The sequence below is a fragment of the Dipteris shenzhenensis genome, chromosome 21 (assembly GCF_047967505.1).
Source record: "Dipteris shenzhenensis isolate YYH24624 ecotype China chromosome 21, Dip_SZ_1.0, whole genome shotgun sequence".
In the NCBI taxonomy this organism is placed as follows: domain Eukaryota; kingdom Viridiplantae; phylum Streptophyta; class Polypodiopsida; order Gleicheniales; family Dipteridaceae; genus Dipteris; species Dipteris shenzhenensis.
The window spans coordinates 3,705,017-3,849,195 of record NC_141616.1 but is presented as its reverse complement, the minus strand read 5'-3'; the positions used below and the strand labels follow the sequence as shown (position 1 = coordinate 3,849,195).

At 41.5% G+C, this 144,179-nt stretch overlaps 3 protein-coding genes and 1 pseudogene across 3 annotated transcripts; 1 reads left to right on the top strand and 3 right to left on the bottom strand.

Annotated features, from left to right (window-relative positions):
• Positions 1 to 22,006: 22,006 nt before the first annotated feature.
• On the bottom strand, positions 22,007 to 24,958 carry LOC147888382 (uncharacterized). The gene is made up of 7 exons (XM_087392150.1): positions 24,691 to 24,958; positions 24,303 to 24,592; positions 24,025 to 24,180; positions 23,811 to 23,911; positions 23,472 to 23,627; positions 23,183 to 23,325; positions 22,007 to 22,122 (listed from the first exon to the last, which is right to left on the bottom strand). The coding sequence occupies exons 1-7, from the start codon at positions 24,956 to 24,958 to the stop codon at positions 22,007 to 22,009; spliced, it is 1,230 nt and encodes a 409-aa protein (XP_087248276.1).
• A 25,147-nt stretch (positions 24,959 to 50,105) lies between these two features.
• LOC147888381 (pentatricopeptide repeat-containing protein At2g33680-like) lies at positions 50,106 to 84,512 on the top strand. Its single transcript, XM_087392149.1, has 4 exons — positions 50,106 to 50,211; positions 50,335 to 53,712; positions 84,031 to 84,137; positions 84,309 to 84,512. Exons 2-4 carry the CDS (start codon positions 50,877 to 50,879, stop codon positions 84,510 to 84,512), a joined length of 3,147 nt encoding a protein of 1,048 aa, XP_087248275.1. The 5' UTR covers positions 50,106 to 50,211; positions 50,335 to 50,876.
• Positions 84,513 to 88,655: 4,143 nt separating this feature from the next.
• On the bottom strand, positions 88,656 to 105,808 carry LOC147888380 (ABC transporter C family member 8-like; annotated as a pseudogene).
• Positions 105,809 to 129,161: 23,353 nt separating this feature from the next.
• Positions 129,162 to 132,166, bottom strand: LOC147888379 (transcription factor MYB77-like). The gene is made up of 2 exons (XM_087392662.1): positions 130,526 to 132,166; positions 129,162 to 130,101 (listed from the first exon to the last, which is right to left on the bottom strand). The coding sequence occupies exons 1-2, from the start codon at positions 131,738 to 131,740 to the stop codon at positions 130,081 to 130,083; spliced, it is 1,236 nt and encodes a 411-aa protein (XP_087248788.1). The 5' UTR covers positions 131,741 to 132,166; the 3' UTR covers positions 129,162 to 130,080.
• Between the last annotated feature and the right edge of the window lie 12,013 nt (positions 132,167 to 144,179).

The following is a 144,179-nucleotide window of genomic DNA, read 5'->3' as shown; positions in this document are numbered from 1 at the left end:
CCTGGACTCATTCCTAATGGAGGGAGCACACGCAATTCCCCCACATGGTTGAAGAGTAATCAAAGGAGGTGACTTGCAATTTCTACAACAAAGGAAGGCCACACCTTAGAAGCTGGGGCATTATTGAGGGCAGGAGTACTGTCCATGAATGTTTTTGCAAATTCAAAGGACCCATTGTTTGAATCTTTTCTTTATAGATTAGGAGGTCTTTTAGTAAAATTTAACTAGCATGCAACAGAGTTTGGAGCATTTGTGACCTCTGTGAGAAAATTTTACAGTTTGAATTGGAAAATTTGTGTTTCACCTTAGGGGCAGAGAGAGAGAGAGAGAGAGAGAGAGAGAGAGAGAGAGAGAGAGAGAGAGATGGGGAGGGGTGGGCAGTTAGGGAAGAAGAGATAGAGAGAGGGGGGGTAGGGGATTAATGTGAACACTAGAAGGGGGACAGAGAGGAGGGAAGGGGATGGTGGAGGGGGATCTATCATGTGGGATGGACATTAATAAAAGGGGAGGGTACAACACATAAAGCGTGGGAAAAAGCGGGTGAGGGCTATCATGAGGGGGAGGGTGGAGGGGCCCATAGCTTTTTGAAGAAATTAACAATTGGAGCCCCATTTAGGGAAAGATAATGCTTTATAGACCATGAGTAAGGCTCACCTATGGTTTGAGAAGATGATGAGGACGTGGGCCAAAAGTGGTGGTTGAATAAATTGAGACCAAAGTGTGTACAATACATTCCTAGCGAAAATGTGTTTGTAGTGGCTAAAATTGCAAAATTACAGGTGAGGATGTGGGCAAAAAATAGTGGGTGAATAAGGTGAGACCAAAGTGTGTACAATGCATTGCTAGTGAAAACTGACATTTGACATATTTTTTACTAGCTATAATTGCAAAACACCGATTTAGATTCTGCCTAGCTTTTAAGCACTACCTCCTATGGGTAGTGCCATGGAGGAGAATTCAATTCTCCTTTGTCAATTTTAACATTTAATTGTTAGAAGGAAAGATAATTGTTTCAACATTTAAGGAAAGATAATTGAGTTGGACATGGCAAACTTCCTTTAATAAAGATCATCAGCCCAACGCACTAAGCATCCACAAGCGCTTGTTGCACGATGAGGCAGTGCCCACACATACTTGTTTGAAGGAAGAAATTTTAGGCATTTAAGTTTCTAAAACCGACGGATTACAATTTACTTTTCCTATAAACAAATTGCTCTTTGTTCTTACTTTACCTTGTGTGACTTCCAATGTGCAACCTAGATACTATTTAAATGTGGGAATGTGCTTTCCCACCATAGTATTTGATCATGCCAAAATATAAGGGTAGGTTCTACTTCTCCTTGTGAAGGAATTAGGAGTGAGAATATTGCAAACCTCACCACCATAGTGTGTGAAGATTGTGCAAATTCAAAATCATTAGCAATGCTCCTACTCTTGATCTCCAATGTCACAACTACTCCCATGATGTCTCACAAAACAAACTACCAAGTGGGCACGTCTTATATGTCGCTGGCCATCATTGATCTCATTGCTTTCAATTTGAGGGTCAAGATTGATCCCTAGAGATTTAATGGTCCAGATCCATAGAATGGTCTAACCGATTAGTATCGTTAAATTTTTTGTCTGAAAAAAAGTAAAGTGTTAATAGAACAAAAATTTCATATGAAAAAAGGTGAATTTTGATTTATGAATAAACAAAAATATCGTTCAAAAAAATTCGTCACGTAAAACTTTCATTGATAGAAATTTTTTGTCGACGAAAATTTTCACGTTGATAAAAATTTCAATATGTCGACGGAATTTTTTCCTGTTGATGAATTTTGGGATTCTAGAATCCAGTGGGATACTGGAATCCCAAATTTCATCGACGAAAAAAATTTCTCTCAAATTTCATCGATAGGAGAAAATAATAATTTCTGTCAATGAAATTTGGGATTCCAGAATCCAGTGGGATTTTGGAATCCCAAAATTCATCAATGGAAAAAAATTCCATCGACGAAAAAATTTTCCGCCGACGGAAATTTTCTGTCAATGAAAGTTTTACATGATGAAATGTTTTTCCTTATACTAGAATGACATTTGCATTCACGCATGTTAGAAATTTTCCTTTTTTCATATGAAAATTTTGTTTCATTGACGGAATTTTTTATTCGTTCAAGTTTATCACAACAAATTGAATTCTAGAATCTAGATTTACATCATTTTTAAAAAGGAAAATAGTTTTCATCTTCATGACTCATATTTAGATCAAAATAAAGTAAACCACTAAATTGTACTACTCCCAATTGTCTAAAATTCGACCATTCAGATATTTGATTTTCTTTCTACATCTATCGAAATATTTTCTTTCAACAAGCCTCTTCTTTGTCTATGGACAACATATACCTACTTATCTTCACACCACATTTATTCTCTATTTCAATGATAAGGATGAACTTCAATGATTGGGATGAAGTTTTTGTACAAGAAAAAACACATTTTTATAATTCTAAGTAATGTATTATACTTTATGTAGACATGCATGAATTATTAGTGGTTTTAAATAATATTAGATCGTATCATTGATCTTGTTTTTTTCAATTTGATTTTTGATGTGCAAAGTAGAAACTTTTTCATCTTTCAATTAGCAATATGTACATTTTTCAAAAGAAGCTTGAAACTATGCTTATTTTGTAAAAGTCATGAAAATAGTTCTCATTAATGTCTCCAAAAGATTGTAAAATTGATCAATATTTAAGACTAGTGAACTGCAAATCCTTATCATGCTAAAATAACCACACTCTAACCATTGCACAAAGCCATGTAGAGCACATAATTCCTTGATGCATTTGAAATCTAACAAGAGATATGCATGTAAGTCTTGTGAAGGAATTGTTTCATGAATACTTGGTAAGATATGTGGCAATACCATTCCCTACTATAGGAAGATGTGGGGAAGAGGCTATGCATAGAGAGAGTGATAGCGCACAAAACTCCCATGATTAGTGTTGTGTAGTGAGGGAGAGAGAGAGAGAGAGAGATTGGTGGTGCTAGCCTAGATCCTCCCTTTTGGGTGATCCTACACATATAGCTAGATTGGACAAGTCCATTTGTTAGTATCAATAGCGAAATATGTGCATACTTTTTGTTTAGTACTAATATTGCTCCAAAAGGTAGTATATATAAAATACTATACCTTGTTGTATTTGTTGGAATTAATAGTGAAATAAGTACATACTAAGTATTTAGAAGTAATAGTCCTCTAGACCATGCTATATACACAACAATATTAGGTGAGTCCATACTGTACACATCACATAAAATGTATTTGATATGAATAGAACTCTCTAGAGCAACATATATATAATTATATTTGCTAAGTACTATCACAAAGAAAACAAACCACCACATGCCATTATGAAATGAGGAATCTTGTGGCTACGCTTATTGTTTAGGCAATTGTCTTGAGAAAGACATTGAATGTGCGAAGCAGAACGAGTGCTTATGGGTGTTTGTAGGGTAAAATTGAAAGATTTAGCATGTCATGATCCTCAGATAAGGGCATACTTGAAGCAGTGCAATTGTCAGCGATGATGAGTACACACATCTCTTTGTGCAACTTTGGCAGTTGTGGAAACCATGAATAGTTCCCCTTTGACGAATCATCTATTGAATACATGCAACTTGAAATCTCAAAGTAATGCAGTGAGAAATTGTGAGAGGTCTAGGATGCACGGAAATAGCTCCTAATTTCTCCAAGATAAATCTCAAGAATAATTAGTCAATACAATCATCACTTGTGGTACCTTTAACAAGGTCTGTAGGTTGTCATATGATTTGACATCAGGAGGGTTTATTAATTGCAATGTTGTTCGTAACCTACCACTTCATCTTCGAGCTACTTTAGAACAATAGCATTAGTCGACACTATAGTTTTTGCCTCTTCCAAGGCCTTCTTTGATGTACATAACCTTTCCCTAAGGCTTTCCATAATCCAAATACTCCCTCATTTTGATGTAGCTTGCACTTTGCACTCTTCATGTTCCTAGCCCATGAGTCCATAGACAACACTGCCTTTTGCTATTTTTGTTGCACCAACCCTAGGATATTCGCTAATAAAGTTTCAACTGCCTCACCAACTTGGGCTTCCAAATCTTCTAGCCCTGGAGTACATGCAGTGTCAATGGATGCTCCAGTAGTGCCATCGAGGAGGCCACTAATTGGTTCACTAGCTTCATGGGACCACTTTTGTAGATACACTTAGTTTAGTCACAACACTCTCTCCAAACTCAGCCCAATTAATTGGCCCTATGCATGCTTCAAATACAAATCCTCTTGCAAATGCAAGACTAAATTTGGTGGAGGCCCCTGATAACACTGTTTGTACAATGTATAAAATGGTGTTTAGTGTTCCTACTTGAAAGTTCTGAGTTTAATCTTATGGCCACTTTGAAGAAGCTTTGTAAACACTTTAAGCCAATCCTTCATTGTTACCTCCCTTTTGGTGATTCCCCTTGGGTTCTCTCCCTCCATACACAACCCGTACTCGTGATTGAAGTCATCTTTTGTTTTGCAAAGGACTTTAGCGTTCTTGCTTCTAACTTGGGAGCATGCTAGAGCAGCTTATTGACTATGTAGCCCATCCCACAACTAGAAGCGAAAAAGAGCCTTGTGAAGATTTACTTGAATACTAAAGACCAAGAAACTAATGGAGACAAAACTGAAAATGAGACACAATACCAAAAACTCCCCTTTGGAGAGGGTGCACCTACAGCTGCCTTATTCTTTCCTTTACTAATGATGGATTGAACAGGAGGCATTGCTCAAACTGAGCAGTCCCCACACAATGTACCTAGCAAAAAGCTCAAGAATGCACATTTGGCCTATGTCGACGGGGCAAGAGAGGAAGATTTGGATCTCTTGGAAAGCGCAGGGCACGGCATGCATGAAAGTGTGACAATGCAAAGTGTAAAGGGAAATGTGCATGGAAAAGTGCTATTGCATTGATGATTGCAAGCTATTAACATGATGGTTGTTTATGGCAACCTGTTAACAAGTTTTAAATTTCAAACACATTCATATTCAAAACCACTTCCTCAAGGCTTCTCAAAACCAGTTAAAAGTGTATCTCCTTACCATGCATATACCCAATATTGGTACTAAATAAATAGTATGTATTGGGCATAGTGTGTGCATAGTATGCACATAAAATGTAATGGGGGCATGATGTGTAATAAGTATGCACATAAAATGTACCATCATTTTCAACAAATTACAACAAGATATAGTACTATTTGGAGCTTTTGGTAGTACAGAATACATAGTATGTACTTATCTAACTATTAGTTCTACCAATTCTAATTGTGTATATAGTATAATTTAGAGTAATATTAGTACTAACCAAATAGTATGTAATATGCATAGTATGTACCATCTTTCTCAATGAAATCCAACACAATATAGTATTGTATATGTAATACTTCTTGGAGTATTATAAGTATAGAATACATAGTATGTACTTATCTAGCTATCAATTCTACCTAATCTAACTATGTATTTAGCACTGTTTGGAGTATTACTAGTACTGTACTTAGCAAATCTAATTGTGTATATACTGTAGTATATAGTACTATTGATACCAAACACATAGCATGTGTGGTGTATAGTATGGACTTGTACAATCTAGCTATGTATATAGCATTGTGTATAGGACTATTACTTCTTAATTCTTAGCATGTAATTATTGCATTAGGGGAGAATTGGGGTCTCAAAAGGGCCTCATAAGGAATGGATTAAGAAATGGATTAGTCCTAATGAAAGGGCCAAGGTAGGTCCCAAAAAGTCCTAACCCCCCTCACCTAGGTGGGTTAAGCCCACAAGTGACCCCACCTCTTACACAACTCTTACTCCTAGGTGGGAACCAAAAAATTGAAAATTCAAAAATTTGAATTTTGAATTCCCTCCCTCCTCTCTCTTCCCTCCCTCCCTCCCCCTCCTCCCTCCCCCTCCCTCACTCCCCCTCCTGAGTCCCTCCTCCCCCTCCCTCCCTCCCTCCTCCCTCCCCTCTCCTCCCCTCCCCCTTCTCCCCCTTCTTCCTCCTCCCCCTCCCTCCCTCCCTCCTCCACGCCTGCTCCTTCTGCCCTCCCCCTCCCTCCCTCCCCCACGCCTGCTCCTCCTGCCCTCCCCCTCCCCCTCCCTCCTCCTCCACTGCTATTCCTCCTCCCCCCTCCCTCTTGCTCCTCCCTCTTGCCCTCCCCTCCCTCCTACTCCTCCCCTTCCTCCTCCTCCCCCTCCCTCCCTCCCTTCTCCATGCCTGCTCCTTCTGCCCTCCCCCTCCCTCCCTCCCCCACGCCTGCTCCTCCTTCCCTCCCCCTCCCTCCTCCTCCACTACTGTTCCTCCTCCCTCCTTCCTCCACGCCTACTCCTCACCCTCCACACCTGCTGGTCTGCCCCCCTTTCCTCCACTTCAACTGGTCCTCCCTCCCCCATCCCTCCTCCTCGCCCTCCCTCTTCTTGCATGCTGCTCCTTCAAGCCTGCAGCTCCACACCTTCTCCTTCTCTACACTCCTTTAGTCATGGCACCATTTGAGGACGTCTCCAACAAGTACTAGGTTCACTTAGAGTTTGAGGCTGAATATGCAAGCACACGTAGTCTAGGATTGAGGGGAGCTTCCAAAATCCACAGTCTTTGTTTGCAAGGAAAGAAGCATATCGACCTTTGGGTAGAAGGATCCTTGCATCCTTTAGATCTTGCCAACCAAAAGAGCCCTCCTTTCCATACAATGCATGAGCTAGTTCGGTTTGTTGGAAATGGACATGCGAGGTTGCTTGGTTATTGCAATCGCTTAAATAATGCTCAATCAATAGCTATGCAAGCAAGTGAGATGCGCATAGCCCCAAGCAGAGATGCTAGCACATTTAGGAAATAGCACCATTGTTGCAATGCATAACTCTATGCAGGATCTTCAAAGGAAGAACCAGGATCTTTATGATAAAGCCGAAGCATTGGACTTGGATCGAAATGCATTGGACTTGGAGTGACATAAATTAGAAGAGTCACTCTGTAAGCTAGCTGAGTCCAAAAAAGGCTTGGAAAGATCTATATACAATCAAGTACGATGAGCCATAGAGAAGGAACGAGAGAAGGTAGAAGAACGAGTGCAAAAGATGAAAGAAACACCTTTGGGATTGAAGGAGAGGAAAAGAAGGTACTTACATAACATGGATGCATTGGCATCCACTGGTGGTGCTAGAAAGAGGAGAGTTCGGGCTACAAGGTTGGTTGTGGTACATTGTTTGTGACTAAGTTTTTATTGTGTTCTTCTTTAGGAACTTCATGGAAGATGTGATGGGAAGAACAGATGGGGATGATATTGACTGTTCATATGCTCTAGCTAGTTTATTGAAGTCAAGCGATGTCATTGGGATACTAAGGGACCCAAGACACAAGCGCCTACATGTGCAAGTTGCTGAGGAGGTGATGAAGGACTTCAAGGATATTGTGGATGCAAAAGAGATGCTTGCAACTTGTGATACTTCCGGTGTAAGTCGTGAAGCTTACACATCTGTTTTCAAAATTTTCAAGTCTACTATTTTGGGAAAGTATAAGAAGTCTACAGTGCCCCTACCCACACCTTGGTTTGTGAGATGTGCACGGTGAGAAACAAACCAATGTGCAAGAGAAATGCTTGGAGGGTACCATTGCATAAGGGGCACAATGACTTGGAAGAGTAAAAAGAAATCTGGCTTGCAAACCTTTGATATGAATGCTTTCAACAATGTCTACTTAGATGTTGAGAAATTGCAATAAGCAATGGTCAATTTCTATGGCATGAGAGAAGATGGTAAGAGGAAATCCATTATAGCATTGCACTTTACTTAGTTCATTTCCTATATCGTGTTTATCCTAACGATTTTTCTCTTTTGATGTATAGATTGCAATGGAAAGCTCATATTTTTCATCAAAATGGATGAAGCTCAATTGGTGAAAGAACACAAGTTAGAGAGAGTCAGCATCTGTATTATGAATAAAGCCTTAGCCTTTGTTCAAGGGGATGAAGAAGTAGAGCAAGATTTCTCAGTGCAATCAGAGAAAGATATATGGTGGCTTGCAGCATTTGAGACTCTGAAAGAGTGCCATGAGACATTGAAGTGGGTTCTAGATAGAACAGGAATCCCATCGACCATCCGAAGACAAGAGGAAGGGCAAACATTGACAGTGGATGGCCATGGAACCTTTCAAGTTGAATGGCATCTTGCTGGTGATTTGAAAACCCTCAAGTGCTTGCATGGTTGTGATATAGAGGCAAATGCAATGAACACATGCCTTTATTGCATGTGTTCACAATGTAAGCAAAAGGCTGGCTTATAATGGGAGAATGCCATTCTATCTTGCAGCCAAATGCAAGCTCCGAATCGTGACAAGACGGATCCAAAGTGGGATACCATTTTGCCCATCCCACTTGAGAGAGTACACATATGTACTTTACATGCAGAACTGTGCGTACTTGATAAGTTGTTGTATTTGCATCTTGTTTATGCTTGGAATTTAATTCCACAAGAAGTATCCATAGTGCATTGCAGAAGCTGAGAAGTTGTTGCTAGAGATGGGATTCCGTGGACATGTCAAACTTAAGGAGGATAAGAAAATGTATGGGGCAACATAGAATCTTCCTACAAAAGTGTCCATGGGTGGAGGGAAGGCAAGGAGATTCCTATCGAACCACAATCTCGACAAAGACAAACATACATTGTCTCAAAGTAGTTTGGGTTGGGAATACTGGAAAGCATTGTGTGAATGCACTACCAATAAGGCTTCTCATCCTCAAGTAGCAACTTTGAGAGCTAAAGTATGGACAAAGGTAGATGCATTGATAAAATTGCTTCGCCAGGTTCAAATCGATGAGATGTATTATGAAAGGTTCAGGATGGCTATGAAAGAGTTTATGCAATTAATGGTGAAAGCATGGGGGGAGTCACACATTATGCATTACATGGTAATCTTGGCACCATCGTAATATTTAGCACTTGTTTTATATTAAACAGTTTTTGTTGCTTATTTGATTCTCATCCTATTTGCAGCATATTCTCTATGCACACGGACCATGGTTTGTACAAAATTGGGGTCCTTTGTCAATTTGGAATACACAAGGCATGGAGAAGTTGCACTATAGAGCCAAGGCAACCTACTTCAAGAACTCAAGGCATGGTGGTGGTGTCACTCGCAGCAATGCATTGCATGAGATGTGCGACTGGTTTTTTAGATGTTTACTAGGAAGGACTTTGAAGTCTGAAAAGGCAAAGGCATCAGAACTTGCAAAAGCACTTTAAATTGTATCAAAGAATAGAAGGCATAGTGCTCGGAAAGCATCCATAGGGAGTCAAGGAGTCGCACGTTGGTTGCAAGCTAGAGTGAGAGAAGGGAGCAAATGGGTCCAACCACCAACAGAAGCTATGATATGAAATAAATATATTTCTTATTTTGACCACAATTTGTGTACTCTCTTTAATATCTTGCTTATTTTGATCACAATTTTTGTACTCACATGACGTTGGGAAAGTGGGGACATGGTGAAGGAGGGGGGAGAGACGGGAGGGGCGTGGGGCGGGGCAAGGGGAGGGGTGGAGTGATAGCAAGGGTGGGGGGAGGGGGGGATGGGGGTATGGGGGAGGGCGACGGGTGTGGGCGGGGCAAGTAGGGGGAGGGCAAGGGGGGGGGAGGGCGACGAGGGTGGGGGGGTGGAGGGGTTAGGGCGGGGGGCACGATGAAACCCTAAATGTAATTAAAAGGGATGTCAAAACATGATGGGCCCTTATAAAAAGTTAAAAAAAACCCTAACTCTCATTATTCAATGGCAAGAGTGAAGAACACTGCTAGACCCACTGGACGCCGCCTCCGCCCTTCCTCCTCTAGCTCCACCACCTCCATGGCATCCACGCACATGAACCTAGCTGGGTCCAGTGGTGCCTCTCCCAACTCTTGTGAGCCCTCCCCCAACTGCCCCAAGTCCCGTGAGCCCACTCCCCAGTCTCCTGAGCCTTCTTCTCCTCCCAAGTACCGTGAGCCCACTCCCCAGCCCTAAGAGCATGAGCCTTCCCCTCAGCCTTCTCCCCAGCCTTCCCCTTAGCCTCAGCCTCACCATGACCCTCAACCTTCCCCTCAGCCTTCCCCTCAGCCTCAGCCTCAGCCTGAACCTCAGCCTTCCCCTCAACCTTCCCCTCAGCCTTCCCCTCCCCATGAGATCCCTCTCCCGAGCAAACAAAATGTGTTCGATAACCTTCTAGATATAGAGAGGCTTCCTGAGGGTCAACATACTGCCAGGAAGAGCACCATCTTCCCTCTCCCAGAGATACAACCCATGGCAGAGATGATCCCTGTGCCCATGAGGAGGGTAAAGCAGACTCTGAGGAAGCCCCATCCCAAAGAAGACCTAAGCCCTAGACGTCAGCGAGAGGAGGACTCGGAGGAGGACCAACGTAGATAGGAGCAACAGAAGAAGTTCATGGCAGACAAAAGGACGTGGAAAGGTGTTTGGGTACCTGTAAGGCCCCCACCAAGAGTCAGGAAGCCGTACTGAGCAAAACCCGGAGCACGGGCCCTGAGGGAGATCAGGCAACTGCAGAAGACCACAGACAACTTGATCCCGCGTGCTCCCTTTCAACGTGTGGTATGGGAAATCGCACATGGATACAAGCACTCTACAAGCATGACTTGCACTTTAGCACAGGAGCTATGGGGGTGCTCCAGGAGGCTGCAGAGCAAGTGACCACTGCTCTGGTTCGAGGACTCCAACTTGTGTGCCATCCATGCAAAGCGCATCATGGTCATGGACAAGGACATGGCTCTGGCGAAGCGACTACGGAGTGACCCAAGTTTGAAGCCCTAGATTCTCTTGCAGCCCACTCTTAGGAGTTAGACCACCCCCTGCCCTTGAAGGCACTATCTTGTATCTAAGGCCCAAGGGTCAATTTTTTTAAATAAAATATATCAACATTCTCTACACTCTCGCATTGTTGTATATTTTCCATTTCAATGCTTGTAGTAAATGATCATTTTAAGTTAAGTTTTGAATTCTGTCAAATCCTGAAGGAATTTCACCATCGCGCAGAAGGGAAAAGTGTCCGGCACATTGCCACGACCCCAGAAAGCCCAAAACCACCACGGCACAAATTTGGGCATTCTGTGGACTTGCCAAAATGCCCAAATTCACATCGTGGCGGGTTTTGGGCTTTTTGGGGTCCTTTTCCTTTCTGCGCGACGGTGAAATTCCTTCAGGATTTGACAGAAATGAACTCTTGATACCCAGAATTGGTGAAAATGATACTAAATTGGCTAGAAATTTATTAAATTAACACAATTAAAATGATGGAGAAAATATATCATCAACGACTTAAACAAAATACAATGGAATTCATGACGAGCAATGATAACTTAAAAAGACATGTAGTCATGTATCCATTGAAATATCCATTTAAATATATGTTTATATATACAAAAGGCCTCACAGGCTATCTTTTTTCTTGGCTAGTTTGAGTACATCGAGAATAGGGGTCTTTGAATCCCCTAGTGGATTCCTAGATATAAATCTAGCCGCAACAGCACTAACATCCTCCTCTCCTGCTGCCAAAGACATAGCCATTGCCATCAATGCCTTGCCATGAATGTTCGATCCAAAGGCATTGATAGCAGCCAGGCGGTGTACCAAAATGACTTTGTCGGCATTCCGAGTAATGTTGGAGTATCCGATAGCGCGCGATAATGCCTTGCACTTCAACAGCTCTGAAGGACCTCGAGGAGAAAATTTGCCGTGAAAGACCACGATATGCTCTGCGACTTTGCCAAGGTAGTGGGCCAAAGAATGATCTCTCCCAAATGTACTGCGAACATTACCCCGTCGAGATGAGAATTCATCAAGCTCGAACCCATCCTGCAACAATTCAACAAACATTAAAAGATCGACAAAAAAATTATACTGAAATAACATCAAAATAAAAAATATTATTCGAACTTACCACTACAGCGTCATCGGCTTCTATCCCTTCCACATTTGCAATGCTGATGGAACCAGGTGCTGTGTGATGTTCCATTTGGGAGGTGGACGCTTTCTCCTGACCTGTGTTGGAGGTGGAAGCTTCTGCATGAGAGGGTTGTGCATCGTATACGGATATGTTTGCATCCCTTATTGAAACCAGCGTTGTCAAGAGAAAGTCTTCCATTGTCTGGTCTTCAGTACCTAAAACCCCGAGATCTTTGACACTTGTGTCAACATCGAATCCTGATAGGACTCCGAGTGCCTCATCCTCTCGTAGTCCAAAAAGAATCTCTATGTCATGGAGGAATACGTACTCTTCTCCATCGATGATGAGGGGGGACAAGGACCATAATTCTGAGTCTGGGTCAACGGTCTCCGATGCAGATTCTTGCTCTACTGGGGGCTCTTGAAGTAGGCTCAATGCTTGAGCTGCTTCCATCTCCTCTGTTGGATCGTCAAGACTCTCTTCTATGTAGATGTCCGAGTCTAGTCTAGGGACGACCAGATCAGCAGTTCTAATAGAGGGGGTGCTAGACGATGAGGCTTCTTCCTCTAATTTCCTTCTTGGAGAAGGAAGATGAATGGCATCTCCCATGAAAGGAATTTGGTGCTTGTATTTCTTGTGATCCCTGCGTCTAGGATGTCTTGAACTTCGACTGTCCTAAACCCTTCATTTGTAAGGTTGTCACAAAAGCGGGCCAAGCGCTTTACAAAATTGGGTTCCTCTATGAACAGATACTTTATGTAATCTATGGGAACCCATCTCTTTGAAGTGTGGTCAAGTGTATAGGCAAAATTTGAGAAATTATCTTGCATGTAAAGGATGAGATGTGAGAAGTCATCCTTGGCTGGCATTTATGTGCCTAGGACATCTAAAGTCCTATCAAACACTAAAAATAGCTCTTCCTCATGATCTGCAAATGTAGTTCGTGAGATGAAGTCATGGAATGCAGTTCTAGCTGAATCCATGGCAAATAGTAGTTGATGCAGGGAGTAACTTCTAAGGACGGGAGTTTCTATGGCTCTCTAAATGTGAAAGTGAGAATGTGATGTAAAAAGGGCTCTTACCCCTTAATATATATAAAAACCCTAAAAATTAAAATTAATCATAAAATCCTCAAATTTTTTGAAAAACATTTACCACCATGAACTAAAAGGAGAAAACATTAAAAGAAATAACATGTTAATTTAATTGTCCATCATCTTTTGAAGCAATAACTAGGATTTGATAGACAAAAAATTAAATGCTGCACTAGTCAAACACATTGTTAGCAATCTTCAAAGTTGCAGGAGGAATGAAAGTGGTACTATGCATGCACTTCTCCACACGGCGGCTGATCTTACCACCATTTAAGGTAAAGTAGAAGGACTCTGACATGCCATCCTCCATGACCAATAGGTGTTCTCGCACATCCCTTAGAGTTCATTGCAATGTGACATTCACATTCTTGACATCTCCCTCTTCAACATCAATAGACAAAATTACCCCCGTATTGTCTTCATCATTAGAGTCTAGGGGAAGCCATCGGCCATTTGTTTTCTTCCAGCGGCTATACTGAAAAGCTAAATACAACATTTGGCATAACAAATGGTATCTAATAACCACATTGTCTTTACATGTGTGACATTGAAACACATTACCCTTTTGGTCACCTGACTTGGTTCCCCAATTCATCCCAAGTAAATCTTCAAGAGCATTTTCATCTACACGCTTGCAAGACCACATAGTTTTTGTTCTATGCATATGTATATTCTGAAATAAAGAAGCAAAAATGTGTAGAGGCATAAACCAAGATAACCTTGCCCATTTGGATCCAAATGTAAACTTCATGGCCATGCACACATCCTTTGCAATCTTGTCCTTGTACGATTGGAATGTCCTCGAGTCCACATTGCTGCAATGTTGAGATATCGAGCTCCACTCGCGATATGCCAGGGTGACCGTTGTGTATTTATGTCACCGACTTGTTAGCTGGAGATGCGGTTGGTACACCGCCCACGAATAATAGCTGGATGACAGCTATCCTTATCTACTCTAGTTTGTGGCTCAGTTAGTATGCCACCTTAGTTAGTTGAGTTTGGTTTGAGACCCACATATAGGGTTCTTCTATTTCTTTGTACTAGAGTTCTTTTGGCTTACACAACTAAGAAGAGGAAAACTGTTTTCAGCCTCCACCTTTGTGTGTATTCCCCCATTGTGCATGTGAGAAAGCCGCAAGTGAGACTCCTTCCCTCTCTCCCACTATCTTCACATGGTATCAGAGCCTTGTTCGTGGTAAGGAGCTCAAGAAAGCAAGCCAAGTTCGTGGTGTCCATCGAACTTTGGGGGACCCTATATGGGCCTCTAGACATGGCTCCATGTCCGCTTGTCTACTTTGAACTTCTTTCGCCTCTCCTTCCTTGCAACCTCCTCTTGAAACTCCTCTTCTTGTGTCTGGTGGGTCCTTCGAGGTGGCCTTGTTGAGATATCGAGCTCCACTCACGATATGCCAGGGTGACCGTTGTGCATTTATGTCACCGACTTGTTAGCTACAGATGCGGTTGGTACACCGCCCACGAATAATAGCTGGATGACAGCTATCCTTATCTACACTAGTTCGTGGCTCAGTTAGTATGCCACCTTAGTTAGTTGAGTTTGGTTTTGAGACCCACATATAGGGTTCTTCTATTTCTTTGTACTAGAGTTCTTTTGGCTTTCACAACTAAGAAGAGGAAAACTGTTTTCAGCCTCCACCTTTGTGTGTATTCCCCCATTGTGCTTGTGAGAAAGCCTCAAGTGAGACTCCTTCCCTCTCTCCCACTATCTTCAGAGATATTGGGAGTTGCAGATTCATGCCTGTTGCCTGTTGATGCAAAATCGTCACTAGGAAGTGACTGTGTGGTGAAATACCACTTTCGTCAGTTTTGCAGATCTACCCGTGTGAGGCAAAAAGCTGTGTTTTTTGCAGTGACAGAATATTTTACAGTGTTCTGTAATGGCATCTGATTCTCTTTCACAGATTGTCACTGAAAAGCTTGACAAGAACAACTTCCAGGCATGGAAGTTTAGAATGATGAATTTCTTGATGGGAAAAGGCTATTGGGAATTCATTACAGGAAATGAAGAAGAACTTGTTCTTCCTAATGTTCCCAGTCAACAGGAAATGCAGGCATTTAAAGAATGGCATGAGAGAGCCAGGAAAGTTATGTACTGGCTGTCTATCAGTATTTCGGACTCCATGATTGTGCATATTCAGGATGCAAATACGCCAAAGGAGGCATGGGATACTTTGGCAAAAATGTACAGCACAAATACGCAAGCCAGGAAAATGCAACTCAAACAGGAGTTGCACAATGTGCAAAGAGAAAATTTGAGCATAAATGACTACCACATGAAAGTGAAGAAAATTGCAGATGCACTTGCTTCCATTGGGTCGCCAGTGGATGATGACGATTTGGTCTCTGTGACCTTGAATGGTCTAGGAAAGGATTATGCACAGTTCCGGACATCCATTGCCGTCCGTGAAAAATTTCCTGATTTTGAGGACTTGATTGCTCTTCTAATTTCCGAAGAGCAAAGAAATGGGGGTGCATCTTCTTCAGCAGGAACTTCAAAAGAAACTGTCTTCTACTCAAATGCTGGCAGAGGTAGAGGCAGAGGTAGAGAAGGCCGATCTGCAGGCCGTGGTAGAAATCAAAATATGCAGCAAACGCAAGAAAACCAGTCCTATGCAGGAGGACGTGGTAACTCTAGAGGCAGGGGGAGCCAAAGAGACCGTGGTGGATGGCAGAGAGGCCAAAATGCAAACAGCAATATTGAATGCTACTATTGTGGCAAAATGGGTCATATGGCTAAGGACTGCTATAAAAAGCAGAATGACATTATGAATGGAAAATTGCAGCAAGGCAATTATGCATCCTCTAGTAGACAGGGTGATGACAGAAATGAGCATTTGTTTATGGTCCAACATATGACAAATTCTGTAACAAGTGCAGAAGAAAGCAATGATGTGTGGTATGTTGACTCGGGTGCGTCAAACCACATGACAGGTCACGCTGAATGGATGCAGGATGCAAGAAAAATGGAAAAACCAGGATTTGTGGAGACTGGTGATGATACTGCACATCCTATTGTGCAGATTGGCAAAATTCCTTTGTCTATGCAGGATGGGAAAAAGAAATACTTGTCTGATGTATTTCATGTCCCAAACATCACCAAGAACCTAGTTTCTGTTGGTCAAATGGTTGAGCAGGGCTTGCAGGTTAGATTTAATCCTCATGGATGCTTTGTTGAGGATATGAAAAATAACGGTCGCTTGATAGCAAAAGGAAAGAAGAAGGGCAGGATGTTTACGTTGGATGCAGACATGCCTGGATTGAGTGCAGCAATGTTTGCACATGGGATCGGTGTAGTTGCAGATATTGATATCTGGCACAAACGCATTGGTCATGTTAATATACAGCGACTTAAATCAATGCAAGCCCAAAATATTGTTGCAAGATTGCCAAAATTCAAGGTTGCAGAAATGCACAAGGTTTGTGAAGCCTGTCAATTTGGGAAACAGGCAAGGAAACCTTTTCCTAGGCATGTTCAAGAGAGTAAAAAGCCATTGGAATTAATCCACTCTGATGTGTGGACTACAAAAGTTGCATCTATTGGAGGCTGTCACTATTTTGTCACATTTATTGATGACTTCAGCAGAAAACTGTGGGTGTATTTTATGAAAAAGAAAAGTGAAGTGTTTGGGCACTTCAAAGCTTTCAAAGCTATGGTTGAAAAAGAAACAGGCCTGCAAATAAAATGCCTAAGGTCAGATGGAGGGGGAGAGTACCTCTCAAAAGAGTTTGCAAGGTTCTTGCAGGAGCATGGTATAAAGCAGCAATATTCATGCAGTCATACCCCACAGCAAAATGGAATTGCAGAAAGAAAAAACAGGCATATTGGAGAGGTATCTCGGGCTATGCTAAATGAAAAAGATCTACCAGATTATTATTGGGCTGAAGCAGTTGCTACAGCAGTCTATATAATGAACAGGACTCCCACTGCAGCAATACATGGCATGACGCCAGAGGAGATGTATACTGGTAGGAAACTAGATATTTCTCATTTGAAGATTTTTGGTTGCATTGCCTATGTCCATGTGCCAAATGAGTTGAGGTCCAAGTTGGATCCAAAAGCTGAGAAGTGCGTCTTTATTGGTTATTCTCTGCAGCAAAAAGGGTATAGATGCTATAACCCTTCTACACGTAAGTTCACAGTGAGCAGAGATGTTGTTTTTGATGAGATGAGCAGCTGGTATAAACCAGTAAATGTGATGATTGATGTAGATGCACAAAATGGTAATGCTACACAGAATGCACAGCAGCAATCACAAAATATCAGTGGACCTGGAGTGTCCTCTACCAGTGGCTCACATACTTCGCCATGGACAGGCAGATTGAGATCAGGAGAATCCCCTCAAAGCAATGCAGAGAGTGGTACACAGCTATCACGAAAAGGAAAAGAGAAGGTAGATCAGCCCATGTATGATGTGAATGCAGGTCACTCTTGTGTGGATGGTGAATCCAGTGGCTCAGAACAGAGCATTGATGATGAGTTGGGTATTCCTTCTGTTGTTACACCTGGAGTAAGGAAGACCAGGGATGTTTTGAGAGCACCTGGAAGTGAGCCTATTTTGTGCAGGTCTACCAGGGTTAGGTATCCTGTGGATAGGCTGAAATATGATGGATTTACAGCCATTCACTATGCCTATATGGTCAAAGTGATACAGGAACCAGAACCCACTTCTTTTGAGCAAGCCATGGGAAATGAAAAATGGGAGAAAGCCATGGATGAAGAAATGGATGCCTTGGATGCTAATGCTACATGGGAATTGGTGCCTTTGCCTAAAGGCAAGAATGCAATTGGTTGTAAGTGGGTTTATAAGATCAAGCACAATGCAGATGGTTCTGTGAATAGATACAAGGCAAGATTAGTTGTCAAGGGGTATGCACAGACATATGGCATTGATTATGAAGAAACTTTCAGCCCGGTTGCAAGGATGGCAACCGTAAGAGCAGCCATTGCTATGGCTGCATCAAAGGGATGGTCTTTACATCAGATGGATGTAAAGAATGCCTTCTTGCATGGTGATTTGCAAGAAGAGGTCTTTATGGAGCAGCCAGCAGGTTATGTTCATGCTACTCATCCCGAGTTTGTTTGTAGGTTGAAGAAAGCCTTGTATGGCTTGAAGCAAGCACCTAGAGCATGGTCTGACAAGATAGGACAGTATCTTGTCACTATTGTCTTTCAGATTTCCAAGGCAGATTTCTCACTCTATGTGAGAAAAACAGAGAAAGGGATTATGCTGCTGGTCATTTATGTTGATGATTTGATCATCACAGGTGATAGTGATGAAGATATCCTTCATGTGAAAATGCTATTGAGGTAGAAGTTTGAGATGAAGGATTTGGGAGAGCTGCGTTATTTCTTGGGCATTGAGGTGATTAGATCACCAAGTGGGATACAACTCTTGTAGAGGCAGTATGGATTGGACATGCTGTCCAAATATGGGATGATAGGCTGTAAGCCTATTTCAGTTCCTTTGGAGCAGAATGTGAAGCTGAGCGCAGATGCAGGTGAGCTTCGGGAGGACCCTACTATGTACAGACGCATAGTAGGAAGTTTGATTTACATGACTATTACCAGGCCAGATTTGAGCTATGCTGTTGGGTTGGTAAGTCAGTTTATGCAGGCTCCAAGGAAACTGCATTTGGATGCGGCTAGACGCATACTCAGGTATGTGAAGTCCACATTGCAGTATGGACTATTTTATGAGGCTGGGGTTCAGATACAATTGCATGGATACACTGATGCTGATTGGGCTGGTAGCATTTCAGATAGACGATCTACCAGTGGATATGTGTTCTCTTTTGGGAGTGCTGCAGTCACTTGGAGCAGCAAGAAACAGCCTACAGTTGCCTTGTCGAGCACAGAGGCTGAGTACAGGGGTGCAGCAATGGCTGCATGTGAGGTAGCTTGGTTGCATAAGCTACTTTATGATATGCATCAGTCTACAGATGGGCCGGTTGTCATTGATTGTGACAACATGAGCAGTATACATTTGGCAAAGAACCCAGTCTTTCATGCTAGAACAAAGCACATTGAGGTGCATTATCACTATGTGCGGGAGAAGGTTTTACTAGGTCTTATTGATCTAGTTTATGTCAGCACAGAGGATCAGGTAGCTGACATATTCACGAAAGCATTGGGCGCAGAGAAGCTGAGCAAGTTCAGAGACCTGCTTGGTGTGCAGGATTTGGGATTGAGCTCGAGGGGGAGTGTTGAGATATCGAGCTCCACTCGCGATATGCCAGGGTGACCGTTGTGTATTTATGTCACCGACTTGTTAGTTGGAGATGCGGTTGGTACACCGCCCACGAATAATAGCTGGATGACAGCTATCCTTATCTACTCTAGTTTGTGGCTCAGTTAGTATGCCACCTTAGTTAGTTGAGTTTGGTTTGAGACCGACATATAGGGTTCTTCTATTTCTTTGTACTAGAGTTCTTTTGGCTTACACAACTAAGAAGAGGAAAACTGTTTTCAGCCTCCACCTTTGTGTGTATTCCCCCATTGTGCATGTGAGAAAGCCGCAAGTGAGACTCCTTCCCTCTCTCCCAGACATCCATAGCTTGATGATGTTGTTGGAGTGATGTATGTTGCATTATACCAATACACATTCTTCATTCGCAAGGAGGCCAACTTCTCCCCGGCATGCATTTGCTTACCTAAATCCTCATGAATCGCTAAGAACTTGCCTATGAATGATTCAACTAGTTTCCACTCCTCGAGGTCCGAAGGGAAAACATCTGCCACCGTGAATAAGAGCTCTTAGAAACCAAACACAAAATTTCCAGATGGACTCATTACACTTACAGGTGAAAAAGGTGCATAGATAGAAAGGCTCACAGTGTGATGGTATCCTAGATTGATTGAATGATGGAGGAAGCCGCATATCTTTTCCCACGTAAACATGTTGCACTTTTGCAAGCCATCCTTTCTTCCCAAACTTGAACTTCAAGGTGCGCCCCTTCCTCATGCAAGATGTCACCTCTCTTGCTCTTGGGAAGCTTATGTGGACCTTTGGTCAATCCTTTCATCACTATCCACTCATTTAAGCTATAGGTGCAAGGGATCCATTCATCCAATGCATTTCTGGTGTTGTGGAAGACACAAGAGGTCACAACATTGCGTGGTCTTGTAGCCTTTCTCCTCACCATGCTTGTAGAGGTTGCAACATCAAGAATGGGACTCCTACACAAGGCAATGTAGCTCCAATAGAGGCACAGAAGAGGGAGAAGGAGAGGGACAGAGCAGCAGCAACAGAGGCACAAGAGAGGGAGAAGGAGAGGGACAGAGCAACAGCAACAAAGGCACAGGAGAGGGAGAAGAAGAGGGACAGAACAACTCCAACAGAGGCACAGGAGAGAGAGAGAGAGAGAGAGAGAGAGAGAGAGAGAGAGAGGTTGCCGCAAGCAGGCCAGAGCGAGAGGGAGCAGAGAAAGAGGGGGGGGAGGGAAAATGCATGGGATTTGGTTCAAATTTGAGTGATTTAGCAGGCTGGACTAGAACAGTGGGGGCTAGAGGTCCTAGAAAGAGGGAGGGGAGAATAAAAATTCGCCACAAGGGCTCTACCATCCCATTGAAGGCAGTTTTGGGCTCATGTGGGGGAGGTGCACCTGGTAGGAGGGTCAAACATGGGTTAAAAGGGGGGGGGGGGGGGATGGTTTGGGTGGTCCCTAGTGTAAGGGGAGCAACCAATAGGGGCTCTCTGTAGGCCTGCCCACCCTCCACCTCAACATACCATTGCCCCACACCTTCTAGCACTCTCATTGGTACACCTCAAATCACTCTCTAATCCCTTGAAATTATGAAACACTAATTAGAGGCCCTTTTGAGACCCCAATTCTCCCCTATTGGATGATCGCATTTTACAAAAAAAAACATAAAAAGAGAAGTTTCTTATTGATGATTTGTTAGAACAATTTGATTGATATAGTTTCAAAAGCTAAGCATTGCTATAAATACATAAATGACCTCTCAATGAGAGAGAGAGGTAAAAAAACATAAAAATGTTTGTGAAATTCACACATGAACACAATGCAAATAGAATAAAGTTTCTGAGTGTAGATACATCAATTTCATCAAGTATTCACACGATGATTTATTCCAAATATTCACACAATGATTTATTCCATACTCACAAAAAACAAGTCACAAATGACCACCCATACAATGCCTTCTATGTGTAGAGTTAGTGAGATTTAAAACCCCTTATGTTGAACATGGGTCCTCTAGCTACATATTTTTGGATGCATCCCTCTTTTTGCCCCCTATCCATAAATTCTAATATAGATTAATAGTTATCTCAAGACTAGAAAATTACCTTCCCCTATCAACACATTATGTTTATCAATTTGATCCCCTTAAGTTGTACCATACATTGAAAAGAGATTCTTTCTAGCAATTCATTTATATTATCTATTAAAAAGGGCTCTTGTAAGGCAAAACAAATGACATAACTTGATTCCATCTAACAATTCATTTATATTATTTATTAAGGCAAACAAATGACAGACTCGATATGGCTTTTCACCCATGAAAGAAAAATAGTAATTCAAGCCCAATTCATGTGACAAATCGAATGCATTTAAGTGAAACATGATACCATTAATAAAAACACATATTAGAGTTTATTTTTGGGATTGAATTTCTTACATGTACATGAAAGTTACGAGAGATTAAGTAAAGAGTGATCAATAACCTCCAATCCTTGAAAATCAACATTCTTGGTTTTGCCTTTATCTTCACATTCTCCTAAAACTATGACTTCAAGAAATCAAGATGCCGTTTTAAACTCTCATTCACTATTAGCAACTATGTGGGTGAGGGAGTACTATTAACATGTAGACCTTGATTTCTTGTATAATAAAACTATGTTTACAAGAGACACAAGAGAGAAGCAAGTTAAGAATCACAGACTTGTCCTTAAAAACTCACACTCAGCTCCACCAAGGCAATTTCGATATTGACGTGAATGTTGCAAGCTAAGCTTCATCAGTGCTACTTCCAAGTCCCTCATGTCCAATCCTACATGGAAGATCAAAGGTTAAGACTTGATCCCCCCCCCCCCCCCCCCCCCGCCCTCCCCCAAATGACGCATATATATATGCTTAAAACAAGAAAGCATGAATATTATCAGCATTGATTGATTGAATGAATGATTATCGAGAGAGAGAGAGAGAGAGAGAGAGAGAGAGAGAGAGAGAGAGAGAGAGAGAGAGAGAGGTCACTCTCAAAGAGGTAACAAAGAGTTCTAATCTACTTGGAGTTCTCTACCAAGGCAATGTTAACAAGGTAGCTAGCCACTATAAGCCCTTGCTAGGGTCAATAGATTAAGGTGCTAGGGTTGTAATATATGTATATATATATGTTGTCGAAGCTAAGAGAACTCGAAATCAATAAGCATTAAACTAAAATAATAGGACATCAATAGACTAGCTCAAATAAAGTAGCAAGGTAGCATATCATGGACCCTTAAGAGGGGTGAGAGGAAATTGGACTAAACCATCTATTCATCTTATTAGCTAACTAAAACCTATTGATAGTACTACTCACATTATAAAAATTTCAACTTTGACTTACAATTTTAAGTACAATCCCATAGACCATTCGAGGGACAAAAGGGAGAAGAAGAGCTTATTAGCAAATCAATTAGAATATACCTACGAAGACATAAGGTTCACCATAGAACCAATGATTGGCTGAAGTAAATGAAAGAAGAGATGGATGCCTTGCAATCACTTAACCATCTACTCTTCACAAATTATATGGACTATCTATTAATCTTCCCGAATTGACTGAGTAAATAGCATTGTCCATGCCTCCAAGGCTTTACCTAATGGTTTGGGCACCAAAACTCGAGTCTAAAAGGAACAAGTTAACCTTAATAATTGTTATAGGAAGATCCTATGTTTACCCTTCACTTCTCGTAGGGAGCTAAAACTTTCTTGCATTCTCAAAAGAGGTATGCTTTGCCTCTCTTGGGTTTGCCTAGAGTCACGAAATGTGGGGTTGAGTACAATATAAGTCAAGCTGTGTGGGTGAGCTATTGAAAACAAGAGAATAGGTTGTCCATGCAAGATGTTACCTGCTTCTTCAGCCAGATTCATGAGAAGCGAGGTAGTACTAGTGTGATCCACCGAGGAGTTGATCAAATGCAAATGCTTTGCGGCCGTCTTTGCGCGCGGTTCTATCTTTGGCGTAGCGCCAGGCCACACCCCTCTCAACTCCCTGCAACAACATAACTAGGAGCATCTTCGTCATCATCATTATCATCCATACTTACCTAAAGTCTAAGTCTATACCGTGAAGTGACTCTCCTCTTGGAAAAGACTCATATTTGCGCGCGGTTCTATCTTTGGGCAGAAAGGACGTACCTTAAAAAGAAATTAGCTGCATTGCGACCGTATCCCGGAAGGTTTTGCAATTCACGCTTCAACTCGACATATTCTGGAATACGTTTGAACGAAGAGATGCCTCCACCGTGATCTCTCTGCAGGACGTTTGCCAGCTTTTGCACACGCGAAGCCATCCTGTCAAGCACATGGGATGCAGCAACATGCCAAAAGCGATTGGAGATTATCAGCGATTTCCAGGAAAGGTTCATTCTATGTTGCACAAAGCATGCATGGTTTGCTTCTACAAACTTTCGCTTGCCCTGTAACCAATCCAGTCGGCGACAAATTTTGTTGCAGGAATATCCACAAGCTCTTTACCTCTTATGAAGCGTACTCTCCTCAAACAGATCTTCAAGCTCGCTTTGTTCTACGGTCAGCACGTCCCCTATGTTGGAAACTCCCATGGTCTGACGCAGCTTCTGCCCTCACAGAAACCCCAGCAAACGTTCGATATACATCAGCACAGATGCACATTCGAATATGAACAGCAATTATTTCGAGCCAGTCGGTATAAGCAAGCCACAATATGTACTTTGAACATATTCTTGGATAGCTCGAAATCTGAAGGCTGATTGAGGAAGGTGGTAGCCAAGAACCACCTCTCCACCTCACTCTCACGAATGTCCACGTAAATGCCCAGCTCCTTTGAATACCGTCCCCCCAATTTCCTAACGATTCGCTGAGCAACCTGCCCATTCAAATTAAGAGAACGAATTCTGTAATCGGCCAGGAACTCCTTCACAAACCGAAGTGCTGTTTAGCCATTGCGGGAAGCTTATCACTCGATAAAAGCATGACGCAAATATTTACCTTCTCCGCTGCTTCCTCGTGTAGTGGTGTAAAGTTCTCAACATCCTGAGAGTCTGTAGCGGACCAGCTTCTGGAGTCGTCTTCTTGATCTTTAACTGGCGAAGGGATGGACACAGGAATTTCCAAAAATTCATCGGTAAAACGGCACTCTGGTCGTGCAGTTGTAGATCGTGATCGTCGATAAGCGGAAGAAAGGTCCATTATCCTCTTTCTGAAAGATTTTGAGGTGTTGAAGAGCAGGCCGGAACTTGTGGTAGGGGGAGATTGCAAACTGGACAAATTGGAAACATCTGGCCAAAAAAAGAACACAACCGTGAAGCTCTCATTTCTCGGGGGGTGGACAAAGATCAAACGAGGAATAGTAGTAAATTCAACCGCCATTATATACCTCTGTTCTTAGACAATGGCGTCGCAGGTTCTGATCCATCCGCCGTTTTGGGCGCTACTGACCTTTCCACGGAAGAAGCTGGCTGAGAAAGAAGAGGCCCATACATATATGAGTCAGATGTGAGGTAGAAGATGAGTTCTTTCAGGAAGGAAGGCTGCTTCTTGCGGCAAGCCGGTTGATGTTGAGGCGTGTGGAGCTTCCGCATGAGGAAGGCAGACTTAGGCTGGCGGCTTGCAACATGCTCATGTTTGGAGAGGGGTCTCACCATCTTCTGGTACAAAGGAGAGAATAAATTTGCAATTACCCAAGAACACAACTGCGTGGAGGATCACAAAGCAAGGCTGCAGCACAAATCGGGTAAGCTTGAATTGCGAGATAACAAACCAAACAGCGTTGATAGAAGGCTAATAGGTCAAGAGGTGGCGGATATGCATGGTGCATGAGAAGGAAGGAAAGAAGAAGGAGAGTATGGCGTGGCCGCTTCGCAAGCTTCAAGAGCTTTCACAGCGCCACTTGTCCCTCATGACCTGTCGCCCTCTCTTTGCTCATGTTAACCATCCCCATGCATCACTTTGGTGCCCCAGCCCAAACGCATCTCGGCATCCATCTCAATGTGGGTGCGCGATTGTTAGCCAATCGGTTGCCTGAGCCTGCTTCCCTCTTCTGAGTCTTCAGCCTCCTTACAGAGAGTTTGCCATCCCCTCCTCGCGCTTTGGCCTAAATGGCAATGGCCGTTAGGTTGCCCTCCTCCTCACAAGGTGCACTACATCGGGTTGCACAGAAACAAGCCTAAGCGTCTATCGAACTTCCACCTTTTTCGTTTGATTGTGGTTAAACAGACCTTATTCTTTTAAAATCTGTGTTTAATCCATAATCTTGTTACTAGTGTTACTAGGGTTACTCATGCTTGTCTTGATTTAGGTTTTTTGGGGAACTCACAAAATGCGCCATTCCTCCCTTATCCCTTGTCGGCATGATTCGTGGATACTGCTCTTCTTCTCTCCATGCCTCTGCCTCCCACTCCTTTTCTCTGTATGCCTTCTCTTCGATGATGCTTCATTCATGCTCCGTGGGCCTCCTCTCCTCTATGGATTTTGTGAAGCCCAGATGGAGATATGATCGACTGCATTTTGGGCTTTATTGCTTGGTTTATCATAATCTTTCTTTATCTGGCTTATGTGCAGGAGAGGATTTTGGCTATTTACATTGTAGTTCCTGTATCGGTACCTTGCATGCACATAAAATCCTTGAGGCAGGTCCAATTATCATCATAATGGTTCTAATATTTGCAACAATCGAGCTAGCATCCTCACACAATCTCTGAGAGATGCATACAGAGGCAATGACTTTCAAGTTACTATATGGTATTTGCTTGGTTTTCCCCTGTACATGTTGAGTCTGATTTTGATTCAAGATCTTACTCGATTGTAAATGCCATCCTCAACATCCTCTTTACTATTGGCTTGTTATCTATGGTAACCAAAGAGAATGACATGCAAAAAAAGAGAGAATCTAACAATCTAGTCATGATGCTTGGAAGCCGAGTCCACTAAGCGTTGCAAAGATTGCTAGGTAGCTAGAGTGGAGGTTAGGCATTATGAGAGACATTTGGGGTGGTGGCTTGGGGCTTAGAGGTGATTTTGTGACCCTTGGAGCTACACAAGTGAGAAGAGCGGAGGACATCTCGAGTAAGATGTGAAGTAAATGGAAGGGAAGGTAGATAGATGGTTCAAGAACAACAAGGTAGATGGAATTACATAGAATGGATAGAACAAGAACGTCCATCCGAGTTTTTTATCGAGGTTGAGTTATTGTAAATTGTGAGTTGTTGTATTGGCATTATAAAAGAAGCATATAATGTTGATGAATGTTGAAGTGTTTCAGTCCTGTCTGAGTTTGAGGCAGTACATTTGAAGAGCTAATCGTTATGTGATCTAGTAAAAATATATATTGGCAAGCATCATTTAAGGTCGATCTAATTTGTATGAAGCCTTTTATTCTCTCTCGAGTCTATCCAATTTTTGAGTTCACATGAATTAGAGCCAAGTGTTTTGTTTCTGAGTTGTATGAAGGATGAGCTTGAAAAAGTGAAACCCAGCAATTGAAAACGGGATAGGGAGTTTGCCAAAAAGTCAAGTTTTCTTACAAGATCTAGGCTCTGAAGACAATCTGAGAAAAAGCATAGGGATCGCACCTACAATAACTTAGCACTCAGTTTAGTACTCCTACCATCCATCCTATGCCTTAAACATTCACCTTTGTCGAGTTCCCCATATACTTAATCAAGAAACACAAGCTTTGTTCATTTGGACATCACTTTTAGTAGGAGTATCAGAGTCAAGATCGTTCAAAAGAGTGAAATATTCACAATTTTGTGCTCTACCTATCTAGAATATCATATTTACTTCCCTGAAAGTCTACATATTATTTAAATTCAAGGATTAAATATAGCTAAAGGAATGAGTGTGGAATTGCTGTATTATTGCAATGACATATAGTGATCATATGTTTGATTAATGAAATGATTTTGTTCATTGGGAGAATGACCTATTATAGAACAGTTGTTCCCAACTCTAAGACATTAATGACACCATTAATTGAAGGAGGTCTATTTGAATGAAAGAAATAGTGTCAAAAGGATTTTGATGAGTTGGACATGCATGTTTGCCTATTTGACGTTTGAAATATGTGAGTTATACTACAAAAATAACGACATCGTGTTATGGAATTGAGTTGGATATGTTTTCCTTCATTCAAGAACCTAGCATTTTTCAAGCATTCTTCATCTATATCCCTACGAGAAGAAATAGTAGTATTTGTATACTCGATGGCTTAAGATGTCGAATATGCTAGCTAGTACACACACACCCAACAAGCCTCATCACTCTACACACACATATATATTCAATCTATTGCTTTTTTCCATAATGCATGTGCTCCAAATTAACCATCTTGGAAACATTTCTTAGAGCTTTTTTGAGGTTATTGTAGGCCTAAACGATGAAGGCTTTGAGGAGGCTATTATGCCAGTGGGGGAGAGGAAAATTTTGAAGAGTTGGACATAATGATTGAGGTTTTCTTTGGCATCAAGGGCAAGGAGAGCACGTAAGGGTGGGAAGAGACAAGAGCATGGTTGGATATGCTGTGGTAGACCAATTGGAAAGTAGAGAGGAAACGGGTAGGGAAAGTAGAAAGGCATCCGGTAGGGAAGGATTGTCAGTGGAAGAAAGCTTCATGATCTCTTCATGATAGAGGGGGAGGAGTGGGTTGGGCAAGCATAGAATGTAAATAATAGGTAGCTGCATGGAGATGGGGATGGTGCATGGCTCATACTATGGATTGATTTTTGGGGAAGCCAGCGTATTGGATAGTCTCTCTTGTACCACAATTGTGCACATTACTGCTCACATATCTCTCTCCTTCAAGTACCACATAACTCAAAGACTATGATAAGGAGAGAATTCTCCAATGGTAAACAAAGAGAGAAGAAAAGTTCTTCCAAAGATATTTCCCAATGTGATCGTGATGTGATCTTTTTAATGCGATTATCATGTTCCATGCCTTCGTCTTCACAAGTAGAGGAACATTGCTTTGATACCACATTCCACAAAAAGTTATTGAGGCTTATACATTGGGGTGAGATTGCCCGTGTGTGTGGAAAATGTGTATTTTTGCAATGGATTCCTCCTTATGCCAACGACATTGAGAATCTAGAGAAAATTGAGAGAAGGGAAAATTGAGATTGCCCGTGTGTGTGGAAAATTTGTATTTTAGCTATGGATTCCTCCTTACCAATAACATTGAGAATCTAAAGAAAATTGAGAGAAGGGAAAATGAATATGAGACACGAAAGGATACCAATAGTGGCCTTTGGAATCCAAGGCCCACATAACCCATTTCACTACCCTTGACTTATGTCTCATAAATGCCTACCATTCAATGCACCCATGCAACCTATCCATTCCTACTCCCTAGGATCTAGATGATCTTTTGTATAAATATCAAATTGTCAAAAACATAATCTATGGCTCTCATCCATTATACCTTTCTAACTATCTTCGAGTGTAATACATTTCATCAATTAGCCTAATAAAATCTAGACTAAAATCTTATCATGACAAGAAAAGTCCAAAATTTGGTTAATACTTTCTAAACACTCATTTTAAGCTCTCTTTCAAAACCAAGATCCCTTAAAATAAGATATGGACATAGCAAGCTAATTAAACAAAATTCTTCAAACACCAACTTTGATACTATGATTTTAATTGTAAGAGACATTCAAAGAAGAGCAACTTCTTTAGGAAAGGTGGTGTGTATACCATTTAACTATAAAACCAAATTGTTAAACAATGTGCATGCAAATATGATATAAAGAAAACAATACATTAATAAAATAACTAGCATCATGATTGACCAAAATAAAAATACCCTAAAATAAGATATGGGAGTAGAAAACTAATTAACCAGACACTCCCTAAGCCCGCTTTGACAAGGTGATTTTAATCCTAGGAGCCATCAAAATATTAGTACTCTATAGGAAATACATACACTGTCTTGGTGGTAAAATAAACACCATTTATTATATTAAATCAAAATTTTAACAACGTGTACAAAATTAGATAATAGGGCCAAATATTTAACAATTTATTAACAAAAGAAACAATCATTGTAATCGACCATACAATTGAGTACTTTATTTAAATTTTGTCTTTAAATGAAGACCATCTAGTCTGGACTTGTGTATCATCATAACGGACCAAACTAATTGATTTCATTTCCCCATTTTTTGCTAGTCAAGTGGGCAGTAAAGGATAGCCTTTCCTAGTCTGACCTCCTCTCCTTTCATTGAAGCAAGTCCATAGTGCTTTTGCCACCTTGCTTTTTTTTCTTGTTTTAAAGAACTTAACCAAAACATGTTGGCTTGTATTGAAACAAAAAGGGGGGAATTTGTCCCCACAAAACTTTACCATGTAGAGAAGCATTATATTAAAAAATTGATTGTCCTGAGGGTTAAGCTAAGAACTTAGCTATTCCAACTAGGGAAGCCCTAGCATGATCACTCTTTTCTACCCCATGTAATATAAAGAGGATCCCTCTAGTTAGACATTTGAGTCTCACCCTTACAATTGAACATTATTTTCAAACTTGGGCATTCAACCCATCCTATAACTCCTGGTCCTTGGGGGGTCACTAAACAATATGTAAAATAGCACGAGCAACCAATAGAAGGGGTTTTATATTTTTATGGAGTTACAAAAATAATACCTACAAAAGGTGTTCTTTAATTCAAAAAGAGAAATACCATACATAAGGGGTACTTTTATTATATCAAAATTTATAGAAGGGGTGGTTATAAAAATCCATAGTTAGGGGTTTAATTAACACCCCTTGATCGCACATGCTCTATGGTGTTTAACATAGTGCCCCCCCCCCCTACGGCTAAAGGTTCACAATCACTTTGTAGTGCCAAACGCTGATTCTCAGCCCACATAGGTTTTTAGTTTGCATGTGGGTTGCTCTTACTGTTGTGCAGATTGCTGAGATTGGGGATGTGTGTTAAAGAAATTGATAATGTGCAAGCACCTTTAGATGAAAAAGAAAGAGGGATGATTGTATACATGGGTAAATCATTGAAGGATGAATAACTTAAAAAGATTGAATGGCTTGAGAAAAGGAAAAAGAACACTATGGATTTCCTTCACGAGCAAGGACAAAAGGAAAGAAGAGAGATGAGGCACTGCACACCACGATGATCCAAGACCATATATTGGGATGAGGCACTCCATGCCACGATGATCCACGATGAATAACTTTAAAAGATTGAATGGATTGAGAAAAGGAAAAAGAACAATATCGATTTCCTTCAAGAGCAAGGACAAAAGGAAGGAAGAGGGATGAGGTATTGCATGCCACGATGATCCAAGTCCATATGCAAATATTGAGGGTAGTTTTTTCTAGTTACCAAGGAATGTGAAGCCAAACATTGGCAATTGTTTCAAATTGAAATTTATGAAAGTATTAAGTAAAATATGTGGCTATTGAAGAAGTGCATGAACTATCATATTATGAAATTCAATGTTGCCCTTTGAAGATCAAGTCCATTGTGTCCATCCCTCTCAATCTCTAGTTTCTCCCTGAGAATGAAGTGCATGCAATAAAAAAATAAGGATAGGTTAGTCTCATAAAATCTAGAATGTAAATTTAAAAATTGTATGCCAAAATCCTATAGTGTTTCAATTTATATAATTTATGCACAATTACGAAGCATGGATGCTGCTTATCCTCGCATAGTTTATATGGTTATACATATGTGTGTGTGTGTGTGTGTGAGGACAAGCAGCATCCATGCTTCATAATTGTGCATGTATTTTAATCAACCTTACAAAAAAAACCATGTTAAAAACTTTATGCTTTAAGAATTTCATTTATTTAGTCCTATTTGTCAACAAGACTTGAACAATGATGAAACCTAAAGTAGTGTTGACTACCATCGACAACCCTTAAGCCAAAGCTCTCAAACACAATTTTTTGCTAGAAACTTGGCAAAAAGGGACTTGACAAGTTGAGCATTTGCATACAAAGGTATTGGACGAGTAGCAAATCACACCTTCCATCCACCCATGTTTACATCGTGGTAGCTCTAAGTCATTAATCTCCCTTATAAACACATACTATTAAGCAAATCCCTATATCACCATATTCAGAGCTATGAATCCTTTCCAACAACCATGAAAATTCTAAATAAGAGGATGCTGAGAGCATATCCTCATAATGCTATGACAATTAAAATTTAGGCAAGCTTGGGTAGCCAACCATAGAACCATTTGGAAGAGAGACTCAAAAAGCTGAGGGTGTGCACTAGTAATAGTCTTGATGTCAAACATTTGGTGGCAAGATCTCATCAAAATTAGCTGAGCATGGCACTCTTTCTTTGGAATTTCCATTAGCTTTAGTTTGCAACAAAAGTGAGTCCCCCAACTTTTAATGTACCCCATTGATTTTACCTCCCCCGCTTCAGTAGCTTTCAAAGCTTGACGTGGTGGAAAACATGCTTACCCTCTATAGGCCTTGATTTTTTCCCTAGGCATGGGTTTTACCTCCACCACTTCACAAGCTTTGAAGATTAACATAAGGAACAACCAAGAGACACATATCAACTACAAGCCCCAAATTTTGACCCCAAGGGATTCCATATGTGAAAAACCTATTTAGCATATGTGCTTAAGGGATCAATATAAATACCCTTATTTACGCATATATTTTATCCTAATCATTCATATTTCGAATTCTCATTTTAAATTCTCCTTCATAATTATGATTTTCTAGAAAATGTGTAAATTCTCTACCTAAAAGATCCCTTAATGCACATGCTAGCTTACACATTCTTTAGTGAAGCGACCAAGATATTTAAGCGCACATTGATTTTCAGTACTCACATCACCAACTTAAAAATCTTGGTGCAACCATGCGACACTAGGGTAGGCATTCAATGAGCAAGCTATTATGAATGAGATGAACTTGCGAGCAAGGTTTCCTATTTATCACGACTTGCAAACAAAATATCTAGCATAAATTCTCATCCAACTCACATTTGAAACCCCTTTGAAATGTATACAAAGGACTATAATATGCCTAATATTTAAAACATTGATCCCTCCCACCCAATTTATAAAATCATGCCTAATATTTAAAACATTGATCCCTCCCACCCAATTTATAAAATCAAAGTTATGAATCGTTTTCTTATCATTGTTGCTTTAGAAGTATCAGCTTATAAAAGACATAAACCACAAATTAATCCACAAATTCAATAAAAGAAACTGTAGAATTCATGACTCCATGGATTCCAATTTTCTTATTTTTGAAAAGGAAAAAAAAATAGATCCACCATTCATGAGTTAATCATCAACGTTGCTACATCCCTAGCTAACCATGGATTACCAATACTAGGGTTAAGATAGACCCTAAAGGGTGAAGTATTAGCCTAGAGTGGACATTTTGAGGGTCAAAGTTGAGGAATTCCATCTAAAGAGAGGTCTAAGGGATAGAAACAACTATGTCTATATTTAGCCATGTCTTAAGGCTATACATTATCGTGAGGCTTGGGACAATGTTAAAATAGCTTTCTTGCCTACGAAAATGTAGTAGCTTGGCACTACAATGCCATCAAATTTCACATAATAGAGGATGGCCAACCAATGTCAGCCTCGAGTCAATCCATAAACCACCATTATGGCATTATTCATGATAATACATGTTTACCACCCTTGTGCCTTTCGTCATGAGAATACACATATTTATCTTTGCATCATTGCAATTATTTTCTCATTTTTGTTCCATATAGTGGATGAAATATAATTATGTTTGCCACACATATAGTCCAATCAATCATGGAAGGTTAGCTGGCACCATGTCTAGTTGGAGATGAATGGCATGAGAGCTATCATGGCTTTCAACAATGCGAAAAGGAGGCAAAAAGTTAGGCTTGGGTGTATTTTTCGAAAAGAGTCCCACCAAGTCTTCCCAATAATTCCATTTGTGTGAAAAATGTATGCCTTGTCTGGGATAGTTCTACAACCTTCAACTACAACCATTGCAAGATGGGCCCATGGCCACTTATTTCATGCTAAACCACCATTCTAAGCCTGCTTTCTCTTTGACATTGTGATTGTTTTCTAAGGCCCACTTCTATGTTTGCTTGTTTGGCCCATCCATACCTTCAACAGCCTCTTGGAACAATCCCTCAATGGCAAAGGACATATGAGGTTCACTTAAATTGCATTCTACTCATGTAAAGTTTGGTTTTGCATTGAAAATAGCCTCAACAATGACATCACAATCAAGGTTCTGTATGTGGAGGTGCCAACTTCTACTTTTGAGAGGTTTTCCTCCCCATTTACAATAGCCTCAATAGAAGCATCACAATTGAGGTTCTCTATGTGGAGGTGAACCTTCTTCCGAGAGGTTTTCCTCCCCTATAGAACTAGCCTCAATAGAGGCATCACAATTGTGGTTCTTTGTGTGGAGGTGGACTTTGACCTTCAAGAGGTTTTCCTCCCATCTTGAAATAGTCTCAACAAAGGAATCACAATTGAGGTTCTTTCTACCTTCAAGAGGTTTTCCTCCCAACTTGCAATAGCCTCAACAAAGGCACCATAATCAAGGTTTTTTATGTGGAGGTGAACTTGTACTTTGGAGAGGTTTTCCTCCCCATAGCATATGAGGGGTCTAGATCGTGAAAGATTACAATGGGGCGCATTGATAGGGACAATGTAGGAAAATAGGGTAGATGTGAGTGTTAACCAGCTATATTATTATTCGGTATATATACTTCACATAAGTTAAGATTTCGGCATAGGGTCCACCAAGCATGGAAGGTGTGGTCCAAACAAATTACCACAAAGGATCAAAGGCAGAAAGCCAAAAGACCAATTAAGAGAAAATCTTAAGATTGATGTTGTTATTGGAATGGAGGGATCGGATTTAAGAAGAATCAATTGCACCGAATACCATTCAACCTTTCTTTAAGAATTGAGGAGGAATATGAGGATATACAACCAGATCTGCCAATTCTTGAAGATTGAAAAAACACCGATACAGGGGACTTCGAGAACAAAGAAGAGAATCTGAATGTGAAAGTCGCAGAAAAAGAAGAAAATCCAAAAAAGAATGAGAAAGCAAGGATCAAGAGAATTTAGACAAAGATCCAAAGAATGAAAAAAAAAATTGGACAAAGAATACGAATCCAAAGACGTAGAGAACTTGGATGAAAGATTCGAGGAACACGAAGAAAATTTGGATAGAGAGTTTGAACAAGAAGAATACGACACATCTTTTCATGCTCTGCCGCAAGTTTGAAATTCAAATTCTCATAATTCCATGGTGAAGATAAAGAAGACCCAGATAGCCATGTTGCTCAATTCAAAACAAGATGGCAAGTCAGTAGCTTTAACGCCCAGTTTGGAGATTCGGAGAAGCTACAACAGTTTGCAGGAACACTTGTGGGAAAGGCAATGCATTGGTTCACCCCGTATGGAGTGGGTCACTTTCATACATATGATAAGCAAAAGGTGGCAATTTTGGAGAGCTTTTAGAAGGATAAAACTCCCAACGATGTCCAAAAGAAGCTAAGGGATTTTAAGTAGAAAAAGTTGTTTATTAAAGATTATGCTCACTTTTTGAATTTAAATGCAAGATTGGGCCTAGTAGAAAGACCAACCATTGAAACGTTGGCAGAATATTGAAACATTGTCTGTTGAATATTGCGGTCATCACTTTTGAATCTAAATGCAATCTTGATTGGACATAGAAGAAAGACCAACCATTGAAACATTGCCAAAATGTTTGTGCAAAGGGCCAAAACTAGAAATCCCCAGTGTAGTGGGAGGCATAATCCTTCCTGTAGGAGCAAATGGAATCACTTTTTTGATAGATTCAACTAAGCAGGAAGAAAGAAGCACTGGCACAACAGAAAGATAAAATAATGTGGAGACGAATTTCAAAGATGATTCCAACATTGATTTGGATGACACGAAAAGTGAATCTGATGCCGAGTTTGATTCTAGTGAGGAAGAATCCGACATTGGTTCAGACAATAAAAATAAGAAAAATAAAAGAAAGAAGACAAAGAAGGTGGAGAATAAAGCCTAGAAAGATGCCAAGAAGGCAAAGAAAGAGAAATCTATGTCCAAGAAGGCTTTGAGATTGGGGGAGGTCAAGAAGCTGGTCGAGTAAAAGCTTAAAGTCTAGGAATGATGAAGAATCTCCCATAATTTCAGTGTGAAATTTGCACAAAGAATCATCCAATTGAGGTATGCTGGTACAACCTGAATGCGCATGCAAATTAGAACCAAACGCCACTAGGGATTTTGGCAATGGGAGCAAATCGAGTCGCCATTAGCTTGAATGTAGCTGTGAACCAAAATAGAGGAATGTGAAGGATTGTAAGTACTACATGGGAACAAATGGACATAGGTCAGGAATGGACTACTTGTTGTGGGTAAAACACCACTTGGAGTGAGGCTTGTCAATTGTGAGATATGGCAATAACCAGCAAAACCAATAGCTGCCGCAAACACCACATGCCAATATCATGATCATACAAGAGTTAGCTGGTCCAACGCAACAAAGTTTGTCCTAGCCCACAAGAAACTAGCACCATGACTCCCATGAACTCTGTGATTGTTTTAAATGCATGCTCGTCGAACACATATCAGAGTTCAAGAAAAGTGGAGGTTCTGGCAGTCACTTGATCTAAGGGCTCAGTGAAGGAGAAAACCTCCGAGAAGAAGGAGCTGAAGGAAAGACAACTCCGATGGAAGGATCAAGAAGAGGTCCACACAATGACATTGAAGGAAATACATAAGATTTAGGCTACAGAAGTGACAAACCTTGTTTGGCAATTAAAGCACAAAATAAGTTCGACAACAAGTCTGACAATCCATTTGATAAGCCATCCCCAATGAGTCCGGCAACCAGTCCAAAAACCAACCCGATTACAAGTCCAACAACCAGTTTGATTTTGGAAAACTAGTCTAAAGTCTGAGACCATAATGAAGGTAGAAAGAATAGAGCTATTCAAAGCTTTAAAATAAGTGTCCATCAAGATCACTTTTGCATTAGGGCAGAATTGGGGTCTCCAAACGGTCCCCAATTAGTGTTTCCTAATTTCAAGGGAAACAATCCTACAAGCATTCAAGAGGTGATAGGCCCTTCTGGGAGAAATTTTCCCCCCTCAGCTTGTTACAAGCTTGCCCCCTCCTCTTCTCTAGTCCAGCTCCATTCTCCCTCCATTTTTCAAATGTGGGAACTCATTTGGTAGCTTTTTTGCCCCCTCCTGCTCTAGTCCACTGTCTTTCTCCCTCTCTAGCACCTCCTGTAGCAGCTGCTCATTCTCTCTCCATTCCTAGCTACAACACCTCTTACAATAGCAACTGCTCATCCCCCTCTTCTCTTTCTCCCTCTATTCCTAGCTACAGTACCTCTTGTAGTGGCTGCTCATCCCCCTCTGCTCTTTCTCCCTCCATTCCTAGCTACAACACCTCCTGGAGCAGCTAATCATCCCCCTCTGCTCTTTCTTCCTCCATTCCTAGCTAGAGCACCTCTTGGAGCTTCTCTCAACCTTCATTTGCACCCTTTATACCTTCTCCCTCTCTCTCCCTCTATCAGAGCTGCTCTCTCCCTCCAAGCTACACTTTCTAGTCCACTATTACTGTTGTGACCTCTGTACAAGCATGGTGTGGAGACCATACATGTACTCTGTGTCCCACAGGAGCAAAAATGCACTAGGTGAATGGGTGCCTTGCACCTACAACTTGAATGATTGGTTAGTCATGAGAGGATCTACCAAGGGTCCACATAAGCTTCCCAAAAGCAAAAGAGGTGATCTTATGCAAGAATGGAAGGGCCGCATCATGAAGTTCAAGCTTGGAAAGAAAGGATGGCTTGCAAAGGTGCAACACATCTACATGGGGAAGGACATGCGCCTTCCTCCGATAAGCAATCAATCGACAATACCATCGCATTGTAAGTCTGCATTTTGTGTAAGATTTCTAAGTGTAATGAGTCAGTTTGAAATTGTATTTTGAAATAGCACCAACGTAATGAGTCAGTTTGAAATAGCACTTGTGCATAGCAGATGTATTTCCTTCAAACTTTGAGGATCCAGTGCTTCTTAGGTAAGTTTACTTCCATTCATGAGAATTTAGGAAGGCAAATGCATGCTAGAGAGAAGTCCTTTGCTTTGAAACAGAGAAATATCTATTGGTATAATGCCAAGTACATTACTCCAAGGATGGCATCAAGCTATGGCCATCTTCAATGCATTGCAACACCACAACTTGAAGACATGGATTGCAGCATGGTGGACACAAGAATAGTACATGAAGTTTACATTTGGCTCTAAATGGGTAAGGTTGTTTTGGTTTATGCCTCTGCACATTTTTCCTTCTTGTTTTCAGAATATCCGGATGCACAGAACAAAAACCATGTGGTCAGGCAAGTGCCTACATGAGAATGCCCTTGAGAAATTGCTTGGGGTGAATTGGGGAAGCAGGTCAGGTGAACAAAAGGGTGATCTGTTTTAATGCCATGTATGTAAGGAAAATGTGGTTGTCAACAAGTACCACATCTCCCGCCAAATGTTATATTTTGCTTTTCAATATAGGTGCTGGAAGAAAACAGGTGGCAATTGGCTCCCCCTTGACTCTAACGACGATGATAATACAAGGGTAAGTTTATGTATTGATTCTCATTTAGGAGATGACAAGAATGTGACTATCACATCACAGTGGACTCTTAGGGATGTGCGGGAACAACTATTGGTCATGGAGGATGGCATGTCTGAGTCCTTTCACTTTACCTTAAATGGTGAAAAGGTAGGAAAGCGTGTAGAGAAGCACATGCATAGTGCCACTTTTATCCCTCCTGCAATATTGAAGATGGTAAACAATGTGGGGTGGAACAATTGTGGATTTTGACATTTTCCAATTCATAGTGGCATAATTAATTTTGATGTTTTGAATGGTTTTCTTTCATGTCAATGTCAAGTTTTGCCCAAAAAATTTATAATTCATTTTATTATTTATATTTAGAACATTTGGGTATATATAGGTTATAAAGTTACTTTAGTTTCAAAGTTTCACTATCATAGCCATAGTTCTCCTAGCTACCAAACTACCATGGATTCTGCTAGGTCTGCTTCCATGATTTCATCTCCCGTACTCCATTAGTTGATAGAGAGGAGGAGTTATTTCCAGTATTTGATAAGAGCATAGATGTCCTAGGCACCTACTTGGGAGCTCGAGACGATTTTGAAGACCTCATCAAGTACATGCAAGACCACATCGCGAGTTTTGCATATCAACTTGATGAGTCTACAAAAAGATGGGTCCCAATTGATTGTTTGAAGTGCTTGTTCAATCAAGAATCCAAGTCTCCAGGAGGACGAAGCTCTTGGTGTCCCGTGTGGATACGAGGTGGACATGACTATGCAAGAACCTAGGTTTTTGGGAGCAGATGATTCAATAGAAGAGGTTCTTGCTTTAACACTGGACAAAATCAAAGATGCAAAGACATCAATCTACTCCGACCTACCTGATGTTCCAGAAGAAGCCTCCACATCTCACTCCGGAGAGTAGGAGGCCTCTGGATCCATCCTCATTGACAAAGAGGAAGGGATTGAGCATGACAACTCCATAGCGGTAAGAAACTATGAGCTTTGAATTTCTTCTCTCTTGGTATAATTTTGCTTTATCAGCATTCTAATTAATGTTGGACTATTGCAGGAGGCATTTGAGGTCAACCTCTTCTCATCTCGGCAATGCCTTGTTCGCAGTAGCTTCGGCTGAGATCACTCACTGGCACATTACCTTGGCCAAGCAAAAGGGCGCTTTGTGGGGCTAATCACAAAAAGTTTTTGCCACATGGCACTGATGACCTCCTGGAGTGCACAGTCTTGTCACGAGTGATTGGTCATGCTGATATCAATCGCAATGCTGACAAGGTCATTTTGGTGAACTGCATGGCTGCCCTCAATGCTTTTGGAACCAATTTTCAAGGTATGGCATTGATGGCAATAAGCATGTCCCTGGCCAGCAACGACAATAGCGTTGATGCTCTATCGACTAGGTTTAGAGCTAGAGTGTATTTGTGAATTCAAAGCCCGATGTTCTCAATGTTTTAGAGAAGAGAGAGAGGCTGTGAAGCCTTATTGTATAGAACTTTTATTTTATATGAATACATATATACTTTTTATATCGTGTCCCATTTTGTGTTCTTTTACAAAATTTATTTTATACTATCATTGTATTTTGTAACTTTAATCTTTGTTGGCATTAATATTTTCATTCACTATTATGTTCAAAAGCATGCTATCAGATAAATTTTTGCCTATAATGGTCATTTCTGAGCAATCCAGTAAGAATCTCACCCTGGCGTAGAAGGGAAAAGTGATCGGCATCATGCATGGAACTCAAAAAGGTCAAAACCCTCTATGTTCAAATAGGGTCCATATGTGCCATACAGGGTTTTGACCTTTTTGAGCTCCCCGCATGATGCCGAACACTTTTCCCTTCTATGGTCTAAACCCTCTATGGTCAAAAAGGTCAAAACCCTCCATGGTCAAACAGGCTCCATACGTGCCATAGAGGGTTTTGACCTTTTTGAGCTCCCCATACGATGCCGAACACTTTTCCCTTCTGCACCAAGACAAAAAAACATCATTTGACCACTCAAATTCACACTGAACTTGCATAAACTAATGGAAAACATCACAGAACCTATATAATGACATGGGAACAGTAATAGAACATAAAAATATCTTTTATTCATTGGTCCCAACAGGCAAAGATTTACAAAGTGATTCAAATTACACCACCAAATGAACCTAAACAACATCTAGGACCTAAGGGAGGGATCGGAGCAGATGCGCTTAGCAAGTGCAAGGTCCTTGTCCATCACTGTTATTCTTTTGGCATGGATAGCACATAAGTTCACGTCTTCAAAAAGACCTACTGTCATCTGCTCCGTTGCCTCCTGAATTGCTCCCATAGTGCCTAGAGTGAAATGCACATCATCCTTGTAATGCTGTGCTATTTCACGTAAAACACACTGGAAGGGTGCATGGCGAATGAGATTGTCCACAGTGGTTTGGAACTTGCGAATCTCTTGAAGTGCCTTCACACCTGATTTCTTGCGCCTCTTAATCTTTGGGGGACCCTATACGGGCCTCTAGACATGGCTTCATGTCCGCTTGTCCACTTTGAACTCCTTTCGCCTCTCCTTCCTTGCAACCTCCTCTTGAAACTCCTCTTCTTGTGTTTGGTGGGTCCTTCAAGGTGGCCTACCGTGCCTAGGGGTCTACTTTGTCCTTGGTCCCTTTACCTTTTGATGAGGCTGTGAGATAGTAGGCTGAGGCTCTTTCTCAGCTCGTACTAGAGGCTCCTCATATGTGACAATCTCGATGCACAGAGGGTTGATGGTGCTCTTCCGTGTAGTCTGCTTGGTTGGATTGGGGCCAAGGTTCATTATATCTGCGAGCTTGCCAAATATACTTTCTCTTGTTTTGGCCCCTTTAATCTCTCCATCTCCTCGTTTTGCCTTTCTTGCTCCCCTTGTTGGTCTAGATGCTCATGCCAGGACCTATGGAGGAGGGAGGGGCAGTTGATCATGATTGATTGGACTCTTTTGTCCCTCTTGAGAGACCTCTCTACTTCCACGGTTAGTTGTGTGGAAGGACAGAGAGGACCCCTGATTATGCTTGGAACCTTCATCGTGCTGGGATTCCTCATGGTGCTAAGCTCCCTGGGATCCCCTATGAGAGTCAGGTGGTGGGGACTCATGTTGCTGGGACTCCTGATTATGAGAACCACCTTCAGATCCCTGCTGATCATTGCCCTCTTGGCCACTAGGGCTTGCAGTGTGTTCAAAGTCCATGGAGTTGTGAGGAGGACAGCGGGTAGTGTTTAAATGGCGTCCAGTGGGTCTAGCAGTTTAACTCGTGCCATAGAAATGAGGGATTTTAGGGTTTGTGCTTTATATAGTCTTTTTTAAAGCACTTTAGGGTTTTTATTTATAGGCCCTTTTAAATTAGGGTTTTTTGAGTGCACCCCCTCCCCCCCGGTCCTTTTGTCACCAGTTCAATAATGCTTAATCTTCACCACCCTCCCTCCCAACCCACCCACCCCTTCGCCCTACCATGTCACACTTGCAATTCTGCAATTTCCAAAAAAATTTGTGAATTTTGGAATCTATAATTGACTCAAAATAGTGTTAACTTTATTCATCAAATATTTTATATTTGGGGTTCTCTTAGGACCCAACACCTCCCTTGTCCGACTCTACGTTGCAACCAAAGCGCAACCCCTTAGCTCCCTGTTGAGGACTTCCAAGCAGCATATCTCCTTATCTTGACATGTTGAACCGTTTTTGCAAGACTTGAGACCCCATTGAGACCTCTACCTTATCGCGCTTGAGAGTCCTTGACTCTAGACATCTATAAAACGGGTAAGTCAAAACATCGAGCGACTGCATTCGAGTGAGCCCAAAGTTCAAGCAATGCTTATGAGGAACTTTGTCTAAACCTATAGGAGCAATAAATTTTTACTAAAAATGGTTGAATCTACATGACACTATTACAGATTGTTTTTAATTATCTTTTGTATGATTCTTGGCAACTTGCAAAGATTAAGCTTACTATTGGATAACTCATAAATCCATGCAAGTCAGCAATCATTAAATGAATACCAAAGGGAAAATTCTTGGCAACATACAAAGAGAAAACCTATTATTCGATAAATAATAAATACATGCAAGTTAGCAATCATTCAATAGATACAAAAGGGAAAATGCTACAATGTCTACACCTTGAGGTGATCACTCAGAATTATGTAAGGTAGTATGTGCATTGAAGGGGTTTCTTTATTTTATGGAATTACATACATGGCAACAATAGTCCTACCGATGATATAGAAGCTCCTCCTAGCAAAATCCCTCACAAACAGTTATTTGTAGCTCATCGATTTTTATGCTACCGACATGATTTGATCCATTTTGTACACAAAATGATCACATGAATAAAATGTTTAAACTATGGAACTAATAAATTATTGATCACCTTATGACCATGATGATGCTAACTAAATATGGATCACCTTCATATGTCCTTAACCATGTATACACCTCTAGGATGGAGGGAGGAAACCAAGGACCCAAACTCTAAATGCGAAAAATCCATGGTCATAATTAAATATAGAGTTTGATAAGGTCCGGCTCTCATGAAACAAAGATAAGTATAAACTTTCTAAATATCTAGAATTTTGACACTTTAACATGAAAAATGTATTCATTCATATCATTCCGATCGTTTTGACTACAAACATAACCATATTTGGAGTCCGATTGACTAAGTTATGGCCCAAATAAAATTGGCAAGAGGAGCCTCCCAAGAGGCCGCGATATATCGCGGCCTCTAGGGAGAATCCTCCTCCCATTATTTTTTTGCCTTGAAAATGGAAATTGCACAAGAAAAACACATACTTTGACCCTTTTCTTCCACCCCTCTGTGGTTGACCCTTGAAAAACATTGCCAAACATTTTCAGAAATTGTTGTTTGTCTATAAGACAATTGATTACTCACACAATATCATGGGTAGGACAACAACCGTAAAAGTAAGCAATGCATGCTATTTTTTAACATAAAACATCACACTAGAATGTCAAAATTTATGAAATTCCTCGCTCGAACCGTCGCCTCACTCGAACGCAGTCGCTCGAATTCTGGTAATCTTCCTATAAACCCAATCGAACATTTCATGTAGTGCATTGCTTCGCGCGATACCACCCCCATGCCTTGTATTCTTGAAGTATGTTGCCTTTGCTCTGTAGTGCGATTTCTCCATTCCTTGAGTATTCCAAATGGACAGAGGGTCCCATTGCTCCACAAACCATGGTGCGTGCGTAAAGAGTATGCTGTAAAGAAAAACATCATATTAGAAACATAAACTGACTCAAGTTTAAAGCACAAAATTTCAACCTAAGGAGGATTACCATGTAATGTGTAATATGTGACTCCCCCCATGCTTCCACCATCAATGATATGAATTCTCCTGATGCTGTCCTGAATCTCTCATAATAAAGCTCATCTATTTGACCTTGTCTATGCAACTTTATAAATGCATCAAGCTTTGTCCACAGTTTTGCTCTCAAGGTAGCAATTCACGGATGTGAGCTTGATTTGTAGTGCACTCACACAAAGCTTCCTCGTACTCCCAACCTAGGGTGCTTTGAGCCAATGTATGTTTTTCTTTATCAGCATTGTGGTTGGACAAGAACCTCCTTGCCTTTCCTCCACCCATGGACACTTTAGTAGGAAGATTTTCTTTCTTTCCTGATTGTTTCTTGTCTTGCTTAAGCTTCACATTGCCTCCGTGAAGTCCCATTAGTGAGAGTAGTTCTTCAACTTTTGCAATGCATGATTGTGCAGATACTTGCTGTGGCCTCAAATTCCAAGCATAAACTAGATGAAGATAGAGTAACTTATCAAGTATATGTAGTTCAACATGCAAAGCACACGTGTACCTGCTCCAATGGAATTGGTAGAATGGGGTCCCACTTATGATCCTTTTTGTGACGATCAGGGGCTGCACTTTGGTTGCAAGGAAGGATGCCAATATCCCACTGTAGGCTTCCCTTTTGCATCTTCTGAGAGTGGGTGCAATACAAGCATGTACATTTTGCATCTGCACCTGTATCACAACCATACAAGCACTTGAGGGTATTCAAATCACTAGCTAAATGCCATTCAACTTGAAACGTTCCATGCCCATACACTATTAATGTTTGCCTTGCCTCTTGTCGAATAATCGATGGGATGTTGGTGCGCTCCAAAACCCACTTCAATGTCTCATGGCACTCCTTTAGGGTCTCAAAGGATGCAAGCCACCATATGTACTTCTTATATTCGACCGAGAAACCCTGCTCAACTTCCTCATCCCCTTGAGCAAAATGCAAGGCGTCATTCATAATACAATGCTCACCCTCTCTAGCTTGTGCTCTTTTACCAACTGAGCTTCATGTATTTTTATAACAAATACTAGCTTGCCATCTATACAATGAAAGAGAAATACAGTAAGGATATCAAAATGAGAAGAAATAAAGTTTGAATGTGAAGAGGGAATTTCTCTTACCTTCTTCTCTCATCCCATAGAATTTGACCATGGCTTTTGCAAGTTCTCTACATCCACACAAACATTATTGAAAGCATTCATCTCAAACGTTTGGATGCCAGATTTCTTTTTACTCTTCCAAGTCATTGCGCCACTTACACAATAGTATCCTCCAAGCTTTTCTCTAGCACATTGGTTTGTTTCTCGACGTGCAAGCCTTACAGACCACGATGTTGGCAATGGCATTGTAGATATCTTATACTTTTCCTCCATAGGAAACTTGAAAGCACCTCCTTTGCTTGCACGAGGCCCTTAAAGTCCTTCATTACCTCTCTAGCAACTTCTTCACATAGCCCTTTCTATCTAAGGTCCTTCAACACTCAATGACATCACTTGGATTTATTAAACTTCTTACAATATATGAAGGATCACTATCATCCATTTCCATTGTTCCTATCACATCCTCCATGAAATTCCTAAAGTAGAGTATGAATGAGTCTTAGTTGAAAAATGCAACACCACGAATATATTTTGGAGTAAGAAATTTCATTGAAAATTTGGGGAACTAACCTAGCAGCCCGTACTCTCCTCTTTTGGGCACCACTATTGGTTGACAATGCATCCATAGATTGCAATTGTCTTTTCCTCTCCTTTAGTCCCAAAGGTGTTCCCTTCAACTTTTGTACTCATTCTATCGACTTCTGTCGTTCCTCCTCCAGAACACGTTGAACTTGGCCATAGATAGACTATCGCTCAAGGTCCAGTGCACGTGCTTTGTCATTGAGTTCTTTGTTTTGTAATTGGAGACCCTGCATACTACTGTGCATTGCCACAATACTAATATATCCCAAATGTGCAAGTTCTTCTGCTTGGGCTCTTTGCACCTCGCTTGCTTGCATAGCCAATGTTTGATAATGGTTCAATCGATTGCAGTAACCAAGCAATCTAGCAAGTCCATTGCCAACAAACCGAACAACATCATGCACTGTATGAAAAGGACGACTCTTTTGGGTAGCAGGGTCTAAAGGATACAAGTTTCCATCCACCCAAAGGTCAAGATGCTTCTTCCCTTGCAATCAAAGACTATGGAACACACCTGTAGGAGTTCCACTATATCCCAAACGATGTGTTCTTGCATATTTTGTCTCCAGTTATAGGTTCACATGGTACTTGTTGGATATGCTCTCGAATGGTGCCATGAGTACTCAAAGAGAGGTATCAGTGATGTAAGCTAAAATGTAGGGGAGAGCTGGCAAAGATGGAGCAGTGAGAGGGAGAGAGTAGCAAGGAAGAGGGAGGAGGAGAAGCAGATCAAGGCAAGAGGAAGAGGAGGAGGAGAGTAGGGCGATAGGTGTAGAAGGGAGGGAAGGAGCTGCTACAGAAGGGAGGAGGAGGGGAGAGATGCTACAGGAGGGAGAAAGAGGGGAGAGATTCTGTAGGAGGGAGGAGCAGAGGAGAGGGAGTAGGGAGGCTAGAGAAGGAGGGGAGAGGAAGGAGGGAGGAGGAGCTAGAAGAAGGAGGAGGAGGGGAGAGGGAGGAGGGAGGAGGAGGAGCAAGACAGAGGGGAGAGGAGGAGGGAGGGGGAGGGAGGGAGAGGGAGAGGGAGGAGGAGGGAGGGAGGTGGAGGGAGGGACGGAGGGAGGAGGGAGGGAGGGAGGGGGAGGGAGGGAGGGAGGGAGAGGGAGGGAGGGAGATTCGAAATTTGAAATTCAAATTTCAAAAAGTGCCCCCCTCCCCTCATTGATGGGGGGAGAGGTGGGCTCAAATGTGGGCTTAACCCACCTAGGTTGCGCTGGTTAGGCCTCTTTGGGACCCTCCGAGCCCCTTGCATTAGCCCACTAAGCATTCCCTAATCCATTCCTTATGAGGCCCTTTTGAGACCCCAATTCTCCCCTAATGGATCAGTTGTTGAGTTTGGCTTCAAAATTTGGAAATATTTTATGAAGCAACTTCAAGAAGAAGGCAATGAAGAAAATCAACAAAGGCCCTTGCAAGAAGCCGAGGATCAATAGAGTCAACAAGACCTGCTAGTTTTACAAGTGAAGCCAAATGATTTGGACTGTAAGATTTTGGCAATAAAAGTTCATTGTTATGAACAAGAAATACCAGGATCGTTGTTAGAGGGACAACGTTTCAAGTAATGATGGCGGATCAATGACAGGTTCAACTAGTAACCAACATCATTTGGAACCAGCAAATCAATATTCAAGGATGTCGTTTAGGGTACAAATCGATATTCAAGGATGATGTTTAGGGTAAACTTTGTGGTACTCTTGATGGAAAAAGGTGACCTCTCATATCCCATGCTACTTGAAAGACCATGGTTCAATACGGCAAGAGCAAATTACAATTTGTAGCAAGAAGAAGAAGCTAAGACTTGACATGATCCTGAAGTTGTTTTTGAAGAAGGAAAACATACCTTTGATAGCACAATGTGTGAATATGTTATTGGAAATGGAGATGAAGAGGAACATGAATCCCTTGATGCTAACCCCTCTATTGTACACTATTCAAGGTTGATGTAGGGCATACTGCACAACGGTATACAATAGAAGTGGCGTCAGTTTACTAGGTTTTGGTGGGAAAGCCTAAGGCGGTTTGGAAGAAATCTAGCAAGAAGGTAGCGGATCCAAAATTGGCAAATGAGGATGATGATGGTCCTGCGTAATAGCTATTTATACTAGGTTTTGGTGGAAAATCCTGAGCCGGTTTGGAAGAAATATAGCAAGATACTTTTGATTACTGTTTAGTTTCACGATTTGATTTTGAAAGCTTGGCAATATTTTGTAAGAAAATTCCAATTAGGGACATAGGGGACAACTGTGTATGGGAATTGCCAGTATCTTGGTATCGCACCATGCTCTACTGACAATTAATCACATAATCCTCGATTGGTGAGTTGTTACATAGGAAAAGGGGTCATCTATATACCATTCCAAAGATGGAAGATGCAATCTACTGATTAGGCTCTTGTGGGTTCAGGTCAGCAACTTTGTCCCAAAATTACTAACCATCGAGATGTGTTAGGAGCTAACTGGCTATATTCTTACCCCAAATTAGTATTCAAGATATATACTTAGTATAAGTTAAGGTTTTGGATCTGAAAGTAGGTGTGTGGAACATTGTAACTGCTTGAAACATCGTTCTAAAAGAGATCTACACAGAATGCATTGAATGCAATGAGTATCTGGTATTGTGAGAATATGAACTCGTTTGGATTCCCAATCTCTATGCTGTGTTCTTATTTCTTTTATATATATTTCTAGTTATTGTTCTTTATTGAAAAAGAGAGAGAGAGAGAGAGAGAGAGAGAGAGAGAACATTTGATCATTTGCCAATGTACCATTGGAGTGTAATGAGAAAGCGTATTTTGTGATGCTAAGCCTTGCAATGCAACCCATCACCTGATTCCAACTCAATTATCTTTCCTTAAATGTCGAAACAATTATCTTTCCTTCTAACAATTAAATGTTAAAATCGACAAAGGAGAATTGAATTCTCCTCCATGGCACTACCCATAGGAGGTAGTGCTTAAAAGCTAGGCAGAATCTAAATCGGTGTTTTGCAATTATAGCTAGTAAAAAATATGTCAAATGTCAGTTTTCGCTAGCAATGCATTGTACACACTTTGGTCTCACCTTATTCACCCACTATTTTTTGCCCACATCCTCACCTGTAATTTTGCAATTTTAGCCACTACAAACACATTTTCGCTAGGAATGTATTGTACACACTTTGGTCTCAATTTATTCAACCACCACTTTTGGCCCACGTCCTCATCATCTTCTCAAACCATATAGTGTCAAACCTGTTAACCACTGTGAGATAAAATGTAGGTTGATGGGTGTTATAACAGGGATGTTGAATGATGGGGATGCAATGGAAATGGTTGCGAGGGTCGATATTGTGTTTACACACATCGTTGGAGATGTGGATAGGAGTAGATAAGGTTGGGAAAGATGTTAGATGAGGGAAATGACTTGGATAAAGGGAAAGAGAGAAGACACAATGCCCAGGGGGTGCACCTAAAACTATATAGTTTGTTAACATATAGGGAATTCATATAGATATATGCGCATGAGGGGTTTTTAAATTGACAACATAAAAAAATCATCATTTTACAAATGCAAATAGATCTAGGACTCAGATGTAAGTAGGATTTTAAATATTAGTACTTGAATGCATGTTGTATGGAAGGTTTTCTAGGTGTGCAATGCTATGGGAGCACTCTTAGTGTTTAGACAAAGTGTTGCACAAGCATGTCTATGGGGAATTAGATAGCATTGTTCCACAGTTGACCTTATTCCTCTTGTGGCAAGACAAGCACGTCTATGGAAAGTCAGATAGCTTTGCTCCACAATTGACCCGCTTCCTCTTGTAGCAAGCCAAGCTTTGGAGTGATTGATTGGGGGGAAGGAGAGAAGCTTCATGTCCTTCGAAGCTAAGGAAAGTGCATAGCAGGTGTGGATGGGGATTGAGGGGAGGACGTGAAAGTGACAATAGTTTAGGAGGGGACTTCATAGTAGTGGCAGGTGTGGAAATGCATAAAAGTGAGGACTTGACATGTATCTTGCCATACTTGCAAAAATGCACTTGCCCTTAAGGTCCAATACTAATGAAATGCAGACAATAGAGGCTATGTGTGGGTGCCTATGCAACAAGAAATCCGTCCACTCACAAAATTAAGTGGGTGCCTATGCAATAAGCAAGCCTTGCACTCACAAAATTAAGTGGATGATGGATGTAGCTATTTATCATCGTATGGGTTTAGAATGGGCATAACATTTTTTCTCCATCCTTAGCCATAGCTTCAAGTCCTTGGGAACTAGAATGGGATCCCTTCTTTCAAGGATTGGAAAGAAGGAATGATGACATGTACTTCCCCCTCCCCCCCCCTGCTTTTTAAACACATGATATAATGCCATGTGTCAAACACATCCAAGTTCTTTTGGTTGGTGGGATGGAAACAGGATGGAAACACATTTAAAATAAATGGGACCACCTTTTCCCATTCCCATCGTGTTTCCCCCCATGCGCTGAGACCCTAAGAGGTTGCAACGGCAAGAGGTTGCCAAGATGGAGGTATCATAATTTCAAATTTGAATGTCACATTCTGATTGGCTTGTATGGATTGGGCTCTGATATTTGTTTTGTGCCACCTATCCTTGCCTAGATGTGCATTGGTGGGTTTGATTTTTGAATGTCATGAAAGTGTAAAATGATTTGTGTGACGCATTACGGTTGTATATCTGCTGGTGCTGCATTAGATTTGGAACACGGTATGTTTTTTCAAGCTTGGGGATGGAGGCTCATTGGGGACACACTCGGGTGCTTTCTTGTTTGTAAGGTACGCATGATAATAGCAGAATTGTGATGGTGAGTGTTGATGGTTCCTTGGAGTTAGGAGAAGGTCCTTATCTACGTTCTTTCGAGTAGGAAAGAGATTCCCTTTGAGTTGAGATAACAACACTATATTATTCTTCCCCACATCACCCAAGCAGGTTCCCCAGAAGCTCCAGGGATTGCCCTGGGTGCGTGCCACGTGGCGACATGCACTAAAGGTGTTTACACACTAGTCGTGCGCCCAAGTTTGGGAGTGCAATGAGCGGCTAAGATTGGCTCACTCAAACGGCTGCCCATCAAGTTTGGGCGATCAAGCTTGGGCGGGGACATGTTTGCCACATAAGCTGACCCTGGAACCACCCTAATTGGTCCCCTTACCAGGGACATGGTTAGGACTTATGTTAGGATGTTTGTTTGTGGCGTAGATCTCCGAGTGAATATTTTGCCCAGTCCATGGCTACACTGGAAATTGAAACTGAAAGTCCGTTGGCAGCCTCAGCTTCATTTCCGCATGGTATTCGATCCCTTCTCCAACCAGTGCACCGCCCTCTTATCTCTTTTGCGGGCAACCCAGATGGTTTCTTGTTGGAATGGAATTCGATGGAGCGTCATCTGGTTCTACTTCGTCATTTTGCAGTGAACAGGCCAAATCGAAGGCCAACAAGACCATCGCCTTGGCCATGGCCGAGGAGGAAAGCTCTACCAGTTGCATCGATGCAGAGAGAGGGACACATCTTATGGTGCCATGGAAAGAGATGGCAGTGAAGCGAATGAGGAAGAAGACAAACAACAGCGAGCTGCAGTTGTTCAACCTAACCATAGCCATGGTTATCATCACAGTTTGTTCTAATATAAAACAGAACCAGCAAAATAGCAGGGAAGGAGGTAACCAGCTAGCAAGCAATGAGAACAGTATAAGACTAGTTCCATGGCAGGTAATGACAAGGTAGCAGCTCAGGAATTCGAGAAGTTTAAATAAAGCTTTTTTGGATAAAAAAGAAACATGCGGAAAATTAGACAAACTGGCATCGACGTCTCCCATAAAGCGGTAGTGTGAACAAAGACTCCAGATTTTACGAACGATAGTACTGAAAGAGTCACTGTGTGGTGAAGGACAAGCAAGGAGTTTCAGAAGGGGCAAAAGCCAGGGGATCAACGGGGCCATAGCATGCAATTGGCATGCACATACAACCGCCTCAAGAAGGCAATAGCGATCTGATGCTGAGCTTAGAGCAGACACTGAGTGTTTTAGATCGGATGGCTGAGTGGCCTTCGGTTGAGAACTTGGTATGCATTTTGCAGAAATGCAGGAAAATGAAGAGTTTTGCGTATGCCAAGCGTGTGCATGCACACATTTGCAATAATGGGCTGGAAGATCATGGAGCTGTTGGGAACTACATTGTGCCAATGTTTGTGGAATGTGCAAGTGTGTCTGATGCTCAGCAGGTATCCAACAGGCTGGTTCATCGGAGTGAGCATTCATGGACGTCTCTCATATCAGGGTATACACAGTCTGGGCAAACACACCATGCCCTCACCCTGTATCAGAAAATGCAAGAGGATAGTGTACATCCTAGCAGGTACACGCTTATGGCCCTACTGAAAGCCTGTGCTAGGCTGAAAGATGTGGACAGGGGGCGAGAGATTCATGTTGAAATCGTACAGAATCGATTTGAAAGAAATCTCTCCGTTGGCAACACCTTGGTGGACATGTATGCCAAAAGTGGCTCACTGAAAGAGGCACGTGAAGTCTTAGAGAAGCTGCCAGGTCGAGATGTTGTGTCATGGAATGCACTAATTGCCGGATATGCTGAATACGGACCTGCTCAGGCTGCACTGGAATGTCTTGAACAGATGCAACTGGAGGGCATGTCCCTGGATGCTGTCACATTTGTTTGTGCCTTGAAAACTTGTGGCTGGATAGGTGCTATAGACAAGGGCCGAGAAATACACAGAGACATCACACAGACAGGATTTAAAAGTGAGCTACTTGTTGGAAATGCTTTGGTCGACATGTATGTGAAATGCCACTCACTCTCAGAAGCACAGGAAGCCTTTGATAAACTGACAGCTCGAGATGTTGTGTCGTGGACAACACTAATTGCCGGCTATGCTGAACATGGACCTGGAGAGCAAGCGCTGAAATGTTTTGAGCAGATGCGAATGGAGCATATCTCTCCGAACGCTGTCACATGTATTTGTGTCTTGAAAGCATGTGGCAGCATAGGTGCCTTAGACAAAGGCCGAGAGATCCAGATGGATATCACACAAAAGGGAGTTGAAAGGGACCTTTCTGTTGGCAATGCTTTGGTTGACATGTATGCCAAATGTGGCTCACTTGCAGAGGCACGGAACGTTCTAGACAAGCTTGCAGCTCGAGATGTTGTGTCGTGGAATGCTCTTATTGCTGGATATGTCGAGCATGGATCTGGTCAGGAAGCACTGGAATGTTTTCAACAGATGCAACTGGAGGGTGTCTCTCCCAGTGATGTTACATTTGTTTGTGCATTGAAAGCTTGTAGCAGCATAGGAGCCATAGGCAAGGGCCAAGAAATACATGCTGAAATTGAAAGAAAGGGATTGGAAAGAGATCTATGCGTTGGCAACACTTTGGTGAACATGTATGCCAAATATGGCTTGCTTTCAAAGGCACAGGAAGTATTTGACAACCTGCCAGTTCAAGATGTTGTGTCGTGGGCTGTACTAATTGCAGGATATGCTGAACATGGATCTGCTCTGAGAGCACTGAAATGTTTTGACCAGATGCAATTGGAGGGCATTTCTCCAACTGTCTTCATGTTTCAATCTGTCTTGAAAGCTTGCAGTGGTGTAGGAGCCATTGACAAGGGCCAAGAAATACATGCTGAGATTGCACGAAAGGGGTTTGAAAGTGATCTTTTTGTTGGCAACACCTTGGTCGACATGTATGCTAAATGTGGCACACTTTCAGAGGCACAAGAAGTTTTTGACAAGCTTCCAGTGCGGCATATCGTGTCATGGACTGCACTAATTGCAGGATATGCTGAACATGGACCTGGTCAGGAAGCACTGGAATGCCTTGACTTGATGCAACTAGAGGGCATTCCTCCAAATTCTGTCACATTTGTTTGTGTCTTGAAAGCTTGTGTCAGCATAGGAGCCATTGACAAAGGGCGCAAATTACACACAGAGATCACACAAAAGGGATTTGAAAGAGATCTCTTTGTTGGCAGCACTTTAGTTGACATGTACGCCAAATGTGGATCACTTTTAGAGGCAAGAGATGTCTTTGACAAGCTGCCTATAAGAGATGTTGTTTCATGGAATGCAATGATAATAGGGTATGGCATGAACCATGAGGGTAACATGGCTCTACAATGTTTCAAGGACATGCGAGAACAGGGAGTGAAGCCAGATGCTACTACATTCACATGCCTTCTTACTGCATGCAGCCATAACAATCTGGTATTTGAGGGCTGGGAGTATTTCACGGTGTTGAGAGATGAATATGGCGTTGCTCCAACAATAGATCAGTATACTTGCATGGTTGATCTTCTAGCACGATCAGGGCATCTATATGAGGCAGAGAAATTCCTTGAAACTATGCGATGCCCTCCGTCTCCAGAAACGTGGACAGCTTTGCTCAGTGCCTGCAAAGCTTATGGGGAAGAAGAACTAGGATTGAGATGTTTTCAGCAGCTTCTACAGATGAATTCAGAATCTGCTGCTTCGTATGTGCTTATGGCAAACATCTATGCAAATGCTGGGAGGTGGGAAGATGCATATAGATTAGAGGATTTGAGAAAACTTGCAAGGGCAAGGAAAAAGCCTGCAAGTGCCTTGATAGAGGTGAAGAACAATGTGCATGAGTTTTTGGTTTCTGGCAGCCAAAGTATGGAAATCTTAGCAATGTTGGAAACATTGAGGTCACGCATGAGAGGTAAAGGGCATGTACCAAATGTAGATCTGGTTTTGAGACTCTGTTTTGATCTGGAGAAAGAAGCTGCAATTGAGCCACAGCTTTTGGGCTTGTCAAGTTGCCACGAAATCAAAACTTGCATGTGATGTTGCATGGATGACAAATTAGTAACCTCAGCCAGAGAAAAGACAGGATATCATTTTTTAATACTTCTAGTACTCTCATTTAAAGGAACAAAAAGACTTGTGTATAGGAAGTCACTAAATGCAAATAGGGCAATACGATGCAGAGAAGAGCAAAGTCCAGTACACCTAGTACTCTCATGTGCAAAAACTATAGTGACCCCCCCTAACCTTCTATTAATGTTTGAGAGAAAACCAACCATACAAATGAGCTATCCGCATGGCATTGCTTGTGGAAGAAAGTAGAGGAAAAAGCTGGCTGGTATTGTCCAGCCTGCTTCTAGAGAACCCAACTCGGGTTGGGCTAAAAGACAACGGATGCCTCGATCCGTGAATGTGTAGAATACACTTGCAGGCCAAGCCTTGCAGAAACAGATTCGCCTTTTGGGGTCGGCCTGGAGCCCATGGTCCCTTGCTCTCATATGGTGTGCAAGGTAAAGATGATAATCTGCCAAATGGCAGCAAGTATGGTATTGTCCAGCCTGTTTCTAGAGAACCCAACTCGGGTTGGGGGGCTAAATGACAACAGATGCCTCGATCTGTGATTGTATAGAATACACCTGCAGGCCAAGCCTTGCAGAAACACATTCGCCTTTTGGGGTTGTCCTAGAGCCCATGGTCCCTTGCTCTCATCAAGGTATAGATAATCTGCCAAATGGCAGCAAGTATGGCTGTTGGAGGAGCCTGTTGGCCTTCCATCACCAGACTGCAACTACAGTCAACCCAGATGTTCCAAGCAGTAATGTTGGACACCGTCTCCCAAACACTATCCTCCAGTGAGGGTACAAGTTGTTAATAGGGTGGAGGAATCAAGGTCGTTGATAGGATGGAGGATAGATTGTTCTATAAACCATTTTAATTTTGTAAGATGGATATATTCTAGCCTTTTGAAGCTATACATTATCCTGATAGGATGGAGGAGTCGAGTCCTGCACCTCAATCCGAAAGACACTCTATCCAACAATTCTATAGATCTCGGTCGAATAGGCTCTATAAATCAGGTTCCCATGTCAGAATTGAAGTCCAACCACATTCTCTGAGTTTGAGCCCCAATCCGAAGGGCCCCTTACCAAATCCTTTGTGCTGCGGGGTAGCTCCATAGATAGTGCGGGATCTCGTCTCGAGGTCTCTCTGTGCAGTGGTGGCACCTCCCATCCACTTGCATCCTTGCTCCAACCATGAGCTAATGGGCGGTCCCCTATTGGCCACAATCCATAAGAAATACATTATCTTTTCAGGGACAGAGGCTAGTAAATAGACAAGACTAGAATCTTCTAGTGACCTCATGGGGCATCTCTGCTCTACTTAATCTGCTCTCTCAAAGAGCTCCCGGGTGGTGTCGACTGATGTGTGAAGAGTATGAGAAGAAGGGCATCTCTGCAATGCTCTCTGAGTGCCTTGCTCTAGAAGGCCAAAACTTCCCATTGTAACTCTCCTAGGGGATGGCCCTCCCACAGCAAAAGCGGTCCTACCCCAAAGTGACTAGTACTGCATCAATGGCCCATCCCTTGCCAAGATGACCTGCTGCCACTTGAGCTACCCAAGGCCTTGTCCAACCTTGGGTCTCCCTCTACCCCACCTTGTGGTGCATGGGGTGCGAAGCGATTAGGCTCAATGCATTGAAAGGATCCTTAGAGGCATCCTTGTCCTAGAGAACTTTCCATACCAACTCGGGGGATCTGTGGCTCTGTGAACACGGGGATGGCGGCGTCTGTCTCCATTCAAGTGCAAGAGGGCTTTCACTTGTGCCTCTGTCTTATGGGAAAGGTGGCTCCATGCTTCAAAGGATCTCGTTGGATTGCCCTCCCACTGTGTCCACTCGATGCGCATATGTGGCCCAAGCATACACCCCTCTTGATCACGACCTTTGGATTCCAAACAAGGGGCTGGTGCTCAAACTCCTCTTGATACTGTGGGCTAGCTCAGATGAGTCCACCTAGCAAACACTGTCACACCCTATGTAACCCCTTCCTTGTGAGGAGAAAGATCCAACGATGAGATTGCTATTACTATCCTGTGTGGGGGGTGTCCTTAAGTTAGCATTGGTACTCTTTGATATTGCTCGTTCCAACATTAGATGATTCTCATGCTATAGAAACACCTAGTGACATCGTGGCAGCCATGCATTGAGCATACATAACATCACAACCTTGCTAGTTGAATCCTCTCAAGGCTTATTTGATCTCAAGATGGGAACATTCATTTGTTGTATGATAAGCCATATAGTGTGGACACCATATGTTTTGTCTTCTTGGGTATGTCAGTGGTGCATGTTAGATATGCTCAATGCCCCATTCTCCTGGTAACCACCAGTGGTCCAAGGTGCTCAAGTTGTAAGGCCCCCATATGAGGATAAGCGAGTGTGAGCCCGGGACACTGGATGGACTTGCATGTCAGATGAGGTCTATCAATGAGACCGTTGATGGTAGAAAGGTGATTGTATGGGAGCCCCTTACTCTTACTGAGGCCTGGGGGGTCCCAGGGGGGCTAGCGGCCCCCTTGGTGGGGGCTCGGGGGCGGGAGCCCCTGAGGTGACGGTATAGGAATAACGAGACATAATTTGGTGCTAAACGACGCTAAAGTAGGAACGTGAAGAACAGCACAATCACGATAACATTCGGTAGTTTGATTTAGGTGCTCTCAATCACATGACACATCAGAAATATTGCTTCTCAGTGTGTCCCTCATCCTCTTCTCCCCGTAGCTTCATAGAGAACAAGTCCCTCAAGGATTCACAAGTTACAAAATAGAGAATCCAAAGCCTACCATTTATGTCATCAACACTCCAGTTTGGATCATATCTTCACCTTATAGGCAGTTATTGAGGAGGCAAGCTCATGGTCATAGAAATTTTACACATGTGTTTTGTGGACAGTGTTCCATGAGCGCTCATGATTAGATGACTATAGAAGATGTAGATCTCGGTTATTATGATATGGTGGGTGATGACAGTGCTCCTAGAGGCCTGTCAGATTGGATCAAGAGTACGATAGGGGTGAAGTAGGGATGCCCCCTCTCACCAACTTTATTTGGGTGATATATTGATGAGATCACGACCTTCATTGACCGCCTAGGAGGCAAACGATCTCGATTAGCGAACCTGATGATATAGATACTATTACATGCAGATGATATGGTCACCATATCCTCTTCAGAAGTAGGGTTATAGAAACACCTAGATGCCCTACAGCGGTTCTATAGAGAGAGGGATTCGACAGTTAATCTTGGTAAAACCAAGGTTATGATCTTCAATACCTCCCGGCTAGTACTACAGTTTCACCTACAGAGGAGAGCTTGTGGAGATTGTACAGACTTACACATATCTAGGGGTGGTCTTTATAGGACCAGTCTTTACAATGATCCATGCAACGCGGGCACGCCTTACACAAGAGTAAGGGGATTTGGCTTGATTGGAGTGACTGTGTTTTCAAGTGCATTTTTAGGACCCCACGATGAAGGGATGGTTATTGACACATTAGTGAGGCCCATGGCCATGTACATAGGGGATGTGATCTGATAGTGACCATGGATGATTCTTTCCTATTAGTTTCGTTAAGAGGTGAAACTTTTATATTGGTGTTGAAAGTTTTATGCCCTAATAAAAATAAAAGTATGAAAAATTCACCAAGATTTGAAACTTTTATGAGAAAAAAAAAGAAGTTTCGCCAAGATTTACAACTTTTTCTTTAAATTTCAAAAGAAAATATATAAATTGTAATATGTTCTACAAATATTGTGAAACTAAAAAAACTAGCTCGATAAACTTTCGCCAAGATGTTATATTAATATATAAGTATAGCTTCGATAAAAACATCCCTGATAGTGACTAAGTGGTAATGCTTTGAGAGGCTATAGGCGACCATGGGATCCAAGATGATTTGGAGCAAGCCCTCAGTCCCCAACCAAATCATACAGGAAGAGTTTGTAATGACACCACTTGAGATCGATGCCATCTTCCAGGAAGTTACCTATCTTCACATAGTTTGGGCCTTACCTAGAGAGAGGCTATCGAGAGGCACTAGAGTCATCTATGTGATTGGTTGAGATTGGTGCTAGCATGGCCTGGTACGAATGCATCTCAAAATGGTTCAATAGACATGGAATTCAGATGGATTATCTCCCCCCTTACAGTATAGCTTGGATGCCCCTAATCCTCTTGTCCCATGGGATGAGATCAACTGTATCATACAGCAAGACCTACTTCAGCTCTATACGACATGGACATGGGGAGGGGACGAGGATTTCCCCACCATGATCATATTTTATCATGACCACTTTTAAGAATATCTGAGGATGGAATGATCATCATACCCCAGTATTTGGAGGATAGGTGAGTATCACATGCCTTTAGCATTGCCATTGGGCAAATGCGATTCTCATCCCATTAGCTAAGGATTGAGACAGGGAGAGCCGTAGGCACACCTATGGAGCAACAGATCTATCGATTATGCACATTGGGTGAGGTAGTGACATAGGAGCACTTTTCCCTGTTTACTATGACATAGCACATTGGGTGAGGTAGAGACATAGGAGCACTTCTTATATATCTTTCATGTTTACTATGAGATTCAAGGATGCTACGATCACTGCCTTTTCTAGGAGGGTCTTGGATTTAGGCCTCTCTCTATATTTATTCACTCCCAACTCTAGGTATGCATCTGTCTCTATCTGATGGAGATGAGACTTCATAGAGAGACACTCCTTTGTTAGATCATAGAGGGAAAGAGGGCGACTCAGCAGGGGATCAAACTTAGTGACACATCACAAATTTCTACACATTCGAGTCTAGTCTTAGACATGTCAAGATGGAGGATGAGGAGATTGACAACATGAGGGCACTATGGACTAGTGAGATAAGACAACGACGAGGGGAGACATAGCCAGAGACACTAGAGCCACCTATTGTTTGGCAATGGACTAGAGCATGCGGGATGGAGGTTCATCCTCTTACTGTTCTACTGGGATGAGATTGCTTAACCATAGGTGTTACTTTTTCTATGGCCCACAAGATACAGAGAGCTCGTAGACCATGCCGTCCACCACTGTGTGAGATGGCCAGATAGACAGAGATACGAGACGTTTTTGTAACTCACATCAGAGACACAATGTCACCAAGATATGCCTTCTACAGACTCAATATAAAGAAAAATTCTATTTGCCAATCGTCTTGCTTAGATCCTTATCTAAATTTTGGACACACACACACACACACACACACACACACACACACACATGCTTGCACGCATGCACACACATGCACGCATGCATGCATAGACACACACACACTCACAAGTTTATTGCTTCTCACACAAACATACTCACACACACTAGCATTTGGTGCACAAACACAATGCTTACAAAACCTTTTAACAGTTCTTTTTGAACCTGTTATGGTTATATGTGTAGGGAACTGTCTCTCTAATGGAAGATTGACATCTTATGGATATCAAGTTCATGGATCCTTGGTTTTTGGTGGTTTATGAGAACTTTCGCTTTGATGGAAGAATGACAGCTTGTACATGGATCCAAATTTTTTGGGTGTGATCAGTTTATTATTGAGTTCTTGTACCTTCAATTTTAGTTTTAAGTTTATTGGTTTACATGACTCTTTTCGCATTACCTTGGGCCGTGCATTGATATAATGATTCTTACCACCTTGCCTTTCATGTGTTTTATAATAATTAATTGCTTGAGACCCTGTACTCTGGTAATTAATTATCTTGGATTGTGAAAATCATAATTGACCTTTCTTGGTTTGATTCCCTCTTTTAGATTCTTTCCTAACTAATTTTCCCCTTGTTTTATGTTCACTATTTCTTTAGTTAACCTTTAAATTGCTATTTATTGATTTTCTCTAGGTTTATGTTTTTAAATTGTACACTTGTTACTTAAGAATATTAGTACCTACATCTAAGTTTATTATTATACTATTATGTCATGACTATAAGTGTGTATTAGTACACACACTTGAATATAGTCAACTCAACTATAGTAAGAGACCTACCTAAGCACCTACACACATAACTACAGCCTATTATTCCCCCACTCATTTATGTTCTTGTTCCTTTGTAACCCCCCCCACCCCACATTCTTTCCCATGACTTTCTACCTCCTTTAGCATGCTACAACCTTCTCTCCCTATTTAACTACATTGGTAGATTGCTTACTATGCTGCCTTTAGCTCATTGGTGTGGTTCCCTCTATTGTTTCCCTCAAACTCAGTGCTTCCTTCTTTCCCTACCGATGGATTCTCCAAGTTTGCGGGTCAACCTCTTCATTCTCTCTCTCTCTCTCTCTCTCTCTCTCTTTGTTTACAGATCGATTGTGCGCTTGTTCTTCCTTAGTGATTTATGCTTTATTTACCTCTTGCAAGTAGCTTGTAGTAAACAGTCTTCACAACTTCTCCTAGGTAAACTACACGTACCTTGTCATCGATACTTATTACGATTGCCTGGCTCTTGATATTCACGTTTGTTTTACTGCATGGTCTTGTCTCTTGCTATTATCCTTCATATTCTCAATGCTTGGGAGCATGTGAGAGTTGCTCTATCTCTTTCAGACTATTTGTTAGCTATAATCTCCTCTCGTCTATGTTGTTGGCCGTGAGCTCCGTCTGCTTGGATGACTTACTCTTCAAATTGTTCCTTTGATTCCCTTTATTGTCCACCTATAGCTCAATGCTCGTCCTAGCTAAGTTTCATGAGCTTTTTGCTCTAGATAGCTGTTGTATCTCGTATGTACTCTATTGTGCCACTTCTTGCTTAGTCTCCTACTTCCTTTGCGTACAACCTCCAACCGCATGATTCATGTTACCTACAACTTGGTGCTTTGTGTTGAAACTCTCCGTGCGGAGCTATTGATATACTAAAACTATGCTCTGGTTATGTTTTGCAGCCGTAAACTCGATAAGGTTGCCTCATGTCACACTACTCTTGAAGCTAGTCTAGCTATTGGGGTGATTGCATGGCAGTCACATGTTACTCTTTCAAGTCAACCATATGGTTGACCTTAATCCTAAGGTTTTTTTAACCTACTCACTTGTGTAAAGGGTTCTTTTAAAGTGCCCCTTAGGGGGTGTTAACCTAACTTTAATGCTCCTTGTACCAATTATTTTTCAATGTCTTTCTTCATTTCCTGATTGTTTCGGCTTTCTTCTTAAGTTTTTGGTTATGGTCGTAATTACAAAGATTTTTATAATATTATTCCCATTAAATGTACCGTTACAATAACATATAAAATAAAAAAACAATCTTTACTTTAGCATATTATTACAATATGATAAAAGAAAGAAATTTCTATGCAATGTCTATTATTTTATTAGCTAGGTTAAATTTTTCTTCAAATAGTTGTAAGTTTTAATTCACGTGTTTACTTTTTGTAACTCACCCTAGTTTTGAGTATTGACTAAAATTTTTTTTGAGCTAACTCCTTAATTTATGCTACTTCCTTTCATGGATGTACCTACTTCCCTGCAATTGGTTATGTTCCTCATATGGGTGTGGATTACCCCCCATGTAATTTTTAATTTTTATTAGTGTATGGGTGTCAATTATCCCCCATTTCTTAAACTTTTTCTTTATTAAGGGTGTGGAGTACCCCCCTTAAGTTTTGTTTTTTTTTACACATACTACCCTCCAAGATTTATGCTATTTCACATAGACTAAAGGGGAATTTTCTATCTGTATTGTTTTACAAGGGTGCGGTTGACCCCCCTTATTACTCCCCTTCTCACACTTAAGATTTTTAAATCTTGTTTAGTAACTAACCTCTTTAAAAATATTTGAACCCCCCTTGATTTGGTTGATAGCTGTATTTGATAGGAAATTGTGGTGACAAACTCAAACAAATTCCATAGGACTGCTAGGATGTCTGCATGCATAGACCCTACTAAAATGGCCTTTATTTCACAAAAGGTGGAGGAAGCACAAAGGGAATTGGAAAAAAATGGACATGAGAATAGAACTAGACCATTTTTGTATTGAAAAGCCAAATGCAAAAACTTTAGAGTACTTGTTGCATCTGTTTAACATCCTAGATTTTTGGTATGCATTTAGAAGCTTTTCATTAGTTTTTTGTCTCTTTGGTATAAGTGATAACAAGCTAGGGAACACGGGCATTACCTATCTTCCTACATGATGCCACTTTGTTTCAACAAATGGTTTTTTGTGGATGGTGATAGGTAAGTGAACCGTAACCAAGGTACCTGGAACTTCGAAAAGATTCGGCACTCTATGTTATTCCTATATTAGTTTCTCAAAGGCATTTGGAATTTTTAATAAAATTATTTTTGGATATTTCTATTGTGTCTTTAATGCTCCATGTCTCACTATATAAGTTTTGATTATCATGGTCTTATTTTTAACAAATTATCCTATGGATGGATTTAATTGTATGACTCAGTCAATGATGGGACATTTAAAATTTAAAAACACACACACACACACACACACACACACACACATGCATGCATGCATGCATGCACGGATGCACACACACACACACACGCACAATTGTTGGACAAGTATGCAAGAAATCACTTGAATATTTGCCTTGTGAACTTGATAAAGTTCTAACTATGGATATCTATGAAAGAATAAAAATAAGAATCGACAAAAATAGAACCATTTGCGTAAGAGATTGAAGTGGATTGCTAAGTTTTATAAGTACGATGTTGATCAATCATGCAAGTATGCATGACTATACATCTAAGCTTGCCACACATATACACAACCCATATACAAAAAAAAATGCATACAAATAAAGTGAAAGCTTCTATGCCAATCTTGTTTCTCATGCAAGTATTGGTTGTTTTGATGCTCATTGTCAAAGTAGCATCTTCTTGGAGCAACACTTTCTACTCCACCTTGAAATTAATACCTTATTAGTACTAAAAATAATAGGGTGTCGTACCCCTGCAGTGCACTTCTCTCAAGTCTCCATGAAAATATAATAAAAACAAGTACACATAGAATGAACTAAGCAATCAACATACATAGCAAAATAACTTCATTACAATGTTCTAGAAATTGTGGATTGGTCCAATACAAAAGTTTCATTGTCCATGTGTAGGAAATAAGGGAAGCACTACCACAAGACAAATGACTGGACACATTGAGATTCAACTAAGAGCCTAATTATTGTGTTAATAGGTGACTCACATCAGGTCACAACTTAGGTTGCATCATCTCAAGTGGAGATAATATAAGAAGTATTTGCTGACACTGTTGAGCAAATCATTGTATCTCTAAAGATCATGGAGGGACATATGGCCAATTAGTAAAAGTGGTCCAGTAAACAAGGATAACAAGTTAGAAATTGACTATTTTAGTTCAAGTGGCAAGTTTTAGACACTTCGAGAGTGAGTTGTAAGGGGATTTGTATTCTGATCATGTTCCCAACAACTAGTTATGGGTGTAGAGACTAGATGATATAAGATAGAGTCTGAGCTACTAGCTCACAGAGTTCTCATGAGGCGAGCAGAAGTGAGAAGAGAGATAGAGAGAGAGTGTAGTGTTGGTGTGTAATCATGAGCTGTTTCTATTTAGTTTAGATTGTTGGAATGATACAATTACTCATTGCTAAATCCTATTGCATTCCTATACCATTTTTTAGTATTGCTTGCTTGAAAAAGCACCCACCATCATACAGTTCACCCACACAATACAAACGCCCGTCTGTTCGAATTTCACTATTGGCATCAATTTCAACACCCCACACAAAGTAGAAAACTTACAGTGCAACCTTAGGTTTACAAGAGGTAGCATCTTCTAGTACGCTATGCACATACTTGCACTAAGTCATGCACATGGTTAAGTCAAACTCGAGGTGATAGGGAAAGACTGCTAACATCTGATGATCCTGCTGGGAATGATGTAGTGAATGTTTTGAGTGGGTAATTGAGTGGATTGAGAACATGAGTCTACAGAAGTGAGTGTAATTCTCAAGAAAATAGCTAATGTTGACCCAATCGGAGTGATAATAAATGCTTGGATAAGCAAATTACTATAAAACATTCCATTCAGGATAGAATGTGGACTTTTGTATCTTGTAGATCTATTTGATGCCGACTTGGGTTTGGATTGAGAATTGATCTTGGTAAGCCCGTCATATTATTCAGGCAATAAGAAATGTTTGATTCATGCTCGACGAGGGGAAAAAGATATGAGCTAAGAAGAAAAGAGCATCTGCAATGAAGAGGTAGAAGAGGTTGGCATAATAGTGAAGACCAAGAAGTTACCATGAAATGATCCAATAAGGGATGAGCATTATGACCATGAGGAGGAGTAAAAAGAGACACCTACAATGTAGAACTCGAAGTACCCAATGACATGGCAATGTGTGGAGATAGGTTTTTAATTACCACATCAACACTAGAAGTGAGCTGGTTCCAAATTGGTATTCAAGATGGCCTAAAACTTTCAATAGAGAAGTGATGACCTTTAGGTATTGGCAAGAAGATTTTGGGCAATCATCCATAGAGTCTCCACCTAGATTGCGCCATGAGCACAATTCTCTAAGTCAAAGATATGAATCTAGCTTAAAGGCGAGACACACCTCGGTTCGACAATAACAAAGAATATTTGTACACATGTCAGAAGATGATGAACAAGAGATCAAGAATAGACCTAGCCTAGCTTTTAACAAAGAATCAAGCCATGAATGTAGCCAAGTCAATAGGATCTTGTGTCACAAGCATCAGGACGAGAGAGAGAGAGAGAGAGAGAGAGAGAGAGAGAGAGATGGAGAGAGAGAAGGGGGGGGGAGGGGTGCAAGGGGAGAGGAGAAGAAGAGAGCGTACATGCAAGATGCGGAGAGAGCGAAAGGAAAATTCAAAGATAGAAGAGATAAGAGAGAAGAGAGAAGAGAGAGGATAAAGAGTGAACTCACCATTTTTTAGCATGCTCAACAAAAAACATCTCCCACCTAAAAAAACTCACTTGAAAGGTATGACTTACCCTTTATCTGTAAAAGTTGATGAAAATGTTACCAACCAATGCACAAAAATGCTCTACTTGAACTATGCTTCTGCCCCATATCGCTTTGTATATAGGGTATGAACACAATCTTCATTTCTGAATTTGATGGTGATGATTAGTTTCCATAAATTGGAATCACCAAGAGGTCATATTCATCATTGATTTAGAATAGTTTTCACAACCAACCCTTAGAAACACTCTCTTTTTATTTTGGTAAACCTTGGAAACACTTTCAAGAACGTTCCAATGGAAGAGTATTGCCTTAATTTTGTGTAGAAGGCTAGACCATCACTATAGATATATTCCTTTTTCAAAGAGGATGATTTCTTTCATGCTTTGTTTCCTACTCTCCATGGATTGTTTTGATTACATGTACCAAGTATCTCTTGAGAGGTGAGTAGGGTCAAGGGTTGGAGGAAAATAAATTGGTGGCTAACAAGCTGAAAGAACAATATGAACACACGAGAGGAGACAAAATGAAGTAGGACAGAGGCACTTCTTTGGAAAAACCTAAAGGTGTGCACAGCTATGGAGTGATGCTACTCCTGCAAAGGTGTGCGCTAGAGGAGAGGAGCTTGGGAGTTCAAAGAAGTAGAAGATTGAGGTAATAGGGAGAGAGGGCTCTCCTAAATGCAAGAGAGAGTGGAAACTTGCAACTAGAGAGCATACAGATAAAGTGAAATCGTCTATGCTAATCTCACGCTATAGGTATTGGCCTCATTTTTGACTTTTTATATCAATGCAAATTACATTGGAACTTTTCCTAAGCATTGATATTACTGTCCATCATTACAGTCGATAAGAAAGCGGCGATATTAGCCTCCATATTACTATTGATATTAACATTGATAAGACATATTTTGACGCTAATATGGATGGTAATATTGACTCTAGGAACACTCTATCCACGCTAATATCAATGCTGCCAGGGAAACCCAAAGCTGTTTTGATGTAAATATCAACATTGTTTTGTAGGGGGCAAATTTTTTTAAAAGGCAGATTAGGGATTTTTTAGCCCTAATCTGCCCTTTTATAAAAGGTATGTATTATAGTGTATTGGCCATTTCAAATGTTTACATTCAGTTTTACTATAAAAGTTTCTATATTATTTTTCAATTTGAGTACAAAATCTCATGCTCTTTGTGAGTACAAAATTATATTCTCTTGCACTTTCTATATTCGACTACTCTACCCTACTGATATGTACATCATATTTACTCTAGCCTAGTCACTACTACTGTCCTCATCATTTCTCACGTCCTCCTCATCGTTATGACCACCATCCTCATTGCTCCCACCCTCCTCCTCCTCATCATTCCCTTCACATCTTGCCTCTCTAGCTTTGGCATCCTTTTGGTGAGCTTGTTGCAAGTACTTATCTCCATCTTCCTATTTAAGAAACACACATGTCAGAGGTTAGTATATATGTAATAGTTGTTCAAATTGAGCATTTGAAGAGAAATGGGTGTAGTAACTTCTTACATTAAAAAAGGGGAGAAATTCCCTGCTCGCTTCAAGATAGCCAAACAAGGCTTTCCTATCGTAGTTGTATGCATACGAGTACTCCTCCTCCATGCACTGTGTGCCCATTTTCATTTCCTAACATTACAAGAATTTATGTTAATTTTATGATTTACCCCAAGCATTCCCAAAATACATGCAGCAAGAAGTGAAAGAATAGGTATTTACAAAAAATGATTGAAACCAAAAGGTAATTCTTTCCACATACGAAGTCACCACTTAATCAATTGGAGAAGAAAAACACAATCACATCATGAAAGCAATAGCAGACTGGGTACAATTTCCCCCCCCTAGATGAGTGGCTCATGCTTCCTCATCTAGAGTATTTATGATTTTTCAAAAAGCACCAAGGAGCCAAAATTATCCCTATCATCCAAAAATGAGGGATTTGCTTTACATAGCCATCTTAGGGCCCAAAATGAATTATGTCCACTACAAAGTATATTGCTCAAACTTGCAATAATAAAACAAATACAAAATTGGCCCATGGCCATATATAATACGATGTGTGACACCTCGATCAGTTGCCTCGCACTAACTCCAATCCTCGCTATGAGTTCCATCACCTGTATCAAGCCTCCAATTACATTAGTTATTAACAATCGATTGAATGAATCACTGAATCAATCGATCCCAACATAAGCGCACTCAAAGCACAATAATCAAGCACAACACCAATAACACTAGCGACATTAGTATTAACATGGAATCACCCACAATACCGACCATCTAGCATGGCAAAACACAAGCTAGTCAAGCATCCCCAACTAACCACACAAAGTATCCACTAGGACCCCCTCCGCGTTCGATGCACTCCTATGGAGTACTTTGCCATAGTCACACTTGATTAAAATAATAATATCCAAAGCAAGATGTATCATAAATATAGTTTCTGTACAATGATAAAATCGAGCCTTCCCACTTGAGCCCTAGTGCAATCGGCCCACTTTACTCTTCCTTGCAACAACACCCTACTTCTGCTGGTCATACTTCTTTGGATTCTTGAGTTCTTTCTTTATAATCTTCCAATCATCATGGACCGAGGAAGGCTTTGAATCATTTTCCCTTGTTTTTCTATAGGTTTGGTCTTTTTGCAATTTCAAAATGGTAGCCACCTTGTTCAACATCCACCTGGAGTCGAACTCCAGGTTCTTACTCAGCACTGGAAACTCCTTCCTCAGTGTCTTCAAAATGTAATCTTTTGTCTTTTGGGACACCATCCCTCTCATCCATAACTATTTCATACTCGCTATAAAGTGAATAGGGGAGGGTGGAGGATGTTTGGGAGTCTACTTAAGAACTCTTAGCGGCACTCATTGTGACCGAGAGCCTGAGCGTTTGTGTTGATGCCTCTTGTTCTCTCTCTCCCAAGTACCTCCCTGAGTGTGCCTTGGGAGATCTCAACAGAATTTGGTGGACCCGATTATTGTAGCCTCTTCTCTTCGAACTCTCGAAGGATTCGTTTCCTATTCTTTGGATCAAGTTTGCATGCCTTCTCCATGCTACTACCAGATGTAGAACCATGCTACTACCAGATGTAAAACCATGATACTACCAGAGGTAGTATCATTGATCCTTGTCTTTCGACTTACCCCCTCCACTAGATCCTTCACTTGCCATCCTTCATGGAGGTAGAAGAGATTTTAAGCATGAAAAAGAGAGGCAAGAGAGGAAAAGGAGATGGAAAGAGAGGGAGGAGATGGAAAGATGAAGAGAGAGAAGGGAAAGAGGAAAAGAGAGGAGGGAAAGAGGGAATGAAAAGAGAGATGCAAGGAGAATAAGGAAAGAGTAGGGAAGGAGGGAAAAAGTAGGGGGAAAGTAGGGAAAGAGTAGGGAAGGAGTAGGGAAGGAGGGAAAAAGTAGAAAAAAAGTAGCGAAAGAGTAGGGAAGGATTAGGAAGGAGGGAACAAAGAGATGCAAGAAGAGTAGGGAAATAGCACGGAAGGAGGAAAAAAGTAGGGAAAAAGATGGGAAAGGGAAAGAAGGGGAGGTTTGTGCATATGCTTTAGAGGTGAATGTTTGTAATGAGAAGAATACTTGTGTGCATATGCTTTAGAGGTTTGTCAAGCTTCGTCCCACTCTTCAAAAAATTGCACACAAGTCTCCTTCTCATTGTAAACATCCACCTCTAGACACATGAAACAGAAAGGGGTAGGGGAAGGGGAAAGGGAAAAGGGAAAGGGGAAGGGGAAAGGGACACTTACCTCAAAATTTAGGTGGGGCTCTTTCAATGAACTGCATTCAAAAGCAAGCCTACACAAATCACTCAAGAAAAGAACCCATGAGAAGAGGAAAGGGGAGAGACATAGATGAAAGGGAGGAAAGGGAAGAGACAAGGAAAGGAGAGACATAGAGAAAGAGAGGAAAGGGAGGAAAGGGAAGAGCTTGGAAGGGGAAGAGAGGAAGGGGAAAGAGGGAGGAAAGGGGAGAGAGGGGAAAGGGAGAGAAAGAGGAGAGGGAGGGAATTTCATTTTCTATCCCAGGCCCCAAGTCTTCCCCATGCCCTCCTTCTCCCCTTCTTTTCCTCTTGCATGTAGAAAACAAGGAAAAACCCCATAGAAAACAAGATTTGAAAGGAGGAGAGAAAATAGGTACAATCATACGTGGAACTAGAAATGCAAGTTCTTTGAAGAGTCTCCTACTCTCTCCTTCCTGCCCACAATCCCTTTGACATAAGAAGTAGAAGGGAGGTGGTTGCAAAATCTGAAGGGGAGAGATTGTGAGGAAAGCTTGGTATTTGAGGGAGAAAAGTGACGTGGAATAGGGAGAGTAGGTGTTTTTGGTCCCAATAATGTCGATAAAAGTGTCAAAAATACTAATTACACTTTGAAAACAAATATCTACCATAATCTTAAAATAAAATAAAATAAGCTTTGTGTTTGATCAGTTGCAGTTCATGAGAAAGTGGTAAATGGGATAATCAAATGTGAGTCAATGTAATTTTGGGATCTATGGGGCCTTCGAATGTGGGTGCTTGTACTGTTTTTTAATCGCACCTTCAACGAATCTAAAATATTGTGTGGTTTGGGTCAATTCCCCATCATGGAAAAGTAGGGCACTAATGGTCTTCACGGAACCAAAATTGACAAGACTTTACATAATGATGGTGTAAATATTCTGGCAAGGTGTTATTCCATTTTGATTATCGTGATGCCTTCTTTTAGGGTGCATGTCAGTGTGAATACAGTTAGGTGTGCACAAGGGTTTAGACTTTAGGGTTTAGGGTTGGGTCAAATGATGTTGCATGGCTATGATACTTTGCAAGGGCCTAAAAATAGGTGAGTTTAAGGCTTATGCAAAGTATCATGGACATCCAACATCTTTTTACCGATTTGCAAACCCCAAACCCTTGTTTTTATAAGTGCATAATGCTCCTTAGAATAAAAAACAAGGAGTTGGGCTTTGTAAATGGGGAACATGATGTTGTATGGCCATGATAATTTTCATGGGCATCAATATAGATGATTTTAAGGACCATGCAAAGTGTCATGGCCATCCAATGTCATTTTTACCATTTGCAAACCCCCCACCCTTGTTTTTATAAGTGGATAATGCTCCTTAAACTAAAAAGCACAAAGTTGGGCTTCACAAATGGGGAAAATGATGTTGGATGGCCATGATAATTTTCAAAGGCTTCAAAATATATGAGTTTAAGGCCCATGAAAAGTAGCATGGCTATAAAACATCATTTTTCCCATTTACAAACCCAAAACCCCTGTTTTCATAAGTGCGTAATGCTCCTGAGACTAAAAAACAAGGAGTTCGTCTTTGCAAATGGGGAAACTGATGTTGTATGGCCATGATACCTTGCACAGGACTCCAAATAGGTGAGTTTAAGGCTGGTGCAAAGTATCATGGCCATCGGATCCTGTTTGCATGGTCAAGAATGAACATTTCCATGTTTTTTCCCATGCTTCCCCTATGATGGTACAAACACATGCCTCAAAGGACCCAATGGCCATGATCCTTTGAAAAACCTCAAAATAGGTGAATTTAAGGCCTGTACAAAGTATCATGGCCATCAGATCCCGTTTGCATGGTCAAGAATGAGCATTTCCATGTTTTTTCCCATGCTTCCTCTATGATGACGGTACAAAAACATGCCTCGAAGGTATTCTCACCATGTAAATGGGACTCAATGGCCATGATGCTTTGTAAATCCTTAAACAAGGTTATTTTGAGGCCCATGAAAAGTATCATGGCCATTGGGTCCCATTTACATGGTCAAGAATGAACATTTCCATGTTTTTGCCCATGCTTCCTCTATGATGGTACAAAAACATGCCTCGAAGGTATTCTCACCATGCAAACGGGACCCGATTGCCATGATACTTTGAATAGGACTCAAACTCACCTAATTTGAGGCCCATGCAAAGTATCATGACCATCAGGTCCCGTTTTCATGGTGAAAAATGAACATTTCGATGTTCTTTTCCATGCTTCCTCTATGATGGTACAAAAGCATGCTTCGAAGGTATTCTCACCATGCAAACAGGACTTGATGGCATGATACTTTGCATGAGACTAACAATTATCTATTTTGAGTGCCATTCAAAGTATCATGGCCATTAGGTCCCGTTTTCATGGTCAAGAATGGACATTTCCATGTTTTTTCCCATGCTTTCTCTATGATGGTACAAAAACATGCCTCGAAGGTTCTCTCACCATTCAAATGGGGCTCGATGTCCATGACACTTTGCATGGGCCTCAAAATCACCTAGTTTGAGGCCCATGCAAAGTATCATGGCCACCGAATCCCATTTTCATGGTCAAGAATGAACATTTCCATGTTTTGCCCCATGCTTCCTTTATGATGGTACAAAAACATGTAATATCACCATGGATGACTTTTCCTTATTAGTTTCATTAAGAAGGAAAACTTCATATTGGTGTCAAAAGTTTGTATGCCCTGATAAAAATAAAGGTTTCAAAATTTCGCCAAGATTTGAAACATTTATGAGAAAAAATTTAAAGTTTCATGAGGATCTACAACTTAAAAAAGAAACTCAAAAGAAAATATATAGAATTTTAATATGCTCTACAATATTGTGAAAATAAAAAAACTAGCTCAATAAACATTCACCAAGATTTTATATTAATATATAAGTATCCCTGAATCTCACCATGGAAATGGGACCTGATGGCCATGATACTTTTCACAAGCCTCAAACTAGGCTATTTTGATGTCGATATAGAGTATCATGGCCATCGGGTCCACTTGCATTTTCAAGAATGAATATTTCCATACTTTTTCCCATGGTTCCTCTATGATGGCACAAAAACATGCCTCGAAGGTATTGTCACCATGCAAATGGGACCCGATGGCCATGATACTTTGCATGGGCCTCAAACTAGGTGATTTTAAGGCCATGCAAATTATTATGGCCATTAGGTATCATCTCCATGGGTATAACCATGCCCATGTATTTTTTTCCAAGGTGAAAATCAAGAAGATATGGACTCCGATTCATATCAAATGGTTTCAAATTTGCATAAAAATCTGTCAATACAAAGTTTATGTTCCCTCTATCAATTTTATGAGGTAGATCAACATTCCTTTGATCATCAAAGCATGCTTGTGTGGTTTGATAGACTTGCATTTTTTCAACGTTAATATCAACGAAAATATCAACTTTATGACATTTTTTGGATAGCTTATCGATGGAAATATCGATGAACAGAGCTTTGGAAGGACTTTTCCATTATGCATGCCTCTTTTGCATTTCTTGTCATCATTCATGGACTATGTAATAAATTAGAGATGCAATAGGCAAGTGTTCTTTGTATAGATGTCTTCAAGCTCATCGGAATCCAAAGAAGAGACTAGTAGGGAAAGTCTGGGTATTGTGTGATTGTACATGATGCAAAGGATAGATAAGGAGATTATGCACCGTATCAATCACACATATAAAAAGATTTGGTTGCTTCCAAACTTTACGTGAGGTTGAGTTCAGTGATGAGGTGCAACTTTCTTTATCGGGGCTAGTTCACTAAGTTATCTAAATTATTTCCATGTCCTATAGTTCCATTCTTGTATGTGAGTTTTTCAACTAATTCTCTAAATTTGGTTCATGTAGGGAGATGAACTGGTGGAAGAAGTTTGAGAGCACACACATTGCATAATCATCCTCATGAGACAATGTTGTCCCAAGGTTTTGAAATGCTCTCTAAGGGAGTATTTGCATGGCTTCAAATTTATTGAATGGATCAATGTTTCAAGTTACTTCAAATACTACTTCCAAAAGGAAACACAATTCCTGACTCAAGAAAGGATGCAAAGAAAATTCGTACATTATTAGGAATGGATTACAAGTCAATTCATGCTTGTCCCAATAATTTTATCCTTTATAGAGAAACATAAAAGCACTCTACAACTTGTCCCAATGTGATGCATCTCGATACTGACAAGACAGACAAGGACATGTGTCGTAGGAAAGGTCCTATGACACATGCCCATCTTAATACACATCTCACATCTATTTTGTTGTGGATCATTAGTTGGACTTATGGATTGGCATGCCCGTAACCACTCCATAGATGGAACCTTAAGGATCCTTATGGATGGAAAGGCTTGGAGGCATGTAGAAAAGAAGTGGCCAAAGTTTGGGCTTGAGCCTCGGCATTTGCATCTTGGATTGGCTATGGATGGTGTTAATCCATTTGGACATCAATCCACATCATGGTCAACGTGGCCAATAGGAGTCATAATATATAACATTCCTCCTTGGCAGACCGTAAAAGAAGGGCCTTGATGTTGGAACTCATTGTGCCAAGCAAGCACAAGGTGAAGAACATGGATGTGTATCTAGCCCCCTTAATAGAAGAGTTGCAAATTTTATGGAATGGCATGCAAGTCTATGACATTTAAAAGCCTTTGGGTCAATGCCATATTCAAGTAAAAGGCATTTTGATGTGGACCATGCACGATTGTCCTGTATTTCATGATTGCTCAAATATAGAATGTCGAGTCCTCTCGACTCACCAAAATCTATTTGTGATTGTTTGTTTTGTGATTGATGGTGTTATTATTTCACTTATCAAGATTATTTTCTTTTGTCCCATAATTTTAATAGGCCTCCAAGTGTCCTGATAGAATGTATGTGCCCTTTGTGGAGATAGTTTGTGCAACCGGTACTCAAAAATCTTTCAAAGATGGTATATGAGAAGTACAGGCAGTTTCTTCTTATGGACCATCCATATCTGGTCGATCCATATTTTGGGGAGGTTGAACTAGCCCCTATATCTCATCCTTGGGGGGTGCACTACCAAGAAACCTTGTGTATCATGTGCATTCAAGAGGTATTAAAAAACCCCCTCGACTAAAATTTTTGACTAAATATAAACACCCCTCTTTACTTTTTAACTAAGTGAAATTTTCCTAAAGTTGAATTCAAAAACCCCTCTTGTTTTTGTAATCCTATTAATTTTTTTGACAAGTTGAATTCAAATACCCCTCCTTTTGAATGCACATGGTACACTAAAATTTTATGAGGTGAACCCCCTGATCTCTACTCATGATATTTGGGCATCCAATTGCATCTACTTGTGCACTTGGCTGATGAAGTGGCATATGCAGGCACTTTACATAGCCTTGGAATGGTTTATGAAGGTGTTGAAAGGGTATGTAAGGCAAAAAGCTAGACCAGAGGGAAGCATGGTAGAATCATGGTTGGTGCAAGAGTTAATGTTTTACATTACGGAGTTTCTTGTACAAATCATGCCAGACATGCCTCAACTTTGGGATGATAGTGATGACCCACGAGTTGTAGGAGAGATTGGACAAGGGAAGGGAAAGCAAAAGAAAATGAGTGTCTCCTTGCGACTCAAAGTCAACATCTTTTGTATTTACAAATGTGGAGAAATGGATCAAACGATATGAAGAAGAAAGAGAAAAAGGAGAGGAGGATAGAAAAGCATGGCGAAGGGCCACTAGAGAGAAGTATCCCCAAGAGTTAGCAAAACTGCCTACTAAAGGCACCATTGAAGACACTCTTGAAGATGATAGTCAAAGAGAGGAGATTTTGACAAATACAAAGGAGGAATTTGCACGAGGTTGTGATCTAAATGTATATAATCATGTTGCTTTTATTTTACATTTATTTATAAATTTTATATGGGCATATGGTAATCACTATAGAGTAGAGATAATTTATGTAAAGCACAACAAATTTGATCGAGGAGTCATGGCCAACCATTTGCAAGATAGTAGAGTGAGTGCAAGGGATACAAATATCATCACAGGTGAAATGGATTATGTTGGAATCATACAAGATATTTTACAAGTGAATTTTAGAAAATTTTAAGTATTTATATTTGATGTGAAATGGTTCAAAGTCATCTACAGAGGGGCTCAAGCTATAGTAAGAAAGGATCCAAGTGGGTTTTTTTCCATTGATCAACAAAAATTTGGGATGACCTTACTAACACATTCGTGCTAGCCATTCACTGCGAGCAAGTAAGCATTTTTCGTATATGGATGTTATTTGTCCTTCCACTTCATTAAATCTTGCATGAATAGATCATGGATTTTTGTCTTAGGCGGTCTTTCAACCTGATTGAGTGGCTCTAGGGGTGCACTACTAAGAAAGCCTAGGTATCATGTGCGTTCAAGGGGTATTAAAGAAATCCCGCCCTCAATAAAACTACCCCTCCTTCCTTATGACCTAAAGGAATTTTTTAATTAAGAAACCCCTCCTGTTATTATAATCCTCTAAAATTTTTCCCAAAAGTGGGATTAAATTACCCCTCCTTTTGAATACAAGTGATACACTAACATTTTTGGAGGTGAACTCCCCAAGTCGATTGGACAACCAATGGTGGTTTGTGATTTAAGCTGCACCTAGAAACCGACAAGATGTTGAGAGTTCTCTCAATGGAAGTATAACAAAAGAGGGAGAGAGAGAAACAGAGAGCCACACAAGTTTTTGGTGGGTGCTGAACACCCTAATCTTCTTTTTCATTCATTTATATATGTGTTTGAGTATTGTACATAACCGAGGTAAAGGCACAGTGACCTTTAAACCCCACAACCTCCCACTTAAAGGATAATGTTCCTTTAAGGGAGAACAACCAGTGAGCATACTATCCAATGCCCATCAATACACGACAATACTCAAACCACTAACTAGGTAGACTCTTCGTCAGCATATCTGCAGGATTATCATCTGTATGAACCTTGACAAGCTCTATGCGCTTGTCCTCAAGTACCTCCTTGATGAAATGGTACCTGACCTCAATGTGTTTGGTCTTTGCATGAAAGTCCGGATTTCGTGCTAGCTGAATAGCACTCATGGAATCACTATGCAATGTCGGTACACCTGTATGAATCCCCAAATCTCCCACTAGTCGATCAAGCCATATAACCTCCTTGCAACCCTCTGTGGCTGTGGCATACTTAGCCTCTATGGTAGACAAAGCAACACACTTTTGTGTGCGAGACATCCACAACACTGCACCACCTGCAAAGGTGAACACATAACCAGAAATGGATCTCCTACTATCCACATGCCCTGCATAATCTGAATCTGTGTACCATGGTACATGCATGTCTCCTCTACCAAAGCAGATGCACATCTCCTTGGTACTCTTCATGTACCTCATGATGCACTTAATTGCTTCCTAATGCCTCTTTCCTGGATTAGCCATGTACCGGCTAACAACTCCCACTGCAAATGCAATGTTTGGTCTAGTAGCTATCATAGCATACATAAGACTCCCAACCGCTGATGCATAAGGAACCTTGGCCATCACGGTCCTCTCCTCATCTGATTTGGGACCTTCTGTATGACTCAGTTTCACATATGGAGGCAATGGAGTACTCACTACCTTCCCCCCCTCCATATTGAAACGCTGCAATACTTTTGTAACATACTCCTATGAAAGCCAAAGGAGTTTCCTACTCCGATCACGCGTGATGCGCATACCAAGAATATGACCTGCAAGTCCCAAATCTTTCATATCAAAGGCCTCATGCAACTTGGCCTTTAATGCATCTAGCTCATAAGTATTCTTGCTAGCCAATAGCATATCGTCCACATATAGTGCCAGGAGTATCAGGCTATCATCCTTAGCCCTTTTAGTGTAGAGGCAGTGATCAATTTCACTCCTTCTAAATCCCTGGGACCGAATAGGTTCTTGCTTAAGACCATAGAGACTCTTCTTTAGCTTGCAAACTAAATGCTCTTTGCCCTTTTCTTCAAAGCCTTTCGGCTGCACCATGTAAATTTCCTCATGCAGATCCCCATGCAAGAAAGCTGTCTTGACATCCATCTGCATAAGCTCCATATCCTCTTCTACCACTAGGCCAAGCATGCATCTAAGTGTGGTCATCTTCACAACCGGAGAGAATATCTCATCAAAATCCACATTCTTCTCTTGCTTGAACCCTTTAGCGACCAAATGGGCCTTGTACCTAGGCACATCATCACCTGTGACCTTCATTTTGTAGACCCATTTACATGGCAATGCTTTCTTTCCATGTGGCAAAGAAACCAAGTCCCAAGTCTTATTCTTCATAAGTGAACTCATCTCTGAATGCATACATACTCCCACTTGCGTTGATCCTTGCATGTATCATAGCCTCTCTATAGCAAGAAGGCTCCCTGCAATTAGTAAGCATCACATAGTCTACCCCTAGAACAAACCTATCAGGCAGTCTAGACACTCTAGATGATCTTCTCAAGGGCATTTCAGCTTGCTGTCCCACCTGCATATCAGCCACATTTGGATCATCATTTCCACCAATAGATGATCCATCATCTACCCTTGATTGTATACCTATGGGAGTACTTGGTGGTACCATTTCTTGCACATTTGGTGCATGGATAGCTTGCTGCCTGTCAACATATGCAGGTGGATTCACATCCTAGAAAGTGATTCTCCTCATTTCCACATCCCTCATGGGTGCCTTATGCACCTTCTTCTCATTGAAGGCTACATCATGGCTGCATATGATCTTCTTTGCTTCTGGATCCTAGAGACGATAGCCCATCTCTCCACTTTCACCATAACCCAGAAAGATGCATTCCCTAGACTTAGGATCTAGCTTCTTTCGAAGCTCTCTTGGCACATGTGCATATGCCTCACACCCAAATATATGCAAATGAGAGTAAGAGGGCTTCTTGCCACTCCATGCCTCTTCAGGAATACCACCATCCAAACTCTTACTAGGTGATCTATTGATCATGTGCACTGCAGTCTTCATTGCCTTAGCCCAAAAACTACCAGAAAGACTTGCATTAGAAAGCATGCATTGCAACCTTTCTTGAATGGTATGGTTCATCTTTTCTGCAACTAGATTTTGCTCTAGAGTATGAGGGGATGTGAGCTCCCTCTTAATCCCACATGTATCGTAGAAATGTTGAAAGTCATGAGAGAGATACTCTCCACCATTGTCACCCCATAGGCATTTAAGCATTCTACCTGACTTTCTCAACCAAGGCCAGCCATATTCAGTCCCGCCTAATGACCATGTAGGCATGGGACCACATATGTCTAAATTCACCAAATCAAGCTTTTCAAAATCTTTCTTTCCCCTTCTTTTATGGGCTGATTTAGTTTGCTTCCCATAGAGACAGTGCTCACAAAATTCAAAATCAGAGAAACTTAAATGCAGTACATAACCCAAATGGCATAAGAGTTTCATCCCATTTTGACTCATATGGCCCAACCGGCAATGCTATAAAGAATTGCTTGGCTGCTCGGTTATTACAACAACATGATCAAACACCCTTGATACATGCAAGGGATACAAAGTCCCACACTTGGCACCCCTAGCCAAAAGCATAGAGCCCTTCTTAATTTTCCAACTCCCAGAACCAAAGATGGTCTAAAAACTAGCATCATCTAGTTCACCCGTTGAAATGAGACTCTTGGTCAACTTAGGCACATCTCACATTTTTTAAAATAAATGCGGACCCATTTGCAAAAGAAAACTTTATGTCACCTGTTTCCATTATGTCACATGCATAGTCATTTCCAAGATGAACACAACCTGTCTTTCCACTGTCATAAGTGGAGAACCATTCCCTATGGGGAGTAACATGGAATGAAGCACCGAAATCCAAAATCCAATCCTAGGAATATGCATCATCTGAAGTGGTAAGCAACTCTGCAAATAAACTAGACATGAAGAGAATGTCATTGTTACTATCATGTGTGACTGCATTGATCTCCTCGATCTTCACTTTTCCTTTGTCCTCCCTTGGACTCTCTTCCTTTTGATTTGCACCCCAATTTGCATTCTTTTTCTTAGCCTTTTGCTCTCTTTTAAGCTTGTAGCAATCCTTTTTCATGTGGCCCTTCTTGCCACAATGGTGACACTCAATGTTTTTGGCCCTGGACTTGCTACGGGACTTCCCTCTTTCTTGAAACTTTCCCCTGAACTGTGATCTGTCCCTTTGCACATTTAAGGCTGCATCCTGCTTGTTGCCTTCCATTGACTTCCATCTAATCTCCTCGGCCAACATCATCAAACTTCAATACTCCACTAGGTGTAGAGTTATTGATAGCAGTACGGAAAGTATCCCATGAGGATGGTAATGAGCATAAGAGAAATATTGCCCTCATTTCCACATCAAAATTTAGCTTTTGAGCTTGAAGCGATTGAAAATGATATTAAATTCATTCAAGTGCAAAGCTATGGATACTCCCTCCTTCATGTGCAACTCAAACAATCTCTTCATGAGATAGACTTTGTTTGAGGTAGTCTCTTTCTCATATGTAGCACACAGCTTTTTCCATAAAGCTTATGTAGTCTTTTCAGTGACTACTATGAAATAAACTGTTTCCCCAAGATGAAGTCTAATGGTAGATTTTGCCAATGCATCCAACTCATTCCATTCATCTGTGGACATAGTTGTAGGCTTAGCTACAATCCCTTGCAAGGGTTTTATCTGCTTCTTTTGAATAAGCACATCCCTTATCTATTCTTTCCACAAAGAAAAGTTTGTCCCATCAAACTTATTAATCTTAAAAAATTCCTTTTCAGACATGGAAGAGGATGCCATGATGCAAATAAAGCAAAATCCCAAATGCTAGTGCCTACGAGAGAGAATCACACCAAATACTAGGTGCACCCAAATGTGTATGCCACAATAGAGTGAAATATCACCAAAACTCAAAGCTCAGAGCATCAAAAGATATAGCTGACTCATGTGCATGTACTATGCATCCATATGAGCAAATTTGGCCCAAAAGAAAATGCCAACTGTAATGGCAATCCAAAATGCAAATAAGTGCCATATGGCTCAAGCATAAATACCATCCATGGGCATATGCATCAACAATATCTCATCCAAGAGAGCATAACACTATCAATGCATCAATTGCAATGTGTTAAAGTTGTCCCTTAGCATAAAATAGCATCCATGTGCAAAGCGTCCATAAAAAATAGCATCTCACAAGGCAACCCGGGCCTATCAACGCATCTAATAAGAATCGCAATGCATCCAAATGCCCTATAAATCATCGACTACAACCCAATGCACACCACAAATGAGTGCACATGGCTCAAACTGCAACCAGAGTGATCTGCAGAAGGTATACTCTAGAATTCATGGTCCCATGGCAATGACTACTACTGAAAATAGAACCAGAGATGCCTCAAAACATGGGCACCATTGCATAATCGGACTTAACAAGACAATCTACAAATATCTCTCTTCTGTTGGAGCTCCAAAATCCCAACCGATGAGTGAGAAATCGGAATCAACACTTATCCACTACCAGGTGGCATAAATCTAAGGTTTCAAAACCTCAAAATGAAAAATGCATAACAAAGAGATGAAATCAAATACACAGAGATCTATAACTCTGAAAATACTCCACCGAATCGCACAAGAACTAATAGGTAGGGGTGTGAAGGCATTCGAAACGCAATGGGACAAACGGTTTTGGAAACCGTGATCCCAATCACTGGGTCCAACACACGGACTGAAAAACGTTTTTGGAAACTGAACTGTTTGTAATCTCCACCAGAGTGCGAATGATGAGCAACATAGAAGTTTTAGGACCTCTTGAGTCCACCGGAACTAACAGATCTACAAATGGTTACTCCAAACTTGAGTTCTAACACCCGGGTAGAAAAACGTTAAAACTGACACAGTGAGTCAGAAATCCAACGAAATGATCCCAAATTCAAGAATGAAGGTGTTTCCAAGCTCTTGAAGTGAAATGGACACCAAAAGCAAGCAATGGTTGCCTCTAAAAGTTAATACGGAGTCTTTATCATTGAATGGAATAGGGAAAAGCTCAAAAAACGACTTTTTCTTTGAAAACACTTAACAAGCTCTCAAAACCACTTCACAAAACCAAAGTGACTTTTCCAAAGGTTCCTTCAAGTCTCTGCGCACTCGGATGCAAGTAAAATCACCCACAAATCTTCCCATAGAGCTTCTCCTTCCTCCCATAGATCTGCTGAGCTTCCAGGCATTCACGCACACCCAGTTAGATCACCCGAGCTCTGATACTAGTTGAGAGTGCTCTCAATGTAAGTAGAACAGAAGAGGGAGAGAGAGAAACAGAGAGACACAAGTTTTTGGTGGGTGCAGAAGATCCTAATCTTCTTTTTCATTCATTTATATATGTGTTTGAGTATTGTACATAACCAAGGTAAAGGCACAGTGACCTTTAACCCCCACAGATGTGGAAATAGAGAATGAAATGGAAGATCAAGAAATATATGGGTTGGAAGCTAGCACTTCTAATAACCCTTCTACTAGTGTCTTGGAACGTGAAGATAGCTTGAGTTCCTCAGAAGGTTTCTCATACACTGACTCCAAGGACCTCAATCTACATGTTGAAGATATGCGAGACCTGGCCACAGATGATTGAGATGATGATAATCATACTCATGAGGGAGATTCTAGTGAGGCTTTGATAACATAAAGGAAGAAGAGAAAAAATGATACAATATGTTTTTATTTGTCAATGGATTTCATTATTGGAAGGTGTTGGGTTAAATTCACCATGCTAATGTGCTGGATAGTTAATGCTAATGTACTTGTGCAAAAACTTTGATGCTTTTATCGATGATGTGTATTTTCACAGAGCTTTTTAATGCTTTTATCGAGATGCTTATATCGATGCTTTCTTCAAAACTTAATGCTTATATGGATGGTAATATCAACGGTAATATCGATGTCTTGGTATCTCTCTGCTTATATCGACAAACGTCATTTTCAATGCAAAATGAAGTAAAAACCATCAATGAACAACATCAAATAAAGAGGCTAATGGTAGTAGTGTCGATCGGTTTTCATGCAAGTATTGGTTGTTTTGATGCTCTTTGTTGAAGTAGCACCTTCTTGTAGTAACACTTTCTACACTTGACATGTCCACAGCTCATGACCTCACTAAATTAATTTTGGATATATTATAAAGCTTTTAATAGCACGTCAACACACAATTCCACCTTTGAAATTAATACCTTATTAGTACTAGAAATAATTGGGTGGCATAAGGACTCAGATACAGATATTGACTTAGCATTATGGGCATACAAAACGGCCTTTAAGGTAACTACATGCATGACACCGTTTTGATTGGTATATGGTTTGCAGGCTATTGTCCCAATGGAATTCATAGCATTAGGTTTGCATATTTTGGAGGAAAAGATGAGCCCAAAAGAATCCATGCAGTTCCAACAAGAATAGTTACTTCTATTAGAGGAGGATGACATAAAGCATGGGTGAACCGGAACACTAAGTTCAAATTGTTTAAAGTGAGAGATATGATATTAGCATATAATTCCAGACTAAGAAGATTCCTGAGCAAGTTTAAATTGAGATACCAAGACCCATACTGGATTGTGAAGGACCTGAAACAGGGGACTTTTTGGATCATAGATCTACATGGCAATGTGTTCTCAACACTAGTTAATGGATTCCACATGAAGCCATTTATAGGAGTGCATGAAGTGACAGCTCAGTCGGAGGATCCAAAATCAAAAATCTTGGTCAGGGCAGTAGCTGGGTATGATACGAAGAAGGTGGAAATGCCTATTCAATGGAGTGATGGTTTGCACATGTGGGTCAAATCAAAGAGATGCTTAAATATCACACGATTGATTCCATGTATCGGTTCACCGTTATCTTAGTCCTACAAATGGGTTGACATGTGTGCAAAATTGACTTCACTGATTCAAAACTCAACATGCGAGTCCTCCTAATTAGGTACAAATAGACCATTGCCTATAACAGACACTATAAGCACCACTTCACAAGCCCAAGGTGACTCCGATTCTCAGACACAATCAAAAAGCATGGGAAAAATAAAGGTGTCTTTGGGATCATCTAGAACATTGCGTTCCAAAGCCTTGAAGCTGGAAGAGTTCGAGGCGCAAGTGGTAGAGTCAGCCTTGAAGCAAGCTAGGCGAGTAAGTCAGTATGCTATCATTGAATAGTCTCCATTTGTGGATTGTAAATTTTATTTGGATGATGACATATGAAAAAATATAGTTTGGTTAAAGAAGATGGAGCTAGAGGGCTGCCATGACTGCTAGTATGGTGAAAGTAGCAGATCAATACATAGGCTGATGAGCAGTTTACTCGATACAAGAATTGAGGGGTTACGTAGCACCGGGAGTTGAAGTGATGGAGCAGGTTGTTTCTTAGGTGTTTAATCTACCATGGTATCTAGATGAGATGTGGATGCATTTATAAAGTTAGAAATAAGATGCACTTCATAGCAGATGGTTGCAGAATTCGGGATGCCTCAGACAACTAGATTCTATTACATGATTAAAAATTACAGAAACGTGGTGAGACAAAAGCAATGTTTATGGTTTCAAGAGCACATAATATTTGTTACTATATATGACTTCATGTTAGAATCCAATTACTCCCTTATTCTTTCAGCAAAGAGTGGATGTAAATACAACTGGGCAGGAATAGTTCATGCTAGAACAATGGGAGAAGTTCTATGTATAGAAACATGTAGATGTGTGGCACAATTGAATCTTAGAGAGATACTGGATAAAACTTTTTGAGTATGCAGATACAATTACATGGCCAGAACAACCTTTAAAACAAGGGAATGATGCCTCGGGGGGGTCACTATGTATAAACCCTCTATATCACGTGCGTTCAAGGCCTATATTTAAAATCCCTTATCTGTAAATTTTTTCATTAATAAAATGTACCCCTTTTCTATACAAATCTGTAAATTTTTTCCAAAACTATTTTAAATAGTCCCTTATGTATATTTATTTTTGTAAATTTTAGGAATAAAAAATATCCTTCTATCGAACTCACGTGATAGGGTTACATATGATGAGTGACCCCCCCGAGAATGATGCAACCAGCCCAAACAAAATACCATGCATAGAAGAGGAAAGGGTCATGTTGAAAGAAATCAAATACACAGACAGGGACAATGATGAGTCCTACAAGAGGGTTAAAATTGTTGAAAATGTATTGCCATCTCCACCTCAAAGTACTAACTCTACAAGATGAATCAAGATGAAAAGTTTAAAAACCACATGAATAATAAAATAACTAAACTACAAACTGAGGTGAGGTAGGTCATAGAGGAAAATGCAGGGTGGACTCAAAAGATGAATCAATTGCTGTGACAACAAAAGGAAGCCAAGGAGAGGGAAGTAGCTAATATGATGATGGTGGGAGAGCTACAACAGCAAAATGTAGAGATCATGGAGTTTATTGATTGCAAAAACCAGTATGGTTGAGGATATATATATAAGTGGTTAGTACAGGTCAAAAGCACTCTAATTGAACAATTAAATATCTTGATGGCAGGAAATTCAAAAGCTTCCATTGAGAATATAATTTTACAAGCAAAGGTGGATGCTCTGACAAACGTAGAGGCTCAGAGTAACATCATGAATGATGAGGATGCACTTGAGGTAGAGGGCATGTTCATGAGCAGTAAGAGTGTGGAAAAATTGCAAAGAATGTTTTATGATTATATGATCAAAATGTGGTTCAACATAAAAGAGAAACTACTAGCTACACTTTAGCCAACATCTAAAGTACATATTAAAACTACAGATTCAATTTGAGTGACCATATTATAGGAGCAGTTGGAGGTCTTGCAAAAAGAGTTATATGAAGAGAAAACATCAAAGCATATCATATTAGAAACCTGTATCTCTGAGTTGGAATATTACCAATTCACAGAAGAAGAGTTAACATCTAAAGAACAAGAGGTAGTCAGTGCACCAGATACTAAAGTGGGGTCCAATTTTGCAATTGCAAAAGAAGAAGAAGAGGATGTGTAGACTAAACTAACAATGCATACTCAATTCAATGATGAGCAAGAAGAGTTAGATCTACAGTCATTTGCAATATAGACAGTCTCATAATTAGTGGACAAAATTTGTTATATATCAGAAAAAAGGAAGCAAGTAGGGCTCGTGGGAGCACAAGGAAGGTTGGGAAGAGATGAAGATCATGGGCCAATTCATTTGAATAAAGAATTGAAAAACCAACAACTTGAGCTATAAAAACATGTTGAGCACTTAGAATTTCACCCAAACTGATATTTTTAAGACCACTCTACATTTTCTGGGCTACAACAATATAGTCATCATGAAACACAATCGGGAAACTGTCCTTAGTCACCTGCATGTGTTCCAATAGCAATTTGCAATAAGACGCTCTGCTTAGCGTATTGTAGCATCAAATGCCTTCTTATGAATCATATGAGATTCATCATCACTGTGCTATGCACAATGCTGTAAATACCTGGGAGATTATCCACATTGATATGGCAACTTTTAAGGTGTTGCTTGAATCATGATCACTATATCCAAGGAGTCATGGACTAAGTACAAAGAGTTGCAAGAAAAGGAAAGTCAAAAGGGAGGAGTTCATGGGAGGTCTTGGAAGACAACTCAAGCGCCACACCCTCATAACCCCTTGAGGTTTCTAGAAGGTATAGTTAAAATGTTGTGTCGTAATGTTGTGATGCTAGCTATGCAATGAAACTGAGTAAGGGAAACCACTATGTTGTGACTTTGCATTGCAATATGGATGAAGAGAGGCTAAAAAGCGATTTGAAAACGGAGCGATGGGGGAATGGAAGAAGGCAAAGGGACGTAGAGGAAGGGTAAGATTGGAAGGGAGTCATGATATCTAACCATCCACTGCCTAGCATGTGAAGGGAGAGTCGCAAGATGTAACCATCCATAGATCCCCAAGACAAACTAGACATGGCATAGCCTTTGATCCCCACTTCCCCTTGATCAACACATGGCATATTAGCCTTTGATTGCCACATCAATCAAATAAGGAATATAAGAATAAGAAGAGAATGGATCCTTAGCTTTTGAATGCTTGGATTCTACCGGGGACTTCATTTGTGAGCATGTGGTTCTAAACGTAACAGTAATATAGTCATGATACCAATAGTCCTAGACGCACCATAGAAGGTAGAGGTAGGATTAGAAGCCACGACAAGCTTCATGATGCCCGTGTGTGTGTCATGTAGAGAAATGGTCGATGATGCTCGAAGATATTGAGTAGCCCAATAAAGAGAATTCCACGGGCCTCACGATGTGCTCAACTTCTGCTGCACTTTGGTGCTTGCAATCGCAGTGCGGCCACCTTGGTGGCATCGTAATAGATGGCTGTGAACATGGTTTGGCCTAGACGTATAGAGTCTATTTTCCATGGCATTGCCACGATATCATTAATTCATTTTACATAGCCTAATGGTGATAAGGTTATTAAAACATCACATCCATATAACCTTTTTTCCCCTTCTTCTTATTATTAAATACATATGAAGATGGATACAATTAAGTCTTTGCTCAACCACCATAATTATAATAGTTAGTCAACAAAGATTTCTTTTATCCCATTAAACTACACTGCACAATGTACGAGACAAGGCAAGCATTTAACCTTTTCTCAAATATCTCATAGATGTAGCAGACTAAACTAAACTTTGGTAATGGACATCAAAATTTAAATATGAGATACTAGGTTCAACATAGATGTACAAATACTTAAAATTTGGGGGACATTAAAACTGAAATATTAGATATTAGGTTCTACATAGAGTGGGGGAGGAGAAAAGGAAGGTGGGGAGGAGAGAGAGAGAGATTTACTTGTAATATTACATTGCTAGATTATTTTATTATAAAAGCAAATTGAATTTCAAGGTGATATCTTTTGGGCTACTTTAACAATAGCTCTCTTTGTCTCTTTTTTTTTTAAAGCCTTTAATTTAAGGCAATTATTTGAGAAAATACAATCCAAGAACTCTCTCTCTCTCGGAAGTATTTCATGCAGCTAGGGAACGTGTGGCATCAGGGAGCTGCCGCGTGTAGATGGTTGGTCCGTTGGGCCACCAAGCTGGGCGCCGTTACTCCGATGCATGGCGAGAGTGGATTGGGCTTAAATTGTGGCTACGGTCATTTTGGTGTTCGTCCGAGATAGACGCATGTAGGCGTGATCTTGTATCATCAAAGTGGGCTTGTTGATGGCGCGGAGCGATTGGTGTCTTGGGAGCACTGATAGGGACGATTGGAAGGGGCATATGAGGTAATGGAGGTTGGATTGGTTGCGCAGGAGGAAGCGGAGGAGCCCGCCGAGTGACACTTTGTTTCGAGGGTGGAGGATCAGAAGTATCATTCAAGTTATTCGTTGCATCAGTTGTAGTCTCGTTTAGACGAGATTGAGGTGTTAATGCCTGATTAGTGGGATTTGTTGCAGGTACAGAGATGAGGGAGTCCTCATCAAAGACGATAGTGTGTGCGAAGAAGAACCTGGAACGGGCCGGATCATATAATCTGTAGCCCTTGACTCCATGGGGCTCGCCATAGCCAACAAAAATGGCTTAATGGCATGATCTAGAAGCTTGTTCCGATCTTCCTTAGGATATAGGTGTAGGCAATCGAGCCAAATACGCGTAGGTGTGAGTAATTGGGTGGTTTATTGTGCCAGAGTGTATATGGAATCGCATTGATACTGCGATGATAAGCAGGTCACGACATAGGTACTGCCTGATTGGAGTCGATGGTGAATCGAACAGTAGGAATGATGAAATTGTATGTAGGCGTCGTAATCTCTGAGTTTGCTAACGGAAATGAGGTTTTGGGCAATGTGCGGTACATAGTAGATGTTGTCGATATAAACAATGTTGCCATCAGAGAGTTCAATATGTGCACTCCCGATGCCAATTGCATTCTAAATCCCATTATCGCCAAAGCGAATTTCTATTGAGTTTGTTAATGTTCGGTAATTATGGAGCCATTCCTTTCATGAGGTAAGGTGACAAGTAGTGTCGGTGTCTGATATCCAGGTGGTATGTTGCGACTCGTTCTGATGAATGGAAGAATGATCAGAATTTTTTGATTGAGCATCATCTGCGTAGGGGAAGCAATCACGAGTGTCATGGTTTTTGCTACAAATCTGACATTGAGGTTTTACAAGATGGAAATTCCGATGGTTGGAGACATGGGTGTTTGGGCGTCCTAATGGCTTCGGTTTATAGTTTTTGAAGCGATCATTTTGTTGCTTCTGATTGGGTCTAAAACGATTCTTGGGTTTGGCATACATTGCGAGTGACACGTTGGCATACATTGCGAGTGTCGTGTCAGTATTAGAGGTAGATGGAGTCATAGAGCTGTGCATAGCGTGCTCCTATAGTATGGAAGGGATTAATGTCGAGACGGTTAAATTGGGTTTTGATGATTGTGTACAGATGAAGGATTGCCAAGACAGAGGGAGTGTGGCTAGGAGACATATAGCTTGGATTGATGGAGATAGTACCAGTCTAGAAATGGTTAGATCGTCCATGGCGGTTCACCATTTCTAAAGGAATTTAGAGGTGTCTTCTAATTCGTTCATGTGAACTTTCATTAATTTTTTTAGATTAGAGAGTTGAGATGAGACATCTTTGTGTTCATACGTCTATTTTAATTGAGTACAAATTTGATTGGGGGTGGTCAAGGTTCTCATCGATTCTTTCAGTTGATCCTCCATATACAGGAGGATTTCGAGCCTCGCATTGAGGTCTTTTTGTCTCCAGTTGTTGGCAAGATCTGCTGCCTTGGCTGGATCGTTGGGGTCAGGCATCATTGATGTGCCATCGAAAACTTGAAGCAAGTCGATTTTCTGCAGGAGGAGTTCCATCGTCATCCATCAGGGTTGATAGTTGTTGTCATTCAATTTGTTGACCTTGTAGGTTTGAGATTGTTGATTTGCCATCGTACTAGATTGTCACGATCAGTCATTCAGATTGAGGCAGGGAGAAACTCGGCTAGATTTGGGCTCCTACTGGATCGTGGATACCATGTGGAAATTTGAAGAATATAGATTGTACACAGAGAGAGTATCTGAATGTATGTTTTGATTATGTTGAACGTGTTGCTTTGTACATTGTTTGTGCTGATTTGGCATGATGACACTCAATTCTATTCACGAGCTTGTGGAATCATCGATTTTGTAAGAAGATATATGTTGCAATTGGCTATTTGAAGATGTACCTTGTTAAGAATCCTCCCAAAAGGAGTCGCATCAAAGAAAGCCATTGGAGCCTTTAGAATGCAGGTCATCAATCTATTGAAGAAGGCCTTGGAGGCTCGCAAGCCCAACATGACAACCATTTAGTTCCTTATGGCAAAGGAAAATATGCAACCAAGGGAAAGACCTACGTACACACCAATCAAAATTGGTGATGGAGTTCTAGAAGTTAGACACTCCCTTGGCTAACCAAAAGTTGCTGTAGAGTTGTGCACTAGAATACACAAGTTGCCCGAGCAACATTACTGCCATAATAATTTGCCCTTCTGCAATCTGCAAGTAGTGGAGATATGGCTTCATCCCTACCTTGCCTGACTCGATGGCCTCATTGAGAGTGCTCTCAACGGAAGCAAGAACAGAAGAAGGAGAGAGAGAGACAAAGAGCCACACAAGTTTTGGTGGGTGCAGAACCACCCTAATCTTCTTTTTCATTCATTTATATATGTGTTTGAGTATTGTACATAACTGGGGTAAAGGCACAGTGACCTTTAACCCCCACAACCTCCCACTTAAAGGACAATGTGCCTTTAAGGGAGAACGACCAGTGAGCATACTATCCAATGCCCATCAATACACGACAATACTCAAACCGCTGACTAGGTAGACTCTTCGTCAGCATATCTGCAGGGTTATCATCTGTATGAACCTTGACAAGCTCTATGCGCTTGTCCTCAAGTACCTCCCTGATGAAATGGTACCTGACCTCAATGTGTTTGGTCTTTGCATGAAAGACCGGATTCCGTGCTAGCTGAATAGCACTCATGGAATCAATATGCAATGTCAGTACACCTGTATGAATCCCCAAATCTCCCACTAGCCGATCAAGCCATATAGCCTCCTTGCAACCCTCTGTGGCTGCAACATACTCAGCCTCTGTGGTAGACAAAGTAACACACTTCTGTGCGCGAGACATCCACGACACTGCACCACCTGCAAAGGTGAACACATAACCACAAGTGGATCTCCTACTATCCACATGCCCTGCATAGTCTGAATCTGTGTACCCAAGTACACGCATGTCTCCTTTACCAAAGCAGATGCACATCTCCTTGGTACCCTTCATGTACCTCATGATGCACTTAACTGCCTCCCAATGCCTCTTTCCTGGATTAGCCATATACCGGCTAACAACTCCCACTGCAAATGCAATGTCTGGTCTAGTAGCTATCATAGCATACATAAGACTCCCAACCGCTGATGCATAAGGAACCTTGGCCATCATGGCCCTCTCCTCATCTGATTTGGGACTATCTGTATGACTCAGTTTCACATATGGAGGCAATGGAGTACTCACTGCCTTCCCCCCCTCTATATTGAAACGTTGCAATACTTTTGTAACATACTCTTTTTGTGAAAGCCAAAGGAGTTTCCTACTCCGATCACGTGTGATGCGCATACCAAGAATATGACCTGCAAGTCCCAAATCCTTCATATCAAAGGCCTCATGCAACTTGGCCTTTAATGCATCTAGCTCATAAGTATTCTTGCTAGCCAATAGCATATCATCCACATATAGTGCCAAGATTATCAGGCTATTATCCTTAGCCCTTTTAGTGTAGAGGCAGTGATCAATTTCACTCCTTCTAAAACCCTGGGACCGAATGAAAGCATCAAACTTCTGATACCATTCTCTAGGCGCTTGCTTAAGACCATAGAGACTCTTCTTTAGCTTGCAAACTAAATGCTCTTTGCCCTTTTCTTCAAAGCCTTCCAGCTGCACCATGTAAATTTCCTCATGCAAATCCCCATGCAAGAAAGCTGTCTTGACATCCATCTGCATAAGCTCCATATCCTCTGATGCCACTAGTCCAAGCATGCATCTAAGTGTGGTCATCTTCACAACCGGAGAGAATATCTCATCAAAGTCCACACCCTTCTCTTGCTTGAACCCTTTAGCAACCAAACGGGCCTTGTACCTAGGCACATCGTCACCTGTGACCTTCATTTTGTAGACCCATTTACATGGCAATGCTTTCTTTCCATGTGGCAAAGAAACCAAGTCCCAAGTCTTATTCTTCATAAGTGAACTCATCTCTGATTGCATAGCATACTCCCACTTGCGTTGATACTCACGCATCATAGCCTCTCTATAGCAAGAAGGCTCCCCGCAATCAGTAAGCATCACATAGTCTACCCCTGGAACAAACCTATCAGGCGGTCTAGACACTCTAGATGATCTTCTCAAGGGCATTTCAGCTTGCTGTCCCACTTGCATATCAGCCACATTTGGCTCATCATTTCCACCAATAGATGATCCATCATCTACCCTTGACTGTATACCTGAGGGAGTACTTGGTGGTACCATTTCTTGCACATTTGATGCATGGACAGCTTGCTGTCTATCAACATAGGCAGGTGGATTCACATCCTGGAAAGTGATTCTCCTCATTTCCACATCCCTCATGGGTGCCTTATGCATCTTCTTCTCATTGAAGACCACATCATGGCTGCGTATGATCTTCTTTGCTTCTGGATCCCAGAGACGATAGCCCATCTCTCCACTTTCACCATAACCTAGAAAGATGCATTTCCTAGACTTAGGATCTAGCTTCTTTCGAAGCTCTTTTGGCACATGTGCATATGCCTCACACCCAAATATACGCAAATGAGAGTAAGAGGGCTTCTTGCCACTCCATGCCTCTTCAGGAATACCACCATCCAAACTCTTACTAGGTGATCTATTGATCACATGCACTGCAGTCTTCATTGCCTCAGCCCAAAAACCACCAGAAAGACTTGCATTGGAAAGCATGCATTGCAACCTTTCTTGAATGGTACGGTTCATCTTTTCTGCAACTGGATTTTGCTCTGGAGTACGAGGGGATGTGAGCTCCCTCTTAATCCCACGTGTATCACAGAAATGCTGAAAGTCATGAGAGAGATACTCTCCACCATTGTCAGTCCGTAGGCATTTAAGCGTTCTACCTGACTGATTCTCAACCAAGGCCAGCCATTTCTGAAATACCTGGAACACATCACTCTTCCGAGCTATAGCATAAGCCCACACTTTCCTAGTTGCATCATCAATGAATGTCACATAGTATTCAGCCCCGCCTAATGACCGTGTAGGCATGGGACCACATACGTCTGAATGCACCAAATCAAGCATTTCAAACTCTTTCTTTCCCCTTCTTTTATGGGCTGATTTAGTCTGCTTCCCATAGAGACAGTGCTCACAAAATTCAAAATCAGAGAAACTCAAATGCGGTACATAACCCAAACGACATAAGAGTTTCATTCCATTCTGGCTCATGTGCCCCAACCTGCAATTCCACAAAGAAGTGCTTGGCTGCTCGGTTATTGCAACAACATGATCAAATACCCCTGATACATGTAAGGGATACAAAGTCCCACACTTGGCACCCCTGGCCAAAAGCATAGAGCCCTTCTGAATTTTCCAACTCTGAAAGCCAAAAGTGGTGTGAAAACCAGCATCATCTAGCTGACCCACTGAAATAAGACTCTTGGTCAACTTAGGCACATGTCTCACATGTTTCAAAACAAATGCAGACCCATTTGCAAAAGAAAACTTTATGTCACCTGCTCCCACTATGTCACATGCATAGTCATTTCCAAGATGCACACAACCTGTCTTTCCACTATCATAAGTGGAGAAGCATTCCCTATGGGGAGTAACATGGAATGAAGCACCAGAATCCAAAATCCAATCCTGGGAATATGCATCATCTGAAGTGGTAAGCAACTCTGCAGATAAAGTAGACATGAAGAGAACATGATTGTCACTATCATGTGTGACTGCATTGATCTCCTCGATCTTCACTTTTCCTTTGTCCTCCCTTGGACTCTCTTCCTTTTGATTTGCACCCCAATTTGCATTCTTTTTCTTATCCTTTTGCTCTCCTTTCAGCTTGTAGCAATCCTTTTTCATATGGCCCTTCTTGCCACAGTGGTAACACTCAATGTTTCGTGCCCTGGATTTGCTATGAGACTTCACTCTTTCTTGGGACTTCCCCCTGAACTGTGATTTGCCCCTTTGCACATTTAAGGCTGCATCCTGCTTGTTGCCATCCATAGACTTCCGTCTAATCTCCTCGGCCAACAAGCTACCCACAACATCATCAAATTTCAGTACTCCACCAGGTGCAGAGTTACTGACAGCTGTACGGAAGGTATCCCATGAGGATGGCAATGAACATAAGAGAAATATTGCCTTAGTCTCCGCATGAAAATTCATCTTCTGAGCCTGAAGCTGGCTGAAAATAATATTGAATTCATTCAAGTGAGAAGCAATGGAGACCCCTTCCTTCATCTGCAGTGCTCAAACAACCTCTTCATGAGGTAAACTTTATTAGAGGCAGTTTCCTTCTCATAAGTGGCACACAGTTTCTTCCACAAATCTTCCGTAGTTTGCTCATTTACTACTGTGAAATAAACTGACTCTGCAAGATGAAGTCTAATAGTAGACTTTGCTAATGCATCCAACTCATTCCAATCATCCTCAGACATATTTGCAGGCTTAGCTTCAATCCCTGCCAAGGGTTTAATCTGCTTCTTTTGAATAAGCGCATCCCTTATTTGTTCTTTCCACAAAGAAAAGTTTGTCCCATCAAACTTTTTAATGTTGAAAAACTCCTTTTCAGACATAAAAGAGGATGCGATGATGCAAATAAAGCAAAATCCCAAATGCTAGTGCCTCAAGAGAGAATCACACCAAATACCAGGTGCACCCAAATGTGTATGCTACAATAGAGTGAAATATCACCAAAACTCAAAGCTCAAAGCATCAAAAGATGCATCTGACTCATGTGCATATACTATGCATCCATATGAGCAAATCTGACCCAAAAGAAAACGCCAATAAGTGCCAAATGACTCAAGCATAAACACCGTCCACTGGCATATGCATCAATAATATCTCATCCAAGAGAGCATAGCACTATCAGTGCATCACCTGCAATGTGTCAAAGCTGTCCCTCAGCTTAAAATAGCATCCATGTGCAAAGCGTCCATAAAAATAGCATCCCACAAGGCAATTTGGGCCTATCAGTGCATCCAATAAGGATCGCAATGCATCCAAATGGCCTATAAATCATCCACTGCAACCCAATGCACACCACGAATGAGCGCACACTGCTCAAACTGCAACCAGAGTGATCTGCATAAGGTATGCTCAAGAAATCATAGTCCCACGGTAATGAGCGCTACTGAAAATAGAACTTGAGATGCCTCAAAACATGGGCGCCATTGCATAATCGGACTCAGCAAGAAAATCTGCAAATATCTCTCTTCTGCCAGAACTCCAAAATCCAAACCGATGAGTGAGAAATGGGAGTCAACACTTATCCACTGCCATGTGGCATAAATCTAAGGTTTCAAAACCTTAGAATGAAAAATGCATAACAGAGAGACGAAATCGAATACACAGAGATCTATAACTCTGAAAATCCTCCACCGAATTGCGCAAGAACTGACAGGTAGGGGTTTTTGGGCGTCCGGAACGCAATGGGACAGACGGTTTTGGAAACCGTGGTCTCAATCACTGGGTCCAACACACGGACTGAAAAACGTTTTTGGAAACAGAGCTGTTTGTAAACTCCACCGGAGTGCGAATGATGAGCAACATAGAAGTTTTAGGACCTCCTGAGTCCACCGGAACTGACAGATCTGCAAATGGTTGCTCCAAACTTGAGTTCCAACACCCGGGCAAAAAACGCAGGAACTGACACAGTGAGTCAGAAATCCAATGAAATGATCCCAGATTCAAGAATGAAGGTGTTTCCAAGCTCCTGAAGTGAAGTGGATACCAAAAGCATGTAATAGTTGCCTCTACAAGTCAATACGGAGTCTCTGTCATCGAACGGAACAGGGAAAAGCTCAAAAAACGACTTTTTCTTTGAAAGCTCTTAACAGGCTCTCAAAACCACTTCGCAAAGCCAAAGTGACTTTTCCAAATGTTCCTCCAAGGTCTCTGCACACTCGGATGCAAGTAAAGTCACCCACAAAGCTTCCCACAGAGCTTCTCCTTCCTCTCACAGAGCTGCTGAGCTTCAAGCATTCACGCACGCTCAGCTAGATCACCGGGCTCTGATACCAGTTGAGAGTGCTCTCAACGGAAGCAAGAACGGAAGAAGGAGAGAGAGAGAGAGAGAGCCACATAAGTTTTGGTGGGTGCAGAACCACCCTAATCTTCTTTTTCATTCATTTATATATGTGTTTGAGTATTGTACATAACTCGGGTAAAGGCACAGTGACCTTTAACCCCCACACTCATCTTGTACGAGCTGCGTCAAACTTGGCAATAATTTTGGCTCATTCTCCTCCTGTAATCTCTTTTGAATATTAGATAATTCGTTCACAGTTCCAATTCTAGCTTCACAAGTTGCTCCTACCTCATCAGCACCATTGTGCAATGCCTCTTTGTGGGTTGAGACTACTTGCTCAAATACATCACATGCCATCAACAAATAGTCATAGGTGACTTGCTTGATCATTAGGGGAGAATTGGGGACTCAAAAGGGCCTCATAAGAATGGATTAGGGAATGCTTAGTGGGCTAATGCAAGGGGCTTGGAGGGTCCCAAAGAGGCCTAACCAGCCCAACCTAGGTGGGTTAAGCCTACATTTGAGCCCACCTCTTCCCCCATCAATGAGGGGAGGGGGCCACTTTTTGGAATTTGAATTTCAAATTTTGAATCTCCCTCCCTCCCTCTCTCTCTCTCTCCCTCCCTCCCTCCCTCTGTCTCCCTCCCTCCCTACCTCCTCCTCCCTCTCCCTCTCCCTCTCCCTCTCCCTCCCTCCTCCTCTCCCCTCCTCCGTCTTGCTTCTCCTCCTCCCTCCTCCCTCTCCCCTCCTCCTCCTTCTGGCTCCTCCTCCCTCCTTCCTCTTCCCTCCTTCTCTAGCCGCCCAGGATCCCTCTCCTTTGCTCCTCCCTTCTGCAGAATCTCTCCCCTCCTCCTCCCTCTTGTAGCATCTCTCCCCTCCTCCTCCCTTCTACAACAGCTCCTTCCTTCCCTTCTACACCTGTCGCCCTACTCTTCTCCTCCTCTTCCTCTTGCCCTCATCTGCTTCTCCTCCTCCCTCTTCCTTGCTACTCTTTCCCTCTCACTGCTCCATCTTTGCCAGCTCTCCCCTACATTTTAGCCTACATCACTGATACCTCTCTGTAAGTACTCATGGCACCATTTGAGGACATATCCAACAAGTACCATGTGAACCTACAACTAGAGGCAGAATATGCAAGCACGTGTTCTTTGGGATATATTGGAACTCCTCAAAGTGTGCTCCACAGTCTTCAATTGTAAGGAAAGAAGCATCTTGATCTTTGGGTGGATGGAAACTTGTATCCTTTCTTGGGGGGGTCACTCATCATATGTAACCCTATCACGTGAGTTCAACAGAAGGATTTTTTTTATTTCTAAAATTTACAGAAATAAATATACATAAGGGACTATTTAAAATAAGTTTGGAAAAAATTTACAGATTTGTATAGAAAAGGGGTACATTTTATTAATGAAATTTTTTACAGATAAGGGACTTTAAATATAGGCCTTGAACGCACGTGATATAGAGGGTTTATACATAGTGACCCCCCCGAGTATCCTTTAGACCCTGCCACCCAAAAGAGTCCTCCTTTTCATACAGTACATGATTTTGTTCGGTTTGTTAGCAAGGGACATGCTAGATTGCTCGATTATTATAGTCGATTGAACCATTCTCAGACATTGGTTATGCAAGCAAGCGAGTTGCAGAGAGCCCAAGCAGAAGAACGTGCACATTTGGAAAATATTACTATTCTGGCAATGCATAATAGTATGCAGGATCTCTAATTGCAAAACAAAGAACTCAGTGACAAAGCACATGCACTAGACTTAGAGCGACATGAATTTGAAGAATCAATCTAGAAGCTTGCTGAAAGCAAACAAGGTTTGGAAAGGTCTATCTATGGCCAAGTTCAACGTGCTGTGGAGAAGGAACGAGAGAAGTCGATAGAATGAGTACAAAAGTTAAAGGGAACACCTTTAGGACTGAAGGAGAGGAAAAGACAAATGCAATCTATGGATGCATTGTCAACCAATAGTGGTGCCCGAAAGAGGAGAATACAGGTTGCAAGGTTAGTTTCCCAAATTTTCAATGAAATTTCTTACCCCAAAATATTTGTGGTGTTGCATTCTTTCCACTAAGACTCATTTGTACTCTACTTTAGGAATTTCATGGAGGATGTGATGGGAACAAAGGAAATGGATGATAGTGATCCTTCATATGTTCTAAGAAGTTTAATAAAGCCAAGTGATGTCATGGAAGTATTGAAGGACCCTAGACAAAAAGGGCTACATAAACAAGTTGCTAGAGAGGTAATGAAGGATTTCAAGGGCCTCGTCCAAGCAAAGGAGGTGCTTGGAGCTTGTGATGATGCTGGTGTAAGTCGTGAAGCTTACAACTCTATTTTTAAAATTTTCAAGTCTGCTATGGAGGAAAAGTATAAGATATCTACAATGCCATTGCCAACATTGTGGTTTGTAAGGCTTGCATGTCAAGAAACAAACCAATGTGCTAAAGAAAAGCTTGGTGGATGCCATTGTGTAAGTGGCACAATGAGTTGGAAGAGTAAAAAGAAATCTAGTGTCCAAATGTTTGAGATGAATGCTTTCAATAATGTTTACGTGGATGTAGAGAATTTGCAGAGAGCCATGGTCAAATTCTATGGGACGAGAGAAGAAGGTAAGAGAAATTCCCTCTTCATATTCAACTTTATTTCTTCTCATTTTGATATCCTTACTGATTCTCTTTCATTGTATAGATGGCAAGCTAGTATTTGTTATAAACATGGATGAAGCTCAGTTGGTAAAAGAGCACAAGCTAGAGAGGGTGAGCATTTGTATTATGAACGACACCTTGCGTTTTGCTCAAGGGGATGAGGAAGTTGAGCAGGGTTTCTCAGTCCAATCTAATAAGGACATATGGTGGCTTGTAGCCTTTGAGACCCCAAAGAGTGCCACGAGACATTGAAGTGGGTTTTGGAGAGAACCGGCATCCCGTCGATATTCGAAGACAAGAGGCAGGGCAAATGTTAATTGTGGATGGGCATGGAATGTTCCAAGTTGAATAGCATCTAGCTGGTGATTTGAAGACCCTCAAGTGCTTGTATGGTTGTGATACAGGTGCAGATGCAAAATGGACATGCTTGTATTGCACCCACTCTCAGAAAATGCAAAAGGGAAGCCTACAGTGGAAAAATGGCATCCTTTCTTACAACCAAAGTGCAGCCCCTGATCGTCACAAAAAGGATCCTAAGTGGGATCCCATTCTACCAATTCCATTGGAGTGGGTACATGTGTACTTTGCATGATGAACTGCGTATACTTGATAAGTTACTCTATCTCCATCTAGTTTATGCTTGGAATTTGAGGCCATAGCAAGTATCTACACAATGCATTGCAAAAGCTGAAGAACTACTCTTACTAATGGGACTTCATGGAGGCAACGTGAAGCTTAAGCAGGACAAGAAACAATCAGAAAAGACACAAAATCTTTCTACTAAAGTGTCCATGCATGGAGGAAAGGCAAGGAGGTTCTTGTCCAACCAAAATGCTGATAAAAAAACATACGTTGGCTCAAAGCACCCTAGGTTAGGAGTACTGGAAAGATTTGTGTGAGTGCACCACAAATCAAGCTTCACATCAGCGAATTGCTACTTTGAGAGCAAAACTGTGGACAAAGCTTGATGCATTTATAAAGTTGCTTAGACAAGGTCAAACAGATGAAATTTATTATGAGAGATTCAAGACAGCATTGGGAGAATTTATATCATTGATGGTAGAAGCATGGAGGGAGTCACATATTACACATTACATGGTAATCCTCCTTAGGTTGAAATTTTGTGCTGTAAACTTGAGTCAGATTATGTTTCTAATACAATGTTTTTCTTTACAGTATATTCTTTACGCACATGCACCATGGTTTGTGGAGCAATGGGGCCCTCTGTCCATTTGGAATACTCAAGGAATGGAGAAATCACACTATAGAGCAAAGGCATCATACTTTAAGAATACAAGGCATGGGGGTGGTATCGCACGAAACAATGCACTACACGAAATGTTCGATTGGTTTTATAGATGTCTAGAGGCTAGGACTCTCAAGCGCGATAAGGTAGAGGTCTCAAGTCTCGCAGAAGCGGTTCAACATGTCTAAAAGACAAGGAGATGTGCTGCTTGGAAGTCCTCAGCAGGGAGCCAAGGGGTTGCGCTTTGGTTGCAACGTAGAGTAAGACAGGGGAGGCGTTGGATCCTAAGAGAGCCCCAAATGTAAAATGTTTGATGAATAAAGTTAACACTATTTTGAGTCAATTATAGATTCCAAAATTCACAAATTTGTTTGGAAATTATAGAAGTGCATGTGCGACATGGCAGGGCAGAGGGGTGAGTGGGTTGGGAGGGAGGGTCGTGAAGCTTAAGTATTACCGAACTAGCCACAAAAGACTGGGAGGGGAGGAGGTGCACTCAAAAAACCCTAATTTAAACAAAAAACCCTAAAGTGCTTTAAAAAAGACTATAGAAAGCAGTTCAAAACCCTAAAATCCCTCATTTCTATGGCACGAGTTAAACAACTGTTAGACCCAGTGGATGCCATTTAGATGCTACCCGTTGTCCTCCTCACAATGCCATGGCCTCCAAACACACTACAAGCCCCAGTGGCCAAGAGGGCAATGGTCACTAAGGATTTAAAGGCGGTTCTCATCATCAGGAGTCCAAGCAACGTGAGTCCCCACCATTCGACTCTCATGGGGGATCCCAGGGATCTCAGCACCATGAGGAATCCCAGCATAATGAAGGATCCAAGCACAATGAGGGGTCCTCTTACTCCTTCCACAACTAATCGTGGAAATAGAGAGGTCTCCCGAGAGAGGCAAAATAGTCCAGTCAATCCTGATCAACTACCCCTCCCTCCTCCATGGGGTCCTGACATGGGGCATCTAGACCAACAAGGGGAGCAAGAAAGGCAAAGAGAGGAGATGGAGAGATTACAAGGGCCACAACAAGAGGAAGTATTTGGCGGGCTCGCAGATATAATGAGCCTTGGCCCCAATCCTCCAACCAAGCAGACTGCACGGAAGAGCACCATCAACCCTTTGTGCCTCGAGATCATGATCAGATATGAGGAGCCTCTAGTACGAGCTGAGCAAGAGCCTCAGCTTGCTGTCTCACAGCCTCATGAAAAGGAAACGAGACCAAGGACAAAGTAGACCCCTAGGCACGAGAGGCCACCTCAAATGACCCAGCAGACATAGAAAGAGTCTAAAGAGGTGGTTGCAAGGGAGGAGAGGCGAAAGAGGTTCAAAGCGGACAAGCGGCCATGGAGCCATGTCCAAAGGCTAGTGCAGGGTCCCCTAAAGATTAAGAGGCACAAAAAATCAGGAGTGAAGGCACTTCAAGAGATCCGCAAGTTCCAAACCACTGTGGACAATCTCATTCCCCGTGCACCTTCCAGCGTGTTGTACGTGAAATAGCACAGCATTACAAGAGTAATGTGCATTTCACTTCAGGCGCTCTGGGAGCAATTCAGGAGACAATGGAGCAGATGACAGTATGTCTTTTTGAAGATGCGAACTTATGTGCTATCCATGCCAAAAGAGTAATAGTGATGGACAAGGATCTTGCACTCGCCAAGCGCATCTGCTCTGATCCCTCCCTTAGGCCCTAGATGTTGTTTAGGTTCATTTGGTGTAACCTAAATCATTTTGCAAATCTCTGCTCTTTGAGGCCAATGAATAAAATATATTTTTATGTTCTATTACTTTTCCCATGCTATTATACATGTTACGTAATGCTTTCCATCAGTTTATGCAAGTTCAGTGTGAATTTGAGTGGTCAAATGATGTTTTTTCATCGCACGGTAGAAGGCAAATGTGTTCGGCATCGTGCGGGGAGCCCAAAAGTGACAAAACCCGCTATGGCGCATATGGGGCTTGTTTGACCAAGGGCGTGTATGGGGCCTGTTTGACTTAGTCAAACAGGCCCCATATGCGCCATAGCAGGTTTTGCCATTTTTGGGCTCCCCACGTGATGCCGAACACATTTGCCTTCTGCCGCGCGATGAGATTCTTACTAGATTGCTCTTTTCCTTGTATGATTGCATTGTTCTTATGTCTACCATGCTGTAATCCATGCCTTCAAGTTGTGGTGTTGCAATGCATTGAAGATGGCCATAGCTTGATGCCGTCCTTAGAGTAATGTACTTGGCATTATACCAATAGATATTTTTCTGTTTCAAAGTAGAGGACTTCTCTCCAGCATGCATTTGCCTGCCTAAATCCTCATGAATGGTAGTAAACTTACCTAAGAAGTACTCGACTAGTTCCCACTCCTCAAAGTCTGAAGGAAATACATTTGCTATGCACAAGTGCTATTTCAAAATACAATTTCAAACTCATTACATTGGTTTTATTTCAAAATACAATTTCAAGTTGACTCATTACACTTTAAAATCTTACACAAAATGCAGACTTACAATGCGATGGTATTGTCGATTGATTACTTGATGAAGGAAGGCGCATGTCCTTCCCCATGTAGATGTGTTGCACCTTTGCAAGCAATCCTTTCTTCCCAAGCTTGAACTTCATGATGCGGGCCTTCCATTCATGCAAAAGATCACCTCTTTTGCTCTTGGGAAGCTTATGTGGACCCTTGGCAGATCCTCTCATGACTATCCAATCATTCAAGCTATAGGTACAAGGCACCCATTCACCCAGTGCATTTTTGCTCCTGTGGGACACAACATACATGTATGGTCTCCTGACCATGCTTGTACAGAGGTCACAATAGCAAAAGTGGACTAGAAAGTGCAGCTTGGAGGAAGAGAGCAGCTCCGATAGAGGGAGAAAGAGGGAGAAGGTATAGAGGGTGCAACTGAAGCTTGAGAGAAGCTCCAAGAGGTGCTGTAGCTAGGAATGGAGGGAGAAAGAGTAGAGGGGGATGAGCAGCTACTCCAGGAGGTGTTGTAGCTGGGAATGGAGGGAGAAAGAGTAGAGGGGGATGAGTAGCCACTACAGGAGATACTGTAGCTAGGAATGGAGGAAGAAAGAGCAGAGGGGGATGAGCAGCTACTGCTGTAGGAGGTGATGTAGCTAGGGGTGGTGAGAGAATGAGCAGCTACTACAGGAGGTGCTGGAGAGGGAGAAACACAGTGGACTAGAGCAGGAGGGGACAGAGAAGATGCCAAATGCATTCCTACATTTGAAAAATGGAGGGAGAATGGAGCTGGACTAGAGAAGAGGAGGGGGCAGGTCTGTAACAAGCTGAGAAGGGGGAAAAATTTGCCCAGAAGGGCCCACCACCTCTTGAATGACTTGTAGGTTTGTTTGGGGGAGGTGCATATGGGAGAAGGGTTAAGCATGGGTTGAGGAGGGGGGGGAATGGTTTGAGTGGTCCCTGGCGTAAGAGGAGTAGCCAATAGAGGTTGTTTGCAGGTCTACCCACCCTCCACCTCAACATGGCATTGCCCCACAAAAAGGAGCACTCCCATTGGTATACCTTAAATACCTCACTAATCCTTTGAAATTAGGAAACACTAATTGGTGGAGACCCTAATTCTCCCCTAATGCTCCCCATCTTGCATGACCTGTTTGAGAACATCAAGGCAAAATCATCAATATAGGGAGGATGATATATAATCCAAGCTTTCAATTCTATTGCTATAAATCACCATTGCAAGGACTTGAGGCATGATTGTTGTGGCTACGCAATCTGGGTTTTCGCATTTACTTCCCGATGTTCACTTCTACGTTTAAATAAAACTTCTCTATTGAGCACAAATTATTGAGCTGTGCAGGAAAACACCTAGAATGGTATACAAAGATGACAAATATTCAATCTGATGCATCACTAAAACAACTGTTTTATCTTTGAGTGCTGCCATTACACAATCCTGGTTAATAAATCACTTAGCTGGAAATAGCACAATTAGGATAACCAGCTTGCAGAAAGTGAATGAGGAAGTACATGGAAGAGAATGGCAGATGTCTCTGCATCAACGGCATGGAATGGATCATCTAGGAGGTAGATATCTGCATCATTGTATAGTGCCCTAGCCAACTAAACTCGTTGTTTTTGGCCACCGCTTAGGTCAATTCCTCTCTCTCCAATTAGTGTGAGGTCTCCGTGGCTGAGATGCTCCATATCTTCTTCTAGTGCACACACACGTAATATGCCATTGTATATAGAAAACCGAGAGATTGTGCATGAATACGAATTGTATTGAATTGGTTGGATGTGAATACGTTTGTAGATGTAGGTGTCTCGATCAGGAGCGGTTGCACCTCTTCGAATCACCGTGAGTGTGTGTGAGTAGACTTATGAAGTCTTACTTCCAATACTCCCCCATGAGATGAAAAGTCTACGACTACTAAAGTATGGAAAAGATTGTGTATACGTTCACCGGTTTTATTTTGGGGATGAGTCCGATTTTATTTTGGAGGTGAGTCGCCAAATATATGTGTGTGATTGTTGCAATTCAACCAGGATCAATGTGTACATGAATGGTGCGTAGAAGAGCCAAGTTCTTCTTATTTGTCTTCCTCCTAGCTTGACTACATCTTAATAAATGTAGCTGTACAGAATAGACTTTTTCGTTACATTGAGCATATGTACCTTTTCTCCCCCTCAATGGGATGAAAAAGTATATGGATATCAAAGTACCAGCTTCATCTCGTCCATCGTTGGCGATTGCTTGAGCGGCATGTTTTTCTTCGGGATCCTCCATAAGGTCAACTATATGCAAGACATGCAGACTAGCTTGTGTGCGTACTTCTGCGCCATATACATCATGTTCATTGCAGTCATGATTGTGACCTCTACTGATTTCATCTTCATTCGATTGATAGGCCTTCGGTTCTTCATTCTCAACGCCATTTTTAGATGTGTCATCGACGTAAACTACGGTGTCTCCAGCATGAACTGCACCGTATTGAGCATCTAGGGTATCTATTTGCTCGAGGGAAGTAGCGCCAGCGATGATTGAACCAAAGCCGACCAAATGGTTCCACCATATGCGGAAGCATTTGAGGAGGCGGAGCAATAAAACATCAGCCTTCATCTTTACCCGTGGACACGGAAAATATTATTTCCTGCGCTTCATTTTCACTCGTGGGTGAGGGAAGACGGGCAGGGTTGTAAATGTCGTAAAGTAATTGTCGTCGGGCACATTTCTCTTAGTATTGACGTGTTGTTGCATCCCGATTTGATCAACCTTCACATCTGGTGCAGGATCGTTGATTGCTGGGCCGATTATAATTTGCAAATCCTTTTGATAGTCTTCATGGACTACGGCCAGATCATGGTCTTCAGGCTTGTGCGTAGATATTTGCTGTGCTACATCTTCCGTAGGCAGGTCCGTGTTGTCTGCCTGAAATTTTCCCTTGCAATCTTTGTTGCATGGAGGCATGGTTTCCTCCTGCATTTGGATTGTATCCATTGTCTCGGACTATTGCATTGACTCGAGCTCCCTTTGTCTGGTCAGACGTAGATAAGGAGGGTGGAGTGATTTCTCCTCCATCAGCGAGGTCTATATTTTCTCGCGACTTGGTCTATGTTTTCTTGAGAGTTCCTCACAATTCTGAGGAAGGGAAGGCAGGAAAGAATTTGCTGCCATAAGAGCGGAAAGCATGGCTGGTTTGGACCCATGCAGGCTCTGATACCATATGGAAAACAGAGAGATTGAGCGTGAATACGAATTGTATTGAATTGGTTGGACGTGAATACATTTGTAGATGTAGGTGTGTCGATCAGGACACCGTGAGTGTGTGCGAGTAGACTTATGAAGTCTTACTTCCAATATTGTAAGATTTCCAAATAATGTGTTGTCCCTAATGGTCATGGTCTGGATCGGTTTGAGACACATAAGCAATGGTGCCACACAACTTCACCTGGAAAGAGTGAGCACCGTCCATGTTACGTTAACACAGTGTTTTAGCATACTTAGAAATGCATGCCAATCACCAAACACCTACATCACCGGCCAATTTGGGAAATTCGCCTAAGGGATAAAAGAAGTGTGGATTTCCCTGAACCGACTGCACCGCAGATAGCAACCTTTTGTTCACGCTTCACGACTAGGTTGATGTTGTTGAGATTGGGTTTAGAGATTTCAGGATTCCAGCTTAGAACGGCTCAGAGTTGCTACAAGCGCTTCCGTAGATACCTCCTCCATCTGCAAGAACTTTAAGCGGGGAATGGATACCTGGGCCTCAATGATTCCAGCAAGCACCTCCGGGGTCATTCGAATCGGTTCCTGAATCATCTTGAAAGTCACCAACACTAAGAAAACAATGCTGGAAGGAACCTTCACTTTGAGGAAGAGGCAAGCCACGAAGACTGAGCATGCCAAGCTTATCGGCATGATCCAGTAGAGAATGGTGATGTAGTTTTGCTTGTGTTGAATATGAGAAAGCCAGGTAAACTCAAGGTCTCTTTTCTGTTGGATGAAAGCCAGGAATTTGTCCTCCCATGCCTGCAACTTGATCACTTTGATGCCCTTCAGTATCTCCATCTTGGCTTGAAGTCTCTCATCTTGAGTACGCTTGTACTTTCGTTGAAATTCTTTCATGGATTTCATCAAAGGCATGAGGAAAAGGAGGACAGCCACAACCAGGATCGGAAAGCAGGAAGTACAGCAAGGCCGACCACCGCGAAAACTATGCCCAACCCTGCTAGGATATACAGTGGAATCAGCCAGATCCAATGCAATCTCAAGGCAAGATCGCGGAGGCGAATTGCGTCGACAGATATGAAATTCAGAATCTCTCCAGAGGTATACTGGTGCTTGCTCGTGTGAGACATATGCAGCACCTTCTCATAAACCGCACCCATGATCACCGACTGCAGTTTCGCTCCCATGACTCAGCTAGCACCATAGTACCAATGTCTGTGGGCGAGATTATCTACGAGCTTGACGAGCAGCTGGGAGAGGAGCAGCAGGAGGCCTTGATCCCGGAAGCGCACAACATAGTCGAGGAAGAAGTAGACGAAGATGGGGCTGGAGAGGACGCCGAGAGCTTTAAAGAGGGAAAAGAGAGCGGTGGAGAGGAGGTCGTGCCAGAGGAGGAGGGAGTGGGAGGAGTTGTGGAGGAGGAGGAAGCGAGAGAGGAGGGAGTGGGAGGAGGAGGGGGGAGGGAGGGAAGTCGGAGGGGAGGAGGGGACGGGAGTGGGAGAAGAGGAGGAGGGGGGAGACTAAGGAGAGGAAGACGAAGGAGGAGGAAGAGGAGGAAAGGTAGTCGGGAGTAGGAACATGCTCAGTCATGCTTCTAGGTTGGAGAGGAGCAGGAGTGTGACTTTCTAGGTGTCACAAAGAAGGAGCTCTTGGATGGCGGCTTGGAGGGAGAGGAGGTGGAAAGACAAGAGGCAGGCTTTGGGGCTAAGGAGGAGATAGAAGGTCAATGGAATGGAGGAGATGTAAGGTCACCTTCGTGAGGAAGGAGGACATGGAAGGTTAATGGAATGAAAAGAGATGGAAGGTCTCAAAGCCATGGGTTAAAACTTGGCCAAAATTTCAAAATCCAATCCAAGTATGGAAGATGAATTGATTAGCAATTTAAGAATCAAAGATCCACCTTCAGATGGGGAGTTGTTGAGGATGGCCATGCATCTTTGCCTGTGCAAAGCACGGGTTCAGTACTTGTCTCCTTTTACTCAATCCCATCTCTCCCTTTCATTGACTTCAAAAAACACACATAGGTAGTTTCTTTTAGCACATAGATAGCTCGTCTTGCTTGAGAGATATTAACAAGTCATGTTACGTATATATTATGTTGCTTGACAGCATAGTAGTAATGTTTTTTTTTCTCCAAAGAACATAGTAGTAATGTTAGCATGTACTTATTATGTATAATATTATGTACACATGGGCACTACAATATTTATATCTAAAGCCCTAATAGAACGTCTTTATTAGAAAAACTAATTCCTCATGTTAAATGTCCCTAGTGTGAAACGAGTGGCAAGCCATTGAGTAAATCTTTCCTATTTATTATGTGAGAAGTTTCTTCTTAAAGGAAATAACAATTGATCTTAAATTCTGAAACATAACAATTCTCATATTGTTTAATTTATTTTTGATTAATAGTTGGAAAAGCATTTCTCTTCACGACAATCAAATAATGAAAAAATCATAGAAATTTAAAGCACTTGTGGCTATTGAGTTATAACATCTTGTGACTCTTGAGTTTTTGGGATTTTGTTTTCTTTGTTCTTCAAAAAAGACCTTAAAATTAATTCTTTTACATCAAATTAAAAGTTTATTTACTTTCCTAGGACTTTAACTTGGTAGCCCTATTTGCCTTAATTTTTGGCCTACCATAGGTAGGTCTAAGTGAAGGCAATTCAACAAGAAGTGAAAATGGCCATTTTTTATTTACAAAAAATCTAATTTTTTTATTGATTCACTTGCCTCTAGAAATCCTCTACATTTTTACCCCCCCCCCCCCCTCTCTCTCTCTCTCTCTCTCTCTCTCTCTCTCTCTCTCTCTCTCTCTCTCTCTCTCTTTGTCTCCCTCATCGCTTTCAATGTATCATGTCCGCTCTCTTTCGCTATTTGGATCTCAAGTAGGCCTTATGAATGATTTATTATCATTCACCTTGTTTTGCTATTGAGGGTAAATTTTCTTAGGCCACAATATATTAAACATAGGGGGGATGATTTTTCATCAAAATATTAAAAATGAAACTACATAATATTAAAGAATTGATAATCAATTTTTTTTTACAAAATAAATAAAATGATCAGGTTTTAAATAGATTTAATAAGAAAATGACAAATTGTCCCAAGAAAATCATAGTTTCTATTATGTTTTTTCAAAAAATGAAACATAAAACCATGGTTTCATTTTGTTACTTCATCAATCCTACTCTTAATATCATTTAGTCTAATCTTTTATTTTTGGATCAATTTTTTGCAAGAACTGATTTGCGTTCTTTGATTTTATTTTAAATCTTGAACTAACATAGTTTAAAAAACAAGCTTGATTCTCAAGGTCGTCAAGTCCAACCTTGTCTTGCAGCTCCACAAGTTTTCTTGCCTCATTTGCAGTTTGAATTGCAAAGGCACCTAAATAGGCCGACCTGTTTGTTGTTTGTTGTTTTGTATGAGCACTTGTATTGCATTCATGCAATATCCATTCGCTCTAGATTATTGGCCAAAACCTCATATGAGGGTGAGAATATTTGAATCCTATATTTCTTGTTTGGGAGAAAATAAGTTCACTTGAATTTATTCCATTGTTCTTAGATTATTAATGGAAAGAGTCTATCAATGTTATTGGACATATCCTAGCTTGCATTACATAAATATTATAATATTTAAAATTTTAAAGTAATTAACAAATGATTATATTCATTTACCTCATAATTTACATCATTGAGAAAATTGGTATGGCTATACAATTCACTTGACAAATCTCGATGACATTCTATAGCCTCTCTACAGCTTGATTGTGGTTTTACCTATGACATTGATTGTAACTAATTTCTTCTCTTTGGAATGATGATATTGATCCTTTTAAATGATGTAGCTCTCTACATCTCTTATTTTTTAAAGCCTTTTTTGAATGTTCCATATTTTCCACCAACCTAAATCTCGATAAAGAAATTATTATTATTATTATTAATATTATGTATGTCAAAAATTATGCAATAATCAATGATGAAGCTATATCTGTCTCTCTACTCTATAAGAAAAATTTATGCTAATGTGTTTTAGTAGATATTCACATAGCTTCATCGAGTAGCCATATGAACTAATAAATATTTATCAATATTTTAAAAGGAAGTTTAATATAGAATATGGTTTAATTAATGATCATAATATATAATATTAGTATTACTATAATATATATGCGGCTATGTTTTCTCAGGGAGGGTCACTAAGAACATGTAACATAGCACGTGCGATCAACAGAAGGGATTTGATATTTTTATGGAGTACCAAAAAGTATACATACATAAGGTGTTCTTTAATTCAAAAAGTGTGAATTTTCATATGTAAGGCATACTTTAATCATCTCAAAATTGATGGAAGTGGTGTATATAGGCTATAAAAATTCGTAGGTAGGGGGTTTTTTAAATATCCCTTAATCCCAGTGGCACATGCTATATGGCATTTTTACATGGTGCCCCCCCCCTCCCCCCGCGATAATGTAATAATAATTCAAATTTTGATTGAATATTGCACTTTGAGAATGTGACTATAATAAAAGAAGAACCTATTAAAAATAAAATTTACAATTCAAATTCAATTTCTATATGTTTGATATAGTAAATGAATTTAATCCACACATGAACGTCTCACATCACGAAATCCCAATTGTCATATTAATTCACACGTTGATTCCATGGATCATGATGCAACCATGCCAATTAACCCGACCAATAACCCTCCAATTTTACCCACTATCTGAACCTTGTCCCTCCCAGACGACCCCTTCGACCAAACAGCCCCAAGGGCATGTCCCCTCTCCAAACTATATGATGTCTTGATGGATTGTTTGATGAACATAACTACTCTTCTGAGTATGTTTATTCTTCCATATCCGAGATTCCTTCAACCAATATTAGAGATGATCTGATATCTGTACCTCAGGCATTGCAAAGTCCTGAAGCAAACTCTTGGTGGTTTGCTATGCAAGGTGAGATTGCTTCTCTCGAAGCAAATCGCACTTGGTCGTTAGTACCGCTTCTGATCAATCGACACCCCATTACTTGCAATTGGATTCTGCGACGTAAACTTCAACCCGATGGATCCATTGTCTGCTACAAAGCCTCAGTAGTTGCTTGCAACTTCAGTCAAATATCTGGCATTAACTACCAAGAAACCTTCTCCCTAATGCTTTGAATGGCTTCCTTTCAGATTTTACTTGCACTTGCCACATCCCTCAATCTAGAAATGCACCATCTCGATGTTCAAACAACGTTCCTCCATGGCAATCTACCTAAAGAACTCTACATGGAACAACCTCTGTACTTCGTCAATGCACAACATTCGAATTACATTTGCTGGCTCCACCAATCACTTAATGAGCTCAAGCAATCACCACGACTTTGGTTCCAGCGATTCAACAACTTCATGCTCCAAAATTGGTATTCTCACCTCCTTACTGAACCTAATATTTACACACGTCATACTCCCAATTCATTTCTCATTGTCGCATTATATGTTGATGACATTCTACCAATAGGGTCAAATATTGATTTCATAGCCATGGATGTTTTTATCGAAGGTATATATATATATTAATATATAATCTTGGTGAAAGTTTATCGAGCAATTTTTTAAAGTTTCACAATATTGATAGTATATAATACAATTTTGTATTTTTTTTTTGAATTTTGAAGTAAAATATGTAAATCTTGGTGAAACTTTCAATTTTTTCACATAAAAGTTTCAAATCTTGGCGAATATTTCAAACATTTATTTTTATTAGGGCATACAAACTTTCAACACCAACATAAAAGTTTCTCTTCTTAACGAAACTAACATGAAAAAATTCATCCCTGGTCATAGCAGAGGCAAAGAAAGAAATTTCCTCTACTTTTGCCATCACCAACCTTGGACCACTTGCTTATTTTTTAGGGATTCAAGTCACACATGATCACACTAACGGAACCTTATGGGTTCATCAAACCAAATTCATTGATGAAATCCTTCATCGGTTTGGATTCACAACACTCAAACCCACACACACCCATTCCGTCACCTGCAAACTTTCACTCACTAATTGTCCAACCTCTGAACATGGCAAGCACTTCATGTAACAATTTCCCTATAGGCAATTAATAGGCAAGTTGCGTTATTTAGTCACCAGCACCTACCCAGACATATGCCATAGCATTAACTTCCTCTCACGATTCATGCACATCCCTGGACATAAACACTGGAAGGCACTTTTTCGTGTCATTCGCTATTTGAGCTTTACACATAATTATGGCGTCCAGTATACACGTCGTCACACTCCTCATCAACTCACCTCTCTCATAGGATGGTCTGACTCCGATTGGTGGGGGGAAATAGATACACAACAGTCTACTACTAGCTTTACATTTGTGCTTGCGCAGGCAGCATAGTCACATGGTAATCAAAGAAACAAACTTCTGTAACATTATCATCAGCCGAAGCTGAGTTCATAGCAATCGCAATGGCAACAAAAGGACTTTGGATTCAAATGCTTAAAGAAAAGCCAAATCCTTGCATTGGATGAGGCTACTACTTCCATTGACTTTGCTACTGACACTCTTGTTCAAAAAGTTATACAAGAGTTTTCCACATGCACAGTGATAACAATTGCCCACAGAGTATCCACTGTGATCAACAATGACATAGTTTTGGGGTCATTGTTTGCTTGGGTGTAGCCATTTTTGGTGAGGTCCATGGCCTTTTCTGTATATGGGTATCTTGCATGACCCATAACTTATGCATTGCTCAATGGAATTTGGCAAACTTTGTCTTCAAGCTAGGCTTTGGATAGAGGTGGGACAATATGCATTACACCCAGGGTGTCCACTTCAAATCACTTTCCAATTGTTCTGTTTGTTTTAGATCCTCATGTGATGAGTCGATTTGCCAGTATCAAGATTCAAGATGCCTTCTACAAAGAGGAGGGTCTCACAAAGGAAGTGTTGCAGACTTGGGTATCTCACATGCACAATGGGTAGCTTTCCCTATCAGATGTAGCTACTGCAGCCCTCTCAAATCTTAGTGACTATTATCATTCAGTTTCTCATATCAAGAGAGGTGAGGAGAGGTGATATCCTCAGGCAAGAAATAGGTATACGCTAGCAGTTGGAGAGGGAAGAGTAGAAGAGGCCTACAAATGCTTGGGTTTAGGACTACCTTGCTACAGCAAGGGCTCAGCATCTCACTCTATTAGGTCAGAGAGCAAAGTATGCCTTTCATGCCAGAGAGTCACTTTGGACTCAGACGGGAGGTAGGGTCAACAAGCATTTCTTCTCTACTCTTGGCTTCATACATAGTAAGGAGAGAGTTTCATAACTTTTTGACTCATATAGAGTTTTACAAGCACATCTAGATGCCATCTTGCAGGTAGCCACAGATTTCTATGCCTCCCTTCTTATAGCAGTAGATCATGACACGCAAGCCAGAGATGATGCTCAAGTTGTTATTTTGTAGCACTTATCTACGTTGGTGACTAGAGATATGATAGTCTCAATTGATGCACCATTCACCAACATAGAGTTCAGGATTGCTCTCTCTACCCTTCACAAGGGCAAGTGCCCTGGTTCAGATGGGCTCACACCCTATTTCTTTATTTCATTTTGGGATCAAATTGGGAATCACATTACCTCAGCCCTACAGGGTGTTTGGGACTTGGGTCATTTAAAAAGGGGGATATAGGAATTTAGTGTTTTAGTGGAGACCGATAACTCTGTTGGGTACTTTGTACAAAATCTTAGCAACAGAAATCAGGCTACGTCTGCAGCCCTTTCACAACATCTCTACTTACTGTAAACTTACGAGTAGAAGGTTTATAGCATCTATACCCTTTCTGCTGCAGAGAATAACCAATAAAGATGCACTTCTCAGCTTTTGGATCCAACTTGGATCTCAACTCATCTGGCACATGAACATAGACAATGCAACCAAAAACTTTCAAATGAGAAATATCTAGTTTCCTACCAATATACCTCTCCTCTAACACCATGCCATGTATTGCTACAGTGAGAGTCCTGTTCATTATGTAAACTGCTGTAGCAACTGCTTCAGCCCAATAATAATCTGGAAGGTCTTTTTCATTTAGCATGGCCCGAGATACCTCTCCAATATGCCTGTTTTTCCTTTCTGCAAGTCCATTTTGCTGTGGGGTATGACTGCATGAATATTGCTACTTTATGCCATGCTCTTGCAGAAACCTTGCAAACTCATTTGAGAGGTACTCTCCCCTTCCATCTGACCTTAGGCATTTTATTTGCAGGCCTGTTTCTTTCTCAACCATAGCTTTAAAAGCTTTGAAATGCCTAAACACTTCACTTTTCTTTTTCATAAAATACACCCAAACTTTTCTACTATAGTCATCAATAAAAGTGAAAAAATAATGACAGCCTCCAATAGATGCAGCTTCAGTAGTCCACACATCAAAGTGGATTAATTCTAATGGCCTCTTACTCTCTTGAACATGTCTAGGAAATGGTTTCCTTGCCCGTTTTCCAAATTGACAGGCTTCACATACCTTATGCATTTCTTCAACCTTGAACTTAGACAATCCTGCAACAATATTTGGGGCCTGCATTAATTTAAGTCACTATACGTTAACATGAACAATGCGTTTATGCCAGATATCAATATCTGCAACTACATCGGTCCCATGTGCAAACATTGCTGCACTCAATTCAGGCATGTCCGCATCCAACGTAAACATCCTACCCTTCTTATTCCCTTTTGCTATCAAGCAACCTTTATTTTTCATATCCTCAACAAAGCATCCATGACGATTAAATCTGACCTGCAAGCCCTGCTCAACCATTTGACCAATAGAAACTAGGTTCTTGGTGATATTTGGGACATGAAATACATCAAACAGGTATTTCTTTTTCCCATCTTGCATAGACAAAGCAATTTTACCAATCTGCATAATAGGATGTGCATTATCATCACCAGTCTCCACAAATCCTGTTCTTTCCATTTTCCTTGCATCTTGCATCCATTCTGCATGACCTATCATGTGGTTTGACACACTTGAGTCAACATAGCACACATCATTGCTTTCTTCTGCACTTGTCATAGAATTGGTCATGTGCTGCACCATAAACAAATGCTCATTTTTGTGATCACCCTGTCTACTAGAGGATGCATAATTGCCTTGCTGCAATTTTCCAGTCATGATGTCATTCTGCTTTTTCTAGTAGTCTTTAACCATATGACCCATTTTACCACAGTAGTAGCATTCAACATTGCTGTTTGCATTTTGGCCTCTCTGCCATTCACCAGGACCTCTTTGGCTCCCCCTGCCTCTAAAGCTACCATGTCCTCCTCCATAGGACTGGTTTTCTTAAATTTGTTGCATATTCTAATTTTTGCCACCGCCTCTAGATCGGCCTGCTCTCTGATGCCATCCTTTAAATGCCTGCAACTCCTGTTGATTGGGAACATTAGGAATAAGTGGTTCTTGTTCAGCTCCAGTAATGAACTCCCAATAGCCTTTTCCCTTAAGAAATTCATCATTCTAAACTTCCATGCTTGGAAGTTGTTCTTGTCAAGCTTTTTAGTGACTATTTATGAAAGAGAGATGCCATTACAGAACACTGCAAAAATATTCTGTCACTGCGAAAAACACAACTTCTGCCTCACAAGGGCAAGTCTGCAAAACTGACAAAAGTGGTGTTTGACCACATAGTCACTTCCTAGTGATGATATTGCATCAACAGGCAATAAGAATGATTCTGTCAATCCCAATATCTTTGCGCACAAGCATACGATGCAATTTCTGTGGCAACTTTTCACTGACCTGTGGAATAGTGGTCGCACAGCAAAAACAGGGCACTTTTTTGAGTACCTGCGGAAAACTTCCACCACCAAAACGGGCCCCAAAATGCCCTCTCGCCACACCGCGAAGGGCGTCCCAATTTGAGATGTCCACTGCACTCTTGCACTTTTCGGCTGTGCTACCTGTAGAGATTTTCTCCCAAACTTGAAAAAGGAAAGCAACACTGATCCTCTTACCAAGACACCACGAACTTGGTTTGCTTTCTTGAGCTCCTTACCATGAACCGAGCTCTGCTACCATGTGAAGACAGTGGGAGAGAAGTAAGGAGTCTCACTTGTAGCTTTCTCACATACACAATGGGGGAATACACACAAAGGTGGAGACTGAAAACAGTTTTCCTCTTCTTAGTTGTGAAAACCAAAAGAACTCTTTCTAAGTACAAAAGGAATAGGTGAACCCTATATGTGGGTCTCAAACCGAACTCAGCTAACCTAGGTGGCATATAACTGAGCCACTAACTAGAGTACATAAAGATAGTTGTCATCCAGCTATTATTCATGGGTGGTGTACCAACCGCATTTGTAGCTATCAAGTCGGTGACATAAATGCCCAACAGTCACCCTGGCATATCACTAGTGGAGCTCGATATCTCAACAAAATAGACATTACTATGAGGAGAGGTAGGAACCTCTGACGCAATTGATTCTAAAATTCCTTTGAACATACCCTCTTGATTTCCAATTCTATCCTCTCAATGGAAAATTGAGCAGTAAGAGGGGCTGAATAAGGTTGTATTTTATAAGTTGCTAGCCTAGACCATTGATATGCAATCGAAGGAGGTTTTTTGCCTAAGCAGCTTTGACTCTTACTTTGCAACATGGGTTTTGGAGTTCATTTCACCCTTGATTTTGAGCATGTTAATGAGGATTGTGTTCCCTCCCCCCCATTTTTCCTTACTTTACAATAGGTTCTACTATCCTTAAATGAGAATATCTTATTGGGCAACTTTTTGGTTATCTAGCCCTTTTATTGGAGAATGAAGAGGCATGAAATCATAATTGTGTTAGATGAGGGTGTTATATTTGGGAGGATCTAGGAAATCTTCAATACGGACCAAGCTACTGAAGTGATAAATAGTAGATCTTGAAGACGTGACCATCCAAATGAAAATTAATATGATCCACAAGGCAAAATGCCAAAAAGTGCTCACAGAGGGTGATAGCAATAAAATTCAGCCAAAGTGTGTCGTTTCTCTAGATTATGAATTCATGATCTTGCTCAAGGGTGTGAAAGCTACCATACAGTGGAAAGCTACCATGCATGATCTTGCTCAAGTATGTGAAAGCTGCCATACGATGGATGATTTGAGGATGTGTGGTATTGTTTCTAAGTATAGACTAAAGAGTCACTTTACAACACCATCTGAGGTTCAAAATGGGAAAAGGGAGGTCAATATAGAAAACTAAAAATTAAGAAAAAAAGGTCTACATGATAGGTTTGAGCTCATGTCAAAATATAAGGATTGCAACACATTGTTTCAAATTTGGTGTGAGAAGTGTGTTTACTCTTATGGTAAGTGGGTCCTAACACTTTGTATAATTACACACACTCACACGTCAACATAACATCCCACATGAGGGCTATTGGATTACAATGTGCAAGAGAACCATAGAAAAAGAAGTGTTGGTTTGATAACATTGTGGTGTTTCAACTAGTTACAGAGATTGTTGAAGATTATAGGAGTTTACCAAAGGTCTACCTAGGTTTCCATTACAAAAAATAAGTGGACTTAAAAAGGGTCCCATTACAAAAAATCAGTAGACTCAAAAAGGGGCCCATTACAGAATTACTAAAATATTAGAGGGCTAGATAAGGAATATGTAATCCATCAAGGAGGAAGACTATGCGATGTGGAATTCTCTATACAAAGGCTCCCTAATCTAGGAAAATTTCAAAAATTTTCACAAAATCCTAAAAACGTCATTGGTTCTTCATAATAAAAAATTATCATTGGCATCCCTAGCCTAAATATGTTAGGTCTTTTTGTTTTTGTCCCATACAAAGTATCCTTTACTAGAACTATGCTCGTGTTTCCATCCGATTCAATAGTTTGGCCCACAACTTTACCTTTCAAACCAAATCTCTAAATCTCTCTCTCTTCCAAAATGTTTCACCTCTTCCTTACACTCAGAAATGAAATGCTATCGCCATCTAGCTGCTAGTTTCAACCTATCTTCATTTCACAGTTGATTCATCATTTTCCCTCCTCTTTGTTCACGTTTCTCCTCCACCAATGAAAATATCTCAGAGAAAACTTATGCTCAAGCTCTATTTGTCCCTCTTCTCTCTTATTTTTCTATCACGTGCATTCATTATTTGCCTGTCTCTCCATTTTTCTCTAAGAGACCAAGGTGTGATCTATCTATTCTTGAAAGGAGTAGGAACAACAAGCAAGAATCAGTCACACAAGAATATGTTATCATTTTTGTATCTTCTCTATCCTTTAATAGTAAGTAGAATTGAGATCACAAGAGTGGACATATACTCTCTAGGTAATGAATTGATTTCACTTTGAAATTTATCTCTTTGTTAAGTACATATGTTTCTAATCTTGTTTCATCTTACAAATCTATCCATATGTTTGCTACAAAAGGAGTTAAATTACACGGCGTAGCAGAACAGAAACTAAACAAAGAATAGAGAGTACACAGCAAACTGGAGATGGAACAAAATTTTCCTTCAATACTGATGTAGTACAAATGATGGCTCCATCCACCCGTGCACTCGCACAATGGAGCTTAGATGGTGATCTAGACAGATACTAGGTGAAGCACTACTAGCTGGAAGATCTAATCTCATCTGATCTGATCTAATATAATGGACCCCAGACCCCAGCAAGAGCAAGGGGCTCCCACACAATCACCTTTCCACCATCAAGGGTCTCATTGATAGACCTCATCTAACATGCAAGTCAGGATCCATCCAGTGTCTCGGGCTCATATGTGGGCCTTACAACTTGAGCACCTTGGACCACTGGTGGTTACCAGGAAGGTGGGTCATTTAGCATATCTAACTCCCCCCCTCAATGTCCACCCGTAGGTGAACTACGTTCTCGGCCCAATGTCGAGTCTCTGAAGATGACCCTGAAGCTTATCCTTCCTGAGTGCCTTGGTGAAGATATATGCTCCATTTTGCTCTGTTGGATAGTAGACCAATTCCACTATCTCGTCCTTGATCAAATCATGCACATAGTGATACTGGATCTCTATATGTTTTGTGTGCGCATGAAACACTGGATTTTTAGCAATGGCCATGCAACTTTGATTGTCACACCTCAGCACAGTTGCCTTATCCTCTTGCACTCCCATGTGCCATAAGATCCTCCTTAGCCACACTGCTTCACAAACAGCAAAACATGTTACCTTGTACTCAGCCTCGGTAGAAGAGAATGCCACTGCTGGTTGTTTCTTACTAATCCAAGAGAAGATACCTAAAGCTAAAGAGAAACAATATCCAAAAACCGATTTCCTGGAATCAACATCTCCAGCCCAATTTGAGTCACAATGACCAACCAAGGAAGTGCCCGTACCATAGGTGATGCCATAATCAAGAGTTCCCTTCACATACCTGAGCACCTACATCCCTACATTCCAATGATTCTCCCGGGGCTTATTGGAGAACCTGGTCAAAACGCCAACAGTAAAACTGATGTCTGGTCTGGTGTTGCACAGATAGATGAGACTGTCGAGACCAACATCCTGTACCTCTTCACGTCTGTTGGTGGTGAGCATCCTCTATAGATAGCCTCACAGTTACCTCCATAGGTGTAGCTATCTCCTTGCACTCGGATATACCAAATGCCTTCAAGATCTCCCTTGCATATTTTTGCTGAGAGATGAAGATCTTGCTTAGCTCAATCCCCAAATAGTAGTGCATCAAGCCTAAGTTTGTCATCTCAAACTCCATGCTCAATGCATTTCTAGTCTGATGGATCATGTCTTCATAGTCACCTGTAATAAGGGGATCATCCACATATAGAACAATAATAGCAGATTTTCCACCTTTCCTGTACACATACAAGTTAGCATCTGAGGCACATCTTTTAAAGTTTAATTTATGAAAGAATTTGTCTATCCATTGGTACCATGCTCATGGGGCCTGTTTCATCCCGTACAGAGCCTTCTTCAGCTTACATACCTTGTTCTCAGAATGGGGGGCCTCAAACCTAGGTGGCTGAGCCATGTACAACTCCTCCTTGAGTCACCATTCAAGAATGTTGATTTGACATCCATTGATAAACTGGCCACTTTTTATGAGCAGCCACTGATAGTATTGTGCAAATAGTGGTCATTCTGGCAGTCGAAGTGAAAGATTCATGAAAATCAAACCCATCAACCTGCAAAAATCCTTGTGCAACCAATCTGGCTTTGTACTTTTCCAAAGTCCCATCAGCCTTGTACTTTACCTTCCAAACCCAGTTGGTGCCAATAACCTTTCTGTTAGGTGGTCAATCTACCAGCTCCCAAGTTTCATTCTGTCATGATGCTGTCATATTCTACTTGCATAGCATTTTTCCAATCTTGGTCTGCAAGTGCTTCCTCCAAACTCACAGGCTCCTTTACTTATGCAATAATCTCAGCCATCAAGGCCATATTGACTATGTGAGTAGAAGCCCTCCTTTGCTCCTTGATTCTCTGAGACCGCCTTGGTCCATCTGCATGTTGCTCAATAGACATAGGCATCTGGTTATCATGGTCATAGAGCTGCCTTGCCCATCACGAAAATGGCTTTTCCGGTGGTGTAACAATAGGTTGGTGACTTATACCTTCATCATCAGATATTTCCTCCTCCTTTATAGCTCTTGGGACAAGTCCATAGTGAATTACCTCTTCGCTTGATGATAAAGTGGAATAGCTCTTCTTTGCCGCTTTCTTCTCATCACAATAGCCTAAGAAGATACATTTAGTGCTTTTTGGTTGTAGCTTGTTTCTCTCTTTTTCTGGTACATGCACATAGCATTCAAACCTGAACATTCTGAAGTAGGAGACAAATGGCTTCTTACCGCTGTAAGACTCATGTGTTATTTTACGTTTGAGTGCCTTTGTATAGCAACGATTAAGGATGTAAACCGCAGTATTGATAGCCTCAACCCAAAAGTGGTTTGACAGTCCAGCACCTTTCAACATACACCTCCTCATCTCCACAGTGGTCCGTATTCGGCATTCGAAAACAAAATATTGATGAGGCATATGTGATGTCATCGTTTGTCGCTTGATCCCTTTGCTCTTGCAAATATCTCCAAACTCTATCGAAACAAACTCACCACCACCATCTGATCTGATTTTCTTCACTTTTCTCCCTGTTTAATTTTCAACAAGCTATAGCCATTTTTTTAATTTACCAAAAGCTTGAGCCTTTTCGCGAAGAAAGTACACCCACATCTTTCTATTATAGTCGTCAACAATCAATAAAAAATGAAAAGATCTCCCTATGAAGAGAGTGGGAGAGAAGTATCAGAGTCTCACTTGCAGCTTTCTCACATACACAATGGGGGAATACACACAAAGATGGAGGTTGAAAACAGTTTTCCGCTTCTTAGTTGTGAAAGCCAAAAGAACTCTCTCTTAGTACAAAAGGAATAGGTGAACCCTATATGTGGGTCTCAAATTATACTCAGCTAACCTAGGTGGCATACTAACTGAGCCACTAACTACAGTACATAAAGATAGCTAGATCATCCAGCTATTATTCATGGGCAGTGTACCAACCACATCTGCAGCTAACAAGTCGGTGACATAAATGCACAACGGTCACCTTGGCATATCACGAGTGGAGCTCGATATCTCAACACTCCCCCTCGAGCTCAATCCCAATTCCTGCACACAAAGCACGTCTCTGAACTTGCGCAGCTTCTCTGTGCCCAATGCCTTCGTGAATATGTCAGCTACCTGATCCTCTATGCTGACATAAACTAGATCAATAAAACCTCCTAGAACCTTCTCCCGCACATAGTGATAATGCACCTCAATGTGCTTTGTTCTAGCATCATAGACTGGGTTATTTGCCAAGTGTATACTGCTCATGTTGTCACAATAAATGACAACTCGCCCATTTGTAGACTGATAAATATCATAAAGTAGCTTATGCAACAAAGCTATCTCACATGCACCCATGTACTTAGCCTCTGTGCTTGATAAGGCAAGTGTAGGCTGTTTCTTGCTGCTCTAAGTGACTGCAACACTCCCAAAAGAGCACATATCCAATGGTAGATTGTCTATCAGAAATACTACCAACCCAATCAGCATCAGTGTATCCATGCAACTGTATCTGAACCCTAGTCTCATAAAATAGTCCATACTGCAATGTGGACTTCACATACCTCAGTATGCATCTAGCCGCATCCAAATGTGGTTTCCTTGGAGCCTACATAAACTGACTTACCAATCCAACAGCATAGCTCAAATCTGGCCTAGTAATAGTCATATAAATCAAACTTCCTACTATGCGTCTGTACATAGTACGGTCTTCCAGAAGCTCACCTGCATCTGCACTCAACTTCACATTCTGCTCCAAAGGAACTGAAATAGGCTTACAGCCTGTCATCCCATATTTGGACAACATGTCCAATCCATACTGCCTTTGCAAGAGCCATATCCCACTTGTGGATCGAATCACCTCAATGCCCAAGAAGTAACGTAGCTCTCCCAAATCCTTCATCTCAAACACCTGCTTCAATAGCATTTTCACATGAAGGATATCTTCATCATTATCACCTGTGATGATCAAATCATCAACATAAATGACAAGCAGCATAATTCCTCTCTCTATTTTTCTCACATAAAGTGACAAATCTGCCTTGGAAATTCGAAAGCCGATAGTGACAAGATACTGTCCTATCTTGTCAGACCATGCTCTGGGTGCTTGCTTCAAGCCATACAAAGCTTTCTTCAACCTGCAAACAAACTCAGAATGAACAGCATGAACATAACCTGGTGGCTACTCCATATAGACCGCTTCTTGCAAATCACCATGCAAGAAGGCATTCTTTACATCCATTTGATGTAAAGACCATCCCTTTGATGCAACCATAACAATGACTGCTCTTACGGTTGCCATCCTTGCAACCGGACTGAATGTTTCTTCATAATCAATGCCATATGTCTATGCATACCCCTTGACAACTAATCTTTCCTTGTATCTGTTCACAGCACCATCTGCATTGTGCTTCACCTTATAAACCCACTTGGAGCCAATTACATTCTTGTCTTTAGGCAAAGGCACCAATTCCCATGTAGCATTTTTTTCCAAGGCATCCATTTCTTCGTCCATGGCTTTCTCCCATTTTTCTTTTCCCATGGCTTGCTCAAAAGAAGTGGGTTCTGGTTCATGTATCACTTTGACCATATAGGCATAGTGAATGGCTGTAAATCCATCATATTTCAGCCTATCCACAGGATACTTAACTCTGGTAGACCTGTACAAAATAGGCTCACTACCAGGTGCTCTCAAAACATCCCTTGTCTTCCTTACTCTAGGTGTAACAACAGAAGGAATACCCAACTCAGCATCAAGGCTCTGTTCTGAGCCACTGGATTCACCATCCACATAAGAGTGACCTGCATTCACATCAAACATCGGCTGATCTACTTTCTCTTTTCCTTTTTGTGATACTTGTAAAGAGAGTGGGAGAGAGGTAAGGAGTCTCACTTGCAGCTTTCTCACATACACAATGGGGGAATACACACAAAGGTGGAGGTTGAAAATAGTTTTCCTCTTCTTAGTTGTGAAAAACCAAAAGAACTCTCTCTTAGTACAAAAGGAATAGATGAACCCTATATGTGGGTCAAACCAAACTCAGCTAACCTAGGTGGCATACTAATTGAGCCACTAACTAGAGTACATAAAGATAGCTATCATCCAGCTATTATTCATGGGCGGTATCTGAAAGCCAATAGTGACAAGATATTGTCCTATCTTGTTAGACCATGCTCTACGTGCTTGCTTCAAGCCATACAAGGCTTTCCTCGAGCTGCAAAGAAACTCAAGATGAACAGCATGCACATAACCTGGTGGCTGCTCCATATAGACCTCTTCTTGCAAATCACCATGTAAGAAAGCATTCTTTACATCCATCTGATGTAAAGACCATCCCTTTGATGCACCCATAGCCGTGACTGCTCTTACGGTTGCCATCCGTGCAACCGGACTGAATGTTTATTCATTATCAATGCCATATGTCTGTGCATACCCCTTGACAACTAATCTTGCCTTGTATCTGCTCACAGAACCATCTGCATTGTGCTTCACCATCTAAATCCACTTACAACCAATTGCATTCTTGTCTTTAGGCAAAGGCACCAATTCCCATGTAGCATTTGCTTCCAAGGCATCAAATTCTTCATCCATGGCTTTCTCCCATTTTTCTTTTCCCATGGCTTGCTCAAAAGAAGTGGGTTTTGGTTCATGTATCACTTTGACCATATAGGCATAGTGAATGGCTGTAAATCCATCATATTTCAGCCTATCCACAGGATACGTAACTCTAGTAGACCTGTGCAAAATAGGCTCAATACCAGGTGCTCTCAAAACATCCCTTGTCTTCCTTACTCCAAGTATAACAACAGAAGGAATACCTAGCTCATCATCAAGGCTCTATTCTAAGCAATGTTTTGAGAGCACCTGGTAGTGAGCGTATTTTCCGCAAGTCTACCAGAGTCAAGTATCCTATGGATAGGCTTAAATATGATGGATTTACATCCATTCACTATGCCTATATGGTCAAAGTGATACAAGAACCAGATCCCACTTCTTTTGAGCAAGCCATGGGAAAAGAAAAATGGGAGAAAGCCATGGATGAAGAAATGGATGCCTTGGAAGCAAATGCTACATGGGAATTGGTGCCTTTGCCTAAAGACAAGAATGCAATTTGCCGCAAGTGGGTCTATAAGGTGAAGCACAATGCAGATGGTTCTGTGAGCAGATACAAGGCAAGATTAGTTGCCAAGGGGTATGCACAGACATATGGCATTGATTATGAAGAAGCATTCAGTCCGATTCCAAGGATGGCAACTGTAAGAGAAGCCATTGCTATGGCTGCATCGAAGGGATGGTCTTTACATCAGATGGATGTAAAGAATGCCTTCTTGCATGGTGATTTGCAAGAAGAGGTCTATATGGAGCAGCCACTAGGTTATGTGCATGCTGTTCATCCTAAGTTTGTTTGCAGATTGAAGAAAGCCTTGTATGGCTTGAAGCAAGCACCTAGAGCATGGTCTGACAAGATAGGACAATATCTTGTCACTATTGGCTTTCATATTTCCACGACAGATTTCTCACTTTATGTGAGAAAAACAGAGAAAGGTATTATGCTGCTTGTCATTTATGTTGATGATTTGATCATCACAGGTGATAGTGATGAAGATATCCTTCAGGTGAAAATGCTACTGAAGCATAAGTTTGAGATGAAGGATTTGGGAGAGCTGCATTACTTCTTGGGCATTGAGGTGATTAGATCCACAATCGGGATATGGCTCTTGCAGAGGCAGTATGGATTGGACATGCTGTCCAAATATGGGATGACAGGCTGTAAGCCTATTTCAATTCCTTTGGAGCAGAATGTGAAGCTGAGTGCAAATGCAGGTGAGCTTCTGGAAGACCCTACTATGTACAGACGCATAGTAGGAAGTTTGATTTATATGACTATTACCAGGCGAGATTTGAGCTATGCTGTTGGGTTGGTAAGTCAGTTTATGCAGGCTCCAAGGGAATAGCATTTGGATGCGGCTAGACGCAAACTGAGGTATGTGAAGTCCACATTGCAGTATGGACTATTTTATGAGACTGGGGTTCAGATACAGTTACATGGATACACTGATGCTGATTGGGCTGGTAGTATTTCTGATAGACGATCTACCAGTGGATATGTGTTTTCTTTTGGGAGTGCTGCAGTCACTTGGAGCAGCAAGAAACAGCCTACAGTTGCCTTGTCGAGCACAGAGGCTGAATACAGGGGTGCAGCAATGGCTGCATGTGAGGCAGCTTGGTTGCATAAGCTGCTTTATGATATGCATCAGTTTATAGATGGGCCAGTTGTCATTTATTGTGACAACATGAGCAGTATACACTTGGCAAATAACCTAGTCTATCATGTTAGAACAAAGCACATTGAGGTGCATTACCACTATGTGCGGGAGAAGGTTCTAGTAGGTTTTATTGATCTAGTTTATGTCAGCACAGAGGATCAGGTAGCTCACATATTCACGAAGGCATTGGGCACAGAGAATCTGCGCAAGTTCAGAGACTTGCTTGGTGTGCAGGAATTGGGATTGAGCTTGAGGGGGAATGTTGAGATATCGAGCTCCACTCGTGATATGCCAGGGTGACCGTTGTGCATTTATGTCACTGACTTGTTAGCTGCAGATGCGGTTGGTACACCGCCCATGAATAATAGCTGGATGACAGCTATCTTTATGTACTCTAGTTAGTGGCTCAGTTAGTATGCCACCTAGGTTAGTTGAGTTTGGCTTGAGTCCCACATATAGGGTTCATCTATTCCTTTTTGTAAGAGAGAGAGTTTTTTGTCTTACACAACTAAGAAGAAGAAAACTTTTTTCAGCCTCCACCTTTGTGCGTGTTCCCCCATTGTGTATGTGAGAAAGCTGCAAGTGAGAGTCCTTACCTCTCTCCCACTCTCTTCACAAGATAGTACTAAATAGGAGGTGTTAATATTAGTAAGTACTGGATAGCAAGTGCTAATATTACTAAATAGTAAATGCTTGATTTGTACTATTAGTACTAAATAGCAAGTGCTAGATGGTAAGTATGCTATTACTAGGTGCTATATATTACTATTAGTATTGAATCGTAAGTGCTAATATTACTAAGTGCTAGATAGTATTGAAGAGTACTTACTAAGTACTAATATTACTAAGCACTAAAGAATTATTGAGTCCTAAATAGTACTCAGTAAATAGTACTTAGTGCTAAATGTTACTATGTGCTACATAGTACTAAATAGTGCTAAAATACTGCAAAATAATACTAAATAGAACTAATAGTAGAGTTAAGGCAAGGAAGAGAACAATATCTAAGCATTACTATATAGTACTAGCAGCAGGGTTAGTGCAAGGGATAGTACTAGATAGTACTAAATAGAACTAGTAGCAGGGTTAGTGCAATGAGAGAATGATTACGCTTGAATTCCTCTAATACAAATAATTTCAAACATCACATACTACTAATTAACACTAAATAGTATTTAGTCATAACGAGTATTTTATTTAGTCATAATAACTAACTTGAAAGAGCAAACAATACTATTTTGTCCTATCTTTATTCCTAGGACTGATTTCTAAAATATGGTCTATACTATAAACGTATTAAGTCCCCGGTGTAGTATTTAGTACAGTGATTCTATGATTTAGTGCTAAATTCGCTTCATATAGAGTCTGTTATAGTGTTAAATGTTAGCTTTAACATCTGAACAATACTAATATTATCCCTAACAGTACTAAATAGTTGTAAAGAGTACCAAATAATGGTTTGTAACTTGGGCTTCGTTGAAAGAAGGAAGATACACCTCTGTGAGCTCCAAGAAATGGGTGGGATGTATTGCATACTTTTTTGGGCCAAGCCTATGCCTCTGCAAATATCCTTCTTGTTTGGGAAAACCCTTGTGTTGTCTTTCCAGAAGTGGACAACACATTGAACAACCTCACAACTTAAGAAATCATGTCTACACTTTTGACCTCTATCTGCCCATTTGAAGAAAGCTTGTTTTATGTCCACGTGATGTTTCTTCAGATTCTGTGCTTGAATTCCAAGGGCTTTAGCTACTTTGCTATCACTATATTTTTTAAATGCTGAAGTGTTAGCAATCATGTGGAGAGCTGCTCTCTTCGCAGCTAACTTATCAGCACTTTCTACTCTTTTTACAAGACTGAATGATGTCTTTAGATTATTCACTATTGCCATTGATATGGACTGGCTTTGAAAATTTGTCTCGTTGACAACCTCTTGCATATCTAGATGTTTTATAACCTTAGACAAAATGTCAGCCTTCGTTCTCAAGTCCAAGTTCTTTGTGGTATGCTTGAGATGTCGCACAACTATTAATGTCAAGTGTCTCATGTTCCTTTCGGAGCAATGCTGTGGCACTACATTGAGCGAGTTCCCTTCATGGTGTGGCACTTCTAGTGCGGAGTTTTCCATCGTGCGCACAACCGTATTTCAATGGTAAATCATAAATTAATGAACGACACAAGAAGACAATACGTCAAAACATGCATGCTCAATCTTACTGTACGAGAAAGGCATCCTGTGAGAGAGAGAGAGAGAGAGAGAGAGAGAGAGAGAGCTGTAGAATCACTCAAACATAACTGGTTTCTGCGCGAGAGAGAACATACCATCCAAAGTGCGAGGGCTTCAATGAGAGAGATGGGGAGGGCCAGTTTGCACAGAGAATGGAGAGAGCCGGGGAGAGAGAGAGCAATGGACCTCTAGTGAAGATGAGCGGAGATAATTGCAATGACAGAGAAATCATCCTCGATTGAGAGTGGATTGCAGATTGCAAATCGTGGACTCCTTGATATGTGAAAATCTAATCCAATTGTCAGCGGCTTTTAGTACACAATTTAGTACTATATTTATGCTAAAACCTTTGCCAAAAAGAGTACTTTTTTAGACACCGTAGCATGCTTTCACCTTGTACATGGATGTTTTTTTCATGTTAGTTTCGTTAAGAAGCGAAACTTTTATATTGGCCTCGAAAGCATTACTCTCCATATCCTGCACTTTTCTACCAAGGGCCTCAAGATTAAGCTTGAGCTCTCTAATTTCTTGATCTAAATCATAAATTTGCTCCTAGGGGCTTAAGATGATCCTTTGTCTTGAAGAAGTCTTCGCGTAGGAGGTGGGTGTTGATGTCGATAACATTACAATGGTTGAATATGAGGGCTTGCTTGAGGAAGAAAGTGACTTCAACTTGGGAGGCTTGGGAGACTCCATGTTGGCTTGCATAGATTGACTACCCCAATGCTAGACCTAACCTCTAGGGGTTTATCCCTGTGTCCCGATGTCTTGTATTACTGAGTGGGGAAAGAGGCGACTATGAGGGGGGCTTAGAGGTAGAGTTAGCTGTGAGGGAGTCTGAGAGGGAGGTTGCGAGGCAAGGGAGGCTGAGAGGCAGGTGTGAGGGAGGCTAAGAGGTGGGGTGAGTTGTGAGGCAGGTTACAAGAAGACAAGAGGTTGAGAGGCACACGTGTGAGAGAGAGAGAGAGAGAGAGATCATATTGTGCATTTAGAGGGATATTTTGGATGAATACTATGTTTGTTTATTGATGAGGAGAGATATTGAGATGATTAAAGTATCCCTTATGTATGAAAATTTATATTTTTTAAATTAGAAAACCCCTTATGTATGTATAATTTGCGTGACTCCATAAAAATATAGAACCGCTTTTGTTGATTGCACGTGCTATCTTACTTATTTCTTAGTGGGCCCCTAGGGTGAGTCATGCATGCAGATATAGATGTGCATATGAATGAAGCCCTTTCACAGCACGAGCCCAATCGTATGTACTTTATAGTGTACTTGGGTCACTCTTAAATTCGAGGGGGTCACAAAGTAATATGCAAGATAACACGTGCAATAAATGGAAGGGGTTTTATAGTTTTATGGAGTTATAAAAAATGTACATATGTAAGGGGTGTTAAAATTCAAAAATTAAAATTTTTCATACATAAGGGTTCCTTTAATGATCTTAAATCTTTTAAAAGGGGTGTTTTAGAAGGGGTGTATTTAGCCTATAAAAGACCTAGGTTGGGGTTTTTTAATACTCCTCGATCGCACGTGGTATATAGGGTTTCTACATAGTGCCTCCCCCCACCCCCCCACCCCCCCCCCCCTTCCCTTTAGGTTTCAATAGTCCTAAGTGGCCACTCTTCCAAATATAAAGATCAACGGATCCTATGATTCTTAAACCTTGTGTTAAGAAGGGGCATATAGCTATGATGGGAATGTGTTTCAATTAAATCCCTTGTTAGGTGATAGCAAGGGAGGTGGCAAATGACACAATGAGTCAACAACTAAGGCAACACTTATGATGGAAACAAAGGTCATCAAAATCGATGGCACTTTTTGTCATTATGATTGCAAGCATTTGAAGGGAACATCCTTTGAAAATTTGCAATGTTTTTGCATGTGTGCTACCATTCCTAATGTATGAGACTTTTGCATGAAAGTGTATCAATACATTCGATCATTAAAAACTCATGGATTGCAAGACGTAAGAGGTGGTAGACATCTAGACTATTTGACCCATATGGAATTACTAAGAGTAGAAAACACAAAGTTCATAATTGTTATGTCACTGAAGAAAGAGAGAATTCACAAGAATTGAAGTTGTTTCGTTGAGCGTGAAGGTTGAAAGCCTTTAAGAGAGCACTGTTGAAGCTATGGTGAGTTGCGAGTACTAGTCAAGGAGCTGCAAACAGCATGTGGTGCTGCTAAATAAACCATGCCGACTTATATTAAAGAGGGAAAAGAAAGATTAAGTTAAGTGATCAAACTAGAGGGAAATGAATTTAGCAAGATGTTTCAGCTCTTGGCCTACTAAAACTGTCAAATAATCCTGGTGACTGGTGGGCACGCTGGAGACATTAGGGCTACTCATTGTTATGCTAGTGTGATGGCAAGTTAATTAGACGGCAAGTTTTAATGTGTTTTGTTTTGGGGGCGGGGGGGGGCTCAGTCCCTGGAAAATAAACCAGACCCTAGTAGCACAAAACTTGACCTCTAATTAGACGGCAAGTTAAGTGATCAAATTAGAGGGAAATGAATTTAGCAAGACGTATCAGCTCTTGGCCTACTAAAACTGTCAAATAATCCTGGTGACTGGTGGGCACGCTGGAGACATTAGGACTACTCATTGTTAGGCTAGTGTGATGGCAGATTTTTTTCCTTTTTGAGATGCTCACGTATCTGTCAATCTGATGTCCCTAGCCTATGGAGGAAGACAAATCGTAGGTTGTGGAAAGGGCTATACTTCCAAATTTCAAGTTTCTGATGTGGAAGACACGCAAGAATTGGGAGGGACATCTGTTGACATGTGTGGGCTAGTACTTCCAAATTTCAACTTTCTGTGGAAGACAAGCAAGAATTGGGAGGGACATCTGTTGGCATGTGTGGGCACTGTGCCCCTTGTGTAAACACTCTACTGGAAACAGGAGCACATCTTTTTGGGACAGCCAAGTTTTATTTGTAACTCCGGACTGATGCAATAAAATTTTATTAGGGAGAGATTCCAGACTCTCCAGTTCCAATCAATGCCACATATGGTGCAGTGAGAGGAGCAGCCCTTGTTTCTATTTGGAATGTGAGGAACAGCATACAGTCAAAGAGCTTTTCAGGGCTCTTCTTAATAATGCAGCTCTAGTCTTTGAAGGGAAGCAGGGAGAGGTGGCTAGGAGATGGATAGCAGCAGGTTTTGAGGTGAAGATGTCGAAGCTGTTTGCGATTTGAAGTCCCTTTGGGTCTTGTATAGTAACCTTTGACACAGAAGGCTGTTTATTTAAAAGAAAACACTGTGCACTTAACTATTGCAAGCCTGTTGTAGCTGCGCTTCATGCTTCTCCACAGGACCACGGTCCACACTCGTTGTAGCAAAGACGTATTGGCATCATCCTGTCGTATGGGAATTCCTGAGGGCACGCTCTTAACGCAAGGGCGCAACAACTCAAACTTAAGGACGACCCTCTCGCCACTTTACGAGATGGGGCTCGGCCGCTCGGGAGCGTTCCAGCCGTAAAATGGGGCCTTTGCATGAGCACTCAGGATGTACAGCTGAAATACTTCATGCTCCGATCTGCTTTCGACGCTTTTTACGAAGCTGGAAAGACGCTCTGCGGGTTAAAAGGACAGATTAGAGTCAATTTGGCTTAGCGGGTTGATTTGAAAACATGAAAGACTAAGGTAGACAAATAGTTGATAGAAGAGCTTTGTCTTTCAATTACGAGGCTGGCGTGCTTGAAGAAGAACAAGAAGAAGATTTAGCAGAAAAGCGACTGTAGAGCTGCAAATTGTCACTCCACAGATGCCAAATTTTGTCTAACAGACATGAGTAGATTGCTGCACGCATTCCCCTGTGTGGTTTCTGCACAACTGCGGAGGAGATCGTATTAGGGCATGGGACTGTAATCACCATTGGAGAAGGCTAGTTGGTGGTATTTGCCAGCGTTGAAAACCTACAAAGAGTAAGTGTACAAGCTTTCCCTGCGAGAAGGGAGATGATATTAAACTAGTGATGGTGTTCTCTGTTCACCCCACCTTCCTTGGAGGTGGAGAGGCAACGAACAGTTCACGGTGAGAACCCAGACATGCGTATTCCATCGCAAATCCTTGAGGAATTTGCATGCAGCCTTGCGATTGCTCCATCGGAGTCGCAGCCATGTACTTTTGCACCTCGCTCGCCACCATCTCCCTCATCAACGCCAGCAAGCCAGCGTTCAAAGCCCCCCCCACAAACATGCCCTGCCCCATCGCTGCCTTGGGCGGAGGCGGCGGTTGCTGCTGCACTACGGGAGCAAGAACCTGCGCGACTGCTGCCTTGATCGCTGCACTCATCAAATCCATTGCATCTTCGGCTTTCAGATAGCTACCCGCTTGAAGCACGGGAATAATGGGCGTTCCTGGGTGCTGTGGCTGGGGAGCGGAGACGGCAGGGGTGGCAGGACTATCCATTTCCTTCTTAGGTGGACTTCCTTGGCGAGCAGCACCAGTCGGGAAAAAAACTCCCTCTTTGCCACTACCGCTACCCGGCAGCGAGAGCGAGAGAGACGTTGGAGGATCTGAGCTTGAGCTCGCTACCTCCGTTGCTTGCTTCGATGGAGGAGGGCCATACAAAGAGAACGCAGAAGGCCTCGGCACAGGCTTGAATACCTGTGGAGTCACTGGCCTGATATTCATGTTCAAATCGCTGCGATCCGAACCTCCCGGAGATTCTGCGCTCATGCTCAGCTTCTTCAACTTGCGCGAATCGGCTTCGCAACTGCTGTCTTCTTGTAGACTTCCGTCGTTCGATATTTCATTGCTGCTTCTCTTCTTCCCATCGAAGCTGCAGATCTCTTCTTCCTCTCCGCGTCCTGGCTTGCTGTTGCCCCAGCATGCTAGACCTCCCTCCTTTGCCTCCATGCAGCGGCGACGCAGAGTGGAATTCCAATGATTCTTGATGGCGTTATCGGTTCGTCCGGGCAGCACACGGGCGATCGTCGCCCACTTGTTTCCGTGTTGCGCGTGCGCCTCGATGATGGCCGCATCCTCTGCAGGCGTGAAGGGCCGGTGCACCACCTGGGGGCTCAGCTGGTTGCACCAACGGAGACGACAGGACTTGCCGGAACGACCGGGAATTCCTTTACTTATAAGGGACCAATTGCGGGGTCCGTGTCTCTCCACGAGGATATGGAGAGAAGCGTCCTCCTCGGGGCTCCAGGGGCCCTTGATTCTGTCGTGCTCGGTTGAGGGGGAAAGTGCAGCAAGCGCCATGGCAGGGAGCGAAGAAGCTGAGAAGGAACAAGGTTTTGTTTGTTCGCAATCGATAGAGGTGAGCAAGGAAAGGCTACGAGCTCCAATCGAGGGGAAATTGCTCCGACTGAGGGGGCGGAAGGGGGGAAGACAGCGAGCTGGAAAGGCAAGGAAGAAAAATCGAGGGGAGAAGTAAGGTTTTGATTGTGCGAAGTCGATCGAGAAGGGCGAGCAAAGAAAGGCTGCTGCTAAGCTCGAGGGGAATTGTTCCGCCTGAGGAGATGGATTGGCGAGGAAGAAAAAGCAAAGAGGCGGGTTGGGAGGAAGGCAAGCTAGCGAGCACAGCAAGGCGCTGAGCTGAGAACTGAGACGAGGAGTAGAGGAGCAGGGAAGGGGAAGCCCCCAGCTATGGCGGAACGACCTGCGAGAGTTGAGGCCAAGCTTCTGAAGAAGATGATCAAAAAACACAGGTGCTCAAATTGAATGGGTGTGGATGGTGCATCATCATGTGTCATGCATCATGCATGCATCCATCCCATCATCCCATCCCATGTCGCATCATCATCCCCATCCATCAACCTGCAGCCCGGTCAGCCACCGCCTTACCGCTGCACAGCTGGCCCATCCTACGTGTCCTCACTCGATTGGAACACGTCCCGCCTTTTGACCCCGCCAGCCTGGCAGGCTGGCGTCCATATTATTGGCGCGCCGATAGCGACGCCCGCAGAAGCAGCCCGTTGGCAAAAATGTGACAGGCCGTTGCTGCCCGATCCGACGGCCCTTGTCGTGCCTTCCCCCGTCCACCGTCCGATCTCCCTGCCAGCCTGGCGCCCCTCCGGAAACGTCGGCGCCCGCTCCCCCGCTCCCCGCACCTAACGTTTGCCGTTAGCGCGCCGTTATGGTCGTTGGTACCTGCCACCTGGCGTTCCACGTAAGAAAGAGATTCAAAACTCTCAAAAACAATTTTTTTTTTTTTTAGGCTCCACACGTTTGTTTCGTTTTGAACACGCTTGCTCTTTCTCTCATTTTTTAATGTATTTATAAAGCCTCCGGAGTACGGACTCGGGACCCACGGTACGCCACAACGTGCCTTTTGTTCTCCCTATACGAACGAACCAGATATTTTTTCTCATATTTGTCCACGCGCTAAAACTGCACAAGTTTCGAAAATATGTCCTTGAACCTTCCACTTGCATATGCATTATTGGCTCTCCACACTCATTAGAATTTCGTGATACTAGACCCCTCTATGATCTATCCTATGCCCAATCAATTTGTCACTCGCCCTCTCCCCAAGAGTTGACGGAATTAATCTCACTCTTTCTCCTCCTATCCCACCCTCAGCCCCTCTCCCTCTCCCTCTCCCTCTCCTCTCCTATCCCATCCTCATCACCTCTCCCTCTCCCTCTCCCTCGCCTCTCCCCTCCACTTAGCCCTTGTCTCTCCTCTACCTTGCTGCCCTAGCAAGATGGAGAGCATAAGCTTCTTAAGAAGAGAGGCTTCTCCAACAAGCCTCTACATAACGCGCCGAGCAAGTACTTGCTGAGAATTACGAATTGCCTTCGTATGGCGAGCCGATTACCTACGTGTGTGGATTTAAAACTACCTTATTAGATTAATTATTTATGCACAACCCCCACCCACAAACAAATCAAGCAACGTTTTTATAGCTGGTGGGCCCTATTTTCAAAGGTCTTGCATATTTCTCTTAGGTAAGCATGCCAAGTTTTACCCCAAAGGTTTGCCCTTTGGGGCTCTCTCTCTCTCTCTCTCTCTCTCTCTCTCTCTCTCTCTCTCTCTCTCTCACACACACACACACACATAAATAAATAAATATGTGTGTGCCTCTCTCTCTCTCTCTCTCTCTCTCTCTCTCTCTCTCTCATACACACACACACACACACAAAAATAAATGAGTGTGTGTGTGTGTGTGTGTAATTTCACTATTAAAATGTGTGTATGTGTCTGTGTGTGTGTAATTTCACTATTAAAAAAAGTGTGTGTGTGTGTGTGTGTGTGTGTGTGTGTGTGTGTGAGAGAGAGAGAGAGAGAGAGAGAGCTCTAGCCCATCAATTCACTAGAATGATGCTTTTCACATTTGCCTAGCTAGTTGTAGGCAAGGCTGAGACTTTGGTACACCAAGCTTGTTCCTTATGATCACATTGTAAGTCATCCAATTACAACATGGATTCCTTGCATTAACTTACTCTACATATACAAGAGGAACTTTGGTACACCAAGCTCGTTCCTTATGATCACATTGTAAGTCATCCAATTACAACATGGATTCCTTGCATTAACTTACTGTACATATACAAGAGTTCCTCGCACCTCACATCAAAAAACTGATTCTAATAGATGGCTAACTAACTTTTCTTGAATGTCTTGCTTTGAAACCACTTAAAAGCCTTTCAAAAAATGCCTTTTGCAATACTAGACAAGATTGCCTATCCATACATGGACGCATGCCATGAATACTATACGTCATGGTTTCAACACAAAGAACCCTAAAAGTCTTGCTTGACAAAGAAGCCTCTGATCATGATTACAAAGGCTTATATTTTATCATCCCAATTTACAAGAGATAAAGTTAACCTTTTTATACATATTCCAAATCAAACAGCCATCATATGTCAATGTGGACAGATCACCTTCTATAACCAACTACATTCTTTCCGTGTATGCTTAGCTTTGATTTTAAAGAAAGGTGATGCATGGGTCGAAAACATTTCATTTAAGAATCATGTGAACATTTTATTCATGTTAATGTTCCCTTAGAAGAATTTTAGTGTCAGTGTATGCCCTTATTATTTCTAGCCTACCACAATAAATAGCGAGAAGAAGTAGAATTCGCATTCATAAACCATGCCATCACACATGAGTTTTTCTAATTATCTTTGTTTTATCCATATAATAAATTTATACCTACAATCATGTTGATTTAAAAAACATCCTGTTTTTTTTTTTAAATGAACTTAAGCATGTGTGCCCATTTTATACTACATCTTTTTTTTTGTTATTGAATGAACTTAAGCATGTGTGCCCCCATTTTATACTACAATTCAAAATTGTTGATGTAACCATTTCCTAGCGCCTTAGTTTTTTTGCACTTTCATATTAATTAAACATGATTTAAATCCAAAAATCAAGAGGTGCATTGTATGTCACACCTTTATGAGTCAGACATACTTTTGGCATAAATTTGTTTCATGTTTATCCTCACATATATATCTATGCATGACTGTCTACTTACAAGAGTGCACCTTTGAAATAAATAAGAGGTGAAGAGGCCAATATTTTTTTTTAAGCATACAGTGGGAGTTATATGTGCAATAGTAATGTTTGTTTCCTCAACCCATGCGCCTTCTTTATCCTTTGCATCCTTCATGGAGACACGTGTGTATAGCATGAACATAGTAATAATTTAACAAAATATTGGAATTGGGAGTCACTTATCTAGCATGATCTATGTCTCTGAGGTTTTACAAAATTATGACTAACTTGCAAATGTGTCCTAACACGCAAGGTTTAGACATTTTTTTATATAGGTGTGCAAATACAGAGAGTGCCCTTACTAAAGTTGTCAAATTTGGTTATCTACATTTTTTGTTTTCTATAAATTGTTTCCATCATGAAACTAAATCCTTTTCGTGTTACACTTAAAAATTTCTCTTTATTGCTATTATAATACAAAATCTTAGATTTATGAGAGAGAGTAAAAATTCTAGCAACTAGAACTGTTTGTTACACTTTTTACCTTTTTGTTTATTGTGATTACAATAAAAATCTGTGATTTACAAGAAATAGTAAAAATGCTATGGATAATGTTCTTGCAATTTCTATAGATAGTGTTCTTGCAATTTCTCTAGGGTTTCTTCACCTGTGAATACAGACTCATGGCACACCACAAGTAAAGAGCTTTTTGGGAGCAATTCAAATGAGTTGTGAAACAAGTACACATAAGCAAACTTGTGTGTGTGTGTGTGAGAGAGAGAGAGAGAGATGCATGCACATGCATAGTAAGCAAGGGTATGAGCGAGCATGCAAGTCAGGATCTTTTTGTGCACGTGTCATGATGTGTGTGTGTGTGTGCGTGCGTGCGCTCGCGCTCATGTACATGGACATGCATTGAAATTTATAATTCAAACCTAAGGCATATACTTGTAAAAATGATATAGCAAGTGCATACACTCAAGGGGTATTTTATATATTCTCTCTCCAATTGCATGTGAGCGGTGAACTGGTGCATAGTAGACACGTGGCTTATGCATGGAGGGAGTATAGGCCTTCCTCGGAAGAGGGCTAGAGTCTACAACGAGGTATTGTCTCCTCCGTTTGAGGAGGCAATGAATGATGAAGCCTGGCGCTGTGCCCCCCTGATAGTGTGGATTCATGCAAGGATGATGCCCTCTCGGAGGGGACTGAGGAAGGACTTTTGGCTGGCCCCAGATCTTATAACAACTCACCTAAGGAAACGCCATCATACGTGGATGTGTTGGCGAAGAAGTTAGAGCAACTTTTCCTCCCTCCCTAAGGACGAGGCCAGGAGAATCCTCCAAGCTAATCTAGACAGAAGGGCAAAGGAAGTGGAAAGGTTGCCCTAGTTCGAGACAAGCAAAAAACACAAGACGGTCTGGATGTTGCAAGTGGACGATGTACGTCCTCAGCTGGAACCCTTGGCGTGAGGAGCAATGTATCTGTTCTTCGCAAGTTGAATCCCATCCCCCACGAGACAGTTCATGACTTACGAATACGATCTCCCATCAAATGGATACACCACTGACTTCTTCGGGAAGGGTTTCTTTCTCTCACATTGTGCTTCTGAAGCAATTAGAGATGACATGCTGGGTAGATGGTTTGTTTTTGTAGGAGCCCCCATGTTGGTGCTGCCATGGAGTGTTGATTTCAGTATTGATAGATTCCTACTGCATGAATGCGTCCCCTCATGGTTGGAAGAAAACTTCGGAATTATGATAGCCTCCCTCAGACGTGTCTGCAGATCCCTCCAGCTTTGTAGTCCCCATCGGGCAAAAGGAGAGCCTGAGTGCTTTGAAACAGGTCGCAAGAAACCAAGGAATTCATCCAAGTTCAATTCCCTGATGGCCCCCCACTGGTGCTGCATGTCAAATTTGGCGCCTTTCCAGATGCCTGCTTCGTCTGCAAAGGGCTGGGTCACTTTGCCCACAATTGCCCTCTTAAGCCCGCAAACATAGTGCTAGCTAAAGGGGCGGAGATAGCTGAGGGGGGAGCTAAAGGAAAATTGGAGGAGACACTTGAGGGGGGAACTAAAGGAAAAGAGGAGGCAAAACCTCGACCATCGCAGAAGGACACAGGGCAAGAAAGAGAAGACGGGCTGGCACGTGCCGCCAGACAAGAAGATCATCATGCCCCCAGCCCCAATGCCCAACCTAGCTCCACGCCCCCAGACCAGTTGAAACAATGGATGGTGGTGGGATAGAAGGGCAGGATTCATCATCAATCGCAAGTTGACGAGCAGCCTAGCTCTCTGGATAGTGCATCTAATCACAGTGACATGCAACTGGAAGTGCCACTCAAAAGGAATGGTGAAGTGTTGGAATTGGTCTCACATGTTGATGAAACCCAGCCTCAGCAGCATGAAGCACGACCCAACGAAGAAATGCCTGCAGCTAACAAAAAAAAACACATACATGAAGAAAAAGCCAAAGAGGTGGACACAGGAGAAGGAGAAAAGGAGCACCCGACACCGCATTGAAGTCTATCTAAGAGAATCAAAGAAGTGGCTAGAGGAAGCAAAGAGAACAGATTCAATTTTTTTAAAGATGCTTACAAAGCAATTGCCCATAAAGTCGGGAGAGGGAGGGATGGAAAGTGTTTTGGTTCTATCATGGAATGTGAGGGGGTGTTATCATCCGCTTAAGCAGAGGGGTAGCATTTCCATCCTCAGGTAGGTTAGACCAAAAATTGTCTTATTGCAAGAGTTTAACTGCGGGAGTGAGGATAGTTTCTGGTTCTCGGTTAGGAAATTGGGATATGAAGTGTTCGTTAACTACCAATAGAATGAGCCATCTGGATGCTGGAGCATGATGTGGTCATCCGTGATGTTAGGGTCAAAGACAATGACCCTAACATGTGGTACCCCATCTAATCTGACTGCTTTTGCTGCCGAAGAAGGCATCCCAGGGAGGGGGTATTCTCAGTGACCATCCCAAAAGCGGCTCCAATGGAAGATAAGAGTCCATGGTACACCTAAGGGAGGCTGGGGAATTTGAGGAAGAGTGAAATCTTCCAGCTATCCTCCTCCACAAGGTCAAAACCCAATGAGAAGGGAATCAAGAAAATCCTCTTGGAACTCAGTGGTGAGCGACTGGCCTAAAGCATTGTACCTGCTACATCCGAGGAGTTAAAAAAAACCTAGAAGAAACCTCGACCAAGAAGACGAACATATGTGAGGTGCCGATGCCCTAGAGGTCTCCAGGTAAAGCAACAAGCATCCAATCCTTGGCTTGTAACCTGGAAGGGTGGGACCCATGGATGCAAGTAAAGAGTGATGTAGAACTCTCCTACTCTGTATCTTTTCTAAGCTGCTACAACTCATCGTTTGAGAACGTAACGGTTTTCGCTACCGGTGGAAGTGGATGAGGATTGGCTGAAGGCAGAGCCATTGTCAATCAAGGTGGGAAGGCCGACTCGAACACAATAAAATCCATCCTCTCTAGAAATGATGCGAGAAGAAGGAGCCTAGGGGGCACAGGAGGGCGGGAGGAAAGGGAAGAAGGGGAGGCAGACGGAGGGTGAAGGAGCGGGTTGGGAGAGGAGAATGAAGAGGTTGGATAGAGGGAAGAGCGGGGAGGAGGGGGCTAGGATAGGGGAGTCGAAGGGGAAGGCAGGGGGCTCAAAGGGAGGGAGAGAGGGCAGGAAAAGAGGAAGGGCACGAAGGGGGGGAAAGGAGGCGGGAAGGGGCAAGGCAGGGGGCGAGAAGGTGTGGGGAAGGGGGGCAAGGGAAGGGTTAGGGGAAGGGAGTGAGATGGGGTGAGGAAGGGGATGAAATGCAAGCGAGGGGGAGGTGGTTTGGGCTGGGGGGGTTGGAGGCAAGGAGAGGCAACGAGGGGGGAGGTGGAAGGGGGGGTGATGGCGGGGGGGAGGGGGGTTGAAGGCAGGATGTGAGGACTTGTGAGGAAGGGGAGGGAGAGGGTGGAGGGGAGAGGGAGGGAGAGGGAGAGGAGGGGCTGCAAGGGAGGGCAGAGAGGGAGGGAGGGAAGGATGCAAGGTAGGAGAGGGCTGAAGGAGAGGGAGGGGCAACTCAGAGCGATAGGGAGGAGCAGCAGGTCATTCCATGATGTCACTTGAAGGCTTTACACACACAACATTTTAGAGGAGCACAAAAGGGAAATAGTCTCTAAGAAGTATTTCAAAGATTCTATAGAGGTATACTAAAAAGGTTACAAATAAAGAAAAAAATTTCCTTATCACAAGTTAAACTTTCCTTCAACATGGCACAAAAGAAAAGAAGAAGGCAAATCCTAAACCTGTGGATCACAAGTGGATTGATAGAGCTTAAAAGCTTATGAAGAAATAGAACAACATACAACTCATTCGAGCAAAGCAAGGACTATATGATGTATTCTAAGAAATTCAATACAAACTCTGAGTTGACTATCTTTTGCTGCAAGACATGGTTTCCTTTGTAATAATAGAAAATACAATATAAATGGTTTTGCTCTTTTGCTTCTTTTCATCGAGCTGCCCAACTTCTATTTATTTAGTTTAGGGGTTAAATTTTCTCTCTAAACCTTATAAGATGGTGCTTCCCATAACCATTTATGTGTAGAGGATTTTGAATACCATGTGCCAGTGCACATGTAGTGTAAGTGAGAAAGTATCTTGCCCTTGAGCACTAATGGCTGGGCAATACCCAAAAATGTCTAATGCAAATAGCTTTTCAAGTAATATCACTTTGTCTTTTTGCCAATTCACCTAATAACCACCAACAGACTTTGACAAACATTTGAAGAAGTAGATTGGGGCTTCTCCATCATTGCTCAACTGTCTATGATAAATAAGGATCTTGGCAGAAGACATCTTCTTGAATCTTGATATAGTTTGAAAGCGCAAACAATTGTCCAAGTCCTCTTTATATGCTCCCAATGGATCTTTTAAGAAAACTATCATCTTCAACGTATAGCTGCAATATCAAACAAATATTAATGAGAAAATTATACAATGTCATAATAACATGATCTAGCAAAGAAAAGAGAGAGCTTACCAATGTGAGTAGGGTGTCGATGATGACTAGAGATCAGGACTCAAGATCACAGAATGTGATCTGGACTAAAGTGCACGTGCTGCTTATAGTTGACAGTTGGCACTTGTGAACGTTGCAAGCAACTAATGAATGTCGATGAAAGTGGATGATTACTATGCATGATGAGTCCAGATGCAACGGAATGCTGGTTTTCTGTGCCCAAAATGTGTGTGAGACTTTGTCGACAGCAAGTGCGATGGGATCCCGTATGTCTGACTTGTGGCCTGATAGATGTTGTTGGGCGCTTGTGGTCAGAGCTGTGGGGTCATTGTTTGCTTAGGTCTAGCCATTTTTGGTGAGGTTCAGGGACTTTTCTATATATGGGTATCTTGCATGACCCATAACCTATGCATTGCTCAACGGAATTCGGCAAACTTTGTCTTCAAGTTGTAGTACACATTCCAAACTTGAACATGAGAGCAAAAAATTATGGAATAAGGATTTGGAATCAAACTGTTAAAGAAATACAAGTGCTATGTTGCATGTGAAGCATGCATCCTGAAGACTATACGATATAGCAATTTATTCAAAAACATTAAAATTTTGTTTTATATGTACATGCAACCAAGCAATCATTTTGAAGTACACTATGTAAGCTTCTCTTCAAGCCAAGGACACACCTAAATGAGATCATTATGCATGGGTTAATGGGCCTCCAATGTTGTGCTAAAGTGATGCATACCCATTTGAGGGCACGCTCCATAACTTTTTTTTGATTTGTTGAAAACCAAAACGGATTGAAAATTTGGAATCCAAACGATTGGGACTAGTGCATGGTGGTCTTAACACATTGATAGTTGCTAGTATTGGTATCTAGATTCACGTGAAAATGGAAGGAGTTGGAAAAGTGCAATTTGTGCATGTGAAAATATATTTTAATAAATCCAACACTATTTACAATTTTGAATTGTTTCTTTTTCCATGCACTTGCTTTCTATATGGCTTATAAGCATGCCAAAGGTCATTGCATTTAATAATGCATAGCACCAAACCTGATAGCACGCCCTTTGGCCTATTTGTGTTTTCAAGCATTTTAGGCCACATTGCACTTGTTTGGGATATCCAATTCTGTTGACGTGTATCGTCGGAGAGGGAAAAATCGACAGTTGAAATTTCACTACTCCCGCAAACTTCAAATTTTCACACCTCCCGCCTATCAAATCTTGGAAGATTAAGTACCTGCAACCTGTCCCCGCCCTACAAATGCCGTACAACCCACACGCACCTCGACGTGACCTTGCATAGACTTTGGTTTGCCATTGTCTTCTTTCAGGTAAGTTGTCTTCTATTCTTTGCTTGCCTCACCAACTAGCTTCTCTCTGTTTTGGTTTGGCATTGTTGTCTTTCATTAATCGTCGCCATGGCAACATGCAGCTCGCCATGGCTTACAAGAGAAGCAAACAGAGGCTGTGAGATAGAAAATCTGAAAAGCTTGGTCAGGGAACAAGGAACAGAAGACTCCTTGCAGAGCAACAGCAGGAAGCAGTTGTTGCAAATGCACGCATTCGATCATTGCCATCAAAGCGAAGAAAACTAGTTGTGATGTCATGATTGGTGGTACCATTTTAGGAAGCAACATCAGGACATTTATGTAAATACCATGAACTTGAGTCTTCACAAGCTTTAGCCTGCACTCTAAAGTTCATAGAGTGACAACCCTACCAATACCTTGTATTTTTATGCCAAAACGTCACTACTATTGTAATGACTTCTACACTTAGGTTGTCTCTCTTTTTCTTGTGTTCTGTTGAAGCCCATAGACTACTCGGATCAGGATGATCAGGAATTGCTTCCACTCTTCGTGCATCTCTCGAGAGTTTCTCCAAATAACAAGGACTTAATGTGATTGTCCTAAACCAGCATGGTAGTTGGAATACCATGCAACCGTGTGGCTGGTTTAGCTTAAACACCAGAACCAAGCTGGCTTGGACTTAATGTGATTGTCCTAAACTAGCTTGGTGGTTGGAACATCATGCAATCGTGGTTGGATCAGCTCAAACACTAGTTATGTGATTGTCCTAAACCAGCCTGGTGGTTGGAATATCATGCAGCCGTGTGGCTAGTTCAACTCAAACACCAGAGCCAGGCCTGGCTTGGAATTAATGTGATTGTCCTAAACGAGCTTGGTGAACATCATGCAATCGTGATTGGGTTAGCTCAAACACCAATTAAGGCTAGAGGAGGTAGGCATTGGCCAGAGGAGGTAGGCACTAGCAACGGAATGCATTTTTGTTGGTTTAGGATTACCTGCAACCCCCACAAAATATAACCTTTAGTAAATCCCAAACAACCACCGCACTTGTTTTAGTAAATCCCAATCAATAAATCCCAAACAAGGGAAAATGTAAATCCCAAACAGTATAGTAATCCCAAACAACCACAGAGCTTGTTTTAGTGACAATGACTGTGCATGAGGGACCATCTAATTCATAGGTTCATATTAGCATTCAATCAGAATCAGACTATAATAACAATGACTATGCATGACAGACCATCTAATTCATAGGCTTAGATTAGCATTGAGCCAGAATCAGACTGTAATAATAATGACTTTGCATCTAGTTCACAAACTTAGATTAGCATTCAGTCTTTTTATAAGGCTATAATAACAATAGTTTAGAATGAGAACTAGCATTAAGATGAGATAGACTGTAAGAACAGATCACATGATTAGAATTACCATCTAATCGCATGTCATGAGTGAAGCAGTCATAAGAAAATAGAACCTTCAAATCCAACTAAATGCAACATTTTCAAATTATAAGTCCAGCTGAGTGAAGCAATCACATCCAAGGACGTATAAATGGCGAATTATTGCTTTAAAACTCAAGTTATATAGAAAAGCCAAATGTATAGTCATGCCCTAAAGTTATATACCCAGGTAGTATACAACCAAGGTTTACTCTTCTACATTTTGAAAAGAGACCACCATCGTATCTAAGTATGGAAATGTACAATAGAAAATCATAAATGTAGTAGAAAATATTACAACCACATTGCAAAATTTAATTAACAAAAGAACCTAGGTGAAGCAACTTTATATGTGCATTATGAAAAACCACCCACACTACAACCAAATATACACATGATCAAAGTTAAGATGGTTACGATGAAGGATGTTATTATAGCCATCCTCCAACAATTATATGATGTTGTGAAGAGTGCCACCAATGCCATTGAACAAATGGATTGTGAGTTTGTGGACAATGGCACTAGTGCCATCATCTGACCTTGTAGAGAATGTCATTGATGCCAATCTCTAAGTGAGTATGTCTAGAATGGCATTGGTGCCATGCATCACATGGATTGAACAATATGGCATTGGTGCCACTCTCTAGATGTCAAGGTTGTTATGAATCATGGTTGGAGAAAGGCATTGGTGCCATTGTCCACAATATCATATGGTTATGTGGATCATGGAACCAATGCCAATGATCTTGTGATTTGTGATTTGTGATTTTCCAATAATCATATGTTGCCAATGACCTCAAAGTTCTAAAAAGGCTTAAAAATGAGGCTAGATGGTTAAAACTTTAGCCATATAGTGATTAATCTTGTGGATTGCAAACAATGGTTTCAGTCCCATTCCCTAGACGTCAATGTTATCATAGATGATGGTCAGAGAATCACACTGGTATCATTGTCCACCACACATATGATTATGATATTGAGACTGGCACCTGTGCCATTAATGAGTGAGCAGAATGGCACCAGTGCCATTGTCCATTCTCCATGTAATAATGACATCGGTGCCATTCTTCAAATATTCATATGAGGTTGTGGGGAATGGCACTAGTGCCATTCTCCAAACTTCAACTCATATAGAATTAAAATGATTCCATGTATGTCAAATTGTCACATATGATGGTTAGAGAATGGCACTGGTGCCATTGTCCACAACACCATATAATTATATTGAGCCTGTCACCCGTGCCATTAATCACAAGGATTGAGGAGACTGGTACCAATGCCATTCTCCATTCTCCAAATGATGAATGGCATTGTATTGAGACACATGGATTGAGGAGAATGACACCAGTTCCATTCTCCATTCTCCATGTGGTGAATTTCATTGGATTGAGGAGAATGACACTAAGGTCATTCTCCATTCTCCATGTGATGAATGGCATTGGATTGAGGAGAATGACACACGTCGATTGAGGAGAATGGTAGCAA

What these genes read in the sequence shown, in the direction of transcription:
- LOC147888379 (XM_087392662.1), bottom strand. Translation starts at nt 131,740, where the DNA reads ATGGCGCTTGCTGCACTTTCCCCCTCAACCGAGCACGACAGAATCAAG. An exon ending in CCTCTCCACCTCCAAGGAAG is followed by an intron (nt 130,102 to 130,525) that starts GTGGGGTGAACA and finishes TTTAACCCGCAG; the next exon opens with AGCGTCTTTCCAGCTTCGTA.
- LOC147888382 (XM_087392150.1), bottom strand. Translation starts at nt 24,958, where the DNA reads ATGGTGAGACCCCTCTCCAAACATGAGCATGTTGCAAGCCGCCAGCCT. An exon ending in TATCCAAGAATATGTTCAAA is followed by an intron (nt 23,912 to 24,024) that starts GTACATATTGTG and finishes CTGTGAGGGCAG; the next exon opens with AAGCTGCGTCAGACCATGGG. An exon ending in GAATCTGGCTGAAGAAGCAG is followed by an intron (nt 22,123 to 23,182) that starts GTAACATCTTGC and finishes TCTTCCATGTAG; the next exon opens with GATTGGACATGAGGGACTTG.
- LOC147888381 (XM_087392149.1), top strand. Translation starts at nt 50,877, where the DNA reads ATGCACATACAACCGCCTCAAGAAGGCAATAGCGATCTGATGCTGAGC. An exon ending in ACAGCTTTTGGGCTTGTCAA is followed by an intron (nt 53,713 to 84,030) that starts GTTGCCACGAAA and finishes TCTTGATGGCAG; the next exon opens with GAAATTCAAAAGCTTCCATT. An exon ending in ATGATGAGGATGCACTTGAG is followed by an intron (nt 84,138 to 84,308) that starts GTAGAGGGCATG and finishes ACCATATTATAG; the next exon opens with GAGCAGTTGGAGGTCTTGCA.